This window comes from Lepisma saccharinum, chromosome 26, assembly GCF_977018435.1.
Source record: "Lepisma saccharinum chromosome 26, izLepSacc3.1, whole genome shotgun sequence".
NCBI classification, from domain to species: domain Eukaryota; kingdom Metazoa; phylum Arthropoda; class Insecta; order Zygentoma; family Lepismatidae; genus Lepisma; species Lepisma saccharinum.
In genome coordinates this window covers 44,749,202-44,867,301 of record NC_139254.1, presented here as the reverse complement: position 1 = coordinate 44,867,301, position 118,100 = coordinate 44,749,202, and the positions used below count along the sequence as shown (strand labels likewise).

The 118,100-nt window shown below is 38.6% G+C and overlaps 2 protein-coding genes across 5 annotated transcripts; one reads left to right on the top strand and one right to left on the bottom strand.

Moving 5' to 3' along the window:
* The first annotated feature begins 25,428 nt into the window (after positions 1-25,428).
* LOC145979457 (uncharacterized) lies at positions 25,429-38,524 on the top strand. The gene is made up of 3 exons (XM_083112361.1): positions 25,429-25,865; positions 30,449-31,063; positions 38,071-38,524. Exons 1-2 carry the CDS (start codon positions 25,467-25,469, stop codon positions 30,698-30,700), a joined length of 651 nt encoding a protein of 216 aa, XP_082968487.1. The 5' UTR covers positions 25,429-25,466; the 3' UTR covers positions 30,701-31,063; positions 38,071-38,524.
* Positions 38,525-46,333: 7,809 nt separating this feature from the next.
* Positions 46,334-111,453, bottom strand: LOC145979821 (uncharacterized). 4 transcript variants are annotated; one of them, XM_083112844.1, is made up of 12 exons: positions 111,268-111,453; positions 104,251-104,314; positions 100,316-100,482; positions 98,270-98,396; positions 92,532-92,677; positions 89,958-90,140; positions 80,828-80,857; positions 68,991-69,115; positions 57,993-58,095; positions 55,253-55,491; positions 51,163-51,192; positions 46,334-46,619 (listed from the first exon to the last, which is right to left on the bottom strand). In XM_083112844.1, exons 1-12 carry the CDS (start codon positions 111,439-111,441, stop codon positions 46,484-46,486), a joined length of 1,524 nt encoding a protein of 507 aa, XP_082968970.1. In that variant the 5' UTR covers positions 111,442-111,453; the 3' UTR covers positions 46,334-46,483. The 4 variants fall into 4 exon arrangements, with proteins under 4 accessions (XP_082968970.1, XP_082968971.1, XP_082968972.1 ...); XM_083112845.1 differs by having other exon boundaries at positions 55,253-55,488; XM_083112846.1 differs by lacking the exon at positions 51,163-51,192.
* Between the last annotated feature and the right edge of the window lie 6,647 nt (positions 111,454-118,100).

Here is a 118,100-nt window from a genome sequence, read left to right as displayed (position 1 = left end):
TTGAAAACCAAATAGCTCTTATGTATTGTGGAAGAAAATATACTCACAAAACATGCAAAAAGAGAGAGAATATAGAAGATGTTTCATGTCTCTCTCTGCTTTTATATATTTGAAGCATGCATCTTGGTAGCTGGAATATCTTTTTTTGTTCCGTGTGCCGTTGTTGGTAGGTAGGAAATATGTGTGGGGGGCATATTTAAAAAAAAATAAATGTGTTAAATTGTTAGAGGAAAGCAAGAAAAAAAATAGAGGAGAGTTGCGTGTTTTTGATATCTAGTGGAAGTACTGATTGATTTGATGTTTTAAGTCCACTTTATGCACAGTAAGACTAATCGGGACTGGACCTACAGTTTTAAGAACTACTTGTGTGGGTATCGAACCCTTGATTACAAGGCAACGACGCTACCGCTGCGCCATCGCAAAGGCTAGTGGAAGTACATAGTTATTCGAATCTTATTTATTTAAAATATTTAGTTTTTATGCACGCTTATTGATATTAAACCTCAAATTAAATAAAATCTGACAACTATATCCAATTATACTTATGGCTACAGAACGAGCATTCGCAAAAAAGTGGCTTGAGATTTTTTTTACCACGTAAACAAAATGGCCGACATGCCGAATATGAACAGGCTATATAGATTTGAGAGAGAGATGGATAGGAAAAAAAAGTTAATTAAAATTTAATTTCATGATTGCAACACACGGAACTTAATGATTGATTTATTGATTTAGTTTATTTTACTTCGCGTTTTGTATCTTTTGGCTAATTTGCGAAGATTGGGGGTGAGTGATGAAATGGATGAATAGACATTCACAAACAACCAAGCCCGACCGGGATTTGAACCCGGGACCCTTGGCGTCGCAGTGCGATGTGCTAACCACTCGGCCACAGGGTAGGGCAAACACGGACATACATAAAAATTAAATGTTTGGTGCTGATCACATCACATATTACCAACTATGTATTGGACTTCCCATATGCACAGATATGAATTTATTTTTGCTTGTTGTAGTGCAAATATGTCGTCTGGGGCCTCCTCCATGGTGCTGTGGTAGGTAGGTTTGTATTCAAGGGTTCGATACTCGCTGGAGGCACAAGTGGTTCTTGAAACTGTAGGTCTAACCCCGATTAGCCTTACTGCACATAAAGTGGACTTAAAAAAATACCAACTCAAATGTTGTCCGGTTTGGATGACCTAGACCTACAGTCTAAAATATCATGGTATTATTATTCCTGCAATTATTTGCAATCTTGGCCAGAGAGAAAGGAGGAGGAGAAAAAATAATATTTTGTTTCAATATCGAGCTTATATTTAAATTTATACATGTGCGCATGCGCGCAGGGGGTAAATTTTATTTTTTGATCGGGGGTGGGTTGTAAGGTGAGTGAACATGTAGGAAAAGTACTGGTATATTAATTGATTCATTGATTTAGTTTATTTTACTTCGCGTTTTGTACTTTTTGGCTAATTTGCGAAGATTGGGGATGAGTGATGAAATGGATCAATAGATATTCACAAACAACCATGTTCGACCGGGATTCGAACCCGGGGACTTTTGGCGTCGCAGCGCGATGTGCTAACCACTCGGCCACAGGGTTGGGCAAGTACTGATATATACATAGATCAAAGTTACATGGTTCTAGGTCCCATAGGAGCCAAGAAAATCAACGTCTTGGAAAACGTCTTAAGACAAATATCTTAATCTTTAAGAAAGTCGACTTCCGGTCTGTCAAGATGTTACTTCCGGTCTGTCAAGAAAATTTTCTTAAGACAATTATCTTAAGACGTTTTCTAAGACATTGATTTTCTCGGCTCCTAATTGAGCTAGGATGATGATTGTGGGTTTGTTGGATAGGTTTTGATGATAACTACTCAACTACAAGCAAGCGCTCCCCCCTTTTTTTTTCCTCCCCCCCCCTCAATTTGTTTAAAAAATTCGATTTGATCCTAAAAAACACTCTACATCCTATTAGAGTGCTTTGGATGTGTTTTAGATTAAAAAAAACTTGTAATAAGTTTTAGAAAAACTATTTTTGCTCGATGAAGGCAATATATTTTAAAACTGCTCTGTGACCCTCTCGTTCTTCACGTCGTGGATGAAGGACTTCTCTGCGACCAGGATGACGCTGCACAGAGTATCGGCAGGCAGCGCGTCGTGGAACTCGCAGACGACCTTGATGTTGGTGCGATCGTTGACTACCACCTGCTTCCTTTTTGTGGTGTTGATGACGAACATCGGCCTGCGGATTTTGAATTCGCTGGGGGTGTAGTACATGTCGACGTTTCCCTCGGTCACGCGTTTGTAAGCCGTGTAAGCTTCGTAAAGTTTGAGGTAATCGTCTTTGGTTATGTCCAGGTTGTAATTTTCGCGCGGGAACACTTCGTTCCTGCCATTCTTCAGATAAACGTTCTTGATCTTGCAGTCGTCGAATTTACTGGAATCTTTTTCCTGATTGTTATCGCGCCCGGTCTGAAAGAGCACCACGACGAAATCTGGCATGTCGAACTGTATGTTGTTGAACTGAGTCGTCACGTCGAATTCCATGTGACTTCCCGACGCCATCTTCTGCACGCACTGGTAACCGTGAAAGTGAATCGGCACCTGCGGACTTTTCAAGATCTCCGCTTTGTACTTGAGGGCGTAGTTCGTTTCGTATTCCACGATCGGCATTCTCAATTCCATGCTCCGGATGACGCACTTGGCTGCTTCGGGTAATGTGTTGGCTATTGGCGTACCGTCGGCGTTCAAGTTGGTGTATCGCATCAGTGCGTCGTTGTCGTTGGCCGCCCTTCGAAAGGTGACGCGCAGTCCTCCCTTCCACATGATCTCCTTGTAGTCGGAGAAGAATCCCGGCAGCAGACGCATGGGAAAGAGCACCGTGTGACTTCTCGTCGATATTTTGGTCCCCGCTTCGAATCCTCCCGCTTGATAGTATGCCGCGTCCGTTTTGGATAATTTCAATGTTCCCACTGCCGTCGACGTGATGCCTGGATAATCTATTCTGTCGATGACGGTGTTGTGTTTCCTCACCTCCACCTGCGAGAACAGGTGAGGCACGAAGTTGTCCACGAGTTTCAAATTCGCATTGGGCGGAAACGCTTCTCCACTTTCCTTCTTCACCACGTCGAATTGAAGGTAGAGGTCTGCTCTGTGAGGATGAACGAACCCATCCCCTACGTCCACGTCGTATTCGATCTCCCTGTTCGCTTCGTTGAGATTGGCAAACGTGCGACGGTTGGGAGGGAAAGATTGCAATTCGTAACTTTCGATTTGCTCCATTTTTTTTTTCACTATGTGTGTTATTTATTATACGTTGATCTCCACGATGGCAGTGGTCGTTGCACCTGCGAAATCCACCACCTCTCCTTTCTCGTTCGTCACCACCAACTCTATGTCGTCTATGCGGTTGCGACATACTGGAAAATAGATCGGCGAAGAAGGTGTGTAGATGATCGGTTCCATGAACTCGGAACTGGGTTTGAACGTGGCGATGATTCCCGTCTGCTTGTGACTTCCTAACAATCCGTCCGAGGATTTCGTGATCATGCCTTCCGCCACGTTGCAGTGAACGTTCAGAGTTTCGATGGCTAGAAATTTAGGAATATTGACTGCCGTGTGCTTGATGCCAGCTTCGAGTTTGGTGTTGTTCTCGAAACCTAGAAATTCTCCTATGGTGCCCAGGTCCACGGTCTCCGTCGCGGATAGGATTTCCACTCTGTGCGTGACCGAATTTTGAGAAAGGTACGTGCCTTTGGGTAACTGAGCTTGCAAAGTGGAAAGATTGTATTGACCTGGCGTGACGACGATGTGTTCGCTTCCGACGCTAATTTTGTTGTTGTGCTGCGTGACGTTAGGTATGAGGTACATGCTGTAGAATGCACGCAGAGCCACGGATTTAGGATAGACGATGTCGTCGTGCAGCGTGAGTTTCAAGATTGAAGATTCGCTCGTGAGATGGAACACGCCCATCGTGTTTAAGGTTCCACAATGCTTTCTGAAAATGTTCCACCGACGGGTTATTTATTTTAGACATGTATGCGAGAACGGAAAGGCATAGGTGGCCGCAGTTAACATCGGTGAAACCCTGGATGCGTTTGTCATTGTAGTAGAGGTTGGCAACACTGAGATACTTCACCAACCTGGCAGGTGGTGTGCCACCGAACGAATCGAAAACAAATGCATTGTTATCGTCAATTTTGAGGTAGCATATCCAATGTGTACCAGGATTTTTGTAACTGTCCAGGTTGACCACGCCATACTCCTTTTTCTTCACAGCAGAGGGTAGAGAATCGGACATGAAAACACCCCTGAAGTTTTTTATTCCCAACAGTTCGATTAGAGATTCAATATCGAAGTTGGACAGGGCTTCTTCTTTTTTTTATATTTCTTCAAAGCATCGAGGTTGCTTTTTTGTTTTTTGGTTATACCTTTCCCCTTCTTCTCCATAGCCAGGTTGTGACGTTTCTGTTCTTCCAACTCGGCCTTGTTCTTCTTTGAGTCGATGACGGTTTTCGCGATGGCGGCACTTCCGCCGGCCAAATTTCCAACGGCCCCCAATGCTGCCAGGATGGCTGGGATGCTGAATATGAATACTCCGATTTTTTGCTGTTTCCGCGAACGCTGCAACCGTCTCAATTGAGGTGTGCTGAGAAGTAATTTCATTCCGTGTCCTTTCGTCAAGCAAGAACGTTTCTTCTCGCGTTGTTTCTTGGTGAGTAACCCATCGAGGGCACCTAGATTTTTTAGATTGGAGTATGGTATCTGGTACACGACACCCTTGGGCTTCATGTTTTTTTTTTCACGGTATGTTATTTATATATAAATGTTCTGAGATTTTTTTGTGTAATTTTTTTTACGGTATGTTATTTATATATATGTATGTTCCGAGATTTTTTTTTTGTTTCGTGCAATTTTTTTTTTCAAGGATATACTCCGCGCAGCGTTGTTAAACAAATTCTATTACGTGCTTTGTTTTTTTACCAAGAAGTTCCTTTGTCCCCTTGTACACGATTCGAGTTTTGTTCTCGATTAAAATAGATAGCTTCTCGTCGGATAACATGTTAGCGTATCGATCCGGTAAAAATAGACTGTATTGTGCGTTGAGCAACAGACGCACCCTGGGACCATACTGGGTAGAAACAATTGAACCGGAAGTTATCGTGTAAGGTTTGTCGACTTCCAATTCCTGAATTTTTACATACTCTACTGACAAATTTAGCATTTGTTTTAATGCTTGGAGGTCACTCATTTTTTCAGTCGTCATATTGAAGAGAAATTTTCAGTGTTAGAGAAATTTAATTTTTTTTCACAATGTGTGTTATTTATATATACACCGAAGATTATTTTTTTTTCGCGATGTGTGTTATTTTATATATATTTTTTTTTCACGAGATTTTTGTATCGAAGATTTTTTTTTGTCTGTGTTAGAGGAAGAAAGTTTGTGCTTCGGAAAACGCGATGATGTGCGTGATGATATCTTCCGTCTCTTGTTTCGACTTATGCCAATCATCTGAGAAACGTCTTCTCCCCTGCCTCGCCTCGTGCAGTTCATCTAACCTATTGTTTAATTTTTCCCCTGCGACCGAAAAAAGAGTGTCGAGATCGCCGCACCTCATGCCGCTAATTTCCCGAAGATAATCCTTGACAACCATTTCACAAGGGGTGCGAAATTCCGGCGTTGATCTGGCTATGATCAAAAGTTTTCTTATATCCTCACAATCTCCGTTTACTGCATGTTTGAATATTTTACACAGCAGTTCGTGTGGCAAGTCGGTTATACCAGACATGATGTTTTTTTTTTACTGTATGTTATTTATATACCCCACCCAAGTTTTTGTTTTGTGTTCATGGCTATGGTGGTGCCCAGTGCCGCAACTCTTTCTCCCAGCGATGCGTCTCTGCTAACGAATCTTTCGAAAGCTGCGTGCTCTAACTTTCTGTCTGCTTCGTGACGTGCATCCAGATCGGTGCGAGTGGTGTTGTAAGCGATGTCGTGATCTTTGCACGCGGCATCCAACGGATTCACACCCTTGTCTCCTCTCTCCAATCTTTTTTCGAGTTTGGTACCCGGTCCACAGTACTGGTAGCCAGGTAAATGCATCTCGAAAGGTAACTTGTTGATGATGTCGTTTACGAGTCCCTTTCCTTCGGCCACGTTCCAGAATCTCGGAGGCAGCGTGTTGATAATTTTGATGAGGTAACCTATGCCCTTGTCGTCGTTCACGATGAAGTTGGAAAGTTTGGCGCTGATCATGTCCACGATGCCAACCTTCTCGTTGTAGAAATTACGATTGCCTGCATTCTCCTCTCCTGCAATAACCAACAATCGGTCTATGAGCTTGCGCACGTCGTCCACCCACACAAACTCTTTGGGCAGGGTGTTGTAGAGTTTGACGCCGCTGCCTGTTTTGACCTGGTTCCAAATCGGTTTGATGAGATTTCTGTACTTCTCACCGCTGCTCGATTTCACCCTATTCTGCGAGGCGTCGTTGTTCTGGTACAAGGCATCCGTCATAATCAAAATTTCCTTGTAACTTTGGTAATCTTCGTCGGTGTAATCTTTCGGCTGCTTTTTGGCAACGAGTTCCCACAGTCCCACCGTACCCGGATACCTATTCCAACTATCCTTCTCGCCTAAATTAACCTTAATGTCGTTGCCTTCGAAGGTCACCTTCGATTTTCCAATCTTCCAAACCACACCGCCGCCTTCGTTGCTCTCCATGCTCGGATACAATCCGAACACTTCATCCTTGTCGAATTTCCCCGTGCTCAGGTAGTCTCGTGCCAAAGGTCCCAACTCAATCTTATCCAAAGACGAGGACGTGCTACCTATGGCTCGATGTCGTGCCGGTACGTCCTTCAGTTCGAACGGCGTCGAAGAAATGCTCGAAATAGGCGTGGGTACGGTGTAACTTTTAGCTGCAAGTGGTACGAGTTCGTTGATCAAATTTTTATTTTGTTCCGTGACGCCTTTAATTTCTTTACCTAGATCGCTGATGGCGTCGATCACAGGTTGATCTTGACGTTTCTTCTCTTCGTAGAATCCGCGATTCTCGGATTTCCAACCTTTGAAGCGTTTCGCGAGGTAATCGCGAAGCTTGAGATTTTCGTCTTCGATTTTTCGTTTCGTCATAACGTTATTTATACACGTCGTTTCTTACAACGTTGCAACGTTTAGAAAGTCGTTGATTTTGTTTCTGTATTTTCCCTCGTTGGGTTTCCTCGTCATGTCGATCGTCGCGAATCCGAAATCGTCACTGTTCCAACAGTGGGAGCAGCAGCGTTCCGAAAATTGATTGTAGTTCATGTCTCCGCCTACGTAGTCATCGTACGCGTGCTTGAGGTTGGTGTGATCTTGACGAAACAAACATATGAAATTAGCATTGTCGCGTACTAACTGTTTTGGAATTTTGGAAAACGTTTGAGCTAGAAAGAAGCAATCCATTCCTTTGTGACGACCTTGCGTGAAAAAGTTGCGAATTTCATTTTGATTTTCCAGGATGACATCGTCGAACACAACAACTGAATTTTCACGACAATCATCGAGAGGTTTTATTTCCGAAGAGAACATTGCAATGTCCAGACCATCGTACAGTTTCATCAGTTGCTGGTATTTGGATTGCTCCAAACTTTTCGAGAACACGTACAGGTGCCTGTTCTTCCAATCTAACCAATTCGGTGCGAGGAGAAAATTGTCCACGAGCAGTGTCGTTTTCCCACACCCCGAAGGACCTACGATCAGGCAGCGGATGCTGTCGGGGAGCAACTCGCCGTTCCTTTTCTTCTTTCGATTTTCCGAATCAGGTAGACGTTTCACGACATTCCACGCACTCATAGAATCACTTCGTTTGAATCGATCCAACTCGTGTCCGGAAGTCCCAGCCATTTCACCAAAAGTTTGTCGCCTCTCTTACGCAAAACTTTTTCGATAAGGTACGTGTCGGGGTATTTTGTTTTAGAGAGTTCCTCCTCGTAGAAGCGCCCCAATAAAATTTCACCACCACCGTCCTTTATTATATACGTGTGACGGTTTCCGGGTAGAACTCGAACCACGGTAAAAAGTTCCGTGCTCCAGTTTCGTGTGAAACCCCTGTCGAACGTTCGCTTCAATTTACTGACCCTCACCTGGTCTCCAATTTTGTATTTAGGTTTTTTTGTCGTGGGAGTGTACTTTGGACAGTAAACTGTAGAAATTAATCGCTGCTCATCGGACTTGGTAACGTCAGCTGGCTTCATGCCTATCGTTCTGTGTACCGTATCATTATAGGTATCGACGAGTTCCGGCAGAATGTCGACCCATTTGTAATTTCCCCGAAGCGTGAATCGTTTCCACATGTGTGTTTTCAAGGTTCGATTAAATCTTTCCACGATGCTGGCTTTGATGTGACTGAAGGTCGAATAATGTCGAATGTCATGTTTTTGAATAAACTTTTGGAATACGGCATTGTAAAATTCTTTACCGTTGTCTGTTTGCAAAAACCGTGGTCGTCTGCCGCTTTTGCGAAAAATTGTCTTGAATGCTTCCGTGACGCACGTTCGCGTTTTCGCCTTCAAAGGTAGAGCCCATGCGAATTTCGAAAATGTGTCTATGACTGTGAGGAGGTACTTGTTGCCCTTGTTCAATTTATGTACGTTTTTTAGATTGCCGCTGCTCATCTCCACGAGGTCACTTTGCCAGAGGTCATCGATGCTCTTGGTTACCACCGCCAAACGTTGGTAGTTGCGGCGTGCAGGTTTATGCAATTCTTCGACGATGGCTTGCCTAGACATTTTTTAGAGATTACGTTTGAAGAGAAGCACAAGCGTGATGGGATTCAAAGAGGGTGGCACTTCGCTCGTGTTTTGAATGATCAGCTTATCGCCGGCACTCACGTCAAAAACGGTGAGATCTTCGTCTTCGTGTATTTCATATATGTTGCGCGTTTCGTTCCAACGTGCCAGAGGAATGTTTCCTGCTTTCTGGACACCACGATTCGATATCAAGGTCATGGTAGGAACGCTAGCTTTTCTGCCGTGAGACCAGTACGAAAATTCATTTATCTGAATTGTGCCATCGAGGAGAAACTTGTAGTACGGATGATAAGGATGTAACATGTACAGTTTGTTACCTTCGACGAACGTGGAGATTCTTTGTTGATTGGGTACGCTGTTGATTTCGATGGCTTGCAGAGAATGCAGTTTAGCGAATTTAGTATCGACGCTAACGAGGTTGCTGTGAAGCTGTCCCAGTGTATTTTGTACGGGCAACAAATGTTCGACGATGGTATCCGTTACTGTAGAAAATGACGGTTTGATTTTCACTTCCACGTTCAACTGCTTGAAGTTTTCGTTGAGTTCTTGCAACTTGGCACCGAAAGAGGCCAGCGTCGATTCCTGCGTGGATTCCAGCACTCCAACTTGATCTCTGATGTTGACGACAATACTCTGAAGGTTCTCGACTTGATTCAATTTCGAACTTTTCTCGGTAAGATCGTTCACGATGCTTCGCATCTCGGTAAACTGCGTGTGAAGGTCGGCGACGCTCTGCGAAGTGGGCAGCGTCGACACCAGCGAAGCAAGTTCGTCTCGAATCTGTTCCACGTTCGCCGTTTCCGTTTCCAGTCGTTTCAGCATACGTGATATGTTCCTTTTCAAAGCATGTAATTCTTTGGAGGTGGGGAGATTGGCCACCCTACTCTCGAGATCGCTCAACGAACTTTTGATGTCGCTCGATTCGGATAGTGCCGTCACCGCCGTTTTCAATTTTTCCAAATCTTCGCTCGAAGGTACGCTCGTCCGTAACGATTCCAAATCACCCTGTATGTTGTCGAGTACGTGATGAAAATGAGCAAGATTGGATTCGACGTTCAAATTTTCTAAATATTCGATCTTCTGCTGAACCGTGATTAACGTGTCCTGAATGCTCGTCAACGCGCTCGCTTCAGCGTGAATATTTTTAATTTCTTCGTTGATCAACTCCAGAGACGCCTGAAGCGTAGCGATGGTGGTTTGAATGTGTTCGAAATCTTGATAAGCCTCCAATTGAATTTTTATGTTCGCAACGCTTTTGCCGATGACCTGCAGTTCGTCTGACGATGGTAGGTTCGTCATTGTATCTTCCAAAGTCTGTAACTTGGATTTAATTTCTTCCAACGTGCTGGCAAATTCTTCTTGTAATTTGGAAACGACGACGTGCAAGCGTTCTACATCAATATCCTTCACGACGGTTTGAAGTTCAGAGAAATTCTTTTCGATTGCAGAAGTTCGTTCTTCGATTTCGAGTTTCAATTTTTCCAAATCTTCATTTTTCGATTGAAATTGCTGTAATTTGGCCAAATCATTTTGAAGCGAATCCACGCTCAACTGTATATTTTGAACGCTGTCGTAAGAAGGTACGTCGACATAATTTTTTATGAGCGTTTTCAGTTCGGAATCGATTTTCAGAATGGGGTCGAGACATTGCGTTTGGAGCGTAGCGATTTCCGACTCTAAACTTTTGTTTAAGGTCTCCTGCAAAGCGATCAAATCGCTCCTCAACTTTTTAATTCGGACGTCCAACATGAGAATCTCTTCTGCGTGGTCTACACGCTTAGTGTGGCCGAAAATGTCGTTAGGCATTTTTGGTTAATGGTTATTTATAATAGGATAGACAATACGTAATTCTACGAAGAGAGGAATGAGTTTATCGTAATCTCCTAGGAGTTGAACGTAAAGATAATCTCCTGCAGAAACATCGTACGTAATGTTAGAAAGCATCTTGTCGTGCTTGATTCGAAAAATGTTCTTGCCGGTAGATATTTTGATTTCGCCTACGTTTTCCGGATTCACGGTGATTTGAAGTTTCCCACCGATCGGAATTTCGTAAAAATGTAAATTGTTGTTGAAGACGTAAAACATCTTGCCCACATTATCATCCAATTTCGTCCAAATACTGTTGAGATGAACAATCAGTAGACCATTGAGTTTAGTTAACATGGAAGGTAGATCTGTCGTTGTGAGGTGTACAGTCTCCATGTTGGTTTGTTTTCGAAAACCAAAGAGATTCATGCTGGTTATTTAAGAAAAAAATTGAGAACATATCTAATATAAACAACACCACAAATAGTAACTTCATCTATGGTAGATCATTTATGGTTTTGGGGGCTAATATAAATAACACCACAAATAGTAACTTCATCCATGGTAGATTATTTATGCTTGGGGGTCTAATATAAATAACACCACAAATAGTAACTTCATCTATGGTAGATCATTTATGGTTTTGGGGTCTAATATAAATAACACCACAAAAAAAAATAAGTGCAATTTAGTAACTTCATCTTTTTTTTCTTAGCAAAAAAAATAGAGAAGAAGGAAGCGAAACGTGCATGTGACTACTGTGGGAAATATATATCTATTTCAAACTTGAGTAGACATCTGAAGAATGTGCATGGGGAAGGATCAAGTAAGAGAGAGCTCGATGTTGACGATCAAGCGCCACGAAAAAAGCAGAAGAGTGCCGGCGAAAATATTAGAAATATTTTAACCAAGGAGACTTTCCAATCTAAAGAAACATCTGATCTAAACAACTTTTTTCATTCGGTCAAAAGCAAGTTAAGTTCGTCTATCACCAAAGCTTTGTTGCAATGCTCGTTGAAAATCCACCTCATCGTTTCCGTCATTTACGAAAACGTAAAAAAAGAGCGAGAAACTTTCCATCATTACACTGGTGTAAAGAGCCTCCACGCCGCCGATGTCGATGAGCTGGATGCCATTTGCAACCAGATGTTTGACGCTTTGTTGAACAAGCACGAGACTTTCCAACAACGTGGATCGGGTTGGACACTTTGTGGTTCGCCTCACACTTTAACTTTGAAGGTGGCACGATACAACCCGATGGGAGCATCCAGCTACATCGATTTGCCTCTGGAAATAGCTGGTAAGAAAGCCATCATCAACATTCAAAATGAGGATAATAGATGCTTTTTGTGGTGCATCATTGCCGATCATCACCCAGTCAATGATCACAAACATCGTTTATACCACTACAACAAGCCAGAATATCTCTCAGAATTTGAAAAACCTATGGCCGGTATTAATTACCCTGTAAATCTACGAGACATTAGTAAATTTGAGGCACAGTACAAGACAGATAAAAACGAAAGTATAGCAGTACACATCTTCGGATTAGACAAAAACAACACCATCTACGTTCTCAGACATAGCAACATTAAAAGTAATCGTGTCATCAGATTACTTCTGATCGAAGATGATGATAATTATCATTATTGTCTAATTCAGAATCTTCCAAAATTAATAAGAAGTCAAATTACCACACATCAACATAAAATTCAAGTATGCGACAGATGCCTGAGTATATTCTACGGTCGAGGAAAAAAGAATGCTGATGAAGAACTCCAAGATCATCATGAAATGTGTAGTAAACATCCGGCTGCGGCTATCGAAATGCCTTCTCGAGACATGAAATTTTCCAACTACAAGGCGCTACTTTGGCATCCCGTGGTGATATGCGCCGACTTTGAAAGTTTCCAACTTCCACTCGCCATCTGCGAACCGAATCCCAGCATATCGAGCACCACCGAAATTCTACATCACGAAGCCTGCGCTTTTGGATTGATGGTCAACAACACAGGCAATGTTATTTTACATCGTGGCAATGATGCTCCACAAAAATTCGTTCAAACCTTGAAACAGATGGCCATACAATTCGCTCCTCTACTAAGAGAAGACAAACCAATAGAGCCTCTTACCCAGGAAGAGATGGAAGCATACAACCTTGCCTCTCAGTGTGATGTGTGCGAATGTAACTTCACCCTCGAAAATGTCAAAGTTCGCCACCACAATCATCACACGGGAAAATATGTGGCCCCCTTGTGTAACGACTGTAATATACAAATCAAGAAACCGACTTTTATTCCTGTATTCATTCACAATTTGGAGGGCTACGACGCCAAAATCTTCATAAAGGAGATGGGATGCGACGCTCAACCCATTAGCGCCATAGCTCGCACCAACGAGAAATTCATTTCATTCAGCAAGATGGTGGACGTTGGAAATGGCAATCACATAGAAATTCGCTTCTTGGACTCCTACAACTTTCTGTCTTCGAGTTTGGCGACACTTGTGTCTCAACTCACCGACAATGATTTGGTTGCCACCAGGAAATGTTTTGGCGACCAACATTTAGCACTGTTGAGACGCAAGGGTGTTTACCCCTACGAATACATGACAGATGCTTCCAAATTCTCAGAAACATCGTTACCACCGAGAGAAGCATTCTACAGTCGTCTTAGCGACACCTGTTGCACTGAAGAGGACTACCATCATGCTCAGCTTGTCTGGTCTACATTCTCTTGTCAAACTATGGCCGACTATCACGATCTGTATCTGAAACTGGATGTTACGCTATTGAGCGACCGTTTTCATCTCCATCGCTCGAGAGGAATGGCAGCATATGGTTTGGACCCCGTTTTCAGTTACACCACACCGGGTTATTCTTGGCAGGCGATGTTAAAATCCACGAAGGTGAAGATAGAACTCATCAAGGACGTCAATCAACTTTTGTTTGTCGAAGAGGCAAAACGTGGTGGAATCGTCCAGTGTCCCCTTCGATACGTCAAGGCCAACAATCCATATGTTGCCGATTTCGATGCAGGGAAACCGACAAACTTCTTGGCATACTGGGACATGAACAACCTGTATGGTTATGCCATGTCCGAGTCTCTGCCCATCGGAGAATACAAATGGATGAAGAAGCAGGAACTTCAAGATTGTTTGGAATGGAGCGAAGATCATGAAAATGGATGTTTTCTGAAAGTAGATTTGGAATATCCTGCATCGCTTCATCGAGAACACCATGGATTTGCGATGGCACCTTTGATGGAATCGGCTCCGGAGAAGAAGCTGATGCTCACCTTCAAGAGCAAAAAAAATTACGTGGTGCATTATCGTCTCCTACAATTCTACCTCCAGCATGGATTGATTTTGAAGCGTGTGCACTCGGGATTGAAGTTTAAACAGACCAGGTGGCTAGCACCCTATATCGACGGCAACACTCAACATCGAGCATCAGCTTCTTCTTCCGCAGACAAAGACCTATACAAATTGATGAACAACAGCATCTACGGCAAGAGCATGGAAGATGCCAGGAAAAAAAGAAATATCAACTTGGTCTCCGACCCGAAGAAAATAAACAAGCTCGTCGCTCAGCCCACGTACAAGAACTTCACGATACTGAGCGACACATTGGTATTGATCGAACGTGCTCTCAGGAACATAACATTCGACAAACCAATCGCCGTGGGAGTCGCGATCCTCGAGTTGTCGAAGCTGGCCATGTACAAGTTTCACTACGACATCATGAAACCACGCTATGGAGAGGCGATCGAGGTGGCATACACAGACACGGACAGCTTCGTGTACAACATCCGCACCGATGATTTATACAATGATCTCAAAAGCATGAGCCAACATTTCGATTTCTCCAATTATCCGAAAGATCACGCTCTCTTCGACGACAGCCAGAAAATGACGATCGGGAAGATGAAGGATGAAGTCAACGGCCACATCATCACAGAGTTTGCTGGTCTTCGAGCGAAAATGTACGCCATCAAAGTTCAGGATGAGACCGAAATAAAAAAGGCAAAGGGGGTGGGGCGTTCAAGCACAAACAAACTAACCGTAGAAGATTACAAGTCGTGCTTGTTCGACAAAAAAATCAAACGCGTGACCGAACATCGGATCACGAGCACCATCGACCAGTTGCGTACATCCGCGATCAACAAAGTGGCGCTTGATCCCCACGACACCAAATTAAGGCTACTGGACTGCAACATCCACACCCGAGAATGGGGATACCATGACGAGGAAGAAACCTGCTCGCACCATTAGACTTCTTCATCAAAAAAGTACGTATTATTTCTTGCACCACTCATTCACACTTATTTTTGCATTCACACTTTTTTTTATATTTTTCTATTATTTTTTTTAAAAAAAAACAATCATTCACACTAATTTTTGCATTCTCACTTTTTTTATATTTTTCTATCATATTATGTTCACTATTTTGAGGATATTTTTTTATTTCTTTCAGATGCTGCACCCCCTACGGAAACTTTTTTAGTTCTTACACTTTCCATTCTTAACCAAAAATTTTTCTTCTCTTCAATCATAAAACACACACATTACACACGGAGGTCCTCTGTAGGGAGTCATGGGGGAGTTCAAAAAAAAAAACCCATGAAACTCTACAAAGGCATGGCTTTGTTAGCCGTGGCCATTAGAACTGTGTTGGGCACCACGCACCCCTGGCGGGATATTTTCTTTTTTTGGGGGCCAGGGATTTCCTTAACAAAAATAAATTTTGATTATCACACACACACACACATTGTAGAAGATCACACCTGAGAGTTTTAAAAACAAAACATCGTGGCAGATTACGCTGAGAGTGCAAGGTCGTGGTAGATTACACTGAGGAACCTTACAGTAAGAGGAGGCAGCCTTATAGGAAAATGTCGTAAGTCATTTCAAATGTAGGTCAAAGGACGATGTTAACATAAGAGTAGGAGGTAAAAAAATAGCTTAAAAACTGATGCCAGAGCTTTTCTTCTGTCTAATTTTCTCTCATTGTAGGTTAGTTTAGCCCGTAAAACAGATTACGTTGAGAGCAGAAGTTTATTAGTAGGTTGTAGTAGATTACACTGAGGGCAGCCTTACAGTAAGAGGGAGACAGCCTTATAGGAAAATGTCGTAAGTCATTTCAAATGTAGGTCAAAAGGCGAGGTAGCATAAGAGCAGGAGGTAAAAAATAGCTTAAAAACTGATGCCAGAGCTTTTCTTCTGTCTAATTTTCTCTCATTGTAGGTTAGTTTAGTGCGTAAAACAGATTACGCTGAGAGCAAAAGCCTATTAGCAGGTTGTAGTAGATTACATTGAGGGGGGGGGGCCTTACAATAAAAAAAAGGTAGTCTTATAGGAAAATGTCGTAAGTCATTTCAAATGTAGGTCAAAAGGCGAGGTAGCATAAGAGCTACATTTGCAGAAGGTAAAAAATAGCTTAAAAACTGATGCCAGAGCTTTTCTTCTGTCTAATTTTCTCTCATTGTAGGTTAGTTTAGTGCGTAAAACAGATTACGCTGAGAGCAAAAGCCTATTAGCAGGTTGTAGTAGATTACACTGAGGGCAGCCTTACAGTAAGAGGGAGGCAGCCTTATAGGAAAATGTCGTAAGTCATTTCAAATGTAGGTCAAAAGGCGAGGTAGCATAAGAGCTACATTTGCAGAAGGTAAAAAATAGCTTAAAAACTGATGCCAGAGCTTTTCTTCTGTCTAATTTTCTCTCATTGTAGGTTAGTTTAGTGCGTAAAACAGATTACGCTGAGAGCAAAAGCCTATTAGCAGGTTGTAGTAGATTACACTGAGGGCAGCCTTACAGTAAGAGGGAGGCAGCCTTATAGGAAAATGTCGTAAGTCATTTCAAATGTAGGTCAAAAAGTGAGGTAGCATAAGAGCTACATTTGAAATAGGATAAAAAATAGCTTAAAAAGTGATGCCAGAGCTTCTTCTCTCCATTTTTTCTCTCATTGTAGGTTAGTTTAGTGCGTAAAACGTCGTAAAATAAAAAGTAGGTCAATGGGCGTTGCTAGAACATACGCCTTACAGAAAAACATCATAAGGGGAGACAGCCTTATAGTAAAATGTCGTAAGTCATTTCAAAAGTAGGTCAATGGGCGTTGCTAGAACATACGCCTTACAGAAAAACATCATAAGGGGAGACAGCCTTATAGTAAAATATCGTAAGTCATTTCAAAAGTAGGTCAAGGGGCGTTGCTAGAACATACGCCTTACAGAAAAACATCATAAGGGGAGACAGCCTTATAGTAAAATATCGTAAGTCATTTCAAAAGTAGGTCAATAGGCGTTGCTAGAACATACGCCTTACAGAAAAACATCATAAGGGGAGACAGCCTTATAGTAAAATGTCGTAAGTCATTTCAAAAGTAGGTCAAAGGACAGGCCCAGAGTCGCCCATTTCACCTACTAACATTCTCAAGATGTAATAAACAGTGTTCTGAATTACTAATTAGCACTGTTATGTCAGTTGGGTGTACGATAGTTAGATCATCCACCCACCTCCGTGTCAGAGTGTTTTGCACAGCGCCCAAATACTACAGAAGCCCCTGATTCGAATCACGGCGTGAGCACGGGTGTTCTTTGTGATTGTTGCTTCTTCAATATCATCACTCATATTCGCGATTAACCAAAGGCGGTAGAAAAGCGAAGTAAAATAAACCAAATCAATCAGTATTTGGATCACCCACAACAATGACGTATACTGTTGTGCAGAGGCGCTTGTGATTCAGGTAGGTTTTTTAATGACTTGCGTCATGCAGAAATGTATAAAAAAGGTATAAAACACCTTGGTTCAAAACATTTGTGGCATAGTGAAGCATCTAATTTTCTAGCTAAAACATGCATTGATGATGTTTTATTGAAAACTCAGCCGACTTCAGGCAAATAAACAATGCATGTGGCGACTAATACCATAAGTAAATCATTAAGCAAAAAAGGGCCGACCCTTCCTTCGGACTTGGGGTACCCACCCGAAATGCCCATGCTACGCGACTGCCATAGAAAAACTACTAGGAGGCAGGCACGTATCCAGAGGGGGGGCTCGAGCCCTCTCCAAAATTTTTTGGTTTACACTAGATAAAATGAGGTGTTTGGCTTGTGTGTGTAAAATAAAATATTGTGATTATAATTTGAGGAGGGATATAATAATCCAGGAAAGGCGGAGAATGTTCTAGAACCCTGAGGGATAACCCTGTTATTGATGATATTGTATGTAAACTTTTCTTGCTCTTTCGGTGTTGTCGCAACGAACGTGAGCATTATTTAAAGATTTGCCGACAGTGGAGCCTCAGTGTAGTGCTAGTTTCGGGTCATGAGTCGAAGAGATCGAAGGTCTGTAAAGTGAATATTTCAGCAGTAATGGGCATTGGAGCATCATTTTTTTTTTTTTTTTTTTTTAAAAAAAAGGAATAAGCTGCACAGATCGACTGAAAATCTAAGTTTTGAGTGACGATTTATTAGTGACCGGATCAAGTTTCGTGTATGCAGTCCGAGAGTTTCGTGGGTTAAAAAGGACTTTTAAGTCAACTGTTTTGGAAACACACTCAAAAAACTAACTACCACAAAGGGGCAGCCATGAAGCCCGAAAATTTTATGAATGTCGAGAAGAGAAAGCAAGAAGAAATTGCATATGTGGAAATTTTAGTGGAAAAAGCAAGCTCGACCATGACCCCCAAACCAGGGTCTCTGGCATATACCGTGCCATTCTTTGTTCTACCAAGTGAGCTACGGAGTCACCCTTGGCTTCGCTTGATCTTTTGCTGTCGCTGTAGAGAAATGGCACAGTATGCCTGGTGGAGCCTGCATTTTCAGCTAAAATTTCTGCATAGCACATCTCTTGTGTATCCCCAACCGTAAGATGTTGCCTGTTTAATTAACAGAAAAAGGAGATAGAACAAAACTAAGGGACACGAGCTTCCGTTTCAAGGTGACAATGAGATTGACCCACCGAGGGAGGTTTCACACCGTAGCGGCTGTTGATTGGGTCATTGCAAGCAACATGTGTGCCTTCGGTCTGAATTCTTACTAAATCTTGAAGATCCAAGTCACAAGGATGGAAAATTAGGATTTTGTTAAGGTTACATTTCGAAGGCAGGCGACAACACCATAAAGGATCGTATGTAAACCTGGGAGAACACATACGAATGGATTGTCCATTGCATAACAGCTTCATGAAACAGACACACATACACATAATGAGATCGTTTCGGCACAAACACAACGTTCGTACATTGTAACAGAGGAGTCGACTGATAAAAAATGTCCCGATGTCACGTTCTGAAAAAATAAAAAAAACAGCAGCTTAAACAGTGGCAGATTTAGAAGACAGTTGCCCCCCATTTTTGGCCCCGCAGTATGGCTTTTTAATGCTAACCTTTGTCTACCAAGAGAAAGTAAACTTTTCTTGCCCCCTCCCCCCGTTTTGGAACTGGAACGCCACCATCGACCTTAAACCTTGCGAGGTTATATCTATACCTCTTTAAAAAAAATATGTTTAGCCCCCCACCCCCGAAAGGAATTTCTGAATACGTGCCTGCTAGGAGGCCACTGCCATGGATATGGGCCAGGGCTGATGTAGAGGAACTATTGTGCGGACAGGAAGCAGGCCTGTAGCCAGGAATTCTTAGTAGGGGGGGGCAAAGTTAATCCCAGAGGGGGCAAATTTTTAATATATTGTGTCGCATTGGCAGATATAGCAGGGTACACTTGCCCCCCTCCCCCAAAAGCTATAAGTAACAGGAAAGGGATGATATCTTGAAACTCCAAAGAAACAGAAAAAGTTAGAGCAACATCAAATAACAGTATTTCGATAATGACCTTTCCGGGCTGCCAAATAATACAAAGATAAAGTCTGGTCGGGACTGTATCTACTTGATATTTACAGGTCGATAATGTTAATAGACCATTAATATGTACCAGCAGCTTTAAGCCTCTTTGCAGAGCTGATTAAGGGAGCCCTTTACAAATCGTGCTTCATAATGTTTCCCTCTAGTTTCCAGTATGCAAGATTTTTACGCACAAAGGAATCTAATGAGAATCCAACTACAAATTTTGTCGCTTTTTAACCAAAATAATAAATCTGAAACACTGTCACATTTTCATCATGTTTGATAATAATTTAACCAACTAAGCTGTCCTACATCTTTCACCAGTCGACCTCTAGGGTGGGATGGTTACACAGCACACTACGAAGCCAAGGGTCCCAGTTTCGAGCCTGGGAATGAGTGTTCTTTGTGAGCAGAGGCGCAACCACTGACGTACGCTACCGCCCCCTCATAAATTTTGAAAAATCGACATTTTCAAGTAAAAGCACCATTCTGGATAAACCAGAGTGGTAAATTCAAGCCCTATAAAATTATCCCCAGGTGACATTTTTGAGAGTGGAAAGTTGTAAATATACGATATATCTTATTGTGTATGCCACCCACTAGAAAGCAGTCAGGGATGCCAAATTTTGAAAAACATTGGGTTCTTATAAGTTTAAAAAATCTCAAATTCTCCCTTCCATGTATTATGATATTAATACGCACCATACTCGCTATATTAAAAATATTATTTATTCATTTTAATACGAAAATATATAACAATAACAAATATAATAATAATAACACGACAAATTATTAGGTGCGCTATGTTCCCACGGATCCCTATAAGTTTGCGTCACTGAAAGCATCCATCTATACAATTCCAGCCCCTCCAGAAAAAAAATCCTGCGTACGCCAGTGGGCGCAACCACGAATTTTTTGTCTGGAGGGGGGCCAGTACCAGGACAAACATGCAAATAATAATAACTGTAATATAGTGGTGGTAGTGGTAGCAATAATAGTACCATCAAAGACGTTATTAAAAATCACGCAAGAAGGGGTTAGAAGTCGGTGCTAAAGCATTTGTGATGGAACAAATGATTTGGAAATATTTTTCCAACACGTTCAATTTCACATTAGCTAATACTGGAAAACAAGCACACAACTGTATTTTTGAAAGACACAAAATGCATGATGAACATAATTCTATTTGTACATACAGAGCATTCCCTGACGTTCGCTACGAGGCTCGGCGGCAAGCGGCTCGGCATCAGCGCTTGTCTTTCCCGGTGAACGGGGTCCGCGACAGTCGGTAGAGTCGGCTATTAAAATTACAGTTTTCATATTGTGTACTAACCTTGACTACAGAAGGTGTTGAAAATGATGTCCCTCTGCTGGAACACATTCCTGGTATCTCCGAAAGAAATTGGCATTTACACGTGCAAGATCGTCTACTGTAATTCTCCCGATTTCTCCTACAATGCTCTATTTTAACTCACGGATGGTGCGGATTGTCTTTGTATACTTTATTTTTTAGATTTCCCATTTTTCTTTCGAGGTTTAATATAGTGGTCCTATGTGGAACGGGAACACCAGGAAATTTCGTTGCAAAAAGTCGTCGCACTTCTCCACAATTCCTCTTTCCGAAGTAGCACTCGACAAGATAAATCCTTTGTTGGAATGTAAACTTTTGTGGTGCCATATTAAGCCACAATCTTCAACACACGGACACGACACAACACAACTTCCGAGGAAGGATTATACTGGCGTCAGTCTGAAACGTCAACAGAAAGGGAAAGAGATCGAAGGCAGGGAGAGCGAAAAAAACAGACTGTAGCGTGCGACTGTCGCGGACCCGTTCACCGGGAGAGAGAAGCTCTGATGCCGAGCCACTTAGTTTAGTTTAGTTTAGTTTATTTGCGTCCAAGGACTACCGGTGTGTACAAATTACAGTACATGGTAATATAGGACATGTCAATACTTACATTACAATACAGGTACATTCATAGATTTTACAAATACAAAATATATAGCCAAAAATTGTAAAAAATTGGGTCTTACTCTGCTATTATATCAAAATCACAAAAAAATATAACATGAGAAGATATACTAATTACCCACTTTCATTTGACATTTAATTTTACAAGAATAATATGTGATTATACTACATTATGTACATTTGTCTTATGTAAAAGTCGCTTCCATGTATTCAGCTATAGAATAAAAAACATGCTTCAGAAGCATTGATTTTATCTTGTGCTTGAATATCATCAATTTTGGTTCTTTCCTCACATCTTGTGGTAGTTTATTGTAGAGATCTATGGAAGAATTTAAGGGACCTTTCTTACATAAGTTAAGGCGGCAATGTTTTATGTCAAGTTTGTCTTTATTTCTTGTGTTTAGGCCATGTATTTCCTCATTTGTGGCAAAGTTGGAAATATTTTGCTTAACATAAATTAAGCATTCATAAATATATATGCAGGGGAGAGCTAACACATTAAGTTTACGGAAAAGAGTTCTACATGAATAAGTTTTCTTTACTCCAGCTATGATTCTTATAGCTCTTTTTTGAAGCATAAAAAGGACATTGGAGTGGCCCTTGTTACCCCAAACCATAATACCGTATCTTAGTAAAGCATCAAAGTTTGCCATATAAAGGCACTTTACAGTTTGGGTGCTTGAGATGTCTACCATTTCTCGAAGGGCATAGCATACACTACTTAATTTTGATTGTAGCGTGTTTATGTGTTCTGTATAGCTAAGGTGTTCATCCAGAATGATACCCAGAAATTTTGAATTTTTTTTAGGCTCTAGTTGTGTATTCCCAGATATTAGATTGAGGCTTATTTGGTTTCTGGTTTGGATTGTAGAAAATGTAATGTAATTTGTTTTTTTGCTGTTGAGGAGTAGATTATTATTTAAAAACCAGTCATCTAATTTGTTTAATACGTTATTAGCCTTAAATTGTAGAGCATCTTTGGAAGTGCCTGTTACTATAATATTTGTATCATCAGCATATAATATTGCATTTGCCTCAGGTATAACATTTGGTAAATCATTTATGTACATAAGAAACAAAAGAGGGCCAAGAATACTTCCCTGAGGCACCCCACATGTTACACTTTTCATGGTGGAGTGTTGATGTGTTACGTATCCTTTTGCTGTGGTGTGAGCGATTTCTACAATTTGCTTTCTATTGGTAAGATAAGATTGAAACCACTTTTGTGGTAGTCCACGAATACCAAGTTTTTGAAGTTTCCACAGCAATATCTCGTGATTTACAGAATCGAAAGCTTTTGATAGGTCACAAAAGACTCCTACCGTGTGATTACAATTATTCAGAGATTGTGTGACACATTCTACTAAGTCTGCTAACGCTGTTTTCGTGCTTCGTTCGGACCTTTAAAACCATGCTGCGACAAGCTTAAGATTGAGTGTTTACTACAGAAATTTTCTACTCTCATCATTATTGCATGTTCAATAATTTTTGAGAAGACTGAGAGTTGCGAAATGGGCCTGTAATTTGATAAATCCTTTGGGTCATTTTTCTTCAGTAATGGTTTAACAACAGCTATTTTTAGCCTGTCTGGGAAAATACCCTGTTCAATGGAATTGTTTATTATATGTAGTAATGGTTGACATAGGGAACTATAACATTTCTTAATTAGGAAGTCTGGTATTTCATCAATGCCGGAAGATCGTTTGTTTTTTATACGCCTGAAGATTATCTTTAATTCCTGTTCAGTAATGGGGGAAATGAACAAGGATTTGTCATTCACTGTTATGTGTGTAGAACATTCTTCTGGAGCAGCCATAAACCCATTCCTTCTATTTGGAACTGCATTTACAAAATACTCATTGAAAGCATTTGCAATATTAGGGGGATGTTGGACTTTTTTTCCATTAATGCATATCACCATATTATTACCTAAAGATTGGTGTTTTGTTGATGCATTTCTTATAATTTCCCACATTGTTTTACATTTATTGTTTGAATTATTGATTTTACGGTCATTATGATTAATTTTTGATTGGTGGAGTACATTTTTATATATTTGCTTATACCTCTTGTAATATTTCAGAAAAGATGGATTGGGATTCACCTTATTTTCAGAATGCAGCATTTTTAGTTTTCTACTTGAGATTCTGATTCCGTTTGTGACCCATGGTTTACACTCGGTGGATATGTTTACTTGTTTAGGTGGGAAACATTCATTGTGCAAGAAGATAATTTTGTTCAGAAAGAGATTAAATTTTTCGTTTGTGGAAGGTAAGTTATAAATATATTCCCAATTTTCGCTGTTTAGTTTTCCAATAAACATGAGTATAGAACCTTCATCATATTTACGTTTCTGCATTTTTAGTGGCTTTCTATGATATTCAGTAGCTTCTCTTTTACATGTGAGACATAAAAATTGTGCTTCATGCTCGGAGAAGTGGACTGATATGTTTACACATTGAAACTCTTTTGAGTGTACACTTATTAACATGTGGTCTATGAGGGAGAGTGTCTCTTTCGTTATGCGCGTGGGTGTAGTTACTTGCCGCCGAGTCTCGTAGCGAATGTCAGGGAATGCTCTGTATGACATGTATAAAACATATATTTTGTTCATGCAACATGGAACGACGTAAAATAAGAAAATACATATGTATGCAACATGTTAACGCTAAATTGTGAATGCATTCAAAGTTTCTTTAATGTATATATTATTTATGAGAATACATTAAATACATTACATAATCAATTCATCCGCCTCGTAACAAATCAACAGTAAAAATAATACAAATTTTGTCTCCTTTTCCTCAAAATAATTATTCGTGCATTTGAAACAAAAGTTTTTAGCAGCAACAGTCTGAAGTAGCTACATATTTGGTCTTACTTCTCTCTCTCGGGTAATTTAGAATGCATTACAGAAAACAATCATGTTGGGATCGATGCGAGCAAGAAAATTTTAGATCCAAATTTTTCAAACTGAAAACATATTGACTTAATGGGGTGCAAATAATTTCATAGGGCGCCATGGCATTTTCTTTAACACACTTTTTATTTCATTTAGATCGTTTTGGCCCCATAGCTAAGGCTCTGAACTTGGACTATAACAATAGCAGACATTGCGAGCGAAGCGAGCAAGAAAAGTTTACGAAAATTTTAAATCAATGGGGTCAATTTACCCTCTGTGTCCCCCCCTGCAAGTTCCCTTGGCCGTCTGGAAGAAAAAACTAATTCCATCTTGAGTATCCATTTGTCCTACTATTCTTAGATTCTGCTAGTCTTGTTTTTTTACTTAAATGTTTGCCCCCCCTAGAATGGACTTCCGTTCAAGGTTGGGAGGACAATGCCCCTGCCCCCCTGTGGTTGCGGCACTGTTTGTGAGTGTCTCTTCATCAATTTCACGTCATCACTCATTGTCGCGATTAGCTAGATGTGGCAGAAAAGCAAAGCTAAGTAACAAAAATTAAATATCCATTCCCTCTCTCTACTGCATGAATCACTATTACCAATGGTAGACTTAGGAAACAAAAAATTAAGTAGTTCAAACTGCATAGCAACTTCATAGCAACACATCCAAGAAAAACATCCAAACACATTAGGCACCTTTAATAAAAGACTTCTCAAAATGTCATAACTGTTCTAGATACTGAAAATTACGAAATAATTTCCCGAAGTCTGAATCAGGAAGAGATCCCGCCCCCCAATCCTAGTACGGCATTATTAGGAATTCCACACACCTCATTAAATCACAAAATCAATAAATGTCTTTGTTAAATGCTACAGTAATACAGGATATAATTGTAAAGATTAGTGAGAATACCAGGTAGGATTGTGTTCTGTATATTTCACAGGGGGGCAGTTGCCACCCTCTGGCTACGGGCCTGACAGGAAGACCCCTTACACGTCACGTTTCTTATGCCACAGACTAGTCTTATGCCATGGCCGAAGGGTTTCTAACAAAGATTTTCTAATCTGTGCCTTGGTTTGTTTACTAGGTAGCGCATAGACATACTAGCGTTTGACCACAGGTTGGATACAAAAGCTAATAAATCCAAAATGAGTAAGCGTACCAGAGGTAAACATTGTTGTGCTGTTGCAGATTGTAGCAATTGGGGTTTTAAGGAACCTGGAACCATATACCACACGTTTCCAAAAAATGAAGAGTTGAGGCGCGTGTGGATTTCTCTCTGTAAGCGAACTCCGGAATTTAATGCAAATAATGGTCGAGTGTGCTGTAAACATTTTCTTGCTAGTGACTATGAAAGGGATTTGAGAAACGAACTACTTGGTTTACCGACAAGGAAAGTTCTACGTTCAAATGCTGTGCCATCTCAATATCTTCGAAATTGGAATGGAGATGACTCTGCAGGTTCAAGCTCAAGTGATAACACGAATCAGGTAAATTGGCATGGAGATGACTCTGCAGGTTCAAGCTCAAGTGATAACACGAATCAGGTACGTGAGTTTTTTTTTTTTTTTTTTTTTTTTTTATAGAGAACTTTCCACTTGTTTTATCTGATTAATTGTGAATTTTTAGAGAAGACGGTAAATTTCTCGGTACCAGTTTCATAGATCGGAGACACATGAAAATCGGATATTTTGTGTTTCGCATGGTTCGTACTTACCGATTGTGGGTAAATATCCGATATCGCCCGAACGGATTTCTTCAAATTTACAAGAGAAACTACTTACTGAAATCAGTTTCTGTAGCATTGTCGAAGTTCTTGGAGGTATTTTCTTTCGCGGAAACTGAAAACTTCATCATAGAATGCTGCAGAACAAGAAATAATCACTTGTTATGTAAGGATCTTGCATTTTCTGTAACATTATGCCATTGTTTCCATTATGTACGTGCAGATGGCGCGAGCGTCGAAAGTCACACGGTCTCACCAGTGTTTCCAAACGTGTCTTTTTTACCACATTTTTTTAACTATGCTTACCTAACCCAACCTAACCTAACCTTGCCGGAAATGGTTCGTGGCGCTATTGTGAATGGTTTTTGGGGCTATCTGTCAATAGTTCGTGGGGCTATCCATCATTGGTTTGTGGTGCTATCGTGAATGGTTTTTTGGAGCTATCCGTCAATAGTTTGTGATGATTGATTTTATTTGTTGTTTTTAAGTCCACTTTATGCACAGTAAGGCTAATCGGGACTGGACCTACAGTTTTTTAAAGTGGGATCCGAACCACTATGTGCCTCCACCGGGAATCGAACCTGGGACCCCTTGATTACAAGGCAACGATGCTACCACTGTGCCATCGGGGAGGCCGGTTTGTGATGACATAATGAACACGAAAGTAGATATTTTTAGGTTAAGAAGGTTGAAACACTGCATACCCACTCCAAATCGACAAAACACAAGCACGACGTGCGATGATCCATTATGAGTGCACACCATATTGTCTTGTTACCCAAGCAGAACAAGGAAGACAAATAAAAGAGTGACAGGTGTTCGGGCCTTATCGGATAATTACCCCAATGGTGTATTGCGGTACATAGTTCAAGGTGTCATTATGCTTTTCCCCCTAAAACAAATGCATTTTTTCACATTCTGAGTGCTTTTTTTCATTCCTTTCTTCGCTTCCGAAACACACGATATGGTGGGCACATCTTGACTCACGTTGTGGGTATGCAGTGTTTCAAGCTTCTGTACCGAAAAATACCTACTATCGTGTTCGTCACCGGTGGAAATTATACATTATGCATGGGTAGCTGATGGATAGCCACACGAACCATATACGGATAGCCCCACGAACAATTTGCGATAAGGTTAGGTTTTGTTACGTTAGGCAAGCATAGTAAAAAAAAGGGGGGGTTAAAACATTGACAGGGCTTACGTCATCAAACGTACGCAGCATCCAGTTGTCGTAGGGCAAGGAAATGAAAGCAATGGCAATTTTGCGTCAGTGAGATATTTCTCTTGAAAAATATATGATTTTCCGGTCAAATATATTTCACGATGATAGAAAGTACCTCGACGAACGTTGTAAACCTTGGAGAAACTCATTTCCGTAAGTAGTTTATTGTGTAAAATTGAAGAAATGTGTCTCCGATGTATGGAAATATTAAATGTTGAAGTATCCCCGAAACGTCTGAAATTCCTTTATTTACTTCTTTTTCCTCGCCATGGGCTTCATGTAACAGTTTGTATGTCTCGTTGAAAGTTTTCTACAATTTTACACGTAACTTTTCGTAGTAGAGTAATGAAAATTGCTGCAGGCACTCAGCGTGATCTATTGTGTTGCAACAGCTTTGAAACTGGCCCAAGTTAATAACTAAGGACACTGCTAAGCACCACCATTGTCCTGTGTCTTCAATAAATTTACATAAAAACGTTTACAAAAAGAGTTTGGTTTGTTTTGAACTGACCCTGTGTTAACTCTTATCTTTCAAAAAAAATACCTCTTATGGGTGTAATTGTCATGGATGTCCGCAAGATGGGATGGCCCCACCCTGAAAATAAATATCAGCATAAAATTACATATTTCACACACATAATTTCATTTGTCATAGTAATTTGTTATATGGCGTACATTTTTAGAAGGAACATGAATTCAGCCAATATGCAGTCTGTGCTGTTCCTAAACCAACTACTAGCTAAAGGTAAACTCAGAGATTTCGCTGTGTCCAATTTTCAGCTTTTTATATATAATGCATGCATGTGATATTTTAGTACAATGAAATATATAGTGAAGAATTCTACACAGGATTATAGCATATCACTGCAGCATATAAGAGAAACTCATACCTGAAAGAAGTTTCAAGGTATTTATTATAGAGGAACTGCAAGGTCATCATCATCGCTCTTGTTTCTGTTTTCTGGCATGTTTCGCAGGAGATTTGAATAGGGGTTCTCCGATTTCTGTAATAGATACTTTACCCTTTTTTATAATACCCAACACAGTATGCACAAACACACCACATGCTTTAGCCGTCTTTAACCGTAAGTTCTCGACTATGAGAAAATACTGCTTCAGCACACACTTCTTCCAACTCCAATTTCTTGAAGTAAGAATTCACTTTAAAATAAGATTTCTGTCGTGTGAACGTAATATTTTACCCTTATTGCCTGTACTACTGGTACTAAGTTTCGAGTCGACATTATTAATTTGATTTGCTTTATTTTACTTTACTTTTCTGTCACTTTTGGCTAATTGCGAAGATGTGAATGAGCGATGATGATATGATGAAATTGATGGATGGACATTCACAAACATCCATGTCCAGACCGGGATTCAGGATGCTGGCGTCGTAGCACCGTATGCTGACCATTCCACCAAGGGGGCCGGTGCGACATTATTCAATAACACTTGTGGAACTCACACTATTGCACAACTATCGAACATAAGGGCTGTATTGCATAGTGTGCTACAATGCCAGGAGTCCCGGGTGCGAATCCCAGTCTGGGCTTACGTGTTTGTGAGTGTCCCTTCATCATACCATCATCCATCCTCATCTTTGCGATTAGCCAAAAGTAGCAAAAAAAAGCGAAGTAAAATAAATCAATCAAGGGCTGTATTGAATCCTCTCACAACTGTTCTTCGTGGTGTACGAGTAAAATTATCTTACACCGCCCTTGTTACGAAAACTGAAAGTGACTCAGACTCGTGAACGCTCATGACAATGTAGGGCCATTGTGTATATTCAGCCGAATTTGATACCCATAGATTTACCAAGAGACAACAACTCAGTGGGGTCAACATGGTGGCAACAAAAAAAAAACAGACTGAACACGCAAGGAAAACGAAAGGGTCGTTGTGTGTGCGTAGAGATGTGTTTCTTCGAGAAACGATAACTCCGGCTGTAGGCGATGGAAATTCATGGGACTTGGACAGTCAGGTTCATAATGTTGTGTCTCATGTAATGATGAAGTGGCGAGTTCTATAAAATACTTCTTGCGGGCAAAAAAAAAATACAGAACACTATGCACGTCGCAGTTTCCCAACTGTACAACATTGCACTACTGCTATTGGCTGGCTGCCAAGGACACGCTCTCTGTAGCTTCGCCCAATATTGCTTCTAAAATCGTGTGTCATATAATTATTGTGACAGCATTACAGGATAACTTCAAACTGAAGGGGCATTTTTGAGGGGGAAAAAATTTACCTAATTTGCCCCTCTCCCCTGGAAAAAATACCTTACTTTCACATCCCTGCAGATGTCCATGGTAATGGCCTTTGATATTGGCTGTAATTCAGTGGTCCTATCTAAGAAACCTTGGTTGAGTTGTAAATCTGTTTAGTCTTTATCAATGAAGATGTATGTGGCTCATATATAAGGATTGTTGCTTATACAATTTGTAATGTATACCATTTACCTGTCTGCAAATAAAAACTCTAGGAAATGTATTAAGTTGTCTGTAGCTGCTCATATTACACTAATGTTGAGTGAGGCATCCTCTTCGATTCCTGTTTTACCCTTCTAATCAAGAGAGCCTAGGTTTGGGTTCCAGTAGACATACATTTCAATGATTTGTACTCTACTTTAAACCAATTTTGGTGAATCCTTTCGCTTTCCTCAGTTTTTACCGATTATTACTGTTTTAATTACCAAAATGTATCTCTTCTAAAAGTTTCAGCAAAAAAGTATATTTACTGCAGTTATATGACAGTCAGAATATTTACGACTTGGTTCTTACTTTCTCTCTAAATCATGCATTATGATTTTACAGTTTTATTGCAGAATTGTAGTGCTCTGAAATTAGTACGAGTTAATTTTTTCATGCTCATAGACAAAATTTTCATACACACACACGTTTTTATCTTACACTTTAACCATTTGAACTTTGATAAGTTTTCCCTCATATCTCAGGGAGCAAATGCCTCCTCTGGGTGTGCTCTTGGTAAATACACTGAAAACTCAGAATGAAATTCCAAAATAATCAATATCAAAGCAATACTTTCACTTGAGCCCTCACATTAACAGCTGATACAGATTAAAGATCATTTTATACCTGGCCTTTAATTGGTTTTATTTGAACGTTGTACTTGTTGTTTGCTTGCTGTATACAAATTTAGCATTTGTTTGTCTTCTACAGGACTCATGTGATCGACCAAGGTGCAAGACAACCAGAAGTGTTACGAGAAGGGCATTGTCAAATATAAGCACCTTGTCTCCTAAAAAAAGAAAGGTTGATCAGAAGACTAATACTGCCCCATATTTAGACAAAAAGGAGAAACAAATAGCGAAACTTCGAAAGGAACTTGGGCTTCTAAAAAAGAAAAGTGCTGTAATCTTAGCTGCTATACGACGGAAAGAAATTGCTTTAAAAATCGCTATGGAGACCTAAATTTTTTTTTTGGTAATTCACCCTATGATAAAACATACAATAAGAAAAGTGCTTAAGTGCAGGTGTGGTATCATCAAAGAAGTTCTTTGCTCGAGGCTATGGCCAGAAACTTTGATGACTGACACAAAATAGCATCTTTCCATTGATCAACTCTTTCTAGACAACCTAAAGTCATGGATACTCTAAGAACAACAATACAATCAAAATTTCCTCAAGTTCACAAAAAAGATATTTATCTCTACGTCAGGACAAGAACTTTTATCATGACCCGACATTTAAACAAAATAATGAAACAAGTCCCTGGAAGCATATGCAGTTAGAAAAAGTCGACATCATCTTCAAAATCCTAAGTCTCAAAGAAGGGTAAGTTTGAATGCATTTTTATTCTTATCGATATTTATTGCTGTCTTGACCTCCACTGTATAGTGATTCAGGATCTGCCACCAGTCAAGAAATTATGCCTATGGTCAATAATTGTTTGCAGTATAGTGAATTTACATTGTTACATATCAGTACTGGGATTTTATAAATTTCAATATTTGTAAATCTAAAATTATATTGAGTTGTGGTTAAAACTTTTCACTTTGTTTCTTAAGCATTACATTCTTGTATTTGTGTAGTTTTGTAAAAATATTAAAGTAATGTTGCCATTCTCATCCAGGACAAAGTCCGAATCGTTGCATTAACAATTGAAGCAAGTCTATATCTCTTGTTAAAGTATAGCTTCAGTTTTAAATCTTAACCAGCCTTGTGGTACAGGTTTTTCAATTAATAAATCTGCCGATTTTCTTAATTTCCAACTATACGTAAGTAGGGGGCAATTAAATAAATGTTAGAAAGGGAAAAAGTCGTGAAGTCAAGAATTTTGTATTCGTAATTGTGGTGGACACCCTGTGGTTTGCAAATTATATTGTGAAACTAAGACAAGAGGCCAGAGTTGTATTTATTTGACATCACTTTTCTACCACTTTTGGTTAATCGCGACCAGGAGTGAGTGATGATCACATTAAATTGAATATGACTTCAATGGCAATCACAAGGAACACCATTGTCCGCACCGTGACTCGAACTAGGGTTAGTGATGGGATCGAAAGTTGAACATTTAACATGCTTGGCCATTGAGCTGGCATAAGGTTCTTTTTCATTCATTCACAAAGGGGAAAGGGTAGTCTTATTGGTGGATTATGTTTTCCCACTTTCCAAAAATATATTTTAAATGACAATATTTTGATTTTTCAAAAATAAAATAATTTTCAGTTGCCATTTTCTAAAAAGAAAGCAGTTTAGATAGATTATTTCTGCAATTTTCTCTTAGCTTGGCAGCAGTTGCCATCCTCACAACCTGCTAATTCTCCCAACAAATTTTCCATAATTTTCGTACATATTCTAAGATAAATTATTATGAAAATGCCATAATTAATTTGAAGGGTAATAAGTGGTAGCGAAATATTTAATACATAAAATTGTACTTATTTACCTGTACACTGTTGAGTTTCGGGTTCTTTCAGTTCTTCAATTACACAAGAAATGGAGTCAGGAATAAAACAGTATCAGCAACACGAACGTAAATGTATAATTTAGGAACACAGTAACATAATCAGCACAATAACTTACATTGTGATATGAAGATACTAAGTAGCGTCGCACAGGACGGCTATATCATATTGGACATGTTTGACAGGAAGGACGCACAGGCTAATCACCAACAACATTTAATAATCAGGTCTGGCGTTCGAGTTCAATCAGCATACGACACTCTCCCCCCCTTAGGTTGAAGAGACTCCCGTTTCATGTAGTTTGCCCATATCGGTCAGGTGGCCATCTTGGTCTTTGTGATCTCCTAACCGGTTGATTGTCGCAGGCCGCATTCGGAGGTACCACTGGATCCTGATAAGCAGGCACTGGGAGATAATTTTCCTCTCCAACAAGCACTGGGTTTTTTCGGACAAGGATGTCTTTTCCGACCTTGTCGGGATACTTCTTGATCTTCGAGAGATGAACAACAATCGTGTCATTGTCCACAATCACCTTCGCCATCTTCCGGCCCATCAATTTAACCATTTCTCCGATTTTGTATTTGGATCCATGGCTGAATTGTTTCTTGCGTTATTCAACAAGCACCTTTTCCCCCCGGCATAAACGGAACGGGACTAATAGGCTGATTGTCGAAACCATTTGGTGCGTCAAAAGCGGAAATGTCCGTTCTTGGCCGAAACTTGAGCAAACGTTCTGCTGGACTACATCCGTGCACTGGAGTATTCCTTAATCTGCCTAAAAGCTCAAGAACGAACTTGTCCATCTCTCTCAACGTGATGTATGAACGATTCGAAAAGTTCTTTTGTAGTAAGTTCTTCACCACCCCAACATTCCTTTCAGCTAGACCATTCGATTGAGGGGTGTACGGAGCTGAGTGAAGAAGCTTGATGTTCTTCTTTGAGCAATAAGAATTGAAGTCTGAAGATGCAAATGGTTGGCCATTATCTGTAACATACGTTTTCGGATATCCAAAGCATGAGGAAAATTCCTCTAAGTAACCAATCATGGTGTCAAATCGCATATTCTTCACTCTCCACACAGATATCCAATGAGAGTAAGCGTCAACTAGCAACAAGAAATCCATGTCTGAGAAATGGAAGAAATCAAGATGAACACGCTCAAAAGGCTGCGATGCAATAGGCCACGTTTCGAATGCGGTACCTGGTACATTGGGCCTGTTATTGTATCGCAAACATGTGTCACACGAAGATGTAACCCTTTCAATATCTTCATTCATCGTGTTCCAGAAGAACGATGAACGAGCCATTTCCTTCATTTTGCATGTTCCCTGGTGGAATTTGTGTAACAGAGACAGGACACTTTGTATACAAGATTCAGGTACAACTAGTCTTTCGCCCACGAAAATACATCCCTTCTGTATGTGGACATCATATCGCCTGTCGAATATTTTCCTGATAGGATGACTTTTTGTTCTCCCTATGGATTGTGGCCATCTCCTTTGAACATATTTGAAGACTTTAGAAAGCTCAGGATCACGTTGTGATTCCAGCGAAATGCGCGACAACACCGAAGATTCAATAAGATTAAGGACAACTGGCTCAGCTGTCAACTGACATGCGAAATCATCATAATAATCACGAACTGGATCATCTGCAACACAAATTCTAGATAGAGCATCAGCCAACTCAACATGCGGCGTGTAAACAGTTTTGAAGTCATATTCTTCCAATACTAACTTCCATCTGTTGATTCTGCTGATGGCTAAAGCAGGCAGGTTACTTCTAGGATCCAGCAGGTGAGATAAAGGTTTCGAGTCGGTGAACGCAACAAAATATCGTCCAATGAGATACTTGTGAAAGTATTTGACTCCACGGACTAATGCAAGTGATTCCCTTTCCAATTGAGTGTAGTTCCTTTCCGCAGCGGATAATGTACCGGCCATACACATGATAGGCTTTAGGACTCTGTTTATTTTGTGCATTATGGCTGCTCCCGTAGCTGTAGGAGATGCATCCGACATCAGGTATAAGTCCTTACTAGGATCATATACTGTGCGTACTAAGTCCTTAGATAGCAGATCCTTAACATCCTGGAATTCCTTCTGATGAACATCTGTCCATGACCAGCGCACCCCATTCTTCAACAAATCATATAAACTGGCAACACAGTCAGCTAGGTTTGGCAGGTACGAAGCGTAATACGTGACCATACCGAGAAATGACTTCAATTCGCCGACATTAGTGGGTGGCTTACACTGAAGTATTTTATCAATGTTTTCTTTCAGAGGACGAATTCCCTCCTGTGAAAGAGAATGGCCCAGATACTTCACATTTTGCACAAAGAACACAGACTTTTGTTCATTTATGCGGACGCCATAATCGGAGAAAAGATTTAGCACCTTTCGTGCGTTATCATAGCACTCCTCAAGAGTAACTCCTCCCACTAAAATGTCGTCTTGGAAAATGGAAACCTTGTCTACACCCATCAATATCTGCTCCATCGTGGCTTGGAAAATGGCACTGGCAGAGTTTACTCCGAAGGGAAGCTTCAACTGTCTGAATAACCCGAATTCCGTGTTGAAGACAAGGACCTTCTGAGCCTGCAGAGATAGGCGTAACTGAAGGTAAGCCCTTCTAAGGTCAAATGAAACGAACCAACTACAACCAACCATCTTGTTGAAGAGGTCCTCTATTCTAGGTAACGGATGTCCCATCTTCCTGAGTTGCGGATTAACAGTGTTCTTGTAGGATACACATAATCTTAATTCACCGTTTTTCTTACGAACAACAACAAGAGGAGAAGCCCACGATGATGATTTGATCGATTCAATGACTCCGTCGCTAACCAACTTCTGTAATTCATCTTTGACTGGTTCCTTTAGCGAGTACAGGACGTCATAATATCTCTTGAATACTGGTGTAGCATCGTCCTTTAATGGCAAATCTATCTCAAAACGCTTGATCGACTTGGACATGTCACCATCAAAAGGTATAGGGAAATCTTTCTTTAGATTCGCAACCAGTTCCTTTATAGATGACGATTCAAGAGTATTTGAAACCGTCTGAAGAGTATGTGAAACAAAGATGTTTCGCCATTCAGGCTTGAAAACATCAATCCAAGACAAACCCATAATCGAACGATTCAATTTTGTCTTTACAACAATCATATCTAAGTTATGTTTCATTCCTCGAAATATAACTTCAACATTAACTTTTCCTAATACACCAAGATTGTTGCCATTTGCTGCTTTCAAGACGATAGGAAAATTGCATATAGTGCAACCTCGCAATGAAGACTCAAATTGTCTGCTATCAATTAAAGTATAAACAGAACCTGTATCCACTAGGAATGGAATCTTAGAATTGTTGACTTGTAAGTCGACAAACAACGATCCCTGTGTTTGCCAAACAGATTCACTCTCTTTAGTGATGAAGGTAGTGAAAATTTTTGGACACAGAGCATTACATTGGACACTAGCGGCGCTGTAATCAACAAATTCGCTCTTAGATTTTTCTTCTTGATCATCTGCAAATTTGTGATCTATGGGAATGCACGGCACATTAAAATCTGAAAAATCAATGGATGATTCTCGGACCATATGTTTGAAATTGCTGTAATTGTTAGGTACAATGGAAGGTTTCAAATTATCTTGCATATCAATAGATCTTTCATTGATACCCGTGTTAAGCACAATGTTAGTGCCAGAAATCAATTTGCTTTTACTAGAATTGTTAAATTCTCTCTTCTTGCAGGCAGTCAAGAAATGATTTTTCTTTTTACAATATCTGCAAGTAGCCCCAAAAGCTGGGCATTTTCCGTTAGGATGAAAAGAATTACAATTACCACACAGTTTACCAGAATCATTGTTTGATTTGTTACCAATATCCCTTGAATCAGTTCTATTTTGTCTGATGCTCATTCGGAATTTGTCCTTGTACCTGTTTTGTATTTGCGAAGTGACTTCAGTTGGAGTTTCAGAATATTCCACAGCATTCTTTGAGCGACTTTGATTAATAATTCCCTCATTTAATTCTAGCTCATCGAGATACATGGCCGTATCTATTGCTTTTTTCAAGGTCAAATCAGGATCTAATAACAGTCTGTTTCTAACGCGCACACTTCTCATACCAAGAATAAATACGTCGCGACACATTGAGTCGATATCACCAAAATCACATTTTGAAGCTTGTTCTTTGATTTGCACAATGAAATCCGGAATGTTCTGATTTTCTTTCTGTTTAATAAGAAAGAACTTATGCCTTTCAAGCACGAGATTTTTCTTGGGCTCATAATGGCGGATCAACATTTGTTGAATTTGGGCAAGACTGAGTTCTGATATAGATTTTGGTTGTATGAGATTATATAAATCAGCATACGTTCTGTGCCCTATTGCTGCTAATAGAATATGCTTAGCCTTTTCATCTGGAATGTCTGAACCTTTGCAGAAATGTTCGAATCTATCAAAATATTGCTTAATACTTTCCTGCTCCCTGCAGAATTCGGAAAATTGAGACAACCTCTGCATTGTATATAGAGATTCTTACCTCCAACAGACAACTTGAAGAACAATAACGGGAAATGTGTAGAATTACGAGAAGTAAGTATGTTATCCCATCCTCGTCGCCATTGTTGAGTTTCGGGTTCTTTCAGTTCTTCAATTACACAAGAAATGGAGTCAGGAATAAAACAGTATCAGCAACACGAACGTAAATGTATAATTTAGGAACACAGTAACATAATCAGCACAATAACTTACATTGTGATATGAAGATACTAAGTAGCGTCGCACAGGACGGCTATATCATATTGGACATGTTTGACAGGAAGGACGCACAGGCTAATCACCAACAACATTTAATAATCAGGTCTGGCGTTCGAGTTCAATCAGCATACGACATACACAATTTTAGATTTCTATGTAGAAGTGATATAAATGGATAGTTGTATTTACTCTTCTTAATTTATGAAAAATAATTCATTGTTGATACTTGCTGTAAATTACTTCATATTGCCTTGGCCTTATTCCTTTTTTGCCAGTTATCCTACTACAAATGGTTGATAGAACCATTTGTTTTGTATTCATTATGAATTACATTGAGGAGCAGTGTCCTACGTGTGGTACATTAGCAGGTGGAATTACTGGTGTACGTGACTGACGAATGGACATTAAAGAACAAAGTAAGATAACCATTGGAAACGTTTACAAGTTTTCCAGAAATCTTGCCTATAATGAAGAAGCAAGAAAGCATATCAACTTTACACAAGAACAAAAAAAGTGATGGTAGCTTGCGGGATTCCCGAGTACAATGTGTAAGCAATACTTTAACTTTGGCAGAGGCTTTGATGTAGTAGCAGCGGTCTCTAACAAGATCAGGGTGTGCGCTCTCTCTTGTCAGTATTGTTGTTAAGAATGGTTTCCTCTTTCGTTTATTCAGCTGGCCTGTTTGTCATTCTCAGTTTCTTGGAATGTAATACATAATATAGAGTGTGTGTCAAATCTCCTGCATATGGCCTTGAACAGCACCAGCGAATCAGAGACGTGCAGCATTGCCGTGCTCTCCTTCACAAGGTGTTTCGCTCAAGCTGTCTCTTTTCCGTGTGAGATTTCGACATCACACCGCTGCAGTGCGCTCCTATTGGCTATCGCCATATGCAGTAGATTTGACACACACTCTAGTATACCATTGGCTTGCAAAAATGAAACATCACCTCGGTGGCACAGTTTAATAAGTAGAGGTCAAATCAATAAAGGTTAAGGTATCCAAAAAAGAAAAACTGAAAGTGTCTTCAAGAATTTTTGACTTGTTATTTTGGTAGACACCCTGAAGATGGTGTGTATATTTTCTGTGTTAATACAAAATTCTTAATTGCAGGTGAGCAATATCATTCGTAAGAGCTGCTTCTACATTTCACACCCCAAGTTGGTGAACCAAGTGAATTGATTTGTAAAAAAACATTTCCATGCAAGGAACCTTGTGTCAGGTAGTTTTGATTTAAGCAATGTAAATTAGAACAAAAAATGCTGGGAATACAATGGTTAGCAAACTCCATTCACATCTGATAAAAATGCTCGAATTTGATCCTACCATGTTAAGGTTACAAGTTCAGCTTTATGGAACAAGGAAGAAAGCGAGAAAGGCATCAAGATATCTTCTCAGGATTAAGGTGAAAGAGAAAGCGAACATGTGGGAGAATAAATATAGTATAATGAAAGTACTGTTTTATGGTGATTTTTTTAAAGTTAAATATTGTTACAATGTATGCAAACTTTTTGTATTTTCATACATTTCAGTGTATAAATAATTTGATTGTTAATAAAATAGAAACTCATAACAATGTGTTACTTTATCAACCTTTAGATTCCCTGGGCATGAATTTGATTATAGTGACTTGAATGCAACAATGAGAAAAATGCACAGGGTGCAAAATAATTGTTCTGTATTATTGTCATCGAAAATTGTGCATTAGAAGCTATTTTCCACTTACAGTTTGTTTCATGCACAGGGCTCGAAAAATCCCGGTCGCCATGGTGACTAAAAATTTCATCTTGGCGACTGTGATCTCTTGCTGTCATATTGTCATTTTTTAAGTTTCAATGTACGAAACTTTGAAGATTCTAAGTTAAAATTGCAATACAGCATAAGCTAGCAAGTTTTTTTATCAACGTTGTGAACATTCCATAGAATCAGTAACAATTTCTTACTCTTCGTCCCCAACACCCCACTTCCCGCTTTCTCACATGATTTAGTGATGTTTTGAATAGGATGATGCTCAGCTTCTTATAGATTGATTTATTTGCTTTATGTTACTTCGCTTTTTATGCCACTTTTGGCAAATTTGAGAAGATGGTAATGAATGATGATATGATAATTGCTGAACAAACACTCAGAAACATCCAAGTCCAGTCCAGGATTCGAAACCGGGACTCCTAGCGTCGTAGCAAGATGTGCTAACCACTCTGCCACAGGGGCTGGCTCAGCTTCTTATAGTATCCACAATTGCTAGTAGGTGGTTTCCTGGTGCCTGATTTTCAGAGCTGGCGCCTAGCTCTGAAGAAGATTTTTCGAGCACTGGTCATGCACATATTTTTAGTGAAATTTCAATCTAGGTCATTTGTGTTGTGGATATATGTGTGTCTGTGAATTTGTCTGACATTCGTATGTAACCTTGATCTTGCAATACAAAACTATTCATATTGAAAGCATTTTTGCTTTTATTTTTCACCAAGTAGGAGTATTAGGTCATTCTTGGGGGGGGTGGGAGAAGGTTTTCACCATATTGAGATGTACAATATGCACAGCACCATCTGTAGAGTGCTTTGTTTACAATAGAAGTACGAGGCGTATTCGGAAAGTAAGTACCAAAAGGGTGTAAGAAATAAAGTAAAATAGTTTTGTACTTTTTTTATTTGCACTGCATTCTACTGACGTTAAACTACTTTTCTACGTAGTTTCCACCATTTTTCAAACATTTGTCATAGCGTGGCACTGGTGTTTGTATCCCATCGTCATAGAATGTTCCCGCCTGTGATGAAAGCCATTCATGCACTCCTGCTTCGACATCATCATCCTCGTCGAAACGCTGACCACAATTTTCGATATTCCAGGCGATCTGTCACAATTTCGTAGAGGACTGTTGTCTTGAAATTTGTGGAAATTCCATGGAAAGCGACGATATTGTGAAGCATCTGTTTTCACGAATTTCCGCGTCGACCGCACGCACCAAATTCTCGGTCACAATGGCCGACCGCTCCTTGGCTCATCGTGAACTGTCTCACGACCTTCTTTAAACATCAAAAATAAAGACCTCTCACAGTTGACGGTGGATGTCTACCGGTTTCGCGTTTCTTGCATTGAGAAAACGAATCATAGACCGGACTTCACAGTCGGTAGGCCGATTGATTTTCTTGAACATTTCAAACCTTCATAAACCTATGAAGGAAAAGCTTGACCTGCTCCCACGACTGCCTGTGGCTTACTAACGGATGAAGGACGTCAGCGAGAACTCACACGGTCGCGACTGCAGCGCTACAGCGGCAATATTTGCAAATGGTACTTACTTTACGAATACGCCTCGTATTTTCATTATGGTTTGGCCCGTAAAGGTATGCACAATCCTAAACTATCAGGTTTTAAAGTCCAAAGGTTTGGCCTGTCCATTGATGTTCCTGCGAGTGAGGGCAAACTCTTCTACATATTATGGGGAGGAGTGACAGTTTTGCACCAGTTGTACATTTAGTTCAATATCGTCGGAATGGGCACTGCTACTAAAAAAAACAGTGCGAGAGTATGAATTTCTCCCCATGTTGCAAGTGGCCAAAAGTGGCAGAAAAGTCACGCTAAATAACAAATATCAAATCAAACCTTTCGATATCTACTCCTAGTAGAGACAATTAGGATGACCGAAAAGGAGAGGGAAGTGCGTTACTAAAGATATATCCGCGAAACTAACTTGTAAATGTTCTATTAATTTCGGTGGCACTCGGTGGCTTGTGCCACCATCCACTTGGAAACTCTATGGTTAGTAAAGCAGATATATCTTTAGTAACTCGCTTACGTCTTATATAAAGTAAGATAATTATGAAATGGTAATTATAGTACTCTCTCTCTCTTCATCTTTCTTTTGTCTCATTTCCTATTTCCTTTTATCTCTTGTTCTCTATGCCAAGTTTCACTAAAAAATTTCCCCAGATTAAAGCAAAATTTCATGGAAACATTTTTTAGGTTGATTATTAAGCAAGATATGTTGTGTAAAAAATATGATGATTAAGTGTTTACAGAACTTCATGTATTCCTTATGGAGACTCAACTTCAACCTCAATTTACGACTAATCACATAGGATTTTCGACTTTTCCAACTACCAAACCCTTTTTCTATGTACTTTTCTACGCCATTAGGTTTTTGATAGTCCCGAGAGAACAAATAAAAATAATGCTCCCATAAGCGCATTGTATTTCTCCAGCGCACAACTCCTCTCTGCAGCAGTGTTGCCAAACCTGATACATAGGGACATTGAATTTTCGCGATGCGTGAAATGTGAAAAAAAGATGCAATTTTGAACATTCTTCATGTAACTACACCCCCAATGATGAAATATGCATGAGTTTTCTTCGCAAAGTAATGCGAAATGTGTGCTTTTCCACGAAATGAACGCTTTTTCGCGAAATAACCATTAAATATCATCAAATTAAGTAGAAAACACGCAAAAACCGGCAATCGAGGTTGTGCGCGCAAACTGTCGATTTGTAACGAAACATTTGCCTAAAGTTTCCTACCACTTGCAGCTGAAAAACGTTTTATCTTCGATCACATCAGGAAGACGCTGCAAATTGGGATTTCGCATGCACATAATCTCAGTTCGAAATCTTCGCTCCCTGTCAAGCTACATTTCTTTCTTCCCCCGAAATTCTACTCAACTTCCAGTTTCGTTGAACTTGCTAGCTGTAGCAGCGATAAGATTAGTCTGTTCCCGCACATCAAGGGAAACAATGGTGTCATTTGTGTTCAGTCATGAATGAATTTTGTTTATCATGTGATTTTCAACATGTGTTTGTGTATGTGCAGTAGTGATTATTTTATTTGTTGGACAGCAAGGATATCCTTTAAATACATACAATGAATAAATCAACTTAGATATGCAATTTAGAAATGAAGTGATTTTGTGTTTTCTTTTTGGTTGGACAGCAAAGTACTTGTGTATGTGTACAGCATATAAAAATGAAGTAGTTTATCAATTTATAGCTCTTTTGTATGTTGTTTCCTCTCATGGATGAAAAAGTGTGTGCCAATTTTTTTTCCCACCGCTGGTATATACCGCTGATCTGACATTTTATTTACCGCTCTCCTCAGTTTTTATTTACGATAAATTTGTCTCCCTACTGATACATATACAAGAGCTAAATTTCACCTTAAATGAAGCCGGAGTTTACTTTCAAGGTGCTGGATTTTCGAAGGCTAGATAAAGTGCCTCCTAGGGTAATGTTAAGCATCAGTGGGGGGGGGGGGGTGCTGTGATTACAATTATTTATTCTTAGTTTTCACCATCTAGAACTGGCGGCATCACCCATCTCAATAATCCACCAATGGTCCTATGAAATTGAAAATAAAGTAATTCTGGATAACAATACTATGTCATCTTCACGTCAACCATGCCACTATAAAAAAAAAATAGGTGGTGGCGAGTTAAGGGGCATTCAATATTACAATATGTAATATTTATATTTTTGACAAAACTTGGTCTATGTGGGCTGGAGCCAATAATGGGGCAGGGGGCAGGCACCCCAGTTCACAGCCAAACGAGTGCATGAAAAAGCCAGACCTGGCTCCAAAAGAGCTAAGTTGGCAACTGTTTGCAGCCGCCTTAGACCGGAGGCCCTCGCAGAAACCCCATGCCCTTAAGAAGCATACTTTTTGGAGGAGTTAGTTACGTTTGTATTAATTTCAGTACTTATAAAAAATGGATCAAAGCACATAGTGTGTATGTATGCTCTAATGAACAAATGAAATCTCAGTTTGCGAGTGTTGAGAATATCCATGGAAGCAGATGTTACCACAGTTCAGGTATTGCATGGTCTCTTACATTAGTAACATACACAGTGTGTCTACTAAGTTTTGAGACTGGCAACATTGTAACAAGATGAATGCTGCAATATGCCATTTGGTACATGTATTTCGTAGTGTCACATGTAGTGCGTGTGTAGTGAAATTGGTGTCTGATTCGGTGCAATATTGAGTGAGTTACAGCTTTTATACTAGTGCAGTGTTTTGTACCCTTGTCATACATTTGAAAATGGAATGATGAGTGGCGATTAAGTTTTGCATAAAAATCAGTAAAACCCCTTCAGAAACCGTTGAAATGCTGAAAACTACTTACGGCAATGACACCTTTTGTCAATCCAATGTTTTCATTTGGCATCGTGATGGTCAGGAAGATGTGGCAGATGATCCCACTGAGGGTCGTCCCTCCACCAGTCGAACTGGTGGTAATGTCGAAAAAGTTCGACAAAAACTAAATGAAAACTGGGCACAGTCACTGATGATTGATTATTGCAGCTGTCTGTAGATCCATTTTGGAGCGCTTGCTAGAGATATTACAACGAGTGAAACCAGAGCTGGTTGAATCTGGTACTTGTGTGCCACAAGGCAATTATTGTCAAACAGTTTTTTGGCACAAAAACAAGTGATTGTGTTAAGCCATCCACTTTATTAGCCAGATTTGGTACTGGCTGACTACTTTTAATTCCCAATTCAAATCCCACCTAAGGGGCCAACATTTTCACAGCATTTTGGAAATTAAAGAAGCTGTGACGAGATATCTGAACACAATGCAAAAAGATATCCCCAGGGGCATCCAGCAATGTCACTAAGTGTGTAGACTTAGGAGGGATGTGCATCGAAAACTAACCAAGGCTTATGGCAAGTCTCACATATTTACACTTTTTATTAAGCCAGTCTTAGAACTTTGTAGACCCACTGTGTATGGTGGCAGGAATAATAGCTTTTACTTCAAATTATTGGGTTCATAATACAGGCATTAAGGGACCCTTTTCTCACCAGTTACCTTAGAAATATTTAGAGATATACACTTCCCAAGTGATACAATTGAAAAGTATGATGCAGGTTCCACCTGGCATCTCAACAGGGCCCCACCCAATAGAAAAAAAATAAAGATTAATGAAAAACAACTATTTCCTTATTTTTTTAATGTATTTTACTACATTGCCATGGATTCTGCACTTATGAAACTATTTTGTAAATGTAGTGTTGAACATCAAATATCTGAAAAATCTTTAACATAATTTCACAGCTACGAAGTACTCACAAAAGTGAAAAACTCCACTTAAATTGATATGGTGGTGCCAGAGAGAGTGGTGTGTAGAATTTTAAGCTGTAAAGTATAGCTTATTACTGTGCAAATTGTCCATGATTATTTTCATTAATTGTTATCTATCCTGTGTGTTTTTAAGCGATAGATTTTTATGTATGCTGGTGCAGAAGTTGTCAACAGCTTGTTTTGAGTTTTCTTTTAATTCTTGAAGTTCTTATGGGTCAAATAAAGTGCATGAACATGGTGATGGACAATTTGCACGGTAATATTCGTGGATCCCACTGTACAATTAGATCAAGGATAACAGTAGACATATTATTCATTGCTATCTTGTAGTCTTCTTCATTCTAAGATTTTAAGGAATTGATTTTTATTAAAGGATAGTGCAGAGGCTGTCCTGTGCGTATTGGTACTTTTGTTCCAATTCTTGTACTCTACATTACTGAAAACAGAATCAAAGAACATGGTGATGGACAGTTTGCCTCTGGTATATGTTACTTGTCACTTTTGAGCTGACTGGATATTATTCCATTGCTAACTGATGACCAATTGTCATTGGCACAGATAAATATAACACATTTGCGTACGAGAAGGTGTGAAGAATCATAACCAAGGACTTTGTTTCAAGATAAGCTATTCATATTCCATGAAATTTTAAATGCTGTAAGATATTAATTTATACATGAAATGTAGCTGCGAATAGAATGAAAACAAACTGTTTCATGGAGTACATTTCATGTTTGTATTGATTAATGCCAGTTTAAAAATATGCCAATCATTAAAGAAGGAATATTATATACATTTTCTATTTTACTGCTCTAAATTAGGGCATCGGCATTGTGAAATATCCCTATATTTTCCTTGTCAGTTTGAATGCTTACATCACATATACAAGTGAAATTTTTGTGTTTTTGTTTACAGTTAGTAATGCATGGTGCGTGTATAAGGTTGATGGTATTAATGTTGAGCGAGATGCATAAAAATTAAAAAAGGAAATTGTTAATCACCATGTTTATTCTCTTTTTGTTTTGTGTAATGAGAGCTTCAAGAATTGACATTAAAATGTCCAACAAGCTGCCGGCAACTTCTACAGGGGCATACTTAAAAATTCAGCTCTTAGAAACTCATATGATGCAAGAGAAGCATTAATGAAAATAGTCATGGACAACTTACTATGTAATATTTGTGCATTCCACTGTTCTTGAGGATCTCAACTTGTGGACATTATTGAAGCGAGCAGGAGAAGTGCACAATATATTATTGTGCAACTTAGGGATACACACTAAACTACTCTTATGACATAACATGATTACGGTATCTTGCACTTGCTAGGCTTTGGGGGGGGGGGGGATCTAGCAATATGTATGTAAGCATCCTGCTTCATTGCTCCCAATGTGAACCATGCAAACGCAATCAACTCATAATTTATGCTAAACAATACCCTCTAAAGGCCAAATCACACGGAACTGAATTATGTAATGGATGCTCATGAAGCTGACAAGGACTTTGCCCAGAAACGGAAATTCTGTTTGTTAACGTAGCTGCTAAGATGGAAATGGGCTTCGTCTGGCATCCACAAATTGTTTAGGAAATTGGCATCCTCATTAACCTTGGCCAACACCTGTTCGCAAAAACCCTTATGCAACAAAGAGTTGTGAGGATGTAATTGCTGCACAATCTGTAACTTTAGGGGTGGAACTGTAATTCATGCATTTTTCTTTGTACGCCTCTTTGACTCAACTGTAGCGCTGATGCGTGTTGTCGAACAGAGCGGCGAAGGCTCCTCTCAATGGCAAATTGAACTGATTCCATATTCTCTGGGGGTATGTAACGTTCGAATGCCACCTTGGGAGCTTCTTAAAGGCTAAACCAGTTTCTTTGAAATTACGCACCCAGGTTGTAATAGAGTGAGTCGATGGGACACAACCATGACGTCCCAGCTGGTAATGCTACCGAAATACCCTTGGAACTGCAGTCACACTATCACAGTCTTTCACAGTGAACACACGTACTGCTCCACTCCAATGACCATCATTACTAAATGCAAAGCCTTCTCAATGATGTCGCATCGATCCCGAACAAATGCCAGCGCTACAGTGTTGCTAATCCTAGATTCAAAATTTCCAGTTTCCCTGTGCCACCTTGTATTTTCTTACAAGATTAAAATGAAAAATGAAAAGCGATTGAATTATTTAAGTTGTGAAAACAACTTACCTATTGTTATCCTTGTCACTGATTGTACAATAGTTCATATAATTTCATCTACACAGATTTTTTAAAAAAAAATTAGAATGGTAATAAACAATGGATTTTAAGGAATAATATTTTAATTAAGTATGAGGTACACAGTCATAACACAACTTCCAATGAAACAATTAAATTTGTCCAAGCACAGACTCAATTAAAATTAAAAAAAAGAAGTTCAGCTTTTATTATTGCATCACACGTACACATTTTTCTCACTCAGATTCTTCCTTGCCCTCTCTCTCTCTACGGGATTTCTTCTTCCTGTGGCGATGGCTAGGGCTCCGGCTTCGACTCTTATGTCTCCTCTTACGATCTGGACTCCTGCTTCGAGTCCTGTGGTGGCGTGATCTGTTGTAATGAGAATAAGTAGTATGTATAAGCGATAGGTGATATTACAGTCACAAGAAAGAAGTTTAAGTGGAAGTCATCTTTCCATATGAAAAAAAAAGGATGATTATTTGTAAAGTATAACTTCGAGTTGAGTTTTAACATAAAAAAATTGAGTACAAGATTCTGTACAATCCTGTTAGAAATATCAAAACATGATAAAACATTGCCAATCTTCGGGTCGAGATAAACATTTGTGACAGCGGCAATAAATTATTTAATACGTTTTATGTTTAAAATGATCTTTACACTTAAAAAAATAAAAAGTCATTACTTGTAATTGAACCAGTGGGACCAAGAAGGGAAAGATTCCACTTTTTGAACAAAATGGGCTGAATACTTTGAATACATATCAGAGCTAAAAATAAAGGCTTTAAAAACAAACCACTTATGGAATATTGTTACTATAGTTATGATGAATAAGTTTGTAATTGTAAGTTTCTTCATCTGGCTTTTAGTTTTGGTTGCTATGAGGTTGTTTTTTTTCATTTCCCGAAAGTAAGGTCAAGTGGAATCTTTCTTTCCGTTCTTGGTCTCACCGATTCAATTATTCTACAGAGTCCATTATTGATTTTGTTGTAATATTTTTCCTATCATGACTGTTCAAAAAAAAAGGTAAGCTAATTAAGCTAGAGGGCTCATACCCCACATATGAAGGTTCATAATCAATCCTTCCCTTTTTAATGCTCACAACCCCTAAAAAAATAATATTCCTATTGACCCTCACAATAGGAACCCTCCTTTCTATTTCTTCCAATGGGGACAAATGAAATAACAGAACACACTGAACAAACAGAAACACAGCAGAGATTTAAAGTTGAACAACATGGTGGCATTATTGATGAAATAAAATTAATTTATGTCCAGATAGAATAATCAGAGCTTGACCAACAGTTTAAGTGGGATGCAAACCACTATGTAACCCCACAAGGAAATCAATAATTAATGATATGCAACCATGCATGCTTCACTTTTAAGCACAATATTATAACGCAATGGAATTGAACCCAAATTATTTGATGCGTTATGCTCTCTTTTCTTAGGCAACTGAATCTCTATTTTCTTCATGAGGATGAAAAATTTCTGGACAAAGTTCCACATGTGTTGTCAGAGATTCCATAACTCTTTTTCATTACTTTAATGCTATTCACAGTGTATACAAAAGAAATGCCTCCAGTAGCATAAGTAGTATATTTTTAAGTATTTCTTTCAACTTGTCAGCATCTGTTGAATCAAATTATGGTTTACAAATATATGAAAAATTAATTTAAAAAATCAGATTTCATAGTCTCAGACATTTCAATTTTTATATAATTTTGTAGAACTCCATGACTTTTCCATGGCCATTTCTAGCCACTTGTGAAGTTTCTCGACTTTCCCATGTGTTCCAAGAGTCTAGGTCAGTGGAAATGCTATACCTATTTACATTTAAATAGTAAAGCTGCTTTCAGATAGGAACGTGCATAACAATGTGTATATATACATATACATACTAGTGTTCAATGGCAGCTTAGTTTTAATTCTTGGATTTAATATTTTTGTTTTTGTTTTTTTAGACAGAGATCCATGAAAAATTAATTTTGAACATCCTGATATCTATAATATTAAACGTACAGGGTTTCCACCATGACACTGCAGCATTTTGCCAGTTCCGTTTCTGGTTATACAATTGTGATTCTTGATGGAAGGAAAGCAGAGTGGCAGAGTTTATGCGTAAATTGTGTTGCGTCTATCAGTGACAGTGGCACTGCACTCAACAATTTTCTAAAACAGCAACTGAAAACCTAAAAACAGTTGATACACAGAAACCCTTAGACATTACAGTTTATTAAGTAGGGAAATATCAGGTTTTCAGTAACCTATATTAAATTGAAAACACACTGTGGTAGATATCTTGAGTGGCAGAATATCATTTGCAAAATTTTCTGGCCTCTTCTGAGGTGCCAAGGTTTTCCACCACAATATCTTATCACTCTTATGACTGTAAACAAAAAAAGGGAAAATACTAAGGGATCATTACAGTGTTGGAAAAAAAGTTTAAGACCACAGCGTAAAAAAATACTTATTTCACGGTGGTGTGTATTTGCTTGTACAAAATGTATATAAAACACCCACACATTAGGTTTAAAGTATGCTGTGAGAATTAATAATTCCACTGAGCCTGTCTTGGTCAACTTCTGACACTCATCGCATGTAACCTGCCCCCAAAAGAACGTAACAGGTGGCCAGCCTCAACTTGGACATAGTTTTTGGTTTCTGCTTTGAAAATCTGAATGTCATTGTGTTCTACAGGATATTAATTGCATTTATAAGCCAGGACATAGTGCTGAAACCAATCTTCTGATGGGGTCTTCCTAAGAAGTCCTGAACTTCGGCGAGCCACAACAGTACCAGCCTCGTGGTATCAAGCCATGGTTTGCTGAATGAAAGTCTTGGACACATTCAGGAGGTTTCCAACCTCTTTGTGTTGCTTAACAGGTTTTACTGTGCCAACTATATGCCATTTCAGTTCTGCAAACACACGTTTCTTACCCATGTTCACCTCCAATGAAGACAGCAAGTGTTACACAGCATAAACCAAAATGTAGAACTGATTGATTGATTGAGTTGGTGTTTTAAGTGCACTTTATGCACAGTAAGGCTAATTGGGACTGGACCTACATATTAATAAAGTGGGATTCGAACCACTATGTCTTCCACAGGGTATCTAACCAAGGACCCCTTGATTCCAAGGCAACAACGCTACTATTGCACCATCAGGGAGGTCACGTAGAATTAAGTGACATTGTTGCCGTTGCCACCCCACCTTCACCCATTTCCAGGACGAGGAATACATATCCAACACAAAGATCTTATACAAAGCAATAATTAGATACCAAATGTTGGCTCATTTTGGGGAAATCATTGCAATTTCAATCAATTGACATTTTAGGTTCCTATAATTAATGTTATTTTTAATTGTTATCATTTATGAACAAACTATTAACCTGTTTTTTTTTATACCACAATTCATCGCTCAATAGTTTGGAGTTCTTACACAATCACTGTTTTCAAATCAAAACAAGTGTGTTGGGAAGATGTGATATTCTGAAGATACTTTCAATAGACTTTACAAATACAAGGTGCATTCAAGTTCTAAGGTCTCTTAATTTATTCTGAAAAAAATACTCACCTCAGAAAGCTGAAACTGTCGTCAATTATCAACATAATCTTCCTCTAGATGTACGCACACATTTTTCACAACGCTGGCACCACGATAGCATGTTCTTTGCAAACACTTCTTTAGGAGTCTGTTTTGTATACTTAAAAATCGCTGATCGTACGAGCGGAACGGCTTGGGAATGTGTGACCATGCAGACTGTCCTTGTGTGCAGGAAAGAGCCAAAAATTGCGAGGTCAGGTGAGCATGGACGGAGCATGTGGAATCACTTCAAATTTGTTTTCCGTGAAAAACTTGTGAACAATTTCCACCCAATGAGGTGGTGCATTGTCCTGATGAAAGAACACAGCTGCAGCCTTTCCCAGCCATTTCTTTAATAATGCTGGAAGCAACTTGGTCCTCAAAAAGCTTCATAGCTTGTACCCATCACTGTGCTACCCTTAGCATAACAATGTGTGAGTATAAAGACTTTTCTGTCGTTGAACATCATTTACTCAGCAATGGCGGTAACTCGTTGCTGGTTTGTGGCCTAGGCTCTTTTGCTTTGTCTTCGCATGGCGTTTGGTCTTCCTTCAAATGTCGCACATTTTTCACGTCCATGACACCACCACAGCTTGTCTCAGTCAAATGAAGATGAAGATCAATGGGTGTTTCTTCATGCAGGTGAAGAAAATGGATAACAACATGCTGTTCTTCCAATGTAAACGGTGCTATTTCCAATATCAAAAACACACCTGTCGCTAGACAGCACCACTAGCTTCCTACGAGGCAGAACATGCTGCCATCTGGCATAATCAACCTTCAAGAATGGATGCTTCATCTCAAACAACTCTCCCATTTATAATTGATTATATTCATGAAAAAAAAATAGGAGACCTTAGAACTTGAATGCACCTCGTATTATGGACCTGGCAGGCAAAGGACACAAATAAAGGTGTGGTCTTAAACTTTTTTCCAGCACTGTACCGCTGGCACAGTACATAAAAAAAATGTGGCTGAGTGCCTGGTTTGTTTCTGGTGTGTGGTTGTTACTTTAGAAAATAATTATCTGCAGCATCACACACACTGACAAGCAATATAAATCTTCCACATAAAATCTGTGAATCTCCACTTCCATTCCATCAAGAATCACATATGTACTAAAACATAAAAATAATTGGAACTTCAATATGTTAAGTTTCTTCGTAGCCATTCTGAATTACATTACACAGAATATTTACAACATAAATAATATATACATAACATTTAGATGTACAACTTTGCCTTGATTGTTATTGCAATTTTGTAGTGTGTTGTGAATAAATAGTATAGTACGTTAATTGTGCACTGTACAGTTACTCTCACCTGTGTGGAACCCTGGTTCTGCCAAACGTTCTGAAAAGATTCAGAAAGTGCAAAGACCGTTTAAATCGTATGTCCTTCTTAAATTTAGATTGAAAATAAACCACCAGTATTAAAAATCATAAAGTAATATTAAGCCAACGACTGCACCTTAATTCAAAATTAGGAACATTTTTTGACTCTGACTTATGTCAGCATATCAGGCTTCAATGTCTTGCTTTCTCCTGTAAGGGACAGCAGTGGAGTGTCACTTGCATTGAAATTAAAATTAGTACGGAGAAAGGCTCCTTTTCACTGAACCACCACCTCTTTTTTTTCCACCATGATTGCAATGCCGCACTGCACTGTTACTTTCCCACTGCACAACGTGACTAAGAAAGCCTCCTACCTCCCTCACTCCCTTCCGGTCCCTCTTGCAAAGCTACATTACCACTCTTGCTCTGTAGTCCACATGTGTATACGAGAGCATGCTTTCCCAAATACGGTTGCAGTATATTCATAGTAATAGTAATAGAGGTGAGATGACAAACATATCTATTTTAAACTGAATGGACTCTTCCCTGAATCCAATGGGAAAGAACTAGATTCATATCGCAGTGAACTGATGAGAGATCTAAGCTCATGTCTTTGTGAAACCAATCTTCATCTTTCCTTTCTCCTATGTAGTAGCTACAAAAATGCATTGCTACTAACCATGGTGCCACCTATTTGCTAAGAGTAAAATTAAGAATAATGTACCTGGGGTGGTTGAAAAGCAGGAAAAAGAGAGTTGGGCCAGCCACACACACCGGATCCGATGCAACGAGTCACAAAGCGACAGGATGTTTCACAAAGAGAACACGACGAGTAGTTTTGTTAGATAAATTCTGATGGCAGATTACATCCATGTACGCAATAGGTGTAGATCTGCTTTTATAACTGGGAAGCGGTAACGGTACATAATAACAGTTTACAGCAGGATCAATGCATCAATATACATGTACATACAGAATTAATGTATCATTTTATATTTTGTGTATAGAGTCAGTTTTTAATATCCCAAAATGCATCTCAAAATATGACTACATAAAGATACAAAATGTTGTAGCATCTTGCTTTGGCCTTTAATTAAACCTAAATTAATAGGTCAAATAAAAAGACATGAGCTATTTAGCTTATTTTCTAAAGGCAACATAAAGCTGTCATCCAGATTTTCTGTTTCGGCGATCTCCTGTGTCAGAATATAATCACGTTTAATTTTCAATTAAATAAAAATATCGCTGCCATGATACTGTCCCCCAGTGCGTAAATTTTGGCCTGAAGTTTCCGGTCTGTAACTAGATACGTGGGGCTGAATTGAATGGATTTACGCATGTGCACAACGTTTTGTCGCAAGCTGCTCTTTGCCATACCAAATTCCCTAGACATTCACAAACTGTCGCAACGTGACTCGAGGCAACTTGAGTCAAATGTTTCGTCCGGTGTGCGGCTGCCCATAAGAGAATCATGTTAAACCTTCCCCAAGTCAGTTTGCAACAAAACTGACTTGTTGCGTCGGATCAGGGGTGCGGCAGGCCTTACTGTTTCCAAGACAATGTTTTGAGTTCATTAGTTCTTGATGTTATTTATTTATTTATTTAAATCAAATAACGTTGAAACAAGAAAACAGTATTTATGAATGCCAGTTCTTATATTTTGACTCTTTTGTTTCCCGTAGGAAATGCAAAAACACCATCTCATAGTACAGAAACAAAAATCAAAGGAAATGAATCGAGAGTATGAATGTAGTAACACAATTTTTGGATGGCAATGGCATTATTGTCTCAAGACTGAACAACTAAGGTGTAGCATAGCATAGCACTGACACAAAGCATGGCTGCAATGAGTCATCACTGCCTTTTGGATATGAACTGCACTTACTCTAGTTCTTGCAGAAACATGGAAGAAGCAACATTTCAGTGTGCTTAAGAAAGGAATCAGCTCTGTGTTGAATAAGAGGAGGAAGCACCCACAGGGCTAATTCCAAAAGGAAAGAAACATGTAAACTACTACTAGTGATACTCCAGATATAATGGGCTGTCAAAACTTTTCTCTCTGGCAATGTAAATACAAGAGTCGTCCAAACTAAAGTGAGGCTCTTGAATTAGCATGGTTGTTTAAATGCACAGAGCATTGCACTTGTGCCGGTAAGTGGTGTTGTATGTCACTATGCAAGCTGTTATCATCAGAAAGTGTTAGTGCACTGTGTGAACATGCTGAAGCAAGTTGACTATGTGTGGTCATGACACGGATTTGTCCAAACGTGTCCAGTGAGCAGTTATTCCTAGTTTTGATGGCAGAAGGTGTTAGTAGAGTCAAAATTCATTGCCGTACAAAGGATGTGTATAGGAATTTATGCTGTTGCATGACAATTCATGCCCACATGTGACAGAAATATTCCAAGTTTTATTCACAACCTGTCACCCTGGAACTAACACATCTTTGGGCGACTAAAATAAACTCTACAGAGCTATCTGCTTACTAGGGATGGGAAAGATTGATCAGTACTCTATCAGTTTATCGGTAAAATTACCGATTATTTTACTGATCAAATGTAAACTTATGCCATTTTGTTTTAAATTTGTATGGATAATCTCCATGTCCTACTTTTTTTAAAAAAATTAAGTCTAAATATGCAACTTCTTTTGCACTGCAGTCACCTTGAAACACACATTTATTAAGGAGGTCAATGAACTGCTCAGGTCTTCCAAGGACCATTTGGAATTTTATATTGGATCAGTAGAATATCAGTTATCGGTATCAGTAAATTTGATATTGGTACTTTATCGGTATCGGTTAAAATTTCATATCGGCCCATCCCTACTGTTAACTAACAATGTTGAGGTCCCAGATGCTACTGAAAACTGGTTCCGCAACTAATCGCGGATGTTCTTCACTCAAGAGTATTCATAACCTAGTGACATGCTGGGACACTTGCTTGAACCAACAAAGCGACTGATTATGTGTAGTGGATATGTGGCCCATGTATCACTATTACTTTCTGTATGTTCATATTTTTCAACAAAATAATCATACTGGAAAAAAAAGGCTCACTTTCACTCGGGCAAACCTTATACAATATGAATTTTTAGGCCAAAATTTTCCACTTAAGAGCATTTTTTATTGTTGTCCCGAAGCTCTAGGCTATACCTTTTCTGAGAAAAAAAAAAAAAAAAAAAATGACCTAATTGCATGAAGAAAAATAAATTTTAAAAAATACAAATAAATTAAATAATATTCAGGCAAATATTTACTTTGAATTTGGATTGATCCATTACTATTAGTAGGGAGGCAAATTTATGGTAAATAAAAACTGAGGAGAGCGGTAAATAAAATGTTAGATCAGCGGTATATACCAGCGGTGGAAAAAAAATTGGCACACACTTTTTCATCATGAGAGGAAACAACATACAAGAGAGCTATAAATAGATAAAACTACTTCATTTTTATATACTGTACACACACACAAGTACTTAGCTGTCCAACCAAAATGAAAACATCAACACAAAATCACTTCATTTCTAAATTGCATATTCGGGGGAAGAAAGGAATGCAGCTTGACAGGGAGGGAAGTTTTTGAACTGAGATTATGTTCATGGGAAATACCAATTTGCAGCGTCTTCCTGATGTGATCGAAGATAAAACAGTCTTCAGCTGCAAGTGGTAGGAAACTTTAGGCAAACATTTCATTACAAATCGACAGATTACGTGCACAACCTCCATTTCCGGTTTTTGTGTTTTCTACTTAATTTGATGATATTTCACGGTTATTTTGCGAAAAAGCGTTCATTTCATGGAAAAGCACACATTTTGCATTACTTCGCGAATAAAACTCATTCAGATTTCATCATTGGGGGTGTAGTTACGTGCAGAATGTACAAAATTGCATCTTTTTTTCACATTTCGCGATTTCGTGCATCGCAAAAATTCAATGTCCCTAACCATTAGTAATAATGAAACTAGCTTCATTATGCATTTCAAATCGCCTATCAACTCGCACATCACATCCAAATCCAATGCACAACGAATAAAGTGTACAGAAAAACATTGTACTTCATCCAAAGTGTCATCTTACCTCTCCTTCCTCTCCCTGTCTTTCTCCTTGTCTTTATCCCTATCCCTCTCTCTCTCTCTATCCTTGTCCTTATCTCTGTCCTTGTCTCTGCTCCTTCCCCTGTCGTCTCCTCTGTGATCTTCATCCCTCGTGGATCCCCGAGAGCTGAATGCATCCTGAGAGTCTTGGTTCGAGGTGTCATTCATTCCAGAGAGGCCGGACTGGTTTCCGTCCGCCGCGGCTGATGAATCCCAGGTCTGCTTTGAGGTGCAAGAAGCATTTACACAATTAAGAAGTCATTAAAACCATTGGTCTTGCATAACTTATAACCTACATGGAAACTTAGTAAATACTCTACCATTTTCAAGACAGTGATATTCACAGTTCTACAGAATGTTTGAGAAGTCTCTGTACTTGCATGTATTATGTTGCAAACGTATTGAAAATTGGCTGGTATTTGGTTTCTTGGGATGTCTGTGGGCACGCGAACGAAAATGCATAGGGTAAACAATGTACTGTAACGTAGTGTAAAGTTCCCAAGTATGTTATAAAGTAAATAAATACATACACATTATAATAAATAAATATGTCATATATAGAGGCACATATTTATGGTTAATAAATGATCAAGATTTCGGTACAAAAATTGGGCACATTTTTGGATCAAAAGCAGTATATAAAATGACATTTCGGTGTTAAAGTGGTGAATATAATGCTAAATTTGATTTTAAAAACCACATTTATTACACAAACTACAAGTATCAGTAAAGCTATCAATGTCAATCAATAAGGACATCAGGTCAACCCAAATTAAAACTATTTTCCTATTACATGTTCTCTATGATTATTTTGAAACTAGCATTAATGACAGTATTCAAATTTTGAAAAAAATAAAAAAAATCAAATTAAATGATAATTTTGTAAATTTTTAATGTTTATATGGTCACCTAATGTACTACAGTATTAAATTTCATTAATGTGGAACAAAGCATTCTGTATAGTATTGTTCAATTCTCAAATCAATACATAGATCAAGAAATTTTCCAACATTCAGTTTACAAATATTTCAATAAAGTACTCTCAGTATCTATTCTCCTATCAAATAAACAAGAAGTGAGTACTCATCCTTCACTATTTGTGACAAAAAGCCAAATACAGGGATGGAAACAAGTTGAAGGAACAAAGTCACTGTCCAAAATACCAAGAAAAAATCGACTAAATACTGACCAATATAATTACAGTCTAGTGATAAATTGGAATTTTTGAAAGAAAATCTGAGATTTCAATGGCATAAGCAGCCTTTACACATTCTTTTTAATGTTTCTTATGAAGGTTAAAACAGGTCTCCATTATTGTTTAAAACATTTCCACTTGCTTTTAAAAATAATAATTACAAGAATAAAATATAATTACTGTGAGGTACTCTGGTCTCTACTTCTTTGTGAATATAAAGGAGAAGCTGAAAAGGTCATGGTCCGACAAAGTTCCCAAATGATTTGAAGGAAGGTCAAATTATGCCTTGACAGAGCAGGTCCTTCTACCAAAACTGCTGCAGACACAGAAGCCAGGGCTGTGATTAAGTTCTTGTTCCTCCAGGGCAATTCTCTAAAGGAGATCCAGGAGGAAATTGGCAACACCCTACAGGACTCTGCTCCTTCATATGCAGCTGTGAAGAAGTGAGTGGCAGTTTAAATGCAGTGAATTCTCAACAGGTGAGAAGACCACAAATAGTGACTGTTCCGCAAATCATTGATCAAATTCATGACCTGATTCGTGCAGACTGTCCCATATCAGCAAAACATGTGGTAGACTGGGCATTTCACAGATATGCATTGGTGCAATAATTCACTGATCTGGACATGTGTAGACCCATGGCAAAATGGGGGTGGAGGTCTCCAGGAGAATCTTGTCCCATTTTGAACACACTGAACAATTTCTGGTAAGATTGGTTACCAAGGACAAAACCTGGTTATATCACCATGATCAGGAGATACAACAACCGTCGATGGAATGGCGGCACTCTGGTTCACCTTCACCTTGCCCCAAAGAAGTTCAAAGTACAAAAGCTTGCAGAGAAAGTCTGGGATAAGGACTTACTAACAGATTACTGCCCACAGGTCAGACAGTTAATGCAGAGTACTACACATCATAACTCACCTGACTGATGAAGATTCTGAATTAGCAACATCGTGGAAATCTCAATTAGGGAGCCCTGTTTCTCTACGACAATGCCCCTGCTCATCGAGCATTGCAAACACAGCTGAAACTGCACGAGTTGGCTTGCAGTGCATTGATCATCCATCCTCTTCCCCCGATCTGGCTCCATCAGACTACTTTTTCCTTCCCCAACTCAAAAACACCTGAAGGGATTTTTCATCTAATCAGGAGGTAATCACTGCTACAGAACGTTGGTAGTCTACAAAAGCTGGAGCACCATCCCAGAAGTGCATTGAGCTTCAAGGGAAGTACGTTGAGTAACTGTGAAATTTCATCATTCCCAGTGCATTTTTTTGGGTCAGGCCACAAACTTTTCAGCATCCCCTCATATATCTCAAACTGTCACCTTATATCCCCCACAATACAGTAACAAAAACAGATCACAAAAAGCAGTCAAGTAAAAAAAACCTGACCATTTACAACTGCGAATACTGTACCTTTTTTTTTTAATTCTCAGAATACTAAAGTAGAATTTCTACCTTATCAAAATATTACATGCTGTAGAATAGCTTGTTATGTACAGAAATAAGTTCACTATACTTACATGATTAGACCACTGTGAATCCTGTGTAGGTTCATACGAGTGATAGTATGGATCACTTTCTGGCGTGTAGAACTCTCCACCATACGGACTATGTCCTGCAAATCTAGAAGAAAAATTATTGTTGGCATGAGAACGCATAACAGTAAGTAACTAAATAATTTCTCTGATAGTGTCAATGTTATTAGCATGCAATTTTAATTAGGATTTTTCCCTTGTCTAATGCTCCAACATTTTACATATTCTAATGCTACATTTCAAGACAACACCACTTATTTCACCTTCAGGAAAAATATAAACAGCCTGATCTAAAGGGATCGTATTTGGTTCTGAAGGGAAAGGGCATCAGTTCAAAACTGATTCTGGACAGAAACTTTTTCAAAAGACACTGGATGAAATGCTTATCTGCACTCCTGGGAAATTTTCATTGATATCTCTGCAATTCATGAGTTGGAGCATGTTACGAGGATCATTCGGAAAGTAACATCCGTTTGGGTATAAAAGAAACACCAGGACATTGTGAGAGTTTTTATTATATACATTATATACAAATGAAAGAGACAACTGTAAGCTATTTTTCTACATAAGCACCGTTTCTATTGAGACACTTATCATATCGGCGAACAAGGTTTACAATACCCATGTCAAAGAAATCTGTGGCCTGTGCATTCAGCATTGCAGTAACACTGTGCTTGAGCTCCAAGTCATTGCTGAAGCCCTGTGTCCCCAGCCACTTCTTCATTTGTAAAAAGAGGTGATGATCGCTAGGGGCCAAATCTGGGATGTAAGGAGGATGGTCAAACAATTCCCACTGAAAATGTTGGAGAAGGAACTTAGTTCGAGCAGCAGTATGCGGACGAGCATTATCATGCACGAGAACATTGCTAGAACTCAACATGCTACGTCACCTGTTTTAAATTGCTAACTTTTTCTCTTTTTGCTTCAGCACACGAGTGAAATGGAACCAACAACAACATCGTCTGCTGTGAGCTCAAGGACAGTGTTACTGCATGGCTGAATGCACAGGCGGCAGATTTCTTTGACATGGGTATTGTAGACCTTGTTCACCGATATGGTAAGTGTCTCAACAGAAACAGTGCTTATGTAGAAAAAAGCTTAGAGTTGTCTCTTTCAGTTGTATATAATAAAAACTCTCACCAGGGTGGCTACAAACAAGCAGAAACGAAATTCCCTGACTTTTCCAGGTTTTCCAGGACAAAATTTACATTTTCCCCTGACAATTACAAACTAAACTAAATCGATGTTTTTGCAAAGAGAAATAATAAACTCGCACAGATCCACGTATGGTTTTATTAAGTACCAATATTATCTTCTATGAAATTAACTTTCTCTATTCTCTATGATTTGAATTCAAACTGCAAAATAGTGAATTTAGAAAATTCTAGGGAAGGATTATGGAATTTTGTCATACTCAGTAAGTTTAAAATAAAATACTTGATTATTTTTAGTTACGACTAAATGAGATAAGAGTGAAGAGTGATTGATTAAGAAATACAATTTGTAATATATCAGTCTCCTTATACATTCTCGGTATTATATGTTGATATTTCCATTGAGGTTTGGAACCCTCTGTTTGCAAGAACCATGAGTGCGGACTCATTTTTCAATGCATAAAGCTACTTCTCTCTTCTCTGTAAAGCAAACAACTTAACTCTTGCATATAAGTGAAACAATTGAATCGAACAAAATAAAGTGTCATATTTCCTTACATTATCAATGGGATTTCTGCTTCAGTACAGTATATCCAAGTGAAGTACTGTGAAACTGACAACATGCAGTTATACCATTAAGGCTGACGAAAAGGGTATGTAGGTATTAGAAATTTAACGCAAGGAATTTATAGAATTGCATTGTATAGGTATGTGATTTAGCTAACCACACATTAAAACATGAACTCTCTAATAATAAAAGCTTCTGAAAGTTCATATACGAGGGGCATCCTGAAAAAAGCTCCAATTGTGCCTATACGCAGAACTAGAGTTCGGAGAGCGACACACACTTGCAGGCAGGAAGAAGTGGCATGTAGCTGTAATCTGGTACAGTTGCAATGCAGCCGTTTTAGGACAGTTCTAGGTTAAAGATTGCAGCTTTCATACAGTCTCCCACCGACTGCAATGTAGCCTACATTGCATGTTCAGAATTTGGCACAGAGCCACCAGCAATCGTGTGAGGTGTGCAGACCTTACGTCGTGAGTGATAGTATGGTCAGACGATGGTGCAGACAATTCACGGAAGGCCAATCGAATGTGCACAACCCCATACAGCTGAGTACAGACGGGCCCTTTGCATCACTTCAGGTGAGAGATCTTAGACCACTCCCTGTGCAGCCCTGGTCTTGAATGTACCAACTTTCATCATTTTGTTTAACTAAAGAGGTTTCTGGCAGGACAAGGATTTGACAGCTACACTGCGCTAGAGATAGTTCCAGTCTTTGCTGTCACACACATACACCATGGGCATACAAAATTTAGTGCCATGCTACGACAAATGCCAGAACAACGGTGGTGATTATGCCAAAAATTAGGTTAGGACTCACTGTTACTAATGCAATAAATTACAACTGATATTCTTGTTTTATTTATGCCTAATCGGTAGGAACCTTGATATTTTGTTATTTTTTTTAAATTGGTGTATTTTCTTATTTTTTACTATACGGTGTTATTTTTCCCAAAATTCACATTTTCATTTTAGTGCATTTTCTGGCAAATTATACCTTCATGGTGTTTTTAAACTACTCTTTCAAATTGTAAGTCACATGGCTTACGCCTCTTTGTGAGAGTTTGATATCTTGAAAGTTATTTTTCATAACCCTTTTTTTAATTTTAAGGTAATGATTTTAATAATGGAATTTTCCCCGTATATACTGAAGGGTGCATAATGACCGTAAGTGGCGACGCACCCAAAAAATCAAAATCAATCAATCTCACGTGACAGATACCGATATATTATGGCACCAAAAATTGACATTATCTTTTTTTGACTTGTTAGTGTTACGTTTCCCAAAATTCGCATTTTTGTTTTAGAACATTTATTTGACAAATATACCGAAATGTAATACTCCATTGTGATTTTGCTGGCCCCTGTGGGGGAGTGGTTAGCACATCGCGCTACGATGCCAGGGGTCCCGGGTTCGAATCCTGGCCTGGGCATGGATATTTGTGAGTGTTCATTCATCAATTTCATCATATCATCACTCATCCCCATCTTCGTAAATTAGCCAAAAGTGGCACAAAAGGCGAAGTAAAATAAATCAAATCACAATCACAAATCCATTGTGCTTTTAAACTATTATTTTAAATTGTAGGTCACACGGTCTACGTATTTTCGTAACAGTTTGATATGTTGGAACAGATTTTTGAGGAAGTAAAACTTAAGTGCACTTTTCCATGACAGTGTATAGTAGGGGTGTGCAGTTAGGGCCTAACAATTTCTTGATCACGGCTGAAGGTAGGGGTGATGTGATCAGCACCACACTGCTGGCTACCTTTATCCCACAAAGTTTCCTCAAGGTACCAGCTTCATATGATGCTTGGTGGGAGCCGGAGCAGTTTGAATAAGTGGAAAACATCCCGGTTCTCCCCCGTAGGGGATCGACCCCGGGTCTCTCGCATAGCAGTCAGACGCCCTAACGACTGAGCTCCATTATTACTCGCTCGACAAATGTCGATGGTGTGCACTTAGCTTGGTAATTCAAAACATATCTCGTGCGACAAATAAGAAGATGTGGCTCCCGTGTGACGGTAGATACGCACTCGATCTCCTGTTAGAACCCTGCCACTTTGCTCTGCGATGCAAATGGTTTTGATAGAAGTTGAAAAAATCGTGGGAAATACATTATTTAATGTGGCTATCAGAATTATTCTATGTATAACAAGCATTATACTTTACTCTTGAATAAAATGTGGGAAAACTTGCATGTTCTATGTACACAGTAGGGCACATTTTGTTTCTTTAAGCCTAGAAAAGACAAGAATGTTCGATTTCATGGAATTTTTCATTGTTTTAGGACATTTCTTTTAAAAATCCTTTAAAATGCCAACAATTTGCATTTTATGCCAAATTTGCATTATTTTGGGCGAAAAATGTGTCCAGACATCACTGCACATTCCTAAACATAACTTCACAGCAATTACCATTTTTCACGGTTTTGGCGTTTGCGAAAAATCAATGTCCCTACTAATTGGAAATTACTTTCTGGCCACCCCTAGTATAAATCAGTAGATGGAAAGTGAAAATTTAGCAGGGCTGGCAGAGAAAAGTCAATTCTTGAAGAAAGTGATTGAATGATTCAAGTAAATATGATATTAAAATATTTACGTATTTATTATTAGTATTTTATTTCATAATATTGGACGCTAACTTCACTCAGTGAGAGATTAATGACAATCTCTCACGAGTTTAAACAGACAGGACAGAGAGTGGCGTTAATTTCAATGCAATACTAGTGTATGCATGCATGCACTTGCCAAATTTTTATAACGTTCACCAATGCAGATTGATGTTTTACTTTTTCGTGATAGTATTCAATATATATCCCATTTGGTTGGATTCCTCTTGATATCTAAGAAAAGTGGAATGTCATTGTAAATGTATGTTAACTTGTGCGAAACCAGTAATACGTCAGGATGATGAAACAAAACCTTCGTAAGCACTGCTACATTAAATAAGGTGAAGTGAGCCAGAAGAGTAACAAAATTCCAGCAGCATATTTGCAGTGTAAAGCTCTTCTTGTTTATGCATGCGATTTTTGTTGGATGTTGCAGTCCATGCAATTTCTGTCGCATGTTGTAGTGAGATACTTTGTCGGGTGGCAATATTCGACAAAAATCGTATGTATCAATGCAACCTATTTGTTTCCACGTTCCTTCAGTTTGCCCAACAAAATGCCTTACTAGACGTCCGACAACTATCGGACGGCGCCACCCGCTCCTCTCTCCTCCATCTGTTGACAACTCCCCTTACTACTCCCATACGGACAAAAAAAATGATAATTCAATGCATTTTCCACGTAATATTTAGAGGCTTAACCTTTACTCACCCGACGATACCATATGGTATCAACAGAGTAAGGTCGTACTCGCCTGATGATACCATATGGTATCATGGTGCTGATTACGAAATCGATGTGCTTCTTGGACCTTCATACTCTTATGTCTGGGTGGAAACATGAAACATGTTTCAATCTCTCTGGAAATGTCCATTCTTTGAAGAGAATACTAAGGTTTGCACCTTGTCTCCAAAGTAGCAGGAGAGGAGGGGGCAAACTCCAGATTATTATGTTTTATTCCCATTGAAATTCGGTGGTCGCGCCCCCAAAACCCCCCCTCCTTGGTTCGACGTTCTGAATTGTACATGGTTGCATGCTATGATGTTTTAGCTGAAAAATGATCCGAAGTAGATTGCTCCCATAGTGCCCGAGTTATAACAATTTTCCTCCAACAATGCAAATTATCTATTTTTCGTAAAAAATAAATAGATCTCATTTTGGCTTATTATTCAACTTTTATGGCACCCAAGAACATGAAACATGTTACGTTCTCTTGAAAAATGTCCATTCTTTGAAAACAACACTAAAGTTCGCTCCATCTTTCCAAATAGCGGGAGAAGAGGTGGCAAACTCCATATTTTATGATTTTTTCATTGAAAATCGGGGGTCGTGCCCCCAAACCCCCCTTCCTCGGTTAGGCATTCTGAATTGTGCACGGTTGCATGCTCTGATGTTTTAGCTGAAAAACTTAACTTATCCGAAGCAGATTGCTCCGATAGTGCCAGAGTTGTAACAATTTTCTGAGCAATATGCAAATTACCTATTTTTGGTAAAAAAACAGAGTTTCACATTATGGCATTTATTATTCAACTTGTATGGCACCCAAAAACATGAAACTTGTTTCATTCTCTTTGGAAATATCTATTCTTTGAAGAGAATAATAAGGTTTGCGCCTTCTCCCCAAAATAGCGGGACAAGAGGGGACAAACTGCATTTTTTTAAAAAAAATTCGGGGGGTCGCTCCCCAAGCCCCTCTTCCTCGGTCCGGCATTCTGAATTGTACGCGGTTGCATGGTTCTATCTGCAGAACAAAACTTATCCGAAGTAGATTCCTCCCATAATGCCAGAATTACAACAATTTACCTCCCAAAATGCAAATTATCTATTTTTCGTAAAAAAAATTAATTACATTTTGGCTTGTTATTCAACTTGTATGGCACCCAAGAACATGAAACATGTTTCATTCTCTTGAGAAATATTCATTCTTTGAAAAGAATACTAAAGTTCGCGGCTTCTCCCCAAAATAGTGGGAGAATAGGGGGCAAACCTCAGATTATTATGTTTTTTTCCATTGAAATTCGGGGGTTGTGCCCCCCAAACCCCCTTCCTCGGTTCGGCGTTCTGAATTGTACACAGTTGCATGCTCTGATGTTTTAGCTGAAAAACAAAACTTATCCGAAGTAGATTGCTCCCATAGTGCCCAAGTTATAACAATTTTCCTCCAAAAATGCAAATTACCTATTTTTCGTAAAAAAAAAATATTCACATTTTGGCTTATTATTCAACTTGTATGACACCCAAGAACATGAAACATGTTACGTTCTCTTGAGAAATGTCCACTCTTTGAAAACAATACTAAAGTTCGGGCCTTCGTCTCAAATAGCGGGAGAAGACGGGGCAAACTCCAGATTATTGTTTTTTTTTTTTCATTGAAATTCGGGGGTCGCGCCCAACCATAGGCGCCGACTCCATGGGGCTTCGGGGGGCTCGAGCCCCCCCAATGTTAATGATGTGGGGGCAGAGCCCCCCCAATAATTTTGCTTAAGAGGATCTAATGTATTATTTTTCTTCACTTGTAAAGTTTACTCTGAATTTTGCCACATGAACTTAACTTTAAATACACATTTGAAATGTTCTATACCATCAACTTTGGGGGGCTGAGACCGATAAACCATCAACTTTTGGGGGGGGGGGCTATGACCGGAAACAGCAAAACACATAACTTATAACTATATACTAAGTATATAATTATTATTTACTATTATACATATATTAATCAGAGACATAATGAATTTAGCCAACGACTTGTTAAAGACTGTTTGGGAATCCCCTAAAAGAATGCAAATATTTAGAAATATTATTGATGTGAATGAGAAGGCTGGCCATACTGGACTGCGACCACTTTGCCCTCGTCGGTGGACGTTGAGAGCCTCCAGTATGCAACAGATCTTAAGGAACTATGAAAACCTTCTCAATTTTCTTGAGAATTTTTCTGAAGAGGATTCTACTGACGCAACATTAAAATGTGCTGGCTATCTGGAGACAATGCTTCACTTCAAGACATTTTTCTTTCTCTCCCTCTACTGCCATGTGATGGGTCAAATAGAAGAGGTAAACTGTAAGATTCAGTCTCAACGCATTGGTTCTACAGAAGTAGAATCAAAACTAAAATACTTGACTGACATCTTTCAAGAAAAGCGAATGTGTTTTGAGTAGTTCTGGCTGAAATGCACAGAGGGCAAACCGAGCCTCGTTGAGCCAGAATTGCCCCGGCAACGTCAGGTCCCTAAGAGACTTGAAAATCCTGATGCTGCCAACATCACAAGTTCTACACTCCAAAATAGTATTATAAATCAATATACACTGACGTGTGTGACACATAAATCATGTGTTAAACAAGGACATAAATCTACAGGACTACAAAAAGTAACAGCCGTAGAGAAAGAATGCATCTCAGCTGTGAACAGTTGCACAACAAAGTTTCAGCAAACGCGAGAATTCTTTCGCAAAGATTTGGATGCCGATAGGCTCTCCTTACACATGTCCATGCTTGGTGATATTGCCAAACAGAAGAAAGTGGTTCTAACTACCATGCGTGACATAAGGAAGTTTCTTTTGGAAGACATCACCTTCCAGGAGCCAAACTCATGATGGTCCTCAGCACTGTGCCAGTGATGACAGCCACAGCCGAAAGGTCATTCAGTGTTATTAGCCGACTAAAGACATATTTGAGATCTACAATGAGGTAGAAGAGACTAAGCAGCTTAGTGGTACTTCACATACATCAAACTGTGCTTGATAATTTGGACCTGAGACCGCTCGTTAATGAGTTCATAAAAAATAACCCACTGCGTAGAGCAACTTTTGCTTTATTTTTAGATCATGTTCATATGTTTTTGTTGTGTATGTTAATTTATATCTTAGTGTACATGCTATTTGTTTTTATTATTGCAAAATTAAATTTAAAAAGTAAAATATTGTAGCAAGAACAAAAAAGTAAAACCATTTTCCTGCGATTTGTGTTAGCATTTATGTAAATAATTAAATAAAACTGTTAAATATTGTTTATTTTATGGGTTATTTGCAACCCATCACATGTCTGTTGCGGACATTAAAACATGCCCATGCCCTCGCCGGGACTCGGACCCGAGACCTCTGGATCAAAGCAGGTTGAGTCTACCACCCAACACGCTCGGCCACCGAGGTCGGCATAAAACTTTTAGGTTGGTCTCTTAATGTAAGTACATACTTTTCAATAAAAATGTTAATTGTTATCTAAAAAACAAATGAGCAGACGCAATAGACATAAAGAGACTTTGAAACATTTTCTAAACTTTTTTCATGTTACATTTCATTTGCATGAGGAATATAATAGCTGCTTAAAAACTGCTATACGAAGACGTATTTTTTATTTTTTAGAAAAGAGAGGGAGCGAGTCATCATTCATTTATTTCAGTGATCAGAGCCCCCCCAATAATTTTGACAAGTCGGCGCCCCTGCGCCCACCAAACCCCCTTCCTCGGTTCGACGTTCTGAATTGTACACGGTTGCATGTTCTGATGTTTTAGCTGAAAAACAAAACTTATCCGAAGTAGATTGTTCCCATAGTGCCCGAGTTATAACAATTTTCCTCCAAAAATGCAAATTACCTATTTTTCGTAAAAAAATAAATAAATCACGTTTTAGCTTATTATTCAACTTGTATGGCACCCAAGAACATGAAACATGTTTCATTCTCTTGAGAAATATTCATTCTTTGAAAAGAATACTAAAGTTTGCATCTTCTCCCCAAAATAGCGGGAGAAAAGGGGGCAAACTCCAGATTTTTGTTTTTCCATTGAAATTCGGGGGACGTGCCCCCAAGCCCCGCTTCTTCAGTCCGGCGTTCTGAATTGTACACGGTTGCAAGCGTTGATATTTTATCTGCAAAACAAAAGTTATCCGAAGTAGATTGCTCCCATAGTGCCCGAGTTATAACAATTTTCCTCTAAAGAGTGTTCGAATTTAAAATTCCCGCCGAGAAACCCGAGCGAGAGAAATTTCTATCTCTCTCTCCTCCTGCCATCACTGGTTTCTGGCGCCGTGGTTGTGTTGTACATAAAAGGGGCCTAAAAGTTGAGGCCGAAATGTACGAACGAGATTTCCTGTTCCCGTGCAGAGTTCCATAACGATATCTTTAAATAAATAAATAAAAAATAATAAAAAAATCAATGAAGACGAAATTCCCTGACATTTCCCTGACTGTTTTTGACACCTCAAATTCCCTGACTTTTCCCGGTTTTCCAGGTCTGTCGCCACCCTGTCTCACAATGTCCTGGTGTTTCTTTTATACCTAAACAGAAGTTACTTTCCGAATGACCCTCGTATTAGAGTAGTAATAGACAATCAGATGCCATGTAGAATGTGCAGAATCATGTGAAGTAGAACATATTCGTAAGTTGATATATAAAAAAATATTCAATGTGCAGCACAAAACACAAACAACAGAGAACATGAATGAGAATTATCTACAACGACCTGTTAAATAATGAATATTTATTATGTAAATTCCTCATAGTGTGTGTTAACACAACTTATGATGCAAAACTCAATGGAAGGAAGTTTTTGCCTTAAATTACACTAATCAACTGAATAATACTGAACTGAGATCCAGGGTAGGTGCCACCCTGTCAGAAGTTTGTCCATGTTGAATTTTACAAGTCAATGCACAGCAGTTTTGTATATATCTCAAATAATTTCTCACCCTGGAAAAAAAAAAGTCACCCACCCACCTCTTCTGAGTATTGCTTCAGAGAAAACTCAAACTGAGCTAAGGAAGCATTCCTTGAAGTATGCATTGCATAAATATTTACAGGGATGTAATATAATTACATATTACATTATTACAAAACTTGGTACTCGGTAAATATCATACTTATGTGTTCACCTAACAAAAACAGGAGTGTGTGGATTTGAACCTGTTATGTTTCATTGTTGACAAAGAAGAAAAAAATTGTACAAAATTTCCTATCAACTGGTCAGAGGTGGAAAAATTGTGGATTGGCCGCTCCACATGCTCAACCACCAAGGCATCAAAACACCACCTTCTGACTTGTCCAATGCATGTTTGTGCATCTCATGATTGGTTTCAATAATAAGCTAGTGAAAGTGTGTTAATTAGATTTTGGGTGCCAATTCAGAAGTCATAGCCGAAACCACAGACCAGATAATGTTTCCTACAAGAAATTCTTTGTCATTATGAGAGCTGTCCACTGCGTTCCCTACTTAAAATTTTGAGGTAGCCCTCCAAGGTGAGGTAAAGTTCCCTGTGCATATAGCACACCATGTCATGAAGGCACATTTAGGGGATGTGGGAGTTGGGCCCCAGACGTTCTCGATCTCAGCCATTTTGAAGGTGATGTGATTGAGGCTGGGTGAGTCCCAGAGCTGCTTTGTGCAGGGACAAGGCTGGAAAAGTTCCAACCTTAGATCACCCACTTTGGGAATTGACTGCTCGGCAGTCAGACACCCTACTGACCAGACCACCACGGCTCTAGCCCTCCAAGTGAGGCACCAATAAAATTCAAATTACAACCTGTTGAAGTTTTATGCAAAAATTGTTAAAGTGTTAATTCTATATTAATTTCAACAATATTAGCTTAGTCTGTTACAAAGTTACAGTTTCTCTCTGTATATTAGGTAATAATATATGCACTGGAAACCTTGATACTCACCCTCCAATTGAAGGAATTATTCCAGGTGGAGGCATGTCGAACGGAGGCACTCCGGGAGGTGGAGGAGGAACAGACATGTCTGGGAATGGTTTCCTGCTGTACTCTCGCCTGTCAGCTGTCATCACCTGCAGAAACACACACAAGAAAAATGTTGTTACATTTACTATAAATTATAATATAAAATAACAATTATTTTCTTAATGTTCTGGCATCATATTGTGTATGAAACCACATCTATCCTTGTCATGTTAACCAGTAGGTTGTGTAGGAAGAAAACTTGATCAGCATTTTTTGATGCACTATAATACATGCTGCAAATTACATTATTATGGGGTCAGGGTTTGAAGGTTTTTCTCTCCTGTGAGGTTTCCATGAGCAAAATGTTACTAAAGACAGTTGTTGGTGTTGTATGGTGACACAGAAATTAAAGTAAGGATTCCAATCTTATTTTCATCATTCGAGGAAGAATAATTCATATGAGACTAGATTTTTCCAGGTTTTCTAGACCACCATCTTCAAGACCAAGTCATTAGAGCAATTCATGTATTAAAACATGTACGTATGTAAGAATGTTAGTTAAACACCAGAGTTAGAATCCCACTTAGTCAAGCTTCTAAAATATTCGCTTCACATTATAAAAGTAATAGTGAGAAGGGAAACTGAACAGAAATTGACTATTAGGTGAAGTTTTATGTATTACTTGCCAGGGGTGGCCACAGGGGGGATTCATGATGTGACTGCATCGTGGGAATTTTTGTGGGTGACAAAACTGTATAGTTTAGCTACCAATTCTATGTATCGTCACACCAAAATGGGGGGGATCATTTCATTTGATTGATTTGTTATTGATTTTTGGTTATGGTTATTAGTTTTTCTAACTACCTGTGGGTGATCACAACGATGGGGTTGAAATGAAACTCTTACGCCTTTAGAATCGGTTTGAAAGACGAGACATGCTGTTCGCAATAATAATACAGGGTTAATCAAGGAGACAAACTGTTAACAACAAGGTTCAGTATACTAACAATGGCAGTGATGCTGAGTACTTTTGTATGTTTTATGTTAGCAAACATGAAAGTGAGCCGTGCTTTTTCTTTTTTTTTAGTCTTTTAATTTCAACTGCAATGAAAGGTTTCGAAAGTCATGCGCCTTTCGATTGTTGGTATCTATCTCAGTCAGTGGTAAACAATGTCTGGTGTTTTCTTTGTGGTAATTCCGAATTGACTCGGAACTTCCGGACATGTAGACTTCAGTTTTATTTTTTGATGATTTCAGGCACGATTTGTTTTGCTTGTATGTGTTTCTGTGCTACGACTGATTGGATAATTGTAACATACTGTCAGTTTTCATTGTCTAAAACTTACATGTTTCGAAAATTTAATTTAAAAAATGAAATCATATTATCGACATTCAAATAAAAATAAGTTACTGCATGTTTATCCAAAACTATATTTGTGTGTGTGTGTTGGGGAGGGGGGGTTACGATGAACAATTATTTTGGGGGGATTTTGATGAACGATTTTTGGGGGGACTCGTCCAGTAAACAAAGAAACAATTTTACATAAAAAACATAATTATAGCATAAATAATATATAATCACAGTAAAATTTAGTAATATATGTATTAATCATAATATCAGCAAAACAATGCAAAAATTGCAACAAGAAAGTAGTAAATTCCAACCGCCACTCATTTTAGGAGCTTTCTGCTTGAAGGTAGTTCAGAACATGACCCCTTTTCTTGGAGTACTTAATATGGAACTTCTACTGTAATTACAGGTAATACTCAGTATTACCAAACTGAAGTATAGTTTATCCACAACAAATTTTAAATTTCTTCCTTGTCTTTTTCAAAAACTTACTTTCAGTGCACTACTACAAAAATGTTCATTTTTCCAGAAAAACAGTACATTTTCAAGGGTTTTCCAAAAAAAAGTAAATTCCCTGATTTTTCAGGTTTTACAGGACTGGTCGACACCCTGATATAAAGGGTCTACCAATTTGAACGCCAGAACTTTAAATTAGATAGAATGAAAACCACAAGTGATAATGACATATTTTTATTTATTTTGAAGAGCAAGCAATGGTATTAAGTTCTGAACAATATGTCGTTCAAATGTACTCTGCTTTGGTGGGTGGAATGGATTCTGAATGTCCAATTTTCCAGCAGGTCTGCACACATATTGAGCGGTATAGCCTCAATGGTTCGTTTCACGTTCCGTTTCAGGTCACGAACTGTGCGTGGCTTAGTCTCATAGACCTTAGATTTGACATAACCCCATGGAAAATAATCCAGGGGGGGGGGGGGTTAGATCACATTATCTTGGTGGCCAGTTCACATCACCCTTTCTGGACAGAACTTAGTCCGGGGAACTTATCCTGCAATAATTCCATTGGTTAGCGAGCTATGTGGTAAGTTGCACTGTCCTGTTGGAAAAACAGATTGTTGATGTCAACTTGCTACAGACTACTGCACACAGATGTCACAGTTCAATCTCGTCATTTCAGTCAGTGTTGCCACAACACTCTTTCAAAGTTGTGATGCTCAAATTGGTAGACCCTTTATATTTCTTGAGAACTACCAACTACAAACAGAAAACCGTGTTAATGATAATGGATTTGGAAATCTTTCATTCATCTTGAGCAGTGCCAGATCCAGAAGTTACAGTTGGGAGGGGCAAATTTCAGTTGGTGCCTCACCTAACAGAGAATCAATTCTAACCTACACTTGCACTTTTGTGTATAAACAATATATAGTACTGTAAACAGGAACTAAATACTTTCTACAGATAGTGTTTTTCCCCCTTCAAAAAATAGGGGAATAGATTGTTATTATTGTATGTTGTTATTACCACAATTCCTCACATTGTCACGGTAAACTGAAATATCAAATATCAGGAATAAAATAAATAAACAAAAAAACAAAAGCCCATTCTCTGTAGCGGTCTCGTTTTTAATCCCCTTTTGAGGCATCTTGCGCAATGGTTCGGATTCAAATTTAAACTGTAGGTCCAGTTCCCATGAGCCCATCATGAGCAAAAGTGGGCTTAAATCAAACTTAAAAAATATTCTCGAGCCTGTTAAACTTGGTGATAAAAGACAGGACATTTGAGTCTTCAAAAATGTTATTCATAATAGCATAACCAAAAACCTGATGTTGGGAGGGCCCCTATCACCCTCCCCATCAATCCATACCTGCTCTTCATATAAAGAATACAACATAACACAAAAATAACTTTTCATCCAAAAAAAATGCCATAAGAAAAGGGATGATCTCACAATTCCTCAATTTCATGTTTTTAAGGGGAAAAAGTTGATAAAACTTGAGATGCGGGAAAATTTAAAGTCAGGGAACGTAAAATTGAGGTTCCTTTCTCTCTCTCTCTTAAAAAAAATTGATATGATCTCCTTCTGATGTGAAAAGCTTGATGATGCAAACAACAAGTTTGATAAATGTTGGTAGCATGTGTTTCAATTTCTGTGCTGTACATTAATATATAGTGAAACTTCCAATGGACACCTCTGAATAGCAACAGATCTAAATAATGGACAGCATAAATAATGGTGATACATGGGGAAATTTCTTCTCAACGAAGACATTCTGAAAAATGACCGTGGGCACTAAAAAATTATACCCCAGCATTAATGTAAACCTTCCAAACAACAGACAGCATGGAAAAAGGTAATTCCTGAAATCTTTTACAATGAAGGAAAGAATGTCTATTGTCATTCAGTATTTGCGATGATTTGGAGGCAGCCAGACATATTTAACTTGCTTTAAGAGTATCTAATGGTTAAAACTTGTTGTTTTAAAGGCACTTAATACTCCTATCTAGTAAAGTTGGTGTACAAGTGTTACAATTGCTCAGAAACACAAACGCATAACTTTAAATGAAAAAAAAAAACAACAACATGAAAAACACCAATGTCTATAAGCACGTGAAATTGTTTGAGACGTGACCATCCTGCTCGCTGCTGGAAAAACACACATCAGTGACATTTAAAGAACGAATATGTTGTCCTTAAATCGCGATTGAAAACTGGCTTAATTGATAATATAAAACCATTATAGCATCGAAAATAAAGTCGGGTAGGCCCACTTTGTGACCACTCTGTATACATCACAGTTAACCCTGTGACAGAAACAAGGTACACAAAATAGCAAAACAACTTTTCTTGATCTGTCAGATGGACTCATAATGAAAAAAAATACTGCTCTTTTTAATCTAGAAGTAATTTTATTTTCTTTAAATTTTCTTATTTGACTTCCATCATATTTCTAAACTTTTGGGCTAATCATGACAATGATTATGTATGATGAAAATAATGAATGCTCACAAAGCAACTGAACACCCAGGAGGGATTAGAATCAATTCCAAGATCATGCTCAATCAGCAACACAGTGGTATTTAATTTGGAGGTAGCAGTTATGAGTATCAATTCACTATCACATATGGGAAAAAAGGTTAAAATTCATGTTTTGAGAAATGGTAAATGTGGTGAGGAAATACAAGACACTGGACATATATCAAACAAAAACCAGGCATAAATCACAGTTTGGAAGATGCTCCACACCTTATAAAACTAACAACCAATCTCATTTGACTAAGAAAAACAAGTTTTAACAAGTCAGCCTTTTCCAATTTTGCATACAGAATAGTAAAATTTTAATAGGATTTTGTGATTATCACTTTCTGAATCTCCATCCAGTACTGCTTCCTCTTTGCTAGTAGGTACAAATTTACATGTCACGTACCTGATAATAATGCATAAAATTAATATAAGAGGTGTGACACAAAAAAAATGGATTGATTGTATAAGTGAAAAACAAAAAGGTGTTGTCAACAACAGTTTTACTGATGTCATGCGACACCCCTAGTCTATCTGTGCTGTAAGTTTGGACTCACCCGGTCTCGCCAGTTGGGAGTATTGCGTCATTGAGTGAACACCTGAAACAGTGTTCTGCCGAAAAAATGTCTTGTGTGAAAAGTGAACATCAAATTCCTTGTGAAACTTACTTTCAGGGTCATAGGTAAAAATCCATCTCATCGCAAGTAACAACAGATTCCAACAAACTTGGCTCATTTCTAAGGCATTGTAACATGTCCTCACTCAAGTCCTTACGACACAGTTTTTGGTTATCTGACAAAACTTTTGGTACAACCTTTGCACAAATCTTACGCATGTTTCATTCCTCTGTTAAAATGTGTCGATAGAGTTCCCTATCCAAGTTAACTAACTCAGCCACTGCACGAGCACTCAATCTTCGGTCACCTCGTAAAACTTCACGAACTCTTGCAATGTTTTGTTCCGTAATCGCAGTTCGTGGGCCTTCATTGTCATCTACACTGTCCCATCCATCCGAAAACCGTTTATGCCATTCAAACACGTGTGTCCTAGACAAAGTATCATCGCCATAAGCCTCACTTAACATTTGGAATGTTTATGTTTTTTGCCGATTTCTTGTTTCATAAGGAATTTGACGTTGATTTTTTGTTCCCTTTTCACACCAGACATTTTTTCGGCAGAACACGGTTGCAGGTGTTCACTCAATGACGCAATACTCCCAACTGGTGAGACCGAGCGAGTCCAAACTTGCAGTACAGATAGACTAGGGGTGTCATATGACGTCACCAAAACTGTTGTTGCCAACTCCTTTTTGTTTTTCACTTATGCAATCATTTTTTTTTCGTCACACCTCATACACATTAAACATGCTTAAGTATCAACATCAGAACTCTCCGCTTGGCCGGCTTCCGGTTCGAGCTGTCCCACTGATGGCCGCTAGGTACATTGCTGTCGCTGGATTATCTGCTGTGCCATATTTCACTCCCATTACTCCAACATGTAAAACTGAGCAATAGTAGACGATACAGAATACAATCCAGTGATAGCATCCCCACTACTATCAGATTAAAAATTATGGATACTCTAGTTTGGACTAGCAAACCCGCCAAGCAAATAACAAGTTCCGATGTGGTTGGCAACACTGGTCATCGAAAGTAATTGAGGAAAATAAACAGGTACGTGGATACTTAAGCATGTTTCATGTGTATCATGTATCTTACCGCCTATAAAGTCTCATAACATGAATACATAACATGTTTAACTGCTTCCCAACATTGATTCATTGATTGACTGTACTTGAGACACAAAATTCCCATGGCTGTAAAAATACAGGAGCAATGTAATGTCCCAACAGCTTGTCTGGACAGTGTATTGTCAAATACCATACCCTTTTCTTCATCTTCAGGATTAACTAAGAATGGTGTTGCACAGGTGACTAAACATTTTCCATTTAGAATATCATCAAATTTTGGATCTTTGGTGATGGTAAAAACTACCATCCCTCTTTTCTTTCAATCTGAATCCCCAAGTAGGGTCAAGAATCACTATGACCTTTGATCTCTATATGTTTAACAAGATGTTCATAGATTGAATTTGTAATATATTTATGTACAGTGCGTTCTCTTTAATTCGAACTTGGATAATTCAAACGAAAGCACATTCCCCTTAAAACCCCTATCTAAAACAATGTTAAGAATGACTACTTAATTAGAATTTTGAAGGTTAAATTTGGATAATTCGAAGTCAGGTTTCCAATAATTTAACATAAACCTTTCCAAGAAAGACCAAAGTGGTTGCTACGTAAGAAATTCCAACAGATGACTCATCCCCCTTTTCTTCTTGAAAAGGTTGTTTTTATGGTTAACAGATATGCCGACGGCAGATAAGATAGGGCAGAGGGAATACCCAGAGCTTTTGTTTGGAGGAATGTGACCTTCACCCTCTCAGAAACACGTTGAGAGGGGAGCGGATAGCCGGACAGAAGGGGTCATTTGTCTGTGTGCTTTAGCGGAGTCACAATGTTGAAACGTGGTGCGTACAGTAGCTTAACATTAGATAAGAAAGTTGAAGTGCTTAGAGAGGTAGAAAGAGGAATGAAAAAGAATGAAAAATAATCACTGTTCCTGGATGGAGATATGGATAATACATAGCAGTTGTAAGGTAAGGTGTACTGTTTGCGTATTAATGCAGTTTTATAGGTAATACAGTGTGTTATTTCATTGTTGTTTTTTTTAATAATAATAATAATAATAATAATAATAATATAAACAGAGCATTCCCTGACATTCGCTACGAGACTCAGCAGCAAGCAGCCCGGCATCAGCGCTTGTCTTTCCCGGTGAACGGGTCCGCGACAGTCGCTAGAGTCTGCTATTAAAATTACAGTTTTCATATTGTGTACTAACCTTGACTACAGAAGGGGGTTGAAAATTATGTCCCTCTGCTGCAACACATTTCTGGCATCTCCGAAGGAAATTGGCATTTACACGTGCAAGTTCGTCTACTGTAATTCTCCCGATTTTTCGTACAATACTCTCTTTTAACTCACGGATGGTGTGCGGATTGTCTTTGTATACTTTATTTCCCCATTTTTCTTTCCACTGTTATTCAGAACTGACCCTGTTACTCTAAACTTTTTTACGATGTTTAATATAAGCGACTGTCGCGGACCCGTTCACCAGGAAAGACAAGCCAGGCCACTTGCCGCCGAGTCTCGTAGCGAATGTCAGGGAATGCTCTGTATATATTCTGGTTAATTCGAATTCTTTTTGTAGCCCCTTGAAGTTCGAATTAAAAAGAGTCCACTGTATTTACTTGCCACTAAGAAATCATTCCCATAAATCAAAATACATGATATGAGCCATCTTATTCTGTCCTTGAGTACATGAAAGGAAAATTCACGAGCTCAACAATGCTGGATTAACCTATTTATTCCAAGCACATGCAGATTATTTCAAACTATATAGACTATGCTTTAACTTAGGTTCAAGAGATTATTTTCCCTTTTCTATAAACCCCGGACATTGTTCCATGTGCAACTAATCCTCTGAACCTCCATTTGCAGATTCTACATCGATGTGTTTATAGGATAAGTTTCTGAAATGCATTTACTGCAAATAGCCCTTGTTACATTTGCATGTTTTGTAACTGGAGCAAATGCTTCATCATAATCTTCCTCGTAACATTGCAATATATCTCTTCCAATTAATGTAGCTTTGTGAGTAGCCTTTTGTCTTGGTAGTAATTCAGGGTGGCCTCTCTAGGACCATAATTCCAGGTTTTCAAGGCAAACTTATTACCGCCTTTCACCACCCACACGCACGAGTATATTAACAATATAAAGGGTTTACGTGACACCATTGAATCCAAAAATTCTAATTCAATTCAATTAAACAGTATATATACTACTTAAAATATTCAATTTAAGGTGAGGAATTTACATTTGGAATTTCACATACTCAAGACTCGAAATACATCTACAAATATAAGTCACAAATGTTAAGGACTATACTAATCCACGAAAAATTCATAATTGTATAAGAATTTCAAATTCGAATTTACCTAATTAACTTCTTATCATCTTGCAATAATCCGCCTGTCAAATGCAAAGGGCACTAACAAAGTAAACGGACCGAGAGAATTCTGTTTTTCTCCAGGCAGCTTTCTTTTTCTTCCTTGATAAAAAAAAGCTACTGTGAAAACTTGCTTCGGGGCATTTGTAAATGTATGAATTCATTTGGATTAATAAAAGTTGCAATTTTTGACGTCTACGGAGAAAAATCCACGTAGAATTCACGCATAATTCCCGGAGCAAAAAATTCATGCATAATTCCCAAAATTCAAGGAATAATAATAGTGTAATTCTGTTAAAAAAAGAGTCTAGACAATTTTGTCATTTCATAGCTGAAATTTTGTCTTGGGCCACAGCTATTCACCTTTCTTGCTCGTATAGAGGCAGAGGCTACAGGATGCAGGGTCACGGTTATAATTAGCAGTATGGGTGCAGGAAAAATAGGACTTTGAATTTAAAAAAAAACACAAGTAAGAAATTTTGCAGAAATGTTGCACTTGCTACAGTCATCAAAAATCGAAGATGTGCTTTGAAGGTTTGCATTTCCTAGTTGGTGGACATACATGATGGGCCAATCTTAGAGTGACCAACTCTCCCTTATTTCCTGGAAACTTCCGTACTTTCTTTTAACCCTCCCGGCTCCCGTATTGGAATTCTTTATTTCTCCCATATATTCCATTAACAATGAAGATCGCGAGATTGCAAGACCTAGCTTGCTTATCTGCAGCAAACGCTCATTCCGGTGTTGCACCACCTCCAGATACATGAGTCATGCAGTCACTGTTGCCAACTTTTAGATTCTAAACTGTTCAAAGAGCACTTGAAATGTTCATCACTTTTATTAATTTGAAATTGCAGAGATTTTTTTCGTGGTAGAAAACATTTGTATCACTCACACCCAGTACCAAGAAGGTAATATATAACACATACTATGTGCCAATAATTATGTATGGAGCAGAGACTTGGGCAATGACAGAGACAGACAAAAGAAAGATGCATGCAGTGGAGATGAAATTTTTTAAGGAGTATATTGGGGAAGACTAGAAGGGAATAGAATAAGGAATGAGGAGATCCGACAGACGGTGGGTGTGGTGAAGCTTCAGGACAGGATAGATCAGGCACAGATGAGATGGTTCAGACACATGAAGAGGATGGATGCAGAAAGACTACCAGTAAGAGCTTCCAGTAAGAGCTTACCATGCACAAGGAGTGAGAATAAGGCCAAAGGGGAGACCAGGATGTCAGTGGAAAGAGCAGATAGTGGAAGAGGACAAGACTGGAACACCGTGGAAAGAGAGGAGTAGTGGAAGACCAGGAAAAAAATGGAGAAGCTTGACTTCTATGCCGACCCTGCCAGAGGAAGAAAACAGCAAATGATGATGATGACGACACCCAGTGGCGGCGGCAGCCAGTGGTTCAAAAGCATGGTGGTGGTGGTGGTGGGGGGGGGGGCAATGGCACCCCCTTTAATTGCCAGCACTGCTGACACCTGTAAACGAGTACGAACCAAGTTTCGCAAAAAAGTGCCATTGTAAATATTTTGGAACATTGTGTGACTGGTGGTTGTTCTACATTAAACTTGGGGGGGGGGGGGGCCTCTCCGATGGCTTAGTGGTTGCGTCGTCATTTTGTAATCAAGATGCTCCAGGTCCGATGCCCGGTGGAGGCACATGGAGGTTATGATCCCACTTTAAATCGTACGTCCAGTCCTGATTAGCCTTACTGTGCATAAAGTGAACTTAAAACACATCAATTAATCAAACTATTTTTTGAAGAACTTTGAAAACTGTTGCTACAGATTTTCTCTCTGGTGTAATTTTGCCAATTTGATATCCGAATTAGTTGCTTAAGATATCCCTCATCCTTTTTGAAAAGTTATATTGCTCGTACTTGCTTAGTGTTATTATTATCCCCTCTACGGCACAAAGATAGCTGCTTTCGTTTTCGTAAATTTCATTCTGAAGGGAATTTTATACTCAATATAGGTGAAATGTAGTACTTTTTCAACCAATACATTTCTGATATCACATGATGCTGAACACTAAAGCACGGGGGTCCATAAAATGGAACATGAAATCAGAATTTACATTACAAAAGGTTTTTGTATATTGCCATCTATTTCAACAAATGGTCATTCTCTCACGTTGTCGTGAGTTATCTAGTTCAACAGACCACATTGATAGTAACAGGATGCAAAATATATAGAAATTGTTAGCTTGCATCTTCAGATGGGTGCAAATAGCAGGCAATGCTATTTACACATTTCAACAAACAAACAACGTAAAAATTAAACCGAGAGAAGATTTAAGATTTCAAGACCAGAAATGTGACATAAAATGAACAAAACACACAAACCTATTTCAAGATCTTCAAAACAAATTTGGAAAATATGTGGTAGTCTGTTTGACATAATAATGAAACTAATTTGAGAAAATCTAACAGATATACAACTTCAAGGCACCTGTGACTAGAATAAATTCGAATATCTCCATACGTAGTGAATAAGCCGCGGTAGCTCAGTCGTAAGGGCATCTGACTACAATGCGAGAGACCCGGTTCGATCTCCCCAGCGGGGGAGAACCCGGTTTTTCCACCTGTTCAAGCAGCTCCGGCACCCACCCAGCATCGTATAAAGTGGGTACCTAGAGGAAACTCTAGGGGGTAAAGCATGCCAGGGACGTGGTGCTGATCACATCACCCCCACCTTTAGCCGTGATCAAGAATGTGTGGGGCCCTAACCCCACACCCCTATACGCCTTCATGGCATGGTGCATAGCACAGGGGAGCACTTTACCATTTACCATACATAGTGAAATTTAATGGCCATTGGAAACACTGAAAGTGATGCTCGCATCTGACTGCAGGAACTACATCAAGTCTCACATGACTTCTTAGTAGCCGGGTAACGAGAGAAACCTGGCAGGCATGGAGGCCTGTGGAAGGGAAGCTTGCTTGCGCAATGTCGAACACCTGTCTTGACATGCGTGTTGCATATTATTGTAGGCGAGACTCCTTGTGGATGGGTTTCTTCCGGGTCTCGTGCAGGCCTCCGGTTTCAACTATATTTCTTGAACATAAGAAAGAAAGAGCTTGATATCTTTGACTGAGACCATTTGTTGCCGTGGCTTTGAGCTCTCAAAGAATCCCGTCTGCTGTCAAGGCATCCGCTTGTGGTTTCAGAACACTGATATTTTCACACGCGCCATTATGCATCAGTAGCATCCTGTATTTTGATCATTCCGTAATTGTTAATCCATATCATTCAAAATTATAATGGTTATTCTGTCACCACCATCCGCCATATTTACTATCTTTGCACAGGAACATGCATTAATGTTTTTACACAAGAAAAAATCATACTCATTTCTATAGATCACAGTCACAAGCAAAAAGTAAAATGTCGTTTCATTTTTACTCACCAAAGATTTCCGTCCATCTGCGCCCATAACCTGTTGATGAAACGTCGAAGGTGAGTTTTATAACAATATTTTATTACGAACAAAAAAAAAAAAAAGAAAGAGGTTACAGTTTTACGAAACCACTGAATTACTGATTGTTACAGATGATGTGGTTGACGGAGAAGGAAAAAAAGGAAAAAGAAAACTTGCACAGAATACAAAAATCATCAGCGTTTCAGCACTTTAAAATAAATAAGCAGTCCCTTTTACAACACTAGTATGGAATGAAGCATTCTCCAAACAATTCCCTCTCTTTTTTTCCAGTTTTTGTATGTTACTTAATGCCTATGTATTGTACTGTGAATGAAAAGTCAGTCCTAGTTTGTGGTGGTTTTGTGCTCATATTTAGTGATATTACACAAATGATATTTGGCTTTTTCTTAGTAACAAATAATATTTGGCATATTTTTAGTAAGATGTTCATCATAACCGATAGCCTATTTTCCCTTGTAGTTTATCGTAAGCTACAAGAGAAATTATTCTACAAGGCCAAGCATTTTCTACACTCCTGTTCAGATAAAGTGGAACACATTTTTCAACCATTCAAGCCCAATAAAGTGTGCCACTTTATGTGAACAGGAGTGTACATACAAGAAAAACAATCATATAATCATAGAAATCATACAACAAAACAACAAATTTCCTTATACCTGAGGGAGAAGTTCACTTCCCATATTTGCTTCTTTCTTAATAACCTATTAACATTGAAGGAGGATGTTGGTCCATTCTTAAAACAGGTGATTATCATGTTACTGTAAGGTTCACAATCTGTTGGTAGTAGTTTGGTATTTGCCACTTTGGAGGTGCTGGATGTTGTGAAGTGCTGTGTCATGTCATCTATGCTGTTCTGCAGGTTGCAATAGTTTTGTTGCAAAGGGGTGCTAATGAGCACAGGCATGAATTTATTAATACAGTCAGGGATCTTCAGAACTTCAATCCAATGTAGTATGTGCCTACCCATTACCCAGATTTAACTCTAGCTTCTGGCATAAAATAGACAACATTTCCTTGATCATGATGTCCACAAATGGGCACCTTTCAGGCCAGCCCCACACCGGATCTGACATGAAACGATATGCTGCAAAACGATGGGTAACAATGCAATGCAGCACAATGAGAGACAACGCGATATGACGCAACGAGTCATTTTGTTTGTTAGCTAAAATCTGATTGCAGATTTTGTCAATGTTCACTGTAGGTCTAGGTTGGGAAGTGGGTAACGATGCATTTTAACAGTTCACAGCAGAATCAATGTGTATGATGTGTATGTAGAATTAATGTATTAATTTATATGTTTTGAACTGAATCTATACATGTGTACATATACTGCTACTGGCCTTGCACTGCAGTAATGTTTATTGCAAGGGCCACAGGTAAAGTGAAAAAAAAGAGTGCTCCCCTGTGCTTAGCACCATGCCATGAAGGCATATAGGGGGTGTGGGGGTAACGCCCCACACTATCTTGATCCGGTCGTGAGTGGGGGTGATGTGATCAGCATCATGCCCTTGACTGCCTTTACCCTCCAGGATTTCCCCCAGGTGCCCATGTCATTCGATGCTGGGTAGGCACCGGAGCCGCTTCCATGATTTGAACCGGCCAGGGATCGAACCCGGGACCTTGAGCATGGAAGTCAGACGCGAGGGCCACAGGGCTATTTAAATTGGAATTTTTGGCCCCCATTCCTGGTCTATAACTAGAGGACTGAGGTTGAAGAATGGATTTGCGCATGCACAGATAATTTTGTCGCAAGCTGCTACATGAGAGACCAAATGCCACGGACTTTTGTTCTTTTGTTGGAAACCCACATCAAAGTGACTAGAGTCAAATGTTTCATCTGGTATACAGCTACCCATAAAAAAAACTAATGTTAAACCTTTCCTAAGACAGTTTGTGACAAGAATGACTGATTGATTGATTGAATTGTTGTTTTTAAGTCTACTTTACGCACAGAAAGGCTAATTGGGACTGGACCTACAGTTTAAAATGGGATCTGAACAAGTGTGGCATGTGCCTTTACCAGGTATCGAACCTGGGACCCCTTGATCGGGAGGCCTGTGACAAGAACGACTCATTGCATTGTGTTGTGTCGGATCTAGTGTAAAGTACTGCTGTTTTAGCTGTGTGAAATTGTGTCAGCGCAAGTGAAAAATCAGTACTTCAGTTGGGAGAGCAATGACATGGTATGCTAGAAACCCACATTCAAGTCCTGGTCAATGATAGATGTATTCATAATTAGATAGATGTCTATTAGAATGTTCAGAATAAGAAGACAACTTGCACATTGTCAGGATATATTCTGTTTTGTTGAGTAGAAATATGTTGGTAATGTGAATGAATGGTGAATGCATGGATTGTGTAAAATGTTGTTTGTGGTTAATAAAACCATACGCATTAATAATGAAGACATTGTACACTTCACTGTACATGGTTCATTTCTCAACGTTCATCATTTATGGGAAGTTGGTAGGATGATAGTTTGAGCATGGATCGTAATTCAAGCAAAAGAAACTAATTGTTTTGAAATCATGGTTCATTGGACAGAACTGTCAAATTGACACAATTTGTTTGGATATACGACAGGGTTTCTTAGAACATTGCTTCATCACTACAAGATGATTTGGCCGAAAAATGGATTGGAAGCAGGTAACAGGATTTGCCACCAAGTTCATTGTGGGTTATGTGCCTTAGAATTTGTCCTGGAAATTTGCAAGTTTATTATTCTTGAATTTGGTGATGTGTATATGAATTCTGTGCAGAGATTTTGCTTAATGAATCAAGTCAGTCTTTATTAACAACGTTAACTCTTAGTCCAATTACTGGCAAAACTTACTCTTAAATATGCAAGGGCAAAACTTACTAGGTTGGATATTATTTGCGATTTCCTACTTTTTGTTGTGTTCTGTGATTATATTGCATTAACTAATGAATGAAGGAAGTATATAAACTTCTTCAGCAAACTATCATTACATCGGCATGTTGTCGACTATTATTTGTTTGCAATTGGTAAAGAAGAGTGGCACTGACAGCTTACTGCTAATCCAGAAAAGTGTTACAAATACATGTAGGCTACTGAAATCGGAGTGATACTCATCAGAATGGCGTTGCTCGAACCAGAGCATAATACTCACGAGCTATAGAAGTTTGACTGTTTTGGTGGACTATAAAAAAGATTGGCTGTAGAAACTACAGTTGATATATTCTTAACTTTTAACGCGGATTGCAAAATATGCATCATTTCTACGCTGTCTGCGCATTATTAATCACTTAACCTGGTTTGAGGATTATTCAACAATGTAATGCGGTTTGCAAATTATTCATCTACAAAATGCAGTTTGCGTAAACTTTCTCTGGTAAAACCATTTAAGTCTATCGACGGTTAGGTGCATTTTTACATCCAGTGGCAGGCAAGAGGATCACAGAGATAAAATGACAGAACATACATCAAGAAAACCGAGGATGAATTTGATCTTTAGTTTTGAGTGTAGTACATACAGTACAATGCAAGTGGCATATAGAAAATCAGCCTGTTTATTACAATAGTTAACGATGGTAAAATTTTCATTTTTAAATATGTATTTCGTAAGTTTGTTTTACAGACCTAAATTTTAGATGTTAAAGGTTCTATGTAATGTAGTGACAAAGAAAATCTTATGTACTTTTTTTTCTAAGTACATTTTAGACATTTCTGTATATTAGAATGTTTAGAAGAAGAAGACAACTTGCACATTGTCAGGATATATTTTGTTTTGTTGAGTGGAAATATGTCGGTAATGTGAATGACTAGTGAATGCATGGATTGTGTAAAATGTTGCTTGCGGTTAATAAAACCATACACATTAATGATGAAGACATTGTGCACTTCACTCTACACAGTTCATCATTTCTCAACGCTCATCATTTGTGTCTGCACTTTTCACTTGAATTTCTAAGTGATTTTGATGTTCTGTTAGAGGTGGTGAGGTGGAATGCAAAAAAGAGCACCGTGTAGGAATGCTTACATTAAGCAACTTTTACGAAAAGTGACATTTGGGCTTAGCACTTATCTTTGCAATGTGGGTGGGCAAGATGGCTGTCTGCTATAGCACACTCACTGGCTATCTACTGTTAATGTAATTGGCCAGTCTCAGCAGCTCAAGCAAGTTAAAGACAACACAGGCAGCAGACACAAATTAATAAACTATTAAGAAATAAGCAACGCAAGAAGAACAGATATCTACATCAGGTACATATTCTGCACATCACGAATATTTCTGTGTATTCGTGTCAGGAGTGGGACAGAGAAATTGGTACTCTATCAATATCAGCCAATATAGACATATTGGTTTATCTTTTACTGGTCCGATGTATCTATAAATGACCAGTAATTCTACTCTTTTTTTTCTTATTGTTCCTGATGGTTGGTTGATTGGTTTTACTTTACTTCAATTTCTTCCATTTTTGGCTAATCGTGAAGATTACCTCCATTCCCTGCGGCGGAGCTATATATAGACTCTCCAAAATTGGACCTTTTTTGCAGAGCGTCTATATATAATGGAAAACTAACGGTTTTTGTATTGTGGAAAGTCATTGTTACAGAACACATTTTCATGCTATTATTAGACTATGTGGCCTATTGGCAATCAAAAAAATCCACTGTTGATGCTTGATGATGGTCTAGTTGGTTGGGTGTCTGACTGCCATGTGGGAGACCCAGGTTAGATCCTGTGGTGGGTGTTCTGATGTCGGAATTTTACCGGCCTAGTCCCTGCATAAAATGGCTCTGGGGCTCACTCAGCCTCAAATCAATGTGTTTCTGGGGGGGAGGGGGCAAACCTGGAGGGTAAAGAACTTACAAAGTCATTCCTCGAACTGGAAAACCATTCTGTAGTCCCTGCTGGTATGATATTTTGAAAAATTTTGAAATTTTGAAAAAAAAAATTTTTTTAGAAAGTATAATTTTACAAAATTACATTGCAAAATATGTTATAGAGAACTTGCAAAAGTCATTCATTGCACTGGGAAACCATTCTGTAGTGCCTGGTGGTATGATATTTTGAAAAATTTTGAAATTTCCGCACATAGATCAATGCTGTTTTGCACTCTGCTCCATGATGTTACAGACGGCAGTACAAATTCTTCATCACACATTACACAATCACTGTCACCACTTGAAGTCTCATAAAAACTGTCGCTATTATCGTCACAACTTAATTCACCTTCTGATTCTGAGTCGGCAAATAACAGTTGAGTAACATCATTATCAGACAAGTGTTGACGACTTGATGAAGCCATGTTGTTTACATTCGAACATGCATTTGAAACTGACAAGTCAGAGCACTCTACGCTCGTATGTAATAGAATTCTAAACGGAGGCGTAATTAGCGACATCATACGGATAAAAACAAAACTACAGAAGGCTACTAAAAGCGACGTACTTCGGTAATGCGACACCCGCAGCGAGTGGAAGTATGAACTCGCAATAATGTGACTTCCGCGGAGCAAGGCAGCTGGCGTGCTGTGCATAAAAGCGACGACCCCAGCGAAAGAGTTAAAAGTAATTGCTTATCTTTGGCTTGTTCTAACAAAAACTCTCCCCCGGAAATTTTTGGTATGGGGGTTTGATGCCAAGATTGTTGGTGGGGAGAATCTGCATCCCCTCCCCAAGGATTTCGCACCCTGGCCTCCACCAGGTATCGAACCCAGGACCCCTTGATTAGAAGGTGATGACGTTACCACTGCACCATCAGGGAGGCATTCACATATTCTATTTGTCTAGATGTCTAGATTATCTGAATAATCAGATATCTGGATATTCTGATCATTCAAATATCCAGATTATCCACTGTATTTGAAATTGATATCAGGTAATTTGAATTACTATGACCACTATGTTTTACGCTATATGGAGATCTCGTCATTTTTTGTAATTCACTAAAAAATGGTTTTGTTTGGCAATAATTTTGAAATCTAGCGACGTAAGCATTATTTAAACAAGGTAATTATTTCCGTACTGGATAGTAAAAGTATGCAAGAAATGCTACTTACCAAAGCTGTTATTTCTCTCATGTTCACTGTGATTCTAATATTTAAAGTCATGATATCCGGCATCTAAATAGTGAGTTTACATACGCAAAACATTGCAGTTCACGCGATCAGCGTAGCTTACCATTTTGTTTACATAAAAAGTTCTTAGTCACCGTTTACAACCTGTAGAAGTTGAGAGTCACAAAAGTAATGAGGAATCCTGGATACAAAATATCATCGTTAAGTTGTAATCTTTGTTAATTTTCATGGTTTAAGTTAATTTTTGTAATGTTTATCTTGACACTGATGTACTTTTGTGTTTCAGACTTGGATCATTTGGTTACGAACATAATTGAAGCTTGAATTTGAAGAAAAGTTGGATCGAAGATGGTGTTTGAAGATACTTGAAGTGGTACGTGTAAGAATAACGTAAGAGCAAGTGGTTCAGGGTATGAAAGTATGGCGTACTAAAGGGAAGTGTCGGAAGATTGATGGCATAAAAGGAGGCAAATAACTCATAATCTGGTTCTTCTTGGAAAAAGATAACCCAAGATTGAATTTGTTTATGCATCACTGTTATATAGTATATGTAAAGATAGTGTCTGAATGTAGTAAGATGTGCTGATGATATGCAGATGCAGAAGTGGAGAGAGGATAAGGAAGCCTTGAAAATCCAACGCATCTTGAGATAAAACTATACTATTTTCAGTGATGTGACTGGTCCGTATCATTTACAACAAAAATCCAGAGCTCTGGCATTCTTATTAAAAGACTATGGCGTATGTTTTGGTGTACGATATACGCAGCATAAGGCCTTAACCAACTTACAAAACGTATTGAAATCTATATGTGCCGTAATATTACATGTGTGACAGTTCCTAAACTGCAAACACACACACACTTATGTTGCAGAAGGCATCAATATAAGATTTATGCATTGTAACTTAATATACTGTTTGGCCTACTAAACGAAATAAAATGTTCTTTTGTGTTTACAGATTTGGGCTTATTTAAAAGTACAGTAGGTATTCACTCACCAACTATGAGTGTGACATTGCAACTCTTGCCTGGCCATTGAGTTGCTTAATAAATTGATGTAAAAAGGTAAAATGTTCCCCTGTGCATAGCACCACGCCATGAAGGCGTATAGGGGGTGCGGGGTAACGCCCCACACTTTCTTGATCCGGTCGTGAGTGGGGGTGATGTGATCAGCATCACGCCCCTGACCGCCTTTACCCCCCAGGGTTTCCCCCAGGTACCCATGTTATTCGACGCTGGGTAGGCGCCGGGGCCGCTTCCACCGTTAGAAAAGTTCCCGGATTTGAACCGGCCGGGGATCGAACCCGGGACCTTGAGCATGGTAGTCAGACGCGTTACCGACTGAGCCACCGCGGCCAATTGATTGATAAATTGATGTGCAATGTCTTATTGCACAAACTAAATAAGGTTCTGTTTCAGGAAGCACTACTCCTTTGTAAACTTTTGAACTTTGCATCTGTCTACACTTTCCAGCAATCCTTGCACTCCTGCTCACACCATTGGGTAACGAGCATACTGTGTCACTGGCCACATTCGAAACGTTTCATGTAATATTTACATACCCAAATCTTGATCGACACCAAACTACTTTTTCTTCTTCTTCCATATATAGTAGATGCTGAGGTGACACTGATAGTGAGAAGCACGTTACAATACTGACGTGCATCACCTGGATTTTGGGGCAATCTCTAATGCTGACATGTCTGGCAAAGAAGCCCCAAGAAGGGTGTAATATCTGATAATTATTTTAACCTTTTGTCTCCTAAATATCTATATATAGATACCTTCCTGTAACCCTCCATCTAACAAATATATATATATATATATATATATATATATATATATATATATATATATATATATATATATATATATATATATATATAGATACCTTGGTATGTTTGTAGTTTTTACATCATAATGTCGCTATTTTTCACTGGAATTGCGATTTTTTTAAATATTATTGTTAACACACATATGTTTGGTGTAAGGATTTGTTGTAAGTCTTGTCATCCCATAAAAAAGGCAGAAAATGGTGGCTTTCTTTGTGGTGGCTTTTTTTTTCAAGAAAAAAGCATTGTGTGCATAAGAAAAGTTGGAATATTCGATATTCGTTCCATGGCAATAATGTAGACGAACTTTTAGCTGGGAAAGGTTTGATCACATATAGCAGCTAGATGTTCCTTGCCGGAAAGCAGTGGGTTGCGATGGGGAGGGGGGAGAAAGGTGTGGGGAAGGGGTGAGGGAAGGGGCAGGTGGGGTTAACAAAGACATCTTGCAAAATGAAAAGCTCAAGCCGAAAAGAGATATCCTTGCAGGAAAGTGCTTGTCAAGTTGGTGGAATGTGACCTGCAACTTCTAAATATAGACTCGTAACACTGCTACGCAGTTCTGCGGGCACCTAGAGTCCTTTGTCAGACAGAAGCGTCATTGTTCTGTGAGAGACAGGTAGTGTTCGTGTGTGCCTCCGTGCTTCAGTGTGGAAGGAACTTTTCTTGTGCGTGGCTTCGTGGCTATTCGCCTACAAGCTTTATAGTGTAGTTATTTTCTTGTTCCAGACATGCTAGCGATCATTTCCATGTGTATTTTGACAATGTACTGTAATTCATTGCTCAGGGAGGGGAGGAAGCAATTTTTTTGAAATATTGAAATTTTCTGGTTCCTCCCCCCGTTTCCCTACATGAATACACTCAATGTGCATAAATTTTATATAATCCGATTCTATGGTTTAGTGCAATTAGCCTCCAAGTTACAGTCGTTAAAAGGTAACTCTGCATTTTGCTAAAAATCGGCTCCGTAGACTGAGTCTTACATGTGAAATCGGGCTCGGGTGTCAAAAGGTTAAAACTTATATGAACTTACTTAAGACGGTAGGAGTGAATTATCATCTTCAATGAATCCAATTCAGTACATAATTTACTGAAGAACTATAGCAAATGCAAAGTGTGCACGTATTGGTTAAATTTTCAGCCTGTAAGGTGGTCCAGAAAGTAAGTCAAAAATTCAGTATTTCCCTACCAGATACTATAACAACTAGTTATGCATTTACCTGAATTACATTTTCCTTTGGAGGTGTTCCCTTCTCTGCACTTCTTCGTGAGGCCAGTGCTGTCCCTCCTATGACGTCAATAGTTCCAGCCAGTTTCCTCCCTGGAGGGGGGCCTGCTTTCTTTGGACCTGCGATTCCTGAATATTTGGAATTGTCGTTGACAATAGCTACTGGTATGTTGCCCTGGAAAACAAAATATTTACTTCAAAACTTTCCAACAAGAATCAGGGCATCAGGAGAGAAGGGGGTGTGTCAAACAGGTCCTATTGAGCCCCCTCAAAACTTGCATCATTTATTTCACACTACAAAACAGCAGAAAGCTTGTTTTGTTATTAATAATGAAAATAAAGTTTAATTAGTTATTATTCAAACAGAATAATGAGTAAAAAATGCATTGAATGTTAAAAAATAGTGTAAAATACAGGAATCAGTTACGTTGTTATAGTCTACCATTTAAATGAAATTCCCTGACTTTCGCAGGCTTTCCAGGACAAATTTTGCATTCTCCCCCGACAATTTTAAACTAAATCCACATCTTTCTACATGGAAATTATACACTCATACAACTTCCATGTATGAATGTTCTTGTATAATAGCTTACAAGAAATTGATTAATTTCTCAATGATTTGTATTCAAACTAGCAATTAGTGAATTTGGAAAATTATTGCAATTCATAATCTATGGATGGGACTTTAGAGGGACTTTTTTACATGGAAGCAGGTTTAAATAAAATATTTGCTTATTTTTAGAATTAGTTGTTTTTAAGGAAGAAATTGTTATTTCCCATTCATCTTTCCTATATAAAGCAAACAAAAACAACCCTTGTAAACATGACCGAGATATTGCCATGGTGAATTCGTGACTTGTTTGATGAACACATCGCAAAAAAAAGTGTTTGCCCCAAAACCCTAAACTCCCTTAAATTCAGGGTTGGCAAAATTTGTGTATTTTTGAAAGAATAAAACCTTTTTCTTTTTTGTTTTAAACATGTTTTAAATGTTTTAAACCGTATCTGAATCCAGAACAAAAACATGTTTTAAACACACAAAATGTTTAAAAGTAATCCACAGTTGCCAAGTCCCACTCAGTACACGTGAAAACTACTCTATTTTTCAAAATACGACATTTTATCGTGAATGCAACAAAATATGGACATAACTATTTTGATCAACCCATTATTGACTTGTTGAACAGTGCCTAATTCTCATAAATAAAGTTGTTAACATTTTAATTAAGTTTGTTGCCTACTTAATTATTCCACTTTGATTAGTAAATAAACATAAGGTGTAGTTTTAAGCATTATCTTGAGTGTAGTTGTGAATTTTAGTATAATTGTTACTGTGTAATGTGCGGTGCATGCATTGTTGAGTGTGATGCTGAATGCGGAGGATGAACTCGAATCTAGTTTGTTTACTAAATCAACTTTAGATTTGCTCATTTTATTCGAACCTAACTGTAGCGCTCTTATGTCCTTGAAGTGGTACGGTAACAACGTACCATACATAAGCTTCCATCATCGACTGTTGTGCATACTAGGTTGGGTCTCCACAGCCTCCATCCATGCGACCAATTTCCCAACCAACCTAGCACGTTACACTTGCCAATCAGTAATCTCTCTAAGGTTAATGACTTACCTTTATTAACACACAACACTTCATCCATAAAATCTCTATTCCAAAGTATTGTTACAAACAGTATTTGTTTTTTGTTTCTTTTGTGTGTTTGTGTATGATTCTGTATGCTTGGGTTTCTTCCATGGTTCTATAGTGTTTAAAAGAGCCAATAAGATTTGAACTTTCAGCCCTCCCCCATGCGACGAGGGAGGAAGTATAAATATGGCCTCTGACAGAGGACAGGACAGAGATTGTTTATGAACCGGATAGCAGAAGGGAGAGTGATCTTCAGTCTCCAGTGGCCTCCCATGAGAAAGAGCATCCCGAGGTGGTTCCGCCGATGCTAGCTTCCACTTGGCAGTACTGCCGTGTGGCTCAAGTTAGAGAAGTGTAAATAATGTAAATTAGAGAATTATTGGAAGAATCCGAGCCTTGTTTTTTGAATTGTATATAAATGTATAAAGCCCATTTTTGCGAGTTTTCAGCAATCACCCTGCTACATTAATTCAGTAAGTTTTTTCCTATGATTGATTCTTTGGTTCAGAGTGCTCTGGTGAGAAACGGGATGGGAACCCAGGACAACGAGCCTATTTAGTTGTTTATTTGGGTTTTTCCTGCCAGAAGCAGCCCGGTAAGGGTTGAGTGTTGCGGAACAGTATTAAGTACTGCACATGACCTCTCTTGGTCACAAACTACATATCACAATGGGAGCAGTCACAAAACTTTGAATTATGACCCTCCAATAATTTCTAATCCCTTTTTTACTCCAGTGAAATTATTCTGATGAGCTATTCATGAATTTCTAAAATTTCCTGTATGGAGTAAATTGCAAATCAAAAGCATTAAAACTTTCTGAACTGAAGAGATAGCATCCCCAATCCCTCAACTTCAACCATAACATGACATGCTTTGAAGGAAAATAAGGACAAATGAGAGTTGAGAAACATTTGGGTCACTTGCCTGCTTCACTGTTCCTGGAGCTCCAGGCCCAGTCACCCCTCCACCAATCTGACCAAGGCCGACGCCTGATTCATGAATTCTCATCCTCTTTTGTCGTTCACAATATGCTCTCCATGTCTCTTCATTAAATCCATAATTGAAATAATCTGAGAAAACAAGCATAATTTCAATCACACACTCAAATACTGTATATTGTGTTATTTCTTCCCTAAGAACAGTTGCATGAATAGAATACTACGCATGATTAACATGTACACAAGTCTCCAAAACTGGAATAAGGAATTTTCTCTATGAAAAGGGGACCACAAACTACACAAATGCACACGTAGTCTAAAGTATCAAATGAGATAAAGGTCAATACAAGTTTCGCTTGTTTGAATCTAAGGACTGGACCTACAGTTTAAAGTGTAGCAATAACAATTTTAACAATTCTCTGAATGTTAGTGACAATGGTTCTACATTAGCATGCAATGTTAATTGTCATTATCCATTGTCTAGTGCTTTCAACTATACTTATTCTAACACCATGTTTTGGGAGAGCACCTTTTCTCTCATCCTCAAGTGAAACTTCTTTTGCCGGTGGTGAGAATCGAGACCTGTGATTTTTACTACAAATCCATTGCTCTAACAAAAGAAAATCACAGGTCTGTTGTATTATAGATTCGATTCCTACCACTGGCGAAAGAAATTTCACTTCCGGATGAGAGAAAAGGTGCTCTCTCAAAATGTGTAAGTATAGTTGAAAGCACTAGATAATGAATAATGTTGAATAAGAATTTTGCATCCACAAAATATGAGATTATTTCTGGCAATAGGTTCAGCAGCTTTCCTTGGAATGGTTTTGAAAATTTGTTTAATTCGCAGTGCTATGCCAAGTCTTGTGTGAGTCACATGTGCTGAAAATGGCTGCGGTGATAAAAAGTCTCGCCAAATGTGAAGTGCTGGATGTAATGTGGTTTCTCCAGGCAAAAATTGAATGTTGTCCAGCAGACATCCATTGTCACATTGCGGCAGTTTAGGGGGAACATTATGAATCATCAAAATGTGACAATGTCGTGTGGAGCCTTTGCAGGCGGTAAGACAGATATCCATGAGAACACAAGAGAGAGAGATTGTGTGTAATCTCTGATGATCTTCTTAAAGGAATTGAAGGCGTGACACCACTTCATCATATTTTGACGATTAAATAAACAAACAAACAAATAGATAGATAGATTCATAATGTTCCCCTACGTTGCTGAAATGTGACAATGGATGTTCACTGGACAACATTCAACATTTTCCTGGAGAACCACATCACAGCCAGCACTTCACATTTGGCGGGACATTTTATTGCCGCGGCCATTTTCAGCAAGTGTGACTCACACAAGACTCAGCGTAGCACTACAAATGAACGCTACTGTAAAGAATAAGGATCAAGGTTACTGTCCGTGTTGTAAACTTATTCCTTAGATATTTTTCCTAACATAAATATCTGTTGTATCTTTACTTCCCTGACATGCCTTATACTTAAAACTGGAACTTCAAACAAGAAACTACTGACTTTTTCTTTATTATTTGGCTAACAATCAGTTAACTATGTTGGCTCATGCATAATTATAATTCTAAAATTGATCTTCAACATCTTGGCCTATTAACTTACTGAAAGATTATGTGTAAATTGCAGCTCAACATAGGATCAAATCTTGGTTTTTGGCATTTATACTAATGCTCTACCACTGAGGTATCATACCAATCTTTCGTCACCTCACAATTTACAAAACTTACATCTCATGTAGGCCCTGAGATATTTCAGTTGATTGAAAAGGTTCATCACAAATTGGTAGGGACACATATTTATGGTGAATAAAAGATCAAGATGTCAATACAAAAACTGGGCATATTTTGGGATCAAACCCAGCACGTTGAATAAATTGTGAATATGAACCTAAATTTGATCTAAAAACTATACTTATTACACAGGGCGAGCCTCAGCTAGTGGACGGGTCGCAGGTGGTGGATAGTGAAGCGAATAAGAGGAAACCCAAATAAGCTGTCCTGGATCAAGGTGGCAAGTCTATCAGAGTGTGGAGGGTGAACTCAGCAAATACAACAGATACCCATCAACAGCCTTGTGTCATGCTGAATAAACACCACCATAAAAGTGTCTGCCCCCCCTGCCTTGTAAAACTGGAGGGATCCAGAAAGGCTAAGGAAGTTGGAACCCTGACAGAAAAACTAGGGTGTACCCAAGAACCCATAGGTGGCAGCCCCACCACCCAGGTGTAGGCCGTGACAGGCCCGATTAGCTGACAGCTGAGAGCATAAAAATGTAATGGAAGTAGAGAGGGTAAATGACAGAATAATAGAACTAAAAACGAATGTAAGTGGAAAAGTAATAGAAATAATCCAGGTATATGCCCCGCCAACAGGATGTACATAGGAGGAGAAAGAAGAATTTGAAGAAGACTTGTAAGAACAGCTAGGAAAGGAATGGCAAATTGTGATGGTTGATTTTAATGCACAAGTGGGAAGAGACAGGACAGGGTAAACGGAAATACTTGAGCAGATGGATCGGGTCAGAGGATTGATGAGGGAAGGAGGATACTGAACTTTTGCACGAGAAACGGACTGTTAGTAGGTAATAGCTGGTTTAAGAAGAAATATGACAGCCATAAGATTACAAGATACAGTTGGAATAATGAACATCAATAAAGTAATACCCAGTGAGAACTTAGACAGTGACCACAGGCTACTAGAAGGAGATGTGAGGAGATGGAAAATAAAAGATAGAATCAACAAACAAGAGAAGGAAAAGAGGCGGAAATTGAAGAGATGATAAAAGAGAAATATCAAGAAATATTGCGAACAAACGTGCCAAGATATGAACCCAAAGGAGTAGAAACAGAATGGATAAGATTTAAAACAGAATTTGTAGAGGCAGCCTAGAGGGTATGTGAAAGGACAAGCAAGAAAAGAAAGAAACACCATGGTGGAATAAAAGAACTAGAGAGGCAGTGAGAAACAAAAATTATGCAATTAGAAGATGGTTTAAATTAAATCACAAAATGCATGAAAAGAGTACATGGAAAAGAAGAAAGAGGCAAGAACAGTAGTAAAGGAAGAAAGAAAAAAGTGGATGGAAGAATGGGCCAAAGTGCTAGAAGAAGATGTATATGGGAACAAGAAAGTATTGTATGGATTAGTGAGAGAAAAAAGAAAGAGGAGACAGCTGTAAGCTAAGGGATGAAAGGGGAAACATTGTAGAAGAGGATGAAGAAATAAGGGAAATCATTTCGAGAAATTGCTGAACGTGGAAAAAGGAAAGGAACATGAAGAAGTGAAGGAAAAAGAAAACAGGACAGAAAAAATGAATCCACACATAGAAGCACTGAAGAGAATGACAAGAGGTAGAGCATCTGGAATAGATGAAGTGTCAGTGGAAATGATGCTAGGAGCAGGAGTGATTGGTGTGCAGTGGCTGTACAGAGTAGTGAAAACAGTGTGGCAAGCGAGAGAAGTGCCAACAAATTGGACGAAGGGACTAATAGTTCCCATATTCAAGAAGGGGGACAGAAAGGAATGTAAAAACTACAGAGGAATAACACTTATGTGCCCCTCAGCAAAGGTCTATGAGAAAATATTAAAAGAAAACAATAAGAGAAGTAACAGAGCTGAACTTGAGAGAGGAACAGTATGGATTTAGAAGAGATAGATCAACAGTAGATCTGATATTCACCATAAGGCAATTACAGGAAAGGAATTACGAGTATGGAAATGATTTGATTATGACATTCCTAGATATAGAAAAGGCATACGATAGCATGGACAGAACAAAGATTTGGAAGGCTCTAAGAGAGAAAGGTGTTCACGAAGAGATAGCTGTGGTGTGAATATGCCAGTAGGAAGAACGGAGAAGTTCAGTATAAGTAATGGACTAAAACCGAAAAGTGGGGAAGAAGATAAGAGAGGAAGAGATGAAGGTGCTCTTGTTTGCTGATGACCTAGTAATGTCGGGAAACAATGAGGAAAAAGTACAGAGAAGCTTGATAGTTGGAATGAGGAAATCAGAAGCATAGGAATGAAATTCAGTGCAGAAAAGAGTGAAGTGCTAATAACGAGAAACAGAGCCAGAAACGAACCAAGAATAAAGATGGACACGGAAGAGTTGAGGGTCGTGGAGAGCTTCAAATATCTAGGTAGCATAATTGAGAGAAGTGGAAGAATAGATGAGGAGGTAAACAGAAGTGGACAAATGGGAGGTGGACTCTTATCAAAGCATTCAAAGATTAATATGGAACAGGGATGTATGTACCTATGAAATGCAAGAAGGTAATATATATAGCACATACTATGTGCCAATAATTATGTATGGAGCAGAGACTTTGACAATGGCAGAGAGAGACAAAAGAAAGATGCTGGCAGTGGAGATGAATTCTTTAAGAAGTATATTGGGGAAGACTAGAAGGGATAGAATAAGGAATGAGGAGATCCAACAGACGGTGGGTGTGGTGAAGCTTCAGGACAGGATAGATCAGGTACAGATCAGATGGTTTGGACACATGAAGAGGATGGATGCAGAAAGACTACCAGTAAGAGCTTACAATGCACAAAGGAGTGGGAATAAGGCCAAGGGGGAGACCAACATGTCCGTGGAAAGTATTAGGAGAAGAGGACAAGATTGGAACACCATGGAAAGAGAGGAGTGGTGGAAGACCAGGAAAAAATGGAGAAGCTTGACTTCTATGCTGACCCAGCCAGAGGCAGGAAATGCGAATGATGATGATGAGTTATTACACAAAATAAAGATTTCCTATGTAATAGCACATCTATGTAGTTATCAGAATAGGGCCTCCCCGATGGCACAGTGGTTGCGTAGTTGCCTTGTAATCAAGGGTTCCCTGGTTCGATATCCGGTGGAGGCACATAGTGGTTCGGATCCCACTTTAAACTGTAGGTCCAGTCCCGATTAGCCTTACTGTGCACACAGTGGACTTAAAACAGCAAATCAAACCAAACCAAGTTATCAGAATATTAATTTTATTCCAGCATTAAATAATTCACTTTTGGTTCCCAAATATTTACAGCAGAATGATACAATTTTCCATGAGTTGCATAACATACAGGATAATTCAGATTTTGAAAAGTGTCAAATCAGTAAATAAACTCTAAAACTTGTATTTAGGGGTTTATTTCCCATTTTGCAGTTCATTTCGTATCCTTTCGTAACAAAACATAGTAGAAAAATCCATCTCACACCTTTGAGAAACACATGAAATATGAACATTACAAGGGCATTCCAGTGTTACATGTTTGACATTTTACACATAAAATGTAAGGTTCTAGGTGCGAGATTGTGTTAAAACATTCACTGATTCCATAGAATTTTGAAGTACTTTGCGGTGCACGCTTAAAAAAAGAAGAAGAAAAAACTTGTGTATGATGACATAGCCTGAATGCATAAAAAAATGAAGAAAATGTGTTACATGTGCGACACTTTAAAAATGTAGCTAAGTTTGACTTCATTTGTCTGTGAAGCATGTAAACTACAGATGCTAGTAATTTCTGTTGGTGAAATATGTAAATTATATGAATTTACATACATTTAAACCTTAATATAATTAAAAACAATAAGAATATTCAGATTGATTAAGTTTGTTATTTACATGGAGTAGGACCACTTTTCATGGAATGCCCCTATTAAAAATGAAATATGCATACCTCTACAAATTGGGAATACGTTGAAGGTATGAACTCACCTGTGATATCTGCCCCTGGCTTCCTCCATGGTTTATCTTCCAATGAATCCAAATTAAATTCATGAGCCTGCAATCCATTTATTGTTCCCACAGCTTCAAATTCTTCAATGGAAAACTTTCCAGGTTGCTGCACAAAAAGGTACCAGCAATCAATACAAATCAATACAATGTAACACAAACATTACACTAACAATAAAAACTTAATTGATTGGCCAATGAAAAAATGTCTTCTCAATTTTTAACACTTCAATTATAATCCTACTGGCAATGGATTTTATACATAAAACTAGTAAATGTGACAAATAAATTTAAGAAATATGCAGACTTTTTCCCAGTTGTACCAACTGATGCCCTAAATCACGTATGTGTACAGGCACATATTTTTGGTAAATAAAAAAGCAAAATTTTGGTACAAAAACAGTCGATTTCGGGTTCAAAAGCGGTAAATAAAATAAAATTTCGGTGTTATAGCGGTGAATAATCACATCAAAAGTGCTATATAAAATGAAATTTTGGTTTTAAAATTGTGAATATAATCCTAAATTTGATTTAACAACTGCACTTATTACACAAAATAAACTTATCACTTCTAATAGCGCATTAATGTAGTTACCAGAGTATTAAGTCTATTCCTGTGTAAAGGGGTCCATTTTTGCTTCTCAAATAATTACAGCAGAATTAATCAATTTTCCGTGAATTGCATAACTAACAGGATATTTCAGACTTCAGAAAGTGTTGCGTCGGTATATAAACGGTACATTTCGTGTTTAAGAGTATATTTCACATTCTGCAGTTCATTTCGCATTATTTCCTGACGAAACAGGGTGGAAAACTGCACCTCACACTTTTCAGAAACATGAAAAATGAACATTATAGCATGTTATTTCATATTTCGTGTTTTCGTCAAAAACAAAATTTGCATGCCTCTACGTACATGCATTGCCTGGGGAGGCTTCCCATCTGGCTCATCACTTTAATAATTATAATTAATTTCTGATAGATTTTCTGTCAAATCACAACAGAATGGTTTTCAAGCTTATGATCATCCGACAAATAAATACATTTTCTGTACTTGGCAACATTTAAATACATGACAACTGTACCCCAGTCTGGATCCTGCCCAATTAGTAAATTTTTTAAGATGAAATGAGACAAGTCGAATTTGTTTCCTGATTGACGCATCAAAAACTTATTTATCTGGCCGGCACAATATTGTGGGTTGTCACAGCAGCAAATGTATGACCCACTATTTCCCTGCTACCCCCACCAATGCAGAGGAAGGTAAGATCTTGACAGGGTCTACCTACCAACTGCCAGCCCTGACTCCAACATGCCTCAGCAGAGGTGGGAGATCGTCCAACCAGTAACGTGTGGTCAGCACGACGAATTCTCAGATGTTGTTGTAGGTTTTTCATGACCAGGTTACCTTACTCATTCATAGCTCCCCAATTTCCTCATGATGGTGGACCACCAGTCGCATATACAGGCCGAAATCTCAGGAGACAAGTTGTTACGCCTCCCCCGGGCGAAGCAATAAACCAAAGCATGACACCTTAGACCACACGGGCACGGTGCGGGACATACTTCATTTAATACTATACTATATTTATTTAAAAATTTAAATTTCTATTCTAATAGCACACACATGTAGTTACTGGAGCGTTATTAAGTTTTTCTTGTGTAAAGAAGCCCAATTTTTGATCTGAAGAAATTTTCAGCATAATAAATCAATGTTCCACAATGTTCAATAATTAGATGGATAATTCACTCTGTGGAAGGTGTTGTGTCAGTAAATGAACTGTAAATTCCATGTTTCATTTTCATTTTAAACTTGATTTGGTGAAAAAATATGGTATCAAGTTGTTTGTTACAACTTTCTGAAACAAGAAATGAACATTACAGTGTGCAATGTCACATTTTCTATTTCTGTCAAAAACAAAATTTGCATGTCCCTAAAAATAACCTCTAATAGCATATTGTAATTATGCCTGTAGAAAAATTCTTAATATCTTAAACCAATGTTTCAAATTAAGCTCATGTACTAACCGGTTTAGTCTTGTCACCAAGTGCAGAAGTCAAAGGACCTCTCTTAAGGTTAAGAGTTGTGTACGTAGGGCTTGTCTTGATATCTCCTATGACCACTTGCACATCATCATCACTGTCATCATCATCATCATCCTCATCACCTTCTTCTCCGTCACGAGTTTCGTTCTCTGAGGAAGAGACAAACAAAAAGTGTAAATATGAAATTTGCAACGCAACAGTTTTCACTTATTAACCTTATTTGTAACACCAATATTATGTGAAACTAAAGAAAGCTATTGCAATTTTCCATTACACAAACAAATACAATTGTATTATTTCTGCCTCTAATTTACAATGACAAAGAGAAACACAAATACAAAAAATACACTGTCTGGATAATGTTCATTTAACAGTAAATCATATGGTGATGAATCCTGTTTTTCAATTAATTCTAATCCATATTACTATCTAACAAGTCTTAAATAGTCCTCTTAATGCTGTTCATTGCAAATATGCTATTAATTTTTCTGCAATGTAATTACAAAGTATTAAGCATAATATTTAGGTCAAAATAATATCGAAGAAATATCACAAAATATTCACAGAAACGTAACACACCATTTCATTAACCCTTCGTTGTTAAATGTGTTACAGAGTAATGAAGTTGGTATACGATGAGCGTGCACTCTCACATGCTTTTAATTATTATTTTTTTCATTTTTCGAATATTTTTTTACATTCACCATATTAAAAATAGTCTACAAATATGTATTACCTAATGTACGAGGGAAGTCAATATATAAGTTGCGAAATGAAATATCTTCGAATTGCTGCAATGTGAAATTGTTTTATGAATATCAGTCATTGCACTGATCCTTTCCACAAGTGTTGGTGTAGGTGGCAGCAACACCGTGTATCCTATCGTATCACTCCGCAGACATGAATCGAACCTAGGACCCGGGCTTCATAAATAAATAAGCTAATCACGTTATAAAAAGGACCGAGCTGAAGCATTGAAAAAGAGCTTCTTAAAAGCTCATCGCGAGAGCATCCTTCAGTGGAGTTGGAAAAACTCCGCTGACATTGCATTAGAAAATGAAATCAGGATGCAGCGTTTTTCCTCAGAATTGCCAATGCCAAAGGATGCGATCGAAGCAACCGTCGTAATGGCCGATAGTTTGAATTTCACTTAAATAGGTCGCGGGAGAAAATCTTTTCTTAGTTGTCTTCCATTTTCAGTCAAATGAAGTAGTTACAAAAGAACTCCGTTTCTAGTTGTTTTCAGTTTACGTTGAATCCGGTTATCGTGAGAGAGCTCCACAGGCATCATAAGTTTAGAAAAAGGAGCGAACGAACGATTGGGAAGTTAAAGTTATCGTTTAGAATATCGGTCTACGAAAGTACAGAGTTCAGAGTCTGGAGTTGCTCCTTCGTCCATTTTCTTACAGAGTAGGAGCACGTCACAACGAGGACCAGCGGAAAAGAGATCGCCGCAGAACTTCAGGTAACGAACATTCCTTATGTCTTTCCTCCCCCTGCCTGTTCAGTCAATGGTAGTGTTTTTAAATATGTGTCCGTGTGTTCTTCTTCACGGGGCTAGTCCCCTTGCAGTTTGAGTGTCGACGTTGCTCTTCAGAGCTAACCTCCTTATCTTACAACATTCCTCTCCATTAGCAAGCGAGTGGCTAAAGGCTGTCATAGTCAATCAACAAGACATGTAGTGGTGCAGAAGTAAAACATAATTGTTACAATCATATTGCATCATGTCCTCAAAAAGAGCATTTGACTTGACTTTTCATGTACACAAGATTCAGAATCTGACATCCTGCCATTAAATCCAATTTTGGTGACTAAATTTTCAACAATTTGAAATTGCAAGAACATCTGGAGGAGGATGGGATTGCAGATAAGCTTTGTTCAGTGACAAGGCATCCTTTCATCTATCTAGGTTAAATCACAACATGTGTATTTGGGGCATGCAAAATCCTCTTGCAACAGTAGAATATACACAGTTTACAGACAATTTTTGTTTGCTGAGAATATTTTTAATGGTTTTGTTTACTTGTACATTGCAGCAATGGCTAATGTGTCAGTTGCGAGGAGGATAGTGAAAACTTCATTTTGCAACAGGACAAAGCTCCTCCTCATTTTCACTTGGAAATGCCACCTGAATGCCATTTTACCTTAGCTTTGGATTGGAAAACAGTCAGAAGACGACTCAACACTCATTCCCTGGCCTCCCAGGACACCTGAATTCACTCCAGGCAACTTTTTCTGTGGGGTTATGTTAAATATTGCGTCTATGTGCATCTTTAGCAAGAGATTCACCAGAGCTTTTGAGAAAGAATTATCGATGCAGTTGCTACCATTCGCTAACATGCATGACAGGATTGACATCTCTTGAGTCATAAAGGGAGTACATATCGAACATTTCAAAGTGAGTTAAAAAGTTTGATACTTACTTTTTTCCACGGCCATGCTCTCATTCCCATGGGTGAGTTCGCCCCTGACCTATTGTCTTCCAAAATCCCAGAAGGACTTATAAAATGCTCTGTATACGTTCTAATGTATCAAACCGTCTTTCCTGCTGTGTGCTAACTAGGAATCAAACAGGAAGATTTTTGGGGAGATATTTTAAATATCTTTTGCTGATTTTTTCAAAACAAAAAAAAAGTAATAGTCATGAATGAACCAGCAGTCTTTTGTGGTATACACTGAAGCGACTAGGTTAGCCATTGTTGTACCAAGTCTTATGAATGGTTGGTAATACTATTTTTTTGCCATTGAATAATACATTTTCATTATTTTCTTATGATAAATGATAGTTTTTTACCATACTTAGCATGATCACAGATACATAGTCGTACCACATTTTGGATTTTTTTTTATATACACTTCGGATTAATGTGAGGGCCAAAGTAACTCCCTGAAAAGGGATCTCTTCAGTAAATTATCCTTTCTTCTTCTAATTTTGCCTGTATTGAAATGGAATGTCAACATAGTACTTCCTCTGAAAGCCCCCGCCAGCCATTCCATTCAAAACAAAACCAACTTTAACTATCGACAACAAATAGTTCTAATTCTATGAATTTAAAAAAAAAAATGTGCATTTGCATGTGCTTTGAAATTCATATTGACTAAGAAATAAAATATTCTGTTGACAAACTTTCAGTACTCATATTGCACTGTAATTCGAGATAAGAGTTTTTCGCGTGAGCAGCAAATAGTTCTCACGGACTATGCTAGATAGCTTCCAGACAATTATGGGGATGTAAAATATGCTAATAATCATGCATTATTATTGTTTTATTAAAAAGAATAAGGTTTATTCAACATCGTTAAAATTGAATTAACACCAATAAACATTGTTTTATAGATTAAATCCCATCAAGAAGCTGGGTGAAGAAAAAGGTTGTGTTTATTTTCATTCCTAAATTCTGGCAAGTACAAAAACAAAATCCATGACTTAAAATTTTTTAAAAAAATTGTCTTCAAAATTCTAAGTTTTCCATTACTTCTTCACTCGTAGGATGATTTCGATGACTTTTCTACAGCCATATCCTTAGGTACCTTGCCCCAATGTGGAACATTTGCTTCTTATCTATAGTCTACTTGTAGTTTTTCAAAATGATAATTTAGTTATTTAGCTGTTACCAGTTGAGCCTTCTTTAGGTAGGCCACTCCAGTGTAAGAATTAATTACTTTCAATACAATCTTGTATTAATTAAAAAATTAAATGTTTTAAGATCACATTTCATAGGATACTTGGATTCATGGCTCTCATTTAAAAAAAAGACAATGCTGGCTCCTGAGAAAAGGGGTGGAATTTTTAGTTTCATCTAACCCTCCTGTCTCTTGTAATTTAATCCAAGAATATTTTCACCAGCACATAATTTAATGTAGCAAATAGAAATGTAATATTTAGTTTTACAAAGGTATAAATTCAATGCACTCACTTGATTGGTCCTGCTGCTCTTCTTCCCCACTCAACTGACCCTCCTCCTTATCAGGGCCTGTAGCCTGTAAAAACAAAAATTCAACATTACCATCTCCAAGAATGTAAAGCATACACATCTCAACAGACATCTACATGTATTAACACAATATTTATTTCACTGTAATTAACAGACTGTTAGGAAATATGTCACATGGCACAAGTTTTGTCAACAGGTTAAAAACTCATTCACAACTAATATCTAGATTTCTTCTAAATTTCTTTTGATATCCTTGTAAGCTTAATTCTTGTCAAGTTTCTATTTCCAGAACATTTCTTACCTGTGATTTTATGGCACTAATCAGCCAAGGCTTACAGAACAACTTGGTGTGTCTGACTGTCCATTTATCCATGTCAACCATCAATATCCCAAAAAATGACAGAGATTTGTACATAAAAAGATGGACTGATAAATCTAAAAAATAGTAGTTCAATGCAACGTAAATCAACATAATTTGCTCTGCTTGGCTGTGAGCAGAGGCGTTCATTTTAAATTAACTTTCCTCACCCCCATGGCCTGACCTTCTGACTCACCCAAGCCCTCACCCTCAATTCTTCCGGAGCGTGATGAGGGTCATGTTTCAGATGGTGAACACCTTTGCAACGTGTCTGGATATTCCAGGAAACACAAACTTAAAATTTCATACCCAATCTATTATGGCTGAGCCAATATCGATACCCTAACCAATTCCTACCGATACAGATAATTGTATACTTCCACTTTAAAATAACAAAAGTCTAGCTACCGAGTCATACTAACTCATTACATCAGATTCCTTTAATGACATTAAATAAATCCCAAATTATTCTCAGGTAGCATTATAACACTCTAAAACAGCGGTTCTCAAATGTTCTTTTCATTGTACCCCTTATTCGTAACTAAATGTCTAATGTAAACCCCCCCCCCCCCCCAAGGTTTTCTCCGAATAGGATGATTTGGGAAATTTTTTGCTGCCTTATTGGTGGGGCATTTTTGATACAAAGGTCGGTCAAAAAGTAACGCACAATCCACTGTAGCTCAGGAATGGTAAGGACTAGAGAAATGAAATTTTGTAGGTAGAAGCATTGGTCCTTTGGAAATGTCACTCCATATATGATCCTTGTGCTTCACTGCACTGCAGCCACCTTGGTTTCCATGACACGAATGTACGTTCGTAAAACCCTTGAGGTTGGTCTTTACACCACTTTTTCACACACGCAATGAGCTCGTTGTCATCTCCAAACTGTTTCCCATGCAGATGAGCCTTCAGTCGTCCAAACAGATAGAAATCCGATGTTGCTAGGTCAGGACTGTATGGGGGTTGTGGCACCACATCCCAGATGGCCAATCTTCTGAACTGTCATGATTGTAGCATGCGTTCGAGCGTTATCGTGATCAAACTTGTATATCCCGATTTGTTGGATTCTTCTCGACATGGAATTAGGTGTTGGTTTGGAGGTAAAGGGCCAATGTTTCTACCTACAAAATTTCATTTCCCTAGTCCTTACCATTCCCGAGCTACAGTGAATTGTGCGTTACTTTTTGACGGACCTTTGTATCTTGGAGGCGTGTATCTGCAATAGAGCGAAATGGCATTTGGACAGTAGGCTACGTGGAAAGATGGTGAAAGATAAACATTAGAATCCTACAGTTATTATTTCATTGGGTGGGTCATTCATTGTTTACAATCTTTATGATTAGTTACAAAAATAAAGATGTGATACACATGTATGCAAAGAAGTGCATAAATAACTTTAATTTTGATAATTTTTTTGCAGTTATTGAAAAATAAAGACCTTACTCAAACTGTTGGGTGCTCTCATATACATTAACTTCACACAACCTAACAATGCACATGCAAGTTTGGTGCCAAACATGTTACCAGTAGGTAGGAGCTACCACCTGTATTATTGCATCATGCTTATCAACTTCACCAACAATATACCCAGTCATACTCGTGGCATTTTTACACTTTAACTAATGTTTGTGGGTTTCGGAGTTGAGTGAAATGGGTAGAGATTTCGAACAAGTATTTTATTTCAAGACATGAAACAAAGATAAGTGTGTCAGTGACAAAAAAAAAAAAAAATTCTTTGTTACTTTCAGCTACATATCTCATCTTCAAAGTTCACCCTCACCCTTCATAAGTCTTCCACAATGTGAGGGTGAGGTCTGCCCTCATGGATGATTAACACCTCTGGCTGTGAGAGACAACAATAAATCAAAAACAACCTTTGGATAATCTTGGAAACTAACAAATGTACAGATCAAAATAATTTTCTACAAAAGAATTAGAGTCATGCTAGCAAAATATAATATAGTGAAACCCCGATATTACTTCCTTGGTTTTACATTTTGCTGCATTATACATTCAATTCTCACGGTCCCAGTAGAACAAGATGCAATAAAACTTTCCCAGATTTTACATTTTCCCCGCATTTTAAGTTCTTTCAACATGGTCCCCTGAAAAACGTAAAATCGAGGTTTCACTGTATACATTAATCAATACATGTCTGCTTTTTCTGTGTGGGTCAAACACTTGAAATTCAACAATTGTCACATTGTTAATGCTGTCAGATCTCCAAAAGCATTTAAACAAAAAGTATGAAATTTCATGAGTTGAAGGAACTGTCAATTTTCTACTTCATGTAATCAATCATCTTATCGATTTATATATCAAAAGGCAATGAATGAATATCAGTTTCTCATCAACTACTCAAGATATAACCATAAAATTTGATGGGCAGAAACATCTACTTACTTAATACTAACCTATCATGATACAAATAATCTTTATCTTTGTCTGTCTATAGTAGTCCATAAATCAAAAGTCAACAGTTTACAATAACGTTTATTCAAAATAGACACCTTTTGGGTCAATACATGCACTGAAGCGGTTGGGGAACTTTGTGAAGCAGTCTTGGTACTCCTGTTTCGGAATTGCCTCCAAAATTGCGGTCGAAGCCTTTTGGATGTCTGGAATGGTGTCGAAATGCCTGCCTTTCAATGCCAAGTTCAGTTTTGGAAATAGCCAGAAGTCGCATGGAGCTAAATCTGGAGAAAATGGGGGGGATCGAGCTCCACTATCCCTTTTTTGGCCAAAAACTGGCCCACCAACCTGCTCTTAAGCACGGATGCATTGTCGTGCAACAGAGACCATGAGACTTGTTTCCGATATTCAGGCCGAACTCTACGAATTCTGATGAATAGATGATGCAAAACACCTACGTAATACTCGGTGTTCACAGTGTTACCCTCTGGTGTGAATTCCTTGTGGATGATGCCTTTGAAATAGAAAAAAACAGTGGGCAGAGTTTTGATTCGGCTCCTCTGCATGCACACTTTCTTCGGTTTTGGAAAGCCTGGACCCTTCCATTCCGAGCTCTGATGCTTTGTGAGTGGTTCAAACTGAAAGCACCATGTTTCATCACCTGCTACAATGCTTGACATGAATCCTGGATCCACATCCACGGTAGCTACAGACAAGCAGAAATTAAATTCCCTGACTTTTCCAGAACAAATTTTGCATTTTTTCCCTGACAATTTTGAACTAAATCCACGTATTTGTACATGGAAAATAAACTCATACAGCTCTGGTATGGACTGTATTAAGTATCTATATTAGCTTACAAGAAATTGACTTAATTTCTCTGATTTATACTCATTCTGAAAAATTATTACAATTCACAAGCTATGGAGGGACTTTTAGACGGCTTTTCTTATTTTGAAACAGGTAAAAAAAAAAAAAAAAAAAGGTAAAGTGTTCCCCTGTGCTTAGCACCACGCCATGAAAAGTTATGACTAAATGAAATTAGAGTAATGTAGTTGTTTTTAATTAAGACATTTTGTAATTTCTCATTCTTCTAAGCCTTTCTCTTAATATTTCGCCTTCCGCTTGCAAGAACCATGACTGCAAACTTATTTTCGAAGTATTAACACTTGTATCCTTCGTCTCATTTCTATATAAACCTATACTGCGGCTTGTTTAATGTGAACATGGCAACATGCAACACATGGCATCTGCTTGGCATCTAAAACCCTAAAATATCTTAAACCTGCTTCACGGGACTAAACGTTCTGAAAGTGAAGCAATGGAATTGTACAAAACAAAGTGTTATATTACCTTACATTATGAATGAGACTTCAGTTTCAGAACAAAAATTCACAGTATATCCAGAGACGTACCATGAAACTGACAACACGCTGTTACCTATATTGTCGGCCAAAGGTGTGTGTGTGTGTGTGTATGTGTATATACAACTTGTATATACATAATATTAAAAATGTAATGCAAGCAATTTATAGCAAGGGAATCTACTGCACTGCACAGGCATCTGATTTTGCTAATCAGACACGATAAGATAGGAACATGTTGTTAATAACAGCGTCTATAAGTTTATATATGAGGCACATCCAGAAAGCAAGATCCGATATCATTGGAAAGCTGTACTAGTGGTTGGAGCATGATGCACACATGCAGATAGGAAGAGGTGGTATGTGTCTGTAATGTGGGGAAGTCGCATTGTTGTGAAGGGAGTTGATTTAAAAACAGTGTTATACTACACGCAGAATGGTTATTTTGGCAAAATCCTGATTCCCTACTGGCTGCTGCAGGAAGGAGGGATTCTAACGTTGCAGGTTGTTGCTCAAAGAAGGGGGGGAGGCAGCGGTAGGCTTAATTGGCTGTTTGACACTGCAAGTTTCTTCGTAGGTAGAAGTGACAACAGTGGGTCACTGTCATAAAGATGGATTACGTGCCAAGAGTTAGCTTTTTGATTGATTTATTTCCTTTATTTTACTTCGCTTTTTGTGCCACTTTTGGTTAATTTGCAAAGATGGGTATGAGTGATGACATGATAAAATTGATGAATGGACACTCACAAACATCCATGCCCAGGCTGGGATTTGAACCCGGGACCCCTGGTGCTGTAGCGAATTTTAAAGCAATTGAAGATACTTCCGGTATTGTAAATTTGCTCCCAATTAAGAATATGTGTACAGTTATGAATTGAAATTGGACAATGTAAAAAAAAAATGTGTGCATGCATGTGTGTATGCACAAATATTAGTTCAGAATTAAACAGTTGGATTTGGGACAAAAATAGTTTGTGGAAGTTCTCGCACTTGTAAATTTTAGCCGCTAGAATTATGCTTTCAGTTCTTTTTACATACAGATGAAGAAAAAGGATGTATTACATGATAAGCAATACAAAAGTATTTACAATCCACAAACACATGTAACATCTTTGTTTCGTCATTTTTAACATTCGTACTTACCTATCTGCTTTGCGGAACATTCTTTAAGGTGTATTCACATTTTTTTGATGAAACCCAAACAATTGATTTTTTTTTTTGCACATTGTTTTACAAACAAAATTTTAACTATGCTTGCCTAACCTAACCTTGCCGGAAATGGTTTTTGAGGCTAACCGTCAATGGTTTTCCACACCCGGTATGAATTTCGCCATGCATCCACGACATGTCATATTTTTGGAAAACAATGGCATGGTTGGAAACACTGCATCCCCAATGAAAATCAACAAAACACAAGCACGACGCGCGATAATCTACGAAGGTGTACAAGACAAAGGCTATTGTGCGTCGGAGAATTAATATTCAACAAAAATAATGAATTTCCGCTATGACACATTCCCACATGACAGAAAACACCTTTCAGATGTTCAACAATACTTTACCGTAAGTAGTTTCTTCTGTAAAAATGAAGAAATCTGTTTGTGGATAGCAAACTAGTACCCAAAAGTATTCTGGACATTGAAAAAAAAAAGCAGCAACCTGTTGCCGCACACACATTCTCCGTGTGATTGACGCAAATCAACTCCTACGGACTTCCAAAAGGAAAATAGACCGCAGCGGAAGACTTTCTGCGGTAACAGTTCCAATCATTGAGACAATGAACATGAGTTATTTATGCTGAAAAAAACAACTTGAAAATTACGGTAAAAATCTGATATTCCTCGGACACCTATAACTTTTTCGTTTTGTCAATTTTTGACATTTGCACTTACCTATCTGCTTCGCGGAACATTCTTTAAGGTGTATTCACGTTTTTCATCCCGGAATCAGTGGGAAATTTAAAGTAAAAAATTATTTTTGAGTCCAAATTTCCCACCGATTCCGGGCTCTGCCCCTGGGGTAATTGACCTACCGCGGCCCTGCCTCCGCTCTGGCTCCCCGGCTTTATCTATAGTCTCCCTGTTAAAGGCATGTTAGAAATTGGCCGGAGTCACCTGACCCCAAGCTTTTAAATTTGAAGAAATCCGTTACATCACACAAAACACCTTCCAGATGTTAGACAATGCTACAGGAACTTATTACCGTAAGTAGTTTCTTCTGTAAAAATGAAGAAATCTGTCCGAAGGATAGTAAACTAGTATCAATTTCGTTAAAAAAAAAAAAAAAAACAAGCGAAATCGCTTCTTAAACAATCTTTCGCAATGCAGAATAGGTATGTACAAATGTCAACAATTACAGAATAAACGAGCTACAGACATTTCCCGGCTTTGATAGTTTTACCGAATTTAGTTTTATTTACGCGGGCGATACTTTGGGATCAAATATCTGGGGTTCTTTGTGTTATTCTAACGCTGGAATAATCTCTATATTACGTAAAACATTGAAATCTGTCGATTAAAAAAAATCGACGAAATTCTGGAGGGAGTACAGTGAATCAACGGCCCCAAAAATTATCCTTGTAGAAATGCAGAACTAAAAGGTCAGTCTGAGTAATCTCTGCAAAAATGAAAATGGGTGTTTAGTTACGCCATTGCACAAGAGCATGTGTAGATTTGAACAACCGGTGAAAAGAAATTTGTTTATCTTGTTTTAATTGTAGTTCGTTTCTTTTGTTACATCAATTGCTTTCAACGCTATCTTATTATTTTCTTCTGTTAACCATGAATTACGATCTATAGTTACTTAGAAAAGTGGTGTAATATGTGAATTAACAGTAAGAGTTACCTAGTAAACAAACAAACCTACCCCTTTCGATGTACTATCATCCTCTGTTGGTAAGGCATCAATGCTTTCCACAGTAACATCAGCACTATCTTGCTTATCTTCTGTTGCTATTTGTTCTAAATTTGAGTCCCCATATAACCATTTTTCTTCACTCTCCTCTTCATCCACAGCAACTTGCACGTCAACTTCGGCCATTGCAAAATGCAACACCTTACATCTATTTTTCCTACAGTATGACTCGCTTACAAACATTACATGGCACATCACCAAATTCTATGTAGAAATGAACTGTAAACCTTACGCACGTAACTTCGCAGGAATTAATTCTGAATACGTCTAAGAACCGTTTCAAAACAACAGACATTGCTTAAATTTCGGCTAGGGTGCTAACATTCCTCATAATTAGTATCTTCCTGATATAATATTAGCACCTGGTCTCTCTTATCGCACAACACTTCTGCAACCTTGCATTGTGACGTCAGATGAGGAATGATCGGTCTGTTATGTTGTTTGAGTCTCTGCAAAATTTCAGATGGCGGATTTTTTCTCCAACGAGAAATTTTATCACAATGCGTTGCTCCACGCTCCGCGGCACCTTCTGTTCGTTCATCACTCTAGTAACACTCAGACACGACACGACTGAGCACCTGCGCGGAAGAAAGGGTGGGGGTTGTTGGTTCTATTTTCCCAAGGACGCACAACTGCTGCGCATGCTAAATCCAATATTAAACCTTCTTTCCCTGCAAGATGCCTGGCTCGTGCCTCGTCAATTTTGAGGACAATGCATTAATATGGACTTATTCTCTCTGCTCTTGAACTAATGTAGAAACGGCTTCTGGACTATTTTAATGTTTCACAAAGGAAAATTACAATTTTTGAGAAGTTTTTCTCAATCAAAAAAACTCCCCCACCCCGCAAAAGGAAAAGATATGTATTTTTTTCTTTGCTTAGGTTTGCCTATGCACACACACCACGCAGACAGAGACGCAGAGAGAGAGAGAGAGAGAGAGAGAGAAGGAAAAAGAGAAATGAGACAGATAGGGAACAAAGAAGAAAAAGGAAAAAGAGAGAAGTGACACAGATAGGGAACAAAGAAGGGGGTTGCAGACAGAGAGAGAGGGAGAGAGAGAAGAAAAAGAGAGAAGCGAGATAGATAAGGAACAAAGAAGAGGGAGGCAGACAGAGAGAGAGAGAAGAAAAGAGAGAAGTGAGACAGATAGGGAACAAAGAAGAGGGAGGTAGACAGATAGATACAGAAGGAAAAAAGAGAGAAGTGAGATAGATAGGAAACAAAGAAGAGGGAGGCATACAGAGTTCTATGGTGAGACAGATAGGGAACAAAGAAGAGGGAGGCAGACAGAGAAGGAAAAAGAGAGAAGTGAGATAGATAGGAATCAAAGAAGAGGGAGGCATACAGAGAGAGGGACAGAGAGAGAAGAAGAAGAAAAAGAGAGAAGTGCGACAGATAGGGAACAAAGAAGAGGGAGGCAGACAGAGAAGGAAAAAGAGAGAATTGAAACAGATAGGAAACAAAGAATAGGGAGGCAGACAGAGAGAGGGAGAGAGAAGAAAAAGAGAGAAATGAGACAGATAGATAACAAAGAAGAGGAGGTAGACAGACGAAGAGAGAGAGAGGTATTGTTATTATTAATAGAATAATAACCCGGTGGCGCAACAGCCCGTGAGGGCCAGGGCCTACCTACCGACTGCCGGGATCACTCCTTTCGAGATGAGACTGGAAGATCATCCAACCAGTTACGGGGTGACGTGTGGTCAGCACGATGAACCCCCCAGTCGTTGTTGTAGATTTCCATAGGTTTCTCTACTCATTCGTAGCTCCCCAATTTCCTCACGATGGTGGGTGGCCACCGGTACCATACACAGGCTGAAATATCGAGAAAAGATGTTACGACCCCCCCTCCCCCAGGAGATTCGTACCTGCGCACGTCCCGTAGCCAGAGCACAAAGCAAGACGCGGGACATTGTTATTACTAAGGCTCGGAAGTTGAAGACCTATAAATTGCCAAAAAAACCCTATAAAAAGACCTAAAAATATCAAAGAAAGGACCTAAAAACGGAAAAAAGGACGTATAAATGTGATCCAAATTAATTAATAACTTCAGTTTTAATTACATATTTAATGAATCAAAAAAATACAAATTCTGGTGGTATGGAACACACAGTGCGAGAAAACTTTCAGACATTACATATTGAAAAATTATATTTGAAGAATCATATTTGGCCTAACCACACTAGGGTTACAGAAATAGGACTTCAGATCCTATTTCAGTCGTCCAAAAAGGTTTTTCTCTCGTTTCAGGGATAGTTCAAATATATTTCTTTCTTGTTATTTCTTTACTACAGAAAGAATGTTTAAGAGGTGATGAACTGATGATGATTCGAATTGAGAATGGGCAGTAAAAACGTAGTCGAAAGAAGGTGAAGTTGCCAAAGAAAGCTGTTAAGACCTAAAAAAAGACTAAAAAAGGACCAGTATGCCAAAAAAACGCCGAAAAAGGCAAAAAAGGACAAATAAAACTCACCTTTTTCTGGCCTACAATGACCCAAAATGAACATATACAGTGTGAGCACAAAAACACTCCCTGGTTTTGAAAGGGTATAACTTTAATACCAAAAGTAGTATTCTACAGAAATGTTCACAGCAGTTGTAAAAACTCATAAAGTTTTCGTGGTGTTCATTGGAATTACAAATGCTCAATGTGCGTGCCACCTGTTACGTGGGAAACATCGAGACGATAATCAGCTCCAACCACACCTTCTCAAGCGTATCCGGTGTGATGAAGTTGACAGCTGTACTGATGCGTTCCTGAAGATGATTCAAGGTTGTGGGTAGAGGAGGTATATAGACTTGGTCCTTCACGAACCCCCAAAGGAAAAAGTCACAAACTGTCATATCCGGTGATCGTGGGGGCCACTTGCATAGATTTTGATCATTGGGTCCAGCTCGTCCTATCCAAGGGTGTTGGAGGTTGTCATTCAGAAAGCTGCGTACAGATTGATGCCAGTGTGGGGGCGCTAAGTAGCTTTCATCTGTGATTGTTGGCCCCTCAAAGAAGAACGGACCGTACACTCGACGCTCTGACACCGCACGAAAAACATTCACCTTGGGTGAGTCACGTTCCACATCAAGAGTGGCATGCTGATGCTCGCTTCCCCAGATCCTAACATTATGCCTGTTCACTTTTCCACTCAAGTGGAAGGTCGCCTCATCATTAAAAATGATCTTTGTCAGAAAGGTTTCATCGTCCTCCATTAAAGTGTGGATGGTCTCGCAAAACTCACGTCGCTTTACCTTGTCTTGTGGATATAACTTTTGAACCAATTGCAGTCGGTACGGGTGAAAACGCAAACACTTCCGTAAAATCTTGCTTACGGTAGTTTGTGGCACCTGCAACAGCCTGCTGGCTTGACGTGTTGATTTTCTGGGACTGCGTACAAAGGCTTCTCGCACACGCTCCACAATTTCCTCAGAGATGGACGGTCGGCCAGAATGTTCTTTTCTTTGATCACAAATGCATCCTCTCTTAACAAATGTTTTATGCCACTGCAGAATGGATTTGTGTGTAGGTGGATCAACATTAAACTTCTGTTTAAATGCACGCTGCACTCTGACAACACTGCTTGTTTTGGCAAATTATAACACGCACCAGCTTCTTGGCTGCGGAGTGAACGCCATTTTCGATGTTACTGCCCTCTAGCTACCGAATTCACAACTAGCGATTCTGAAAAGAAAGATATTAAAATATTTTGAGTTAACTGAGCTTTGGATATCATTTTTATCAAAATATTCAAGTAACTATTAATTTTATGACATCTTGAAACCAGGGAGTGTTTTTGTGCTCACATTGTATTATGTTGGGCCTAGACTTCGAACACTAGGAAAAAAAAGGATTTTTCTTCAACTTCCGAGCCCTAGTTATTGCTATTACTCGAAAAATTAAAATAGTTGCATAAGAATACAGCTATATTGACACACATGCATTATCTTCCTTGTTTACAGTAAATACATTTTTATGGAATATCTATTCTACGAAGGAAAATTAAAAATTATTAAAAATAAATAGAAAATGCAAAGATATGAGATAAAAAATGTTGTTATTTCCTGCTGGCAGAAATATATTATTATCATCATGCATTAATTTTCGTACACGTCGATACAAAGGTGGTCTATCGTCATAGAATCCTATATTCGTGTAAGTTCGACGGAAATAAATAAAGTTACATAACAATGACATACAAGTAAGCATTGTGCTTGTTTTGTTTTCGTGCTGAAACAGCCACTAATTTTTTGAAGTAAAAAACTTTACTTAGCTAATGCTAGGAATAGTCTGTGGTGAAATATTAGCTAGTTGCGTAATATATAGTTACAGACAAATTCAAGCTTAAATTGTGGATTTAATCATCGTTTTTATTGTAAAAGTGTTCTGTGCAGGCGCGGAGCGTCCATGTAAGCCATGTAAGCCGGGCTTACAGTTTAATACATCCAGTAAAATGTATGTAATTATGTGGCAAAATTCGTAAACAAGTTAAAAGTTCAACTTGGGTCGACACCAGTGTTCAAGATCCTGTTTGTTAGATTGCAACACTTCAGCACTAGGCGGCACAGCACGTGGGAACTCCCGCCTTTTGCCTGTGGGAAGCTGTAAGCCTTCTGAATTTTGCCTTACAAGTTGCTGACCGCGAGCGAGCAGTGCCTACCCTCCTTCTCTCTGCCTACCCTATCTGCTTGAAGAAGAGCGGGCCAGAACCCTAGGTCTGTAAACTAGTGATGGGCACCATCGACTAATTTCCACCATCGACTAATTAGTCGTTAGTCGAAACAAAATATCGACTAATTAGTCGAAAAATTAGTCGACTACTTTTTCGACTAATATTAGTCGAATTAGTCGTTCGACTAATATTATTCGAATTAGTCGTTCGACTAATATTAGTCGTTTGACTAATATTAGTCGAATTAGTCGTTCGACTAATATTAGTCGAAAAAGTAGTCGACTAATTTTTTCGACTAATTTGTCGTTCGACTAATATTAGTCGAAAAAGTAGTCGACTAATTTTTTCGACTAATTAGTCGTTCGACTAATATTAGTCGAATTAGTCGTTTGACTAATATTAGTCGAATTAGTCGTTCGACTAATATTAGTCGAATTAGTCTTTCGACTAATATTAGTCGAATTAGTCTTTCGACTAATATTAGTCGAATTAGTCTTTCGACTAATATTAGTCGAATCAGTCGTTGACGACAAATATTAGTCAAAGTGGAACTATATATTTTTCTTATTATTTTCAAATTCCTCCACTCTTGTGCTGAGCTGAGCCAGGCTAAATTGGACTGTTTATAAACGAATGTTTATACACACACACACACACACACACACACACACACACACACACACACACACACACACACACATATATATATATATATATGTGTGTGTGTGTGTGTGTGTGTGTGTGTGTGTGTGTGTGTAGGCGCACAGAGAATAGACCCGGGATCTCTTCATTACAAGGTCACGCATGAGAACATTGAGAACAGTCTCTGTGGCCCGAAACGTTGAGTTGTGTACTCACGATGTCAGTCACCATCAAGGTTCCGGCTTCAAATAAAGACGTAAAGAAGACATAGGCAGGCCCATAGACGGGAATTATCATGTGTCTTGGGTGGGGGGGGGGGGGGACAAATCCTAATTGGAACAAAGAAAAGATGCGAAATGTTGTTTGTTGGAGTGTCAGATGTGACCGATAACTTTACTATAGTAGTATTACAGTTAGACATACAATTATAGAGATGCTACATTAAAATCTAAAGTAACGGAACAAATCAATCTCACTGATAGATACCTCGCATACGTCGTACAGCTTCATGTTTGATGTTTACATATATTCTTAGAAGTATTCTAATAGTATTCTAATAGTACTGTATTCCTTAACAGTGTTTTCAAATTTCCTTTAATCAACAGTGGAGGCGAGTTCTTGCTCCCATACTATCCAACACATATTGGTCGAAATTTTTAAAGGGGTGTGACCATTATGTGAAGCTTTTAAAAATATAGTTCTGATCAGTTAAAAATTATTTATTACGATGTAAACTGCCTTTGGTGCAATATTAGGATGAATGAAATACTAGCGAATAAGTTGAAATTGAATAGTCTAAAACGACAAACATAATTTATTTGTGACAGTAAGCCTTTTTTCGGTATGAAACAAAAAAGTAAGACATTAGTTGTTATTGATTTGTGCATTATAGTCGAAATATTACACCTGAGAAAATTTACCAGAGTATTGCGAAACTGTGTCGAAAGATCATGCGCCGCTATAATTGGTTTCGTTCTCTAACGCACCAATGCGACGATTACGAGATGAGAGATTATAAACCATTTTTTTGACTGAAAAAGCAGGGTGCGACGGTTAGTTAGAAGAAACTCGGGACAGGGATTAAAAAGATTTGACTGTCCCAAAAAATGTGGATGTCTGGTAGAGTTGGTGTTTTAAGTCCACTTTATGCACAGTATGGCTAATTGGGACTGGACCTACAGTTTAAAGTGGGATCCGAACCACTTGTGCCTCCACCGGGTATCGAACCCGGGACACCTTGATTACAAGGCAATGACGCTACCACTGCGCCATGGGGGAGGCCCTGGATGTCTGGTAGACTTGCATCAATTGTTATAAAACTACCTGGGTACAATTACCAAATATGGCAGACTGGAGCCTTCCTCTCTCTGCGAACAACCCATTCATTTATGCAAGGACGAAATAGAATTCATTATATTCGTAAATTTTTATAGCTTCACATTAAAACGTATCATAGTTCTAGGAAAAAATGGCCCCATTGC

Bases quoted from the DNA above. Each gene is read 5' to 3' on its own strand.
- LOC145979821 (XM_083112844.1), bottom strand. From the start codon at position 111,441: ATGGCCGAAGTTGACGTGCAAGTTGCTGTGGATGAAGAGGAGAGTGAA. The intron at 69,116-80,827 runs GTGAGTAAAAAT...GTGTTTCTGCAG, and splicing joins CAGATGGACGGAAATCTTTG to GTGATGACAGCTGACAGGCG. The intron at 51,193-55,252 runs GTAAGATGACAC...GAATCTTTTCAG, and splicing joins GACAGGGAGAGGAAGGAGAG to AACGTTTGGCAGAACCAGGG.
- LOC145979457 (XM_083112361.1), top strand. From the start codon at position 25,467: ATGAGTAAGCGTACCAGAGGTAAACATTGTTGTGCTGTTGCAGATTGT. The intron at 25,866-30,448 runs GTACGTGAGTTT...TGTCTTCTACAG, and splicing joins CAAGTGATAACACGAATCAG to GACTCATGTGATCGACCAAG.